Genomic DNA, 121,896 nt, shown 5'->3' on the forward strand with positions numbered 1-121,896 from the left:
AATACTGGAATATATTATTATTATTATTCATTTTTAACAGTTATATCTGCAGGACATCATGTTATGATGTAAATATTTAAAATTAACTGGAGATAAAACTGAAAAGGTACCATTTACAGTCTCAGCCAAAGTTTACTTCAAAACATGTTAGTACTAAAGACCATTAGTTTAAGAAAGTTGCCTTGCTATTAGTCCAAACAGTTAGTAAGGACTGTAATTGTGGAGTTAAGATCAGGATGCGTGCTGACATGAAACTGTGTGTCATCAGCATGACAAGACCAAACTTTCGATTGATCTCTCCAAGAGGCAACATGAACTGATATGGGTCCTAACACAGACCCCTGGGGGACACCCTGCTGAACTAATGCTGATTCAGATTTATTTTTTCCCCAAACAAACATACTGGAAACAATAAGATCTAAACCACTCACAATGCCAGAGATGCCCAACCACCCACACATCCTTCAAAAAGAAAGACAAACTGCGTCAAAATATTGCAGCAATGAGAAGGTCATTCATGACATGATGTAAATCCAGACTGAAATGGTTCTAAAAATTATGTGTAGCCAGATGTTTCTGTAAGTGACCAACAACAACCCATTCAAGGTCCTTAGCTGGAAAAGGACGATTAGCTACTATAGGCCTATAGTTTGATAAATCTTTAGCGTCACATGCATTCATTTTAGAAAGTGGTGAGAGAGCAGCTGTCTTAAGAGCCAGCTCACTAGTTAGAGAATTATTGACAATTGCAGCAATATTTTGGACTTCATCTGTACATTTTTTCAGATACATTTGTTTTCTCCCAAAGGTGTAATTGCATCAAATGTTGATGATAGATCAGAGCTGTAATAATCAACAGAGTCAATCTCAGGAAGCCCAGCAATAAGACTGGAGAGTCAGTGTGCTTAATATTCCTGACGGTAGTAAAGAGGAATATAAATTCAATAGTCAAATAACTTATGATCACTAAAATGCAGTTCATCATTCATAAGTTTGTCAATACCCACACCCACAGAACATACCAGGTCCAATACCAGATTTATGAGTGGAAAAATCGACATGCAGAAGATAAACTGTTTTAAACTGACAACAATCTGCTTTATTAACGTGAATATTAATGTCCCCTATTAACAACATGTCTGCACAAATAGGACTTAACTAAATCAATAGTTCAAAAACACACACAGAGTCAGCCATCGGCGGGCGATAGATCAGTATAACGAGGAACCATTCATTTCAAACACTCAAAAGAAGACACTGCAGGAATTTAATATGGTAAGATGTGATTAAATGCTGAAAAGAACACTCACATTAACAGAAAACATACTGACCATTCAAAAGATATTACAGCGGGTTTCTGTCCACTTTTCTTCTAGTGGAGACAGTATGTATGAGCAAACACTGGCTACAGTAAGTCACAATTGGCAGAATGGAACGTGTCATCAAAAGTACACTCATCATTCACATTAAAAGGAATAACACTAATTTAAGCAAAACATTTCTGATCTTACATTACAAAAATTATAAAATTACCATTCTTTAACTCTTTCCCCATTTCATTTTTAATGATGCCATCAGCGGCAGTATTTTTGATCATTTTCGCAAAACTTAAATGGCTCTCAGAATACTTTGTTGTATGAATATCTGAACCATTTTATTCTAGCTTCATTCAAACTTTTTTATCAACACTCAAATATGGGAAAGTTTCACAAAAGAGCAACATTTTAAACAATAAGCTGAGAAAATCACATTTTTTCAAAGACTGTGTTCAGATGGGATTCAGAGCGATGGTCAAACACAGAACGCAGTAGATCGAGTCCATCACGCCTCTGCTTTTACCTCAGCTTAAAACTGTACAAATTGCCAAGCTACAATTTGAAATAAGTTAATTGGCTGATTTTAAGTTTAGTCAAACTATTCATGAATATGAAGATTTTAGTTTAAGCATGAAGATACTGTTTGTAAATGGATATTTTTCACAATAGTAAAGCAATGGCTGAGATACATCTTTGAAAGATGTAACATTAATACTTGATATTCAAAACAAAATAAATAAATCGATAAATAAAAAAAGATAAACTCTGAACATTATTTAAAAAAGTGTTGTTTTACAGTACAACTGTTAAATCTGGACTGAAATTGATAGTAAAATTTTTACAATAAATCTCTGAGAGTGCAGTTGAATACAAGAGAAGTTCTGCTTGGAAAGTAAAGCAAATATTAGCCTGGAATATACTGTAATTTAAACTTTAATGGTGTACGTATGACCGAAAGTAAAGTATGTGTTATGCACAATTCAAAATAATTGTATTATTGAATTATAATTATTGATGTATTAACAAAAACAATATAATTGCAGGTAAAGATGTAGTTAACTAAACTCAGCATAACGATGTTATACTGTACTATATTGCAGCATATTGAAGAAAAGCAGAAAACATTCTCTCCCACTCTCGCTCGCGCACACACACACACACACACACACACATGTATTATTGTCACAGTGGGTTGACTGACGGTCAGTGTCGGTCAGATCACCAGTATGACGCGTCTCCTGCACATGTTCACACAGCAGAGAGGGAACTGCATGACCCATGTGAGTACAGTACAACTTTCTTCTGTGGTAGAATTGCTTTTTTGGAAACAATTACTGGTAAACATAATTTTGGTCCCACTTTATATTAGGTGACCTTAACCACTATGTACTTACATCAAAAAATAAGTACAATGTACTGTATTGGGTTCATATTGACCTATTGAGGTGGATACAGGTAAGGTTAGGGACAGGTTTGGTGGTAGGGGTTAAGGTGTAAGAGATCAGTCAACAGTGTAATTATAAATGTAATTACAGATTTAATCACATGCAAGTGTTTTTAAAATATAAGTACAATGTAAAAACATGTATGTACACAGTAAGTGCATTGTATCAATGATTAATTTAAATAGTAGTTAAGGCCACGTAATATAAAGTGGGACCAAAATGTTCTATTTGCTTTATTCTGGCCACTGCATTTGAAGTGTAAAAGATAATATCCTGTATGTGAAGTGGTCTGACAGTAATTTATATTGTTTTAAGTTGCATATTTTCCATGTTTGACATATTTTTTATACCAAATATGCTTGTTTTAGCTTGAGCTGTTACAACCTATAAACGGTGTGTGAATCGCTTAGAATAATTAAAAATTTCCCATGAATGGTTTAGAATGTCTAGTCTTATTCACAAAAATATATCATGAAAATCTAATTAACAAACAATCTGTCGTGCCAACAAATAGTTTGAAGTGAATGCTGAACAACATTTTATTCAGTAACACTGGCAATAATATTTACAGTTTGCACAGTTTAATTGTTTAATCATTATAATATCTCTTCCTCTGTGGTGCTTGACTGAGCCATGAACAGAATTCTGATGTGAACAACAAAACAAAGAGTTTTGCAAAATTGGGAGATCAAACCCACACCTGCATTAATGTCAGCAATATTGCATATTCTCAAAGAAACATTATACTTTTCCATCTAATACATCATATAATTTCTCAATACAGAAATGGCCATTTTTGTTATGTATCGCCCAATACTCTGACAGTGATTATATACATACAGTTCCTTTCCCAAATCCTTGTACATTTGTAAAGACAGAATATGTTGGCTGGTTTTCCTTGACTATAGCTTAACTCACCCATTAAAACATAATTAAAAGACATTAAAAATCTGTAGCTATACAAAGCTAGAATATATATGCAGAGCCACATGGACAGACATTAAGAAAGCATGTGTCGTACAGTCTGTAGCTGTGCCACCCTCCTCTCCTCTCCAGAACGCACTGGATCTCGGCCCACAGAGGTGCTGTCACACTGCCTGCATTGATGTGATTCAGCTCAACACAATGCCACTTTCACACAGCACTGAATGGCTGATGCAATGCTCTGTGTGTGGGTTAGGTTTGCCGACACTTTTGCGAACAAATGTAAATCCTCGGCAATGTAGATAAAACTGACTACTATTAAAAAACAGAAAATGTGTGTGTGCACACTCAATCCAGAGTGATACATTTACTTTCACAAGGCCCGTTCACACCAAGAACAATAACTATAAAGTTAACCATATTAGTGTCCACACCAGTGCATGATATTGTTCTGTTTACAATGGGCTGGCTGCGTATGGCTATAGACACTTCTGGTTTCACCTGACGCCAGTGCAGAGAGCCGAAAACTCTTTTATAGTTGTTTATAAAATTTATTATATCACTTAAAGTACTACTAAGATCTATATTTCAGTCAGAAACACATAAAACATGATTTATTGTTGTTAATTTACAACATTTGGTTTAGCGGTATTCCGTATCGGGGTTCAGCTTTACAATGAATTAAGATTAGCTGGGCCTGTAATAACCCTCAGGAACCATCAGCATGACACTGAAACAAAGAGGACTGCTTGGAAGGCTTGTCTTGATGCAGCGATCTGAAACACAGAGAGAAAAGAAAACAACGAACAGCAAGGGTGCAGAGCATATATGGTACAAGAATACTGATGACAAGGAGGGAGGGTTGGTTGCGAGCTATGGCTAAGCTGGAAGTGAGTAATAGTGCCACGTATATACAGTATATACATACCTTAAACATGAGAATCACTGTGATTGGAGAGAATGAACAGCTCGCTGTCTGAACCAACGCTTGCGCTAGATTTGTATTACATGAGCCAACGGCATTTAAAACACACCCATGTATGAGGTGAATGAATGAAATACATTTTACTTGTCCTCGAACAAAAAAAATACTCAAGTCACCTTTATTTATATAGCGCTTTATACAATACAGCAGGGGTCTCAAACTCACATTGGCTGGGGGCCGTTGCTGTGATGGACACTCATAGGAGGGCCATTTTAATGTTCAAGCGCAAGAAAGTGCATAATTTCTGAAAATTTACTTACCTTTACTTTATTTCTCACTTCAAATTTCATTTCTAAAATTTAGATCCGCTCTAATGGATAGATCCGTTTAGATCCACTCTGACAGACAACAAAAAAACTCCCTGAAACTTACTAACTCTTCCATCCAGATAGCGAAATTCCCTATTTTTACTGTTATTTCTATTTCTTATGCGTTCCATTTTTATATGTATTTGGTTCTTCTTTATGTAAAACACTTTGAATTACCATTGTGTATGAAATGTGCTATACAAAAAAAATTGCCTTGCCTAAAATATTTTTGCCATACTTAAAAAATGTAAACAGGAGTGTCTCTATCATTGTTACGTACTGTTTTAACAGTGCAAATATTTTCTCTTACACAGCAAAATCACCAGAGTTAAGTCAACTCTGCTCAGAGTACATATAGTCCCTCTCTCAATCGTGTTAAAGTAACACTGAAGCAGAGTTAATGAGATAATTAAGCAATTAAGTAAGTAATGATTACACATTAGTGATGAACACCTGCTGTTAACAAGCAGACTCACTGAAGAAATAAGAAAAAACTGACTTCAGTCACAGCCTTATTAACTGCTTAAATAACTCATTAACTTTAACTCTGCTTCAGTGTTATTTTAACACTATTTAGAGAGGGACCATATGTACTCCAAGCAGAGTTGACTTAACTCTGGGGATTTTGCTGTGTACTTTATTTTATCTTAAAGTGCATCAAAATCTTGCACTGAACAAATGCAATCCCTGAATACATTTGAAAAATAAGTTCAATTCAACTATAAAGCCGCTCTGCAGAAAACAGTGAAAACGTTCAGCTCAGTTCAGTGTGACGAGTGGGGCGTGCGAGAGCCGTGAGGGAGCGGAGCGAGGCCGGTGACATGAGTGTCAGCTGCGTGTTGCACCGGTCTCGAATCTCTCACGGAGGAGCTCTGGAAGCATAAAAGGAGGAGCGATGACTTTATGACCTGGACTTTACTTTATGTTTTATTATGTTTGTGTGGCCGGCAGACGTCCGTGAGGGTTTTTATATTTTTATATTTTATATTAAAGTTATGGTTTGAACGTTCACCGGTTCCCGCCTCCTTCTTCCCCTACATATGAACTATGTTACATTCAGTTTTCATACATTAGTGTCAGTACAGTCAAATTATTATGTGTCTTATGGCGACAGTGGCAAGGAACTAAAACTCTATCAGGTGACTGAATGGAGAAAAAAACCTTGGGATAAACCAGGCTCAGTCAAGGGGCCAGTCCTCCTTTGGTCAAAAAAATGAACACTGAATTATGATTCAGGCAGCATCACAAGTTAGCTTGTGGATTGGTATCATTCAAAATATTTAATCTAGTTCCTACTGCTTGGCGATTTGGATACATTACGCCAGCCTATATTGGGAGTTGAAGCCGGCCATAGGCAGAGGAATGGATTGAATGGATTTCGTGGTCTTTGCTGGATCTGTGCCCATGGCTGTCATGTTGACGAGGTCTACGCAAGTTTTTGTAATTACAAAATTAACACATCCCAGGCGTCCTCAATAGCACAGCAGGCTCGTCTTCACGACAGTTGATGCTCAGGGGAGGGTGGAGACTCCATTCCCAGAGGGTCCAGCTTATTTGGAGTCGATTCAACCAGGCACAGGTAAATTTGTTCACCTCCCAAGAATCCTCCCATTGTCCTCTGTGGTACTCCCTAACCGAGGTCCCCCTCAGCACGGATGCACTGGCACATAGCTGGCCCAGAGACCTGCGAAAGTAAGCATTTCCCCCAGTGAGCCTCATTGCACACATGTTGTGTAAAGTCAGGGAAGACACAGAAAAGGTTCGGATGGTTGCGCCTTATTGGCCCAACCAGACCTAGTTCTCGGAGCTCACCCTGTTAGCAGTAGCCCCTCCCTGGTGAATCGCACTGATGAAGGACTTTCTTTTATCAGGGGAAGGGCACAATCTCTAGACCTCTAGAACCTCCAGGTCTGCTCCGTGGATGGGACGAGGAGGAATTCAGACGGCTAACACCAGCGGTGATAGATACCATTATTACTCAAGCCAGAGTCCCCTCAACAAGGCAGATGTATGCTTTGAAGTGACACATTTTTGTCCCTTGGTGTTCTTCCCAAGGAGAAGCCCACAGAGATTGGGTCAGTGCTGTCCTTCCTCAAAGAGGGTCTGGAGAGACACTTATCTGCCTCCACCTTGAAGGTGCATGTGTCTGCAATAGCAGCCAATCACGACAAAGTGGATGGCAAATTGGTGGGGAAGCACAACCTAATTATTAGGTTAACCCTCCAAGGCCGCGCCTCGTCCCTTCTTGGGATCTCTCAGTGGTCTTAGAGGCCCTACAGAAAGATCCATTTGACTGCGCTCACTTCTGTCAAGACGACACGTTGACGACACGTGCCTAGAGTTCGGGCCGGGTCCTGAGACCCCGGCTTTGTGCCTAAGACTACACCTTTCAGGGATCAAGCCGTGACCTTGCAAGTAATCCCTCCTGATGCTCTCTGTTGCACATTTTGTGCATTTACCTGAATCACACACAGAATTTTAGAAGATCAGCTTTTTGTCTGCTTTGGAGGACAGCAGAAGGGGAAGGCTGTCTGCAAACAAAGAATGGCCCACTGGATTGTGGATGCTATTCTCCTGGCTTACCATGTTCCATGGTAGTGAGGGCCCACCCCACTGGGGCATCACTACCTCTACAGCCTTAGTGAACAGTGCCTCACTAGCAGACATCTGTAAAGCTGCGGCCTGGGCTACACCCAACATCTTTGCATGGAAAGATCTACACATGGAACCAGGTTTGTCCAGAGTTCTGGGGACTCAGATGACTGATAGGGTGTAGTGCTTGCACCAGTGCCTTCCCCCTCTCCGAGATGAAATCGTCAGTTGTGTTGCTTCACCTCCATTCATAAATCATCTCCCGTGGTCTCATGGGATAGTAAAGTGTCCATCATATGCACACTTCAGAAACTCACCGGAAGAAGTAGGTTATCTGGGAACTTTTTGTCTGCTTTTTTATGAGTACTGTAAATTTAAAATACTACTCTTGTCACATACTGTTTTTCACATACTATATAGTAGAGAAGAATGAGATTTCAGACACAGCTGCAGAGAATTTGAGTTTGTCAGGTGGTTCATCTAACAAGACTAATGAGGAAGCATCAGTTAGAAGTCCACATTATATTGTACACTAGGCTCATTTGAAATATCAAATGCCTCATCTGAAGTAGGCGAGAGTAGATGACTGTGGTCAGTGGAGGAGTGAAATAATTGCTGTCAGGACAGACAGTTCTCACTTCTCATAGTGTATCAGACACCTACAAATTCAAACAAGGATATCATGTGATTTACCCTCATGCTCTTGGTTGCTAATAAAGTAGAAGTAATTTAAGTTCTGTGGCTTTAATATGAAATTAAATATGATGAACAAGTTACTCACTCAAAGTACCGTTTTTTTTATTAAACTGCGCTCAAGCATTCACTGTTATAAATCACCCAGAATGCAGTGTGGGCTGAAGTGTCCAGTGATCATGAGGAGATGCGGCGTCCCGCAGGAGCGTCAGCTGAAGGCGTGTGTGCCAGAAGTGCTTTCTAAAGGGATCTGCACTGATACACCTGTCGCAGCAGAGACAGTCCTCATCATCTCATCATTCCTCCAGTCCACCAGCCACACACAACGGGTGAGTAATGTGTGTGTGTGTGTGTGTGCGCTGCACCTTTTTAGAATTACAAAATGAACCAAAATTAAACAAAAAAAAAAAGAATTGGAAGGTGGAGCTTGAGCGTGACAGTTCATAATCCTGAAGAGAGATCCACATGATCAGAGAAGTCAGAAAAAAATGGTGAAAATTGTGTATGAGCACAAGAGGGCGCTACTACACACAAAACGTATAGAGTGGTGCAGGTATGATGTCACTTTGTAGGCAGTTAGCATCACACTGCTTCCCTTGATTAAAACACAGTAGGATTTTCCCATAGGCTTTTTGGATTATTGCAAAAAAAAAAAAAAAAAAAAAGCTCTGTGATTAACAAAAGTTTATGATACTTACACATTTTGTCCAACAAGACAATTATGTCAGATGAACACAACTTTTATGAATTTTGAAGCATAAATGCAGTTGCCAGAAGTACAAACCAAATTCCAAAAAAGTTGGGACACTGTACAAATTGTGAATAAAAACAGAATGCAATGATGTGGAAGTTTCAAATTTCAATATTTTATTCAGAATACAACATAGATGACATATCAAGTGTTTAAACTGACAAAATGTATAATTTTAAGGGCAAAATAAGTTGATTTTAAATTTCATGGCATCAACACCTCTCAAAAAAGTTGGGACAAGGCCATGTTTACCACTGTGTGGCATCCCCTCTTCTTTTTATAACAGTCTGCAAACGTCTGGGGACTGAGGAGACAAGTTGCTCAAGTTTAGGAATAGGAATGTTGTCCCATTCTTGTCTAATACAGGCTTCTAGTTGCTCAACTGTCTTAGATCTTCTTTGTCACATCTTCCTCTTTATGATGCGCCAAATGTTTTCTATGGGTGAAAGATCTGGACTGCAGGCTGGCCATTTCAGTACCCGGATCCTTCTTCTACGCAGCCATGATGTTGTAATCGATGCAGTATGTGGTCTGGCATTGTCATGTTGGGAAATGCAAGGTCTTCCCTGAAAGAGGCGACGTCTGGATGGGAGCATATGTTGTTCTAGAACTTGGATATACCTTTCAGCATTGATGGTGCCTTTCCAGATGTGTAAGCTGCCCGTGCCACACGCACTCATGCAACCCCATACCATCAGAGATGCAGGCTTCTGAACTGAGCGCTGATAACAACTTGGGTTGTCCCTCAAAGAACTTCAAATTCTGATTTGTCTGACCACAGAACAGTTTTCCACTTTGCCACAGTCCATTTTAAATGAGCCTTGCCCCAAAGAAAACGCCTGCACTTCTGGATCATGTTTAGATATGGCTTCTTTTTTGACCTATAGAGTTTTGAGTCTTACGCACAGAGATAGTTCCAGATTCTCTGAATCTTTAGATGATATTATGCACTGTAGATGATGATAAGTTCAAACTCTTTGCAGTTTTTCTCTGAGAAACTCCTTTCTGATATTGCTCCACTATTTTTGGCCGCAGCATTGGGGGAATTGGTGATCCTCTGCCCATCTTGACTTCTGAGAGACACTGCCACTCTGAGAGGCTCTTTTTATACCCAATCATGTTGCCAATTGACCTAATAAGTTGCAAATTGGTCCTCCAGCTGTTCCTTATATGTACATTTAACTTTTCCGGCCTCTTATTGGTTATTCTTATTAATGTGTAGCTCTCATGAAATCCAAAATGAGCCAATATTTGGCATGACATTTCAAAATGTCTCACTTTCAACATTTGATATGTTATCTATATTCTATTGTGAATAAAATATAAATTTATGAGATTTGTAAATTATTGCATTCCTTTTTTATTCACAATTTGTACAGTGTCCCAACTTTTTTGGAATCGGGTTTGTAAAAAGCTAAAGGTAGTCTACAAATGAACTACACCACGGTCGCTCAACTTCAACGTCACCATCACTAAGCTTCCGACAACTCAGTTTCAGTTCAACTCAATTTCAGTTTTTGTCTAAAAACATTTTCCAAGAAAGTTAGACTACTTTATAAGAGCACAATTATGAGCATGTAGAAGCGGACTGAGTTTACCTGTTCAGTGTGATGACGTTTAATCTCCCCGACTGCCTCTGTAATCCCATTTAGCCACTCGTTAGCATCTGCCTTTTTCAAGACACGTAACAGCTTCAAAAAATCATGAGTGGGGTGATGCTGATGTATTTTATGTCATAGAATAAAACATGAAAGTGTCTTGAGCTTGTGTTCACCACAAACCTTATTTCAGCCATTTAAACAAAATCCCATAAAAAAACCCCATTGACTTTGGGATGATGGAACCGGAAGTGTTAAAATGCTAACTCGCTTCTGCGTTTTGGCCTATCTGCACCATGATGTCACTTTCCTGCCGGAATGCGCTCCCTCAGCCGGACTGAGTGGCAAAAGATCCTGCTGAATGACTGGATTTAATAGGGGAAACTGCAAAAATGCGAGTAAAACAGTTTAAACTAAAGGCTGGAATTGATAGCGTTTACCAAAATCCAGTGATCCATAGATATAGACATGCAGCCATTATTTCATATGTTTGTGTTTGTGATTGTGGTGATACGGTAACACAGCTGCTCTGCCATGAGTGAAATAAAATCTGTGGGTAAGTATAGAGTGCTTTGTTCTACTACACATCACTGTGTTTATGTTGCTACTGCATAAGGATATGATGGTCCAAATCATTCGGCACTGAAACTCACATAATCTTTTGTAGTTGTACTCTTTATTTAGCAACTTATCTTATAATTAATATGAGCTGCATCATTAATTTAAGGAATATAAATATATATACTGAAGCAATTTCTCTTTCAACTTCTGTGAGTGTGATTAAATCATATATTAGGTGATCAAACTCAATGGTTTTTCCTGTAAGCTCAGACTGGATAACAATGAAACTATTATTGACATACATTACTAATATGACAACAATCTTTGTAATACTGTGTTGTTGTGTCATGTTTAAGATCTGGAAGAAAGGGAAGTTCAACTAATCTTTTCTTCCCTATATTGTGACAACAGTTTTTAGTTAGCTGTGCCATTGCAGAAATAACAGGGAGGCTTAATGATTTAAAACTTGTCTAAATGTGCCAAGATAAATCAGATTTTATTAAGCTACCAATATGTCTTTCTCTCATGCTAGTGCACATAATTTTAAAAATATTTTGCATATAGATACAGATGTGTCTTCATTTAAATAACAAACTATCATCTGTCCCCTTTTTCCATCTCATATCAGCACAGAGAGCGGTTTATTTTTAATAAAAATGAAGAAAATATTTGAAAAGGGTTGTTTGGGGGTATTTAATAGGCGTGTAGTTGAAACTGGATGTGGTGTCGACTGTGACGCGAGCAGATCATATGGTTACTGCGCTCCAAACCACAGTTCCCTTCATTTACTGATCATCAGGTTCAATTCAGTGAGAGTTACAGTAATGTAATGTAAAGTAATGTCCCAAAAAGGCAGAATCCATTTATGATTCTAACAAAAATAATCATATTCACTGAATATGTTTTTATTGCATACCTTTTTGTAATGTACTACAATACACTGAGGTGCACTATTTAAACTTGTGTAAAGTAGATATAAAAACAATAGAAGTCTGTGGTACGGTATGTGCCCATATAGATAAGTACACATGTGGTGTGTGTGTGTGTGTGTGTGTGTGAGAGAGAGAGAGAGAGAGAGAGAGAGAGAGAGAGAGAGAGAGAGAGAGAGATGGGGTGGGTGAAAGTGTTTTTTCAGCTTGTGTTCATTCAGTGTTTGTCAGTCAGGATGGTTCAGCGATTCAGTCTCCGCAGACAGTACTCACAGGTAACACTTTAAATGTGTTTGTGTGTGTGTGTGTGTGTGTGTGTGTACACCTGGTATTCCCTACATTATGGGGAACAAATGTTCTCACAAGGATAGTAATACCAGTCATTTTTGACCTTGTGGGGACGAGGGGACCTTGTATGAAGCATACAAAAAGAAGTGTTTTGAAAATGTAAAGATGCAGAAAGTTTTCTGTGATAGGTTTAGGGGTAGGGTTGGTGTATATTTTTCTTTGAATGTCTGTTTGAGATTTCTGTCAGTACTTGATCAAGTGCATAGCTAAGTGTTAAGGCTGAGTTGAAGCTTTAACTTATTGACTGCATGTGTCAACAATCCCAATGTTATCTGACACAAAAGACCCTTTACGGCTCAAACACTCTCACACCACAGAGATACAGCAGTTTCTGAGTTTCTCTACTATGCATTTTTAAACCTCTAATGTGTATGCATGTCCTCACTTTGTTCATCCTCTCAAATTCAAGTCACACTTCTAAAGAAAAAGATGATCTTATTTTACATGATCTCACTAATAAAACATCTCAGCTGAATTAAAAGAATACAAACTTTAAGTCTGCAGGTAAAGTGGAGTAGGTTGCATATTTCTACATTTTTGGACGCAATGAGTTACATTATTAAAATGAGTGTGACGTCAGGTCTAGTGTGATTCAGTCGACGCTCTCCTGTGATTATAGTCACACATTAAACTCTGTTGTTGAATGGTCATTACCTTTGCAAACGGTGATTCTCATGTGTTTAACTGGAGGGAAATGATGCATTTGCTGTATGAAATTGGCCTCTGCCACATCATAACTACTGGGCAGATTGTTGTTCGATATCGTCAGCATGCAGGAAAAGTAACATCTGGTTCTTTCGACTTCTGTGAAAGAAGGGCTTTATGACACTACATGGGTCTTTCCTGTTCCTCTGTCATTCCTCTCATTCTTTAACTTCTACATTAGAGTTCCAGGACTCATATTTTTTTGGTTGTTGCTGTTTTGATGAAGATGTTTCATATTGTGAATAAAGAATGACCTGCTTTAAACTTCATCCTTTATGAGCTCACATTAATGGAGCTAAAAAAAATAAAAAAGGTGGATAAAAGTAGTGAATACATGCACAGTCATACAGTAGATCATGTGGGCCATTTAGTGTGTGTCAAAATTGCCTTCGGCTCAAATCTGAACTCGCATTTCTTTATTTCTTCTTCTTTTCATGCTCTAAAGTTTCTCTTGGGTTCTCCACTGACACTTGCCGTCCTTCTCTCTGTTGTCTCTCGCTGATGCTGATCTCTGTGGAAACACACGATGTGTAATCAGTCTAAAGTGTGAACGGGTCAACAGTGTTTGTTATGTTCACAGAAGTTACACTGCGGCACTGATGCATACAGGTGAGATAAGACTGAATGTGTGCTGCATGTCGTTTCCAACATGCTTTGAAAAATGCAACTAAATCATTGATCATTGAGGGCGTGAGAAAAAGTTTGATCTCAGTTACAAGACCACAAACTGTTTCCTGTTTCCTGTGTACTGGCAGCTATTATAGTCGCTCTGTGCACATTGTGAGAAAACACACATTATCATATTCAGCACACACTTTCTTTACTGTCATCATCTGCACGTTTAATGAATAGTCATGACTAATTATTTATCCAGGTCAGGCAGAGTTCAGATGATCTCTGTATCTCTGTAGTCTCTTGCTTTGCTTCAACAACACAGAGCTTAAAACAGAAGAATTGGTTAATGTAACATCTGTTCTGGGTTTGAGTTTTGTTTGAGTTGTTACGTTTTTAGATTTGCACTGTTTCCTGTTCAGTTTTCTGTGTTAGTTTGTGCTTCTTTTGTCTTAGTAAATGGGTCTAGCAGGGATCTCTCCCTCGAGGTGCACACACAGAGGTTGTAGGATCCCCCTACATCAACAGAGAGTGAGGAGGATCCAGACCCACTAGCACCTTCATCAGAAGCGCCCCCTATGGACCACTTAGAGCATGTGCCGTCACAATGAAAGATCAGAAGCCCTACGAGAATGAAGAGCCACAGCAGAATCAGAGCCATGTCTGACCAGGTGTGTGAGTCAGCCATCATTTCTCAATGGAGCATACCCCTGAGACCACCATCATCCTGGAGCTCGAGCCTAAAGAGGAGTCGACCAGGTGCGTGAGCCAGTCCCTGTGTCCGTTCCTCTGAGTTTATTGGTGGAGGGATGAAGGGATGAAGTGGAGCCCAGCCCATACTCCAAAGGCTGATGCGAGTGTGCTGAACTTGAACCCCATTGTAAACATTGAGGAATAGATTAGCACCAAGCTTGTTCCATCTCCCAGCACCCATGGGAGAGTGATTTATGATTCTCCCATTCCCACCTCCTCTGCCTGTTCTCTATCAGCCAAGGAGGCCGTTTTTAACTCTATACCTGTCTTGTATCTTGTTTCTGGACTCTCTGCCTGTCCCATATTGGCCAAGGGGGACATTTTTTAACTCTCTGCCTGTCTTTTATCGGTCTAGGAGGCTGTCTCCTAATCCTCTGCCTGTACTACCCAGTTCTTCAACACTGTCTCTGGCTGCCTTCAGCACTTCAACTCCCCCTTCATTGACTCCTCTTAGCAGCTCGGATCTGCCGTGGACTTCCTGTTCGCCAGCTTTACCCTGTTGTGTCGACCCTCTGGGTCCACCTCGATCCTCCATGCCCATCACTCCTCCTTGGCCCATCGACCAGTCGGCTCCACCTTGGCTCCTTGCTCCATTGGCTCCGCCTGGGACCATCTTCCTTCACCGGGCTTCCTCGTCCCTCTGACTGCGCCTTTGTCAGTCGTCGGTCTGACTCCACTGTGGACTTCCGTGCCTTCGGCCGCTCCTCATCCCTCCACCCTTTCGGCTCTGTTAGGCTCCTCCTTCCCTCCGGGTCTGCCTCAGTCCTCCGGCACACTGGCTTCACCTCGGCCGCTCATCCTTGCGGCTCCACCTTGGCCTCCAGGACCAGCTTCTTCAGCTCAAGCTCTGGGTCTCCACCTCCCAGTTCATGTTTCCTTTCTCTTAGGTCATTAGTTGCCATGGTTTTTGATTTGCCCTCACGTGTTTCACCTGTCGTGTTAATTATCTTATTAAGTCCCTTGTGCTTCTCTGTGTTTATATAGCCCCCATTTTCAGTTGTTATTTCTCAGATCGCATCCATTTTTAGAGGGGTTGCTCTGTTTATTGTGTTTTTGTTTCCTTGAAATCCCTGAGAAGTGTGATTTTGTTTCCATTAAACTGCTTGCAAATAGATCCAGCTCTTTATTTGCATCTTTGATTCAAGCTCTCATTAACAAATGATTTTTTAGCAAACTGAAAGGAGGTGCTTACATCCATTTCAACCTGAGTTTAGCATTTCGGTGTGTGTGTTCATTGATGTGTCCGGATGACTCACATTTCCTGTTTTTTACTCCTCTTATTCTCTCAGGATTGTCTTATTTTGGGATGTGAGGATGTTTTTTCTCTCTCTCTCTCTCACACACACACACACACACATGTTTGTTTCACTATAGAATATAGTGAGAATGTCTCAAAGGCGCAATGGTTTATACATTTTGCTGTTTTTTGTTTTTTTTTGTTTGTTTCTTTGGACAGTTTTTGAATATTTCTACTGATAGTGTACATACCTTTGTTTGATATTTCAAAACAAGAACATCCACAAATGTCCACTAAGGGATTTTGTTGTGTCACATGTAATGCTCAGTAGTCTATGGAAACCCATTTCTGCCACATAAGAAAAAAAAAATCATGTTTTTGATAATAATAACTGACATAAAAATGTAAAATTGAAATACTAAGTCATATTTCTGAAATGAAAAGTCAAAATTATGACTTAAAAAGTCATAAGTATAACAAACAAGCTAAAATTATTATATAAAAACGTGACATTTAAAAAGTCAATGATTACACAAAATGTCAATAATATGACAAATTCATAATTTAGACTTTTTATCTAAAATAATTTAATCTCAGTTATGACTTAGTATGTCATAATTTTGACTTTATCTCATAATTAAGACTTACACGGGCATTATTTTTATTTTCTTATGTGGCTTCCATAGTCTGACCTTCTGTAGTTTATTGTTTTTGTGAAGACAGAATCGCCCTCTAGTGGTGGTGTGCAGTTGACAGTCTGTGAATGTCCTGCTGAAGATGTCCATGTACTGTATGAGAGAGTGTTACAGTATTCCTCAGCATCTCCACGAGGATGTGAGGGCTGAGCAGTGGCAGTTTTAGACACCTGTGTGAAATCTGAATTCTAGTTAGCTCTGAAAAATGCTTGTGTGGCATTTGTTTGCCTTCCCTATGCAATGCAATGGCAATCGGACATTTTTAAATGTGGCTAAAGTGTCTAAATATACCTGCAGCCATTGTGTTTCTTCAAGGGAATTATACTTTCATCAGGTGAATTGTTTTATGTTTTCTTACCACATGGATGCAGTGCTGATGTTTTGTTTTAATTGCTCAAACCAGGAAATGTTGTATATTTATTTTATTGATCTTGTGCCTGTGGTTTTATGTTAGCTCTGGATGTTCTGCATTCTGTTGAGATCATTACATGTTTATGATTAAAACAGTCTAATCCCTGAGATGTGACCGCAGAATATTCCATAACAAACTCTAGATCCAGAATCACACCAGACATTGTTTTGGTTTAATGCTGAATGTGTCTAATTCTAGATGAAAATAACAGTAGGATGAATCTCACAAAAACACATCTAGTGACTAAATGTTGAATGCGTACAGTCCTGTTTGTTTGTGTTGTGTGTGAGCATGTAATGTTTGAGTCATTAATTGGTCCGATCTCGGATGAAGACACTAACAAAGAGTGATGTTACATAAGAATGCACTTTGATAACCTGCTGCACAGAGACACAAACCAGAGAGAACGGACACATTCTGGATCTTTCTGGCCTGTCTTCAGTCTGTCGGGCTGTTGGGACAGTCGTCCAGCTCATGCACGATGCATGCAGATGTCCTTGTAATTCAAGTCGCTAGTAACAGTGTTTTATTAAAAGTGTAAAAATGCAGAAGGTTTAATGTGAGGGTTATGTAGGTGATAGAAAATATGATTAGTTCAGCATAAATCCATTACGCTTATGGAAGGTCCTCTTAGTGATATATGTACCAGTGTGTGTGTGTGTGTGTGTGTGTGTGTGTGTGTGTGTGTGTCATATGTGGTTCAGAATGAACTGGTTCTGCAAGTGAGAAGAAACGTAAATACCCGAAGCTTGATGACATCACCTGTTACAAGAATAATGCAATAATCTGATTGTTATGCGAGAAATGTTTTTGGAATGTGGTGTGTGTGTGTGTGTGTGTGTGCACACTTACTGTCAGTCAGCTGTACATAGTTACAGAGAGGGGAATGTACAGTACAGTACAGTAGGTTTGTTGCTTGAAACAGTGGAATTTATGGTGTTAACAGGGTCATGACATGGATTATTTTAAAAGGATTAGTTCACTTTCAAATAAAATGTTCCTGATAATTTACTCACCCCCATGTCATCCAAGATGTTCATGTCTTTCTTTCTTCAGTTGAAAAGAAATTGAAGTTTTTGATGAAAACATTCCAGGATTTTTCTCCATATAGTGGACTTCACTGGGGTTCAACGGGTTGAAGGTCCAAATGTCAGTTTCAGTGCAGCTTCAAAGAGCTCTACATGATCCCAGACGAGGAATAAGAGTCTCATCTAGAGAAACCATCGGACATTTTCTACAAAAATACAACTGTATATGCTTTATAAACACAAATGATCGTCTTCTAAGTGCTTCCGCTTTCCGTATTCTTCAAAAAGCTTACGCTGAATGTCCTACACCTTCCCTATTCTACTTATGGAAAAAAATGGAACTGTAAGTAAGTAGAATAGGGAAGGCATAGGACATACAGCGTAAGCTTTTTGATATGGAAAGCGGAAGCACGTTCAAAGGCGATCATTTGTGTTTATAAAGCATATGCAGTTGTATTTTTTCCTTTAAGATGCGAGGTGGATCCTCCATGGATCGGACTTGTTTGTTCAGCACATCCCACAGATGCTCGATTGGATTAAGATCTGGGGAATTTGGAGGACAAGTCAACACCTCAAACTCGTTGTTGTGCTCCTCAACCCATTCCTGAACCATTTCTGCTTTGTGGCAGGAGCATTATCCTGCTGAAAGAGCCACAGACACCAGGGAATACCGTTTCCATGAAAGGCTGTACATGGTCTCAACAATGTTTAGGTGGTACGTGTCATTTAGTGATTCATCTGACCAATGAGCCTCAGCCGTCCATGACCCTGTCTCCGGTTCACCACTGTTCCTTCCTTGGAGCACTTTTGATAGATACTGACCACTGCAGACCGGGAACACCCCACAAGAGCTGCAGTTCTGGAGATGCTCTGACCCAGTCGTCTAGCATCACAATTTGTTCCTTATCAAACTTGCTCAAATCCTCACGCTTGCCCATTTCTCCTGCTTCTAACACATCAACTTTGAGGACAAAATGTTCACTTGCTGCCTAATATATCCACCCACTAACAGGTGCCGTGATGAAGAGATAATCAGTGTTGCGCAACTTCCCTTCACGACTTTAAGGTTAGTTATTTCAGAAGTGTAAACTTCACAAAACAAATCTGATAATGTAGTTTAAACCATGTGCTTCTTTAACTGAAAACAGCCTGTTTCTCTCTGAAATACTCTGACTGAAGAGTCTGAATGAGGCCTAGAGTTATATAAGCCTTCTCTCCCCTGAACCACAGATTCAGTGCATTCTCTCTCTCTCTCTCTCTCCATTCAGAAGAGTTTTGGCAGTTTCTCGTTAAACCCTCTTACGCACCCCATTACACACACACACACACACACACACACACACACACACACACACACACACACACACACACACACACACACACACAGTGGTGTTTTCTACTAATCATACTATGGCTCAATACCTTTGGGAGTTAGTGCAGCAGTTGTGTTGAAATACAGTGTTCTGTTTATTGCGTTTGTAATTGAAAGCAAAGCCAGTCATTAGTCTGGACACAGTGGATGGTTATGATCTTTGTCTGTGATTGGTTGAGGTTGGTAGGTCAACATAACTCATTGGCTAAGCTCTTTAAAGCCGTGAATGAATTCACTCATTAGTTGTCCAACACTGTTTTGTTGGCCAAAAGAGTCCCGCCGAGACAAAACCCTTCTCATGGGCTCTGGCTCGCTCTGCTCCGCTCTCACACACTAAACCTTCACGCTGAGCTTTTGGGGTTTTTATTCCGCAAGATTCTCTGCATGAATTCAGAACACTTGCTTTTTCAAACGCAGTGTTTCCATTTCCGCTCAGCTGTGAGCGTTTCAGAGTACCACAAGAGCCCAGGCCTGAATTATTCTGTTTCATCTTACTTATAAGAACGTCTCTTCAGCAAGCGGCATCATTTGCTCTTGTTTGAGCGTCTCTGCGTGTCGTAATGGAACAGCACAGATACTCCTGACGCTCAAATCTGAGCTCTGGACCCGAGTGAAGCCTTGTCAGACGGAGCTGTGAACGCTCGATTCTCCAATGGACGTCATTCTCAACCTGATAACTCCAGACTCCTCACCATCCACCTCCCCAACCAACACCGTGAGTTAGTGTGTGTTTTCAGAAAGCTCCTACATTTTGCAAAATTAGAATATTACAATTGAAATGTGAATATGAAGTGTGCCTGTATTTAAGCAAACTGCAGCTGATCAATTTTATGGTTTTTATGTTGCAATGTTTTCACTTTTGCTGTGCCGATCCAAACCTATGACTTTCTTCTTCTGTGGAAGAACCCAGCTTACAGGGAATGTTCTCTCAAGGTTCTCTCAAAGTTATGAACAAATGAAACATTAACAGGTCGTTCGTTCAAAGTTATCTTAATGTTCTCAAAACGTTAGCACAAAAACATTATTTATCCATCATTCATGGAATGTTATTACCTGAAGCAGTTTGTTTGTCTAATATTTTTTAATTCAGAGTTCAGAGAACATTCAAAAGTAACGTTTGATGAATGAGAAAATGGAATATTCCCTTAACATTTGCATAACCAAGAAACTGGATGTTTTGAACATTCTAGGAAGATTCAGAAATAACATTTTCATAACTAAAACACTGGGAAGGTTTCTCATGAGGACTGTATCCCAGCTGGTCCTCTGAAGCCATACGGTAGTTGTGTGAAAAACAGGCCAAACTTTAATCTATTGTTTTCTGAAAATCCTCCTCTCTGTTGTGGCTCACAAATCTCATTCGTAATCACAGATTAAAAAAAGGTGACTCAGCTTGCTGAAGTTGAAGCTGAATTTCCAAGTCGTAATGGGTTGGAATTACATACCAAAAATTTCTTTTCTTGAGAAGAGTCACATCAGACACATTGGTGTGAATCTTATTAAAAGCTTATGAAAGACTTTCACAAATGCTGTTTTGACACAGATACTTGTGAAAGGCTCACTTGTAGTTCCTGACCCGAGATAACCAGGAATTTATTCAGTTTCTCAACAGTAACATTAATATTAGCCATAGCAACGCTTGTGTAATAAGTGCAATAGTTTGAAATTTAAGTGCTATGAACATTTTGCTTGAGTATTTCTTGTTTCCTTGTGTGTGTGTGTGTGTGTGTGTGTGTGTGTGTGTGTGTGTGTGTGTGTAACACATCCAGTTATGTAATTGTCCACTGATGATGAATAAGGCATTGTTAGTGCACTAGTCTCCCTTAAAGCAACAGTAAAGAGGATTTCCACCTTTTTTCAATCCAGCCTTTGTGTAAATGTGAAGGGCTTAGACTGTCATAATGAATTAGGTCATTTAAAAATTACACTGCATTTAAAAAGAGCATTGTCTAGGCACATAAATATAGTTTACAGTAGAGCATAACTAGAAAAAATATATTCATTAATATATAGTACATAACTACTTTTTATTAGATTTCAAAATTTTAGACTAGATTTCTAAATTTTCAGTCCTGTAAACTCAATTTTTTGCCTCTGGAGATCAGATCACTCAACATCGCCCACATCCTTCAGGCGGTTTTACTTTCATGAATCCATTATAAAGGAGGCTTATGTCGTAGGAGGTCGGGATATCTGCCAAAGTACTTTCCGTACAGACACACACATGCACATGTATGATGCCTTAAAATGCTGCAGCTCACTGGATTTAGAGTGAGATTTCTTCCTTTTCATAGACAGAAACCAGTTCAGGGAGCTGTAAGACTCTGCATTGTGTTTGTGTGTTTAGTGTTTTGATGCCATGAACCTCACAAACGATGTTCTTCTTCTGAAGCACTCATTGTATGTGTTTTCCAGCATTTTCCAGTTTTGTGTGCTAAAGGTATCAGACGCTCTGTGAAGAGACTGCTGGTCATTTGTGCGCATGCCCTCCAGCATCCAGCATTTCTTTCCATATCTCCTTCCTTCAGATGTTAAGTTTTCCGCACATAATCAGGTCCTGGTTCCAGACCAACAAACCTTTAGGGCAGGTGCAGGACTAGATTTTTCAAGCAGGAACTGCATTTTCTGTAATGGAAAGATGCAGATCGGATCAGGAACCAGCATCAGATCCAACAGAATTCATTGTAGAATTGACACTTCTACAACCCGCTGCTCCCTATTTCTCCTTTAAAATATTTGAGCAAACTTGATTATGCTTACAGCTACTAATTTAACATGTTTTAAATTCAGAATTTACCCCAAAGTCAGGTGAAAATATTACAAAAATGGTCAGATTGAACTGACCTAGCTGTAAAATAAACATTAACAAGTTCTATTGTTTAACATCAACATTATATTGCTAAAACCATTTAAGTTGCGAGCATGGTTTAACCTCTGACAGAAGACATGTTTTACTGTTTAGCCAGATAGTTCTTTTGTAATACAGTAATTAGAGCTGCACAATGAATCATTAAAAGATGGGGATTTCAAAACAGCTTCACAAACCACACATTATCATTATTTCTGTCTTACAATAATTCAGATTCTCACAGAAGTACAGGATAAAAGTTTATAGTTCAGATATAAACACTGATGTCTAGAGTAGAAATCAAAATTAAATTACTTTCTGAATGTAACTTGATGCTTCAAATAAAGATTGAAACAATTACTTCATTACACCAGTAGGTGGAGACAAGTGACTTAAATGTATGTAATTTGAGTCATTCATTCAAGAGATTCATTCAAAAACACGTATTCATCCAGTAATGAAACAAGTGAAGACTGTGTCCCAATCCTTCCAAGGCCGATTGTGTCACCGTGACTTGAGAAAGTCTGTTCCACTTCAAAGGCTCCTCCAAAAGCGGCCTTCGTTTACCGTGAAATGAAGGATACAACAGATGGATCCTTCACGGCCTTTCCTATCCCAGAATTCATTGTGCACTGGTGACAACAGGATTTTTTGAGAGAAATTACACTTTTAAACTTAAGTAGGTTTCAGCTTACTCAAATATCTAATGATACAAATGTGAAAACAACAAAAAAACTTTAAAGCATGTTGAGATATTTAGATGTTATTTAGATATTATTAAGATGTCATTATATATAGATTTTACTGTTATAATATACCATTGTGAACATATTTAGACAGTTTGTGAACCCTGTTTTGTTTTCAGACAGTTTAATATAACCTTCAATAAAAGTCCAGTACGCTAGGCAACAAGAACAATCCTCCATAGGCTAGACCATCCCATTTAACAACACTCGGTTCAACCTACGCGGCCTTTGAAGGATGCAGCCTCTGAATTGGGACACAGGTTTTCTGAGTGAGTCACTGAATCATTCATTTAAGAGAATCGTTCAAAAACACTGATTCAACCAGTAATGAAACGAGTCAAGTATTTATGAGTGAGTCACTGAGTCATTCATTTAAGAGAATCGTTCAAAAAAACTCATTCAACCAGTAATGAAACAAGTCAAGAATTTATGAGTGACTCATTAAATCATTCATTTAAGAGAATCGTTCAAAAACACAGATTCAACCAGTAATGAAACAAGTCAAGAGTTTATGAGTGAGTCATTAAATCGTTCATTTAAGAGAATCGTTCAAAAACACAGATTCAACCAGTAATGAAACAAGTCAAGAGTTTATGAGTGAGTCATTAAATCGTTCATTTAAGAGAATCGTTCAAAAACACAGATTCAACCAGTAATGAAACAAGTCAAGAGTTTATGAGTGAGTCATTAAATCGTTCATTTAAGAGAATCGTTCAAAAACACAGATTCAACCAGTAATGAAACAAGTCAAGAGTTTATGAGTGAGTCATTAAATCGTTCATTTAAGAGAATCGTTCAAAAACACTGATTCAACCAGTAATGAAACAAGTCAAGGGCTGCGTCCGAAAACTGGAAAATGCTGCCTTCTGAGGACACATTTCAAGGTAGTAAGGCATCAAGGCACGTCCGAATCCATGAGTGAGTCATTGAATCATTCATTTAAGAGAATCATTCAAAAACACTGATTCAACCAGTAATGAAACAAGTCAAGTATTTATAAGTGAGTCACTGAATCATTCATTTAAGAGATTACTGGCTGCATCTGAAATCACATACTCTCTTGAACAGGTACTTTTTGAATTTTTGAATAAGTAACTACTTCAGAACTGCTAAAAAGTTATGTTCTAGTATGAGTGTGTGTAGGATGAATGTAATCTGGACGTACTACATCCACCATGTTGTCATTATCATGTGACCTACAGTGTCAGTTGCGTCGCTTCACTGTGGCCTCATGGGATAGTAAAGTGTCCATCAGATGCACACTTCAGAATCTCGCTGGAAGTAGTAGATCATCCAGGTACTTTTAGTCTGCTCTTTTATGAGTGCTGTGAATTCAGACATACTTCTTCTGTCACATACTGTTTTTCTATATGTATAAGATTTCAGATGCAGCCAGTGATTCATCCAGTAATGAAACAAGTCAAGAATTTATGAGTGACTCATTAAATCGTTCATTTAAGAGAATCGTTCAAAAACACTGATTCAACCGGTAATGAAACAAGTCAAGAATTTAAGAGTGAGTCATTGAATCATTCATTTAATAGAGTCATTCAAAAACACCGATTCAACCAGTAATGAAACAAGTCAAGTATTTATAAGTGAGTCACTGAATCATTCATTTAAGAGAATCGTTCAAAAACACTGATTCAACCAGTAATGAAACGAGTCAAGTATTTATGAGTGAGTCACTGAGTCATTCATTTAAGAGAGTCATTCAAAAACACCGATTCAACCAGTAATGAAACGAGTCAAGTATTTATGAGTGAGTCACTGAGTCATTCATTTAAGAGAGTCATTCAAAAACACCGATTCAACCAGTAATGAAACAAGTCAAGAATTTATGAGTGAGTCATTAAATCATTCATTTAAGAGAATCGTTCAAAAACACAGATTCAACCAGTAATGAAACAAGTCAAGAGTTTATGAGTGAGTCATTAAATCGTTCATTTAAGAGAATCGTTCAAAAACACAGATTCAACCAGTAATGAAACAAGTCAAGAGTTTATGAGTGAGTCATTAAATCGTTCATTTAAGAGAATCGTTCAAAAACACAGATTCAACCAGTAATGAAACAAGTCAAGAGTTTATGAGTGAGTCATTAAATCGTTCATTTAAGAGAATCGTTCAAAAACACAGATTCAACCAGTAATGAAACAAGTCAAGAGTTTATGAGTGAGTCATTAAATCGTTCATTTAAGAGAATCGTTCAAAAACACTGATTCAACCAGTAATGAAACAAGTCAAGGGCTGCGTCCGAAAACTGGAAAATGCTGCCTTCTGAGGACACATTTCAAGGTAGTAAGGCATCAAGGCACGTCCGAATCCATGAGTGAGTCATTGAATCATTCATTTAAGAGAATCATTCAAAAACACTGATTCAACCAGTAATGAAACAAGTCAAGTATTTATAAGTGAGTCACTGAATCATTCATTTAAGAGATTACTGGCTGCATCTGAAATCACATACTCTCTTGAACAGGTACTTTTTGAATTTTTGAATAAGTAACTACTTCAGAACTGCTAAAAAGTTATGTTCTAGTATGAGTGTGTGTAGGATGAATGTAATCTGGACGTACTACATCCACCATGTTGTCATTATCATGTGACCTACAGTGTCAGTTGCGTCGCTTCACTGTGGCCTCATGGGATAGTAAAGTGTCCATCAGATGCACACTTCAGAATCTCGCTGGAAGTAGTAGATCATCCAGGTACTTTTAGTCTGCTCTTTTATGAGTGCTGTGAATTCAGACATACTTCTTCTGTCACATACTGTTTTTCTATATGTATAAGATTTCAGATGCAGCCAGTGATTCATCCAGTAATGAAACAAGTGAATTATTTATGAGTGACTCATTCATTCAAACTAAATTAAACATTTCAAATTAATTAAACATTTTTAATAAACTGCAGCAATTAACTTTTTGTCAGAACCTCTAGTAAATTACATGCTATTTTGTCAGTTCAGAATCGTGGCAGAATCCTAATCTCTGTTTTAAACAAAACAATGGTGATTCTCAGTTTATCCAGAATGGTGCAGCTCTAAGAAGAACAGTATGTGTGCCTCACATGTGCACTGTTAAATTGAACACAGCCACAGCGTTCCATGTTTTGACTATTGACTATATAGACTAATTCCTTCATGGAAGACCTACAGTATCATAATCTCTGTGTGAGCAGCAACTGAGTGATTCTGTACAAGACACGAGATTCATAAAGTTACTCCAACTCACTGTTAACTCTTGTAGCGCTGAAGCCAATCTCAAAAAGGACAGATATTAATCAGTCTATCACTAGTTTAAGTGTTTTCTCACATAATAGGAATAATAAAAGTGATCAAATCAATACTAGCCAAGCAATCAGCAGAATAAGGTGTAGTCAGCCAGACATTATTGTAAAATTATTTCCTGCGGGGTTATACAAGACCTTATTTTCTCATAATGACCGTCAGACTGTGCATTACTGCTTACATAATACAGACTATTATGACTTTAATGAATTTGACCAGTTTAATTGCATGATTTAATTTGTTTGTGTGTGTGCTTGTGATGGGCTTGATGGCTCCAGAACTGGTAGAACCGGTCAGTCGCTCTCACTTTGTGGGTTTGTCCTTAATCACCCTCCAGACGACACCCGTCCTGACCGATCCAGACAGACCGTCGTGTTCAGCCGGGAGATTATATCTCAGATTACAAGGGACATGATAAATATTGAGAGTTGGATTCGTCCTGGACTGTAAACACAGTGTTGCCAGAAATCTGTTGCTGTCTGGTTAATACTCTTGTGTCAATACACGCTTCTCTGCAATGGATTATTTTAGTATTGCTTTGTTATAATGAGATGCATGGGATAATTCACAGCCTCAGTAACAACCAAACATTGATAAAATAGCAGAAACATAAATGTTCTTTTTCATTCGTCACTTTTTTTGGCCTAATGTTGTTAATGGCATCATAAAATATGCTTTAGAGAAATACAGTTAGATTACTCAAAATGAATTATTTTATATTCTTCTTAATAACTGGTGAAGTATAGTTTATTTCCATTTCAAACATGACGAAATACATTCAGTTCTCTTTAAAGCGTCTGATTAAACAGTGTCCGTGACAGTATAGAAATATGTCAATATTAAAATTTGAGTTTTCCTATATTCATTTCTTATAATCCATAATCTCCTTGAACCTCTGTAATTTCCATAAGGAATATTGTTCTGGCTGCTAAAATCCATTATAAACTAAATACTGCTCCTGTGTAGCTAAATCATTTACAAATAATAATTTCATGGATAAACAAATGAAATCAAATAAACTGGAAAAGGATGAATTTTTTCAGGAATCTCGCATTTAAAGGGTTAGTTCACCCAAAAATGAAAATAATGTCATTTATTACTCTCCCTCATGTCGTTCCACACTTCATTCATCTTCAGAACACAAATTAAGATATTTTTGATGAAATCCGATGGCTCAGTGAAGTCTGAGCAATGACATTTCCTCTCTCAAGATCCATTAATGTACTAAAAACATATTTAAATCAGTTCATGTGAGTACAGTGGTTCAATATTAATATTATAAAGCCACGAGAATATTTTTGGTGCGCCAAAAAAACAAAATAACGACTTATTTAGTGATGGCTGATGTCAAAACACTGCTTCAGGAAGCTTCGGAGCGTTATGAATCTTTTGTGTCGAATCAGCTGTTTGGACTGCCAAAGTCATGTGACTTCAGCAGATTGGCGGTTTGACACGCGATCCGAATCACTGATTCGACACACTGATTCATAACACTCCGAAGCTTCCTGAAGCAGTGTTTTGAAATCGACCATCACTAAATAAGTCGTTATTTTGTTTATTTGGAGCACCAAAAATATTCTCATCGCTTTATAATGTTAATATTGAACCACTGTACTCACATGAACTGATTTAAATATGTTTTTAGTACATTAATGGATCTTGAGAGAGGAAATGTCATTGCTGGCCTAAATGAATAAATGATTGTACAATTATTCTATGTAATTATTTATAATCTATGAACAATTATTCAACAGTAATAACAACAACATGAAAACGCTAAGAATACATTAAAATACGGATTCGGAAATGTGCGAATGGTTTGGTTGAATTCAAAGAATCAATTCGGCAGGATTCAATCGATTCAGTAAAGAGAACCGATTCGTGAAAAGATTCGTTCGCGAGCGCTATAGGGATGATGTCATGTTTAAAGCTCCACGCTGGATCGCGGCGGTGGGAGGAGCTTAATCCGCCAGTTCAGATGCCTGTGTCACTTCAAAACAAGTTTGGGAAGTTAGGGGAGAGAAACCGGCGGAGCGGCGTGTTTTCCGGCAGATCTCATTAGACTGATGAAGCGGCGGAGAGCTCGAGCTCGCTCAGAGAATGCACTGGGAGCAGCTGCTGCGCGCGAACAATGGGAAGGTGAGAGGACACATATGTTATATGTTATAAATAACAGGAGAGAGAGGGTGCATATTGAGTCGCTTAGACTGCCGGTGAATGGAGAGTTTTTGAAGCTTTATCTTACCGTGGATGTCGAGCACAGGATGTTGTGGTTCGAGATCACGTGTGACTCATCGTGTGTGATCATCATTGTGTCATTGATTTGTCATGTTGCACCTGTGTTGACTAAAGCAGCGTTTCCCTTTATGTCAACGTGACTCACTTTCAGTAATATCAGAGGTACTGAAATGTGACTGAAAGATCATTTTAAAGCATGCTTCTCACTGGTATTTCATCATTATTGCATGTTTACATGGTGTATAATACTTATCAAATATATATTGAATGGGCATTAGAAGTGCTGTTAAGGTGAGTTAGTGTTGATGAAGGAGAGTCATTATGAGGTCAGATTAAACTCTGCTCACAGACAGATCTGGACTATATGATCAGACAGGCTTTTATGGCCAGATCTGACCTCAATATTCAGCTCTCTGTCTAAAGACACTGTCAAACTGAGAGGTCGACACGTACTGTTCAGATATGAGTGTCTTTGTCTTGTTTGTTTTCAACTTGACCTGAAACACAAATATGATGAAAAGATACACTCTTAAAAAAATGCTGGGTTAAAAACAACCCAAGTTGGGTTAAATGTTTGCTCAGTCTGCTGGATGATTTCATTTAACTCAACTATTGTTTACTGTATTGCTTTCTTGAAATGAACCCAAAATATGTTGGAAATGCACATTTATTAATAAGTCTAGTGAATAATAATTAAACGATAAACATTTATTAAATTGCTGATTAATAAATGTTCACCTTTTTATAATTTTGGGTTCATTTTAAGCCAGCTATATAGTAATTTTTAAACAATAGCTGAATTAAATAAAATCACCCAGCAAACATTTAACCCAACTACTGGGTTAAAACAACTCAGTTGCTGGGTTTGTCTATTTTCAACATAACTTGGGTTGTTTTTAACCCAGCATTTTTTTTTTGTGTACTAAAACCTTTTTTCAGCTTATTTACTTTGAATGTTTATGTAGTTCACAAATCTTTTATTTTTTATAAGGCGTCGTAGCCTCTTAAAATGAGGGGAAATGTAATTTTTTGAGGGCAAAAAGAGAGAAATGGGTGTGTGTGGCAGGATATTGTGATGTGGATGGTGACCTTTAATAGCCTCCATCTGCATGCTGATTGCAGAAGCGGGCGATTGCTTCATTGTGTCAGCAAAAAGTCACCCATAGACCCATTTTCCAAGAACTGACGTGACTTTTCTCTTCATTGGCTTCCTCTTGGCTCTTGGCCGGTCCTGCAGATCGAGAGGCTGGAGGGCGGTCTCGCACAGGCGGTGTCGTACGGGGCTGATGGTTCGTTGCTGGGCTCCGAGGACGCCGGTCTTGACCCTCAGCGCACGCGGCAGGCGATTGCTCAACTGCAGCAGAAGATCCTGAAGCTCACCGAGCAGCTGCGCATCGAGCAGGCGGCCCGCGATGAAAATGTGGCCGAGTACCTCAAACTGGCCAGCAATGCCAACGACAAACAGCAGAGCACCCGTATCAAACAGGTCATTATTATTTCTCTTTTTCAGTGTATCATTCTGCTGTCTCACTGCTTTTTTATGTATGCATCTTCAAAACCACATTTTACCACATTAACAGAAGGCAACTAAAAATTTTCAGTACCATTTTTTTCCCCCACTTTGATATTTTCGTGGCAATTAAAGATGGCATGAAATGAAAATTCACTCTTCACAGTGGTGTGTAATGCAGTCACTCCTACTAGCCACTTTGGCAGGTTAAATTATATATATATATATATATAATATATATATATAATATGTGCATTTTTCAATTGTAGTCTTTTAAAAAGGCATCTGAAATAAACTGTGCAATGTAGTGTTTTCGAAAATAATGATTTTTCGATACTGAAATATCTAAATCACTTCCAATACTCATTTTCCCCAGAATAGACACGATACCAGCTGCTCTTTCTCTCTCTCATCTCTCCGACAGAGAGTCGACACACAAACCGCCTCGTTTCATTACATACAGATGAATATTGTTGATGTTACAGGCTTGAATTTGGGCGTATTCCACATAATTTTACTCATTCCAGCAGATTTTGTGTTCACACCCAAAGTGCGCCACATAAAGCCGCCTCTCAGTACTGAATTGAGTTCTTTTTCGCTGCTTATTGTGCTTAAACAGTCAAATTCACACAAAATAATGTCAAAATGCCGGTCTAGGTGAGTATTCATGTAAACACAGTCAGTATGTTTGAAGTGAATGTAAACAGATGAGAAAGAAAACACATGTGTAACAGTTTAATAGATCTTAAAGGTGCCCTAGAATTAAAAATTGAATTTATCATGGCATAGTTGAACAAGAAGAGTTCAGTACATGGAAAAGACATACATTGAGTTTCAAAACCCATTGCTTCCTCCTTCTTATATAAATCTCATTTGTTTAAAAGACTTCCGGAAAACACGCGGATCTCAACATAACACTGACTGTTACGTAACAGTCGGGATCATTAATATGTACGCCCCAATATTTGCATATCCCAGCTCATGTTCAAGGCATTAGACAAGGGCAGCCAGTATTAACGTCTGGATCTGTGCACAGCTGAATCATCAGAGTAGGTAAGCAAGCAAGAACAATAGTGAAAAATGGCAGATGGAGCAATAATAACTGACATGATCCATGATATCATGATATTTTTAGTGATATTTGTGAATTGTCTTTCTAAATGTTTCGTTAGCATGTTGCTAATGTACTGTTAAATGTGGTTAAAGTTACCATCGTTTCTTACTGTATTACCGTAACTTCATTCTTTATAAATCTCTCCAACAGTGTAGCATTAGCCGTTAGCCACGGAGGACAGCCTCAAATTCACTCAGAATAAAACTTTAACATCCAAATAAATACTTTACTCACATAATTCGAAGCATGCATGCAGTATGCATGACGAACATCTTGTAAAGATCCATTTGAGGGTTATATTAGCTGTGTGAACTTTGTAAATGCGCTGTAATATAGTCGAGAGCTCGTGTGGCAGGGAGCACGCCATTTAAGGGGGCGGCGCCGAGTGTAAATCAGTGCATTGTTAATGGTGCCCCAAAATAGGCAGTTAAAAAAATTAATTAAAAAAAATCTGGGGTATTTTGAGCTGAAACTTCACAGACACATTCAGGAGACACCTTAGATTTATATTACATCTTGTGAAAAAGCATTCCTGGGCACCTTTAAAGTGACAGCAGCCTAATAAACCTGCTGCCAAATTATGAGATAATATTATAAATATCTATATGGCAGTTTTTCTCCATGGTATCAATGTCAAAATTGTGGCCAGTTTAAATACTGAGTGGATAGTAACGTTGGAAAACCACAGTGGCTGATGAGCAAAACAGTTAATGTCAAGCCCTGCTCATTACTCTAATAAAAACGATGTATTAAAAATGTTACAATTTTGGATATTGGTATATAGTCGAACGCATGTCTGTGATATTTCTCTGCTTAAGTTGTCGACTGATGAAATTGTCGTGTCTCTTAAGGGGCCGTTCACATATCACGCCTAAAAACGAGTGGAAAGCATGGCCATGCCACTTTCTCCTTCTTTCCAAAGCGCTTGTGCTCCCGTGGCGTCAGTCATTGCTCTGAAACCATGAACTGTGCTCTCCACGAGGAGTAGGAAGTTTCAGCAAAGGATTAATTCTAGCCCTTGCATTAGCTTTATTACTAGATATATTTATGGAGATGAGATATAAAAACCACCCTGTACAGCTATGATCAGCTGTTTGGCTGAGTTTTCAATGTTTTGTTACGGAAAGGCCAAAGCTAATTGGTTGGTTCTTGTCACATGACCTGCGGTGCGCTTGTGGCATTCTGAAAAGTTGAGAATCTCGATGCACCTGGAAAACGCATCGCATGAACGCGTCTGCCGGACGCCAACATTTGAAATAACGAATTTGAGCGCGCAAAAGACACGATTCGGCCCCTAATGCGCTCGTCAACACAGGCGTCAGTTGTTGTTTCTTCTCCAGTATTATGATGTTGTCTCCACCATTTTTTGTTTTCTCGACTGTGAAATATTGAACCGGGCCAGTGTTGCCACCTTGTGGACAAACTAATTTGTGCAAAAATGGTACAGATCTATAGAGTGGTTATAAAAATCAGGCTTGTGCTGATGATTACCAGTGTATGTGCAAAAACTAAAGAATACCTCGGGTATGTGTGGTCATTAGTTTTGGCTATTTCTTGCCAGCCTATAAGAGTGATGGACGCCTGATACAGTTAGTGTTCGGGTAGAAAATGTTGCTGTCAGTGTGTCCCTCACTCTCCCTCCATCTTTTAATCTGTTTTCTCCCTGCCTTGCTCTTCCTCACAATGACTCTTCAGGTGTTCGAGAAGAAGAACCAGAAGTCTGCAGCGAGCATCGCCCAGCTGCAGCGTAAGCTCGAGCATTACCACCGGCGGCTGCGCGAGGCGGAGCACAGCGGCGTGCAGCGGCAGCCCAAAGACGTGCTGCGGGACATGCAGCAGGGCCTGCGGGACGTGGGCGCCAGAGTCATCACGGGCCTCAGCGAAGGTGTGGTGGACAGTGTCAAGGGCGGACTGTCGAGTTTCTCCCACGCCACACACTCCGCCGCCGGGGCCGTGGCCTCCAAACCTCGCGAGATCGCCTCACTGATTCGCAACCGGCTCGGAAGCGCTGATAACATCAACGTCCTGAAGGACGGCGCGGAGGACGGCGAGGACACGGTGACCGGACGCTCTCTGGGATCTGCTGCTGGACACCTGCAGTCCAGTCCGAAATTTGACAGTGACGAGGACTGTTCGAGCACGACCTCGGAATCGGCGGAAGCCCACAGCGTGACGGGAGCGCCCGGAGGTCCTCCCAGCTCCAGAGGGAACACGCTAGAGAGGGGGCGCGGCGGCGGCTGGGACATGTTGCTGCAGGAGGTGCAGGAGCTGCGGGACACACAGGCACGGCTGGAGGAGTCTTTGGAGAGTCTGAAGAGCGGTTATCTGAAGGAGTGCTCGCTAATGAAGCAAGCGCTGCTGGAGGAGAGGTTCAGGTACACACTCACACACACACATGCTCATCCCAGTGTTGCCAAGTCCGTGGATTTCACAAGTAATTGGGCTACTTTAACACTGTTGCTGCAGATTGTTTTCCATGTCCGTGGGTCGAAGCGACCCCAAATAACATGATATTCAGCCCCTGGAATGCACATTTTACCAGGGGAACCGTGCCAAAAGGCAGATTTTATTCTCCCAGAACAATTTTTATAGGGACCTGAAATGAGATTGGGCTAGTTTTAGGCTCACACAGACCTCGGATGTGACGCGAGCACAGCAGGAACGCTTATTATGACGCGAGCACAGCAGGATGGTCTGACGACTCTATTGTACTTGCTCAGTCAATTATTCTTCTTCTCCGAAATGAATCGCATTTTTGAGGGCCTAAACATGCTCAAACTCATGAAACTTTGCACACGCATCAGAAGTGGTGAAAATGTACGTCTGATGTGGGTTTCAGAATAAGGTGTAGCAAAATGGCTCAATAGCGCCACCTACAAAATTCAATTAAGCGCCCTTTGCGCTACGTTTCACGTACAGTTATGACATTTGGTAGACACATGTAACAGCCCAATACCTACAATAAAGTCCCTGGGTGCAAAATCTGTAAACCAACAGGAAGTCAGATATTTTGAATTTTCTCTGCAAAATTTGTGCAGTTTTTGCCATTTTCCAGACGTTGTACTTTAATGAACTCCTCCTAGATCTTTAATCAGATCAGCATCATATTTGGTCAGTCTAATCTAAAAGCCTTTGTGATGTTAAATTGCGAAGATCTAGAGTTTTCGCTGAAGGGCGTGTCCGTGGCGGCCTGACAAAATCGATGTTTCGCCATGAAACAGGAAGTTGTTATAACTCGGGCATACAATGTCCGATCTGCCCCAAACTTCACATGATTCATTAGAGTCCTGACCTGAACACATCTACATGCCAATATACAATTATAGTAATAGCACCACCCACTGGCAACAGGAAATGTGGCAAATGGCTGACCTAGTCCTCCTATATTTATATACTTAAAGACATATTGCCCACCATGCTCTGTTTTCCTAAAGCCACCCGGTGGCAGTGACACAGGTGCGAGGGCCCTTTCATCGCTACTTGCAGCTTTAATTTGTAGTTTTGCTTCAGGAAACAAAAATATGCTGGGATAAAAACAACCCAATTTGGGTCATTTTGGCAACCCAGCGCTGGGTCAGAAAGGGAACTTTGGATTAGTTTTCTTCAGTTTCCAAACATGTTCCTGTGAACACGCATAGGCGAAGCAGTATCAACACACACAGAACTGTTTGCGTCCGCGTTCCCAAGCATTGAGTTACTGACTATCAACCCAAACTGGGTCAAATCAACCCAGAGTCTGTACCCAACATTCTCATACCAGCGTTTGGGTTGAAAAAATGACCCAGTGTAAATGTGCCAACCCAACATAGAACCAAAATTATTTAGTGTACAAAAGTCAACAAAAACATGCTGAAAATCAAACATTCAAATATACATTCAGACAGCTGTGGATATGGCTTGGTGATATGACCGGATATATTGTGCCGACAGTCAAAGTTATCATTGTTATTGATAGAGATTTTGCTTTGTTTACATCGTGGTTTGTAAATCTATGCATGCAGTTTTTATTTGGGGTCATGACCCACCAGATTTGTGGCCTGAAATAGCCTCAACTTAGACTTTTTCCTCTTAAAAGGGAAAAGATTGAGAAGGAAAATGAGAGAGAGAGAGAGAGAGAGAGAGAGAGAGAGAGAGCTTCACCAATGAATGGACAAACATTTCTTCCCTAAATGTCCAGCTCGTGGTCAAGCATTTTTCTGTTGGTTTATAATAACAAAAGCACAAAAATAGCTGAAGAATCAACATGCTTTGAAACTAATGGCTAATTTTAGCTTTGCAGTGATTAACCCAAAACTGAAGGTTCAGTCATTGTTTACAGGCCTTCATGCTGTTCCAGAACTGAGTGTGCTTGTATTTTAAGCAGTGTGATGTACAGGGCTAACTTGTTCAAACTTTACCCTGGTTATTTCATACCGTATGTTGGGATTTTAGAGCTGTAATAGAATGCAGCACATCACATCATAAGTGTGATAAATTTTAACTGTTTATGTTTGGAAAAGAGCTTTGTGGAGATTATTGACTTTGTGCTTTTGGCATGACATGAATGAAAGAGTTCAGGTGTTTGTTTTCTTCTGTTTAATGCAGTTATATGGAACACCATTTCTGCCACATAACGGGAAAAAGATCATGCTATATTATACTAATTTAAAATGGCTTAAGTTCAAAATGATGTAATTATGACATTAAAACATTTCAATTATAATATTAAAGATCATAATTTTATAATCTCATAACAAAAATAATTGACTTGGTATGTCACAGTTTTCTTAAGTCAAAATTGTCATATATATATATATATTTTTTTTTTTTTTTTTTTTTTTGTATTATTTTTGTATTTTTTTAAATGGACATTGACAGGAAGTTATCATGGTATAGAAAGTCATAATTTCTACTTCTTTTTATCTCAAAATTTCTAATTTTGGTATACCATCATTTGACTTGTCACATAACTGATTTACCAAAGCGTGTTTTTGTTGTCTTATGTGGCAGAAATGGGCTTGAGGTTAAAGCCGTCTCAAATGAATCCATGAGTCGGCAGTTTGTGGTGTCGTCTTTGAAAACTTCCCTTTCACAGTAGGAACAGTGAAGCTCCATCACTCTCTGACCAACACACATCGTTTTAGAGAGATGATTGTCTATATGACTAAAGACGAAAGTCTCAAAATCCCTCACACTCACATTACAGCTCAATCACTCACATGTTTGTCAGTTGTACAGGAAGTGACTGGGCGTTTGCTGTGTTTTGTAGGTGTGAGCGCTTAGAGGAACAAGTGAGCGATCTGACGGAGCTCCACCAGAACGAGATCTTGAACCTGAAGCAAGAGTTGGTCAGCATGGAGGAGAAGATCGCGTATCAGTCCAACGAGAGAGCCCGTGACCTACAGGTGTGTGTTCACCGTACGGGCAGAACACGAACAATACATGAGTTTTGACTTTCTCTAGCTGGTAGGTGTGGACTGCCACATAAATGTTCATCAGGTTTCTAATGGTGGGTGTTTAGATCAGGTTATTGATCTCACTTCAGACATCAGCACTAGATACACTAGACTGCCCTCTAATGGCAAGATAGAGCTCGTACCGTTGATCACATGTGCTCAACACTAAAACTACTGACAGTGCAGTATAAGCTCTACAATCCTGTTTTCAAAGAAGAGATTACTTTTACCTCAAGTTAATTGATTTCGACTTCTTAATCTAGGAAATTGACTCTTTCCAATTAATTTGGTGTTTGAGTGTCATAGGTAATGTTTTGATATGTCATAGGTAATGTTCATCACGACAAGCATTTTAGAGCATGTGAACACGTTAAATAAATACTACAATTCTCCAGCAAAAAACATGTAAATGTGAAGTGACTGCAAGATCAAGTGCTGTGAATATATTTAGTATTAAAAGTGTCATAACATCATCACACATAACGCCGTATCAGAGACGCTTCCAACATTATTAGTCCAGATTATTTTAGTAAAACTTTTGAGGCGTCATTTTGTTGCTCAAATATTGTGATTTATAAGAATCATTTAACTTTGGACAGTGGATCAAAATGAGTGAAGTGCATTCAGAAATGTGCAGACATGCAAGTAGCTTGTGTCGCTGAAGAGCCGTGTGTGTGTGTGTGTGTGGCAGGAGGCTCTGGAAGCGTGTCAGACGCGCGTCTCTAAGATGGAGCTGCAGCAGCAGCAGCAGCAGGTGGTTCAGCTGGAGGGACTGGAGAACGCCACCGCACGAACCCTGCTGGGGAAACTCATCAACGTGCTGCTGGCCCTCATGGCCGTCCTGCTGGTCTTCGTGTCCACCGTCGCCAACTGCGTGGTCCCGCTGATGAAGACGCGCAGCCGCTCCGTCTCCTCGCTGCTCCTCTTCCTCCTGTTCGCTGTCCTCTGGAGGAACTGGGACACTTTCTCAGGACACACCTACCGCTTTCTGCACGTGCCCAGATGAGGCTACTAGTTAAATAGGGCCTATTATGTCCTTTCTCAAAGTCTTGATGTTGTTTTTGGGCTCTACTAGATTGAATGTTGATTATTTTCCTCATATTCTCCATTGTTGCAGCTCCTCTCTTCCCAGTCTGTCAGTAACGCTCTGTTTAGTTCCTGTCTCTATGAAGCCCCTCCTTCTGAAAAGCACAATGTGCTCTGATTGGTCGGCTGGAGCAGTGTGTTGTGATTGGTGTTTGGGAAATGTCCCGCCCCTTACCATAACCGCCAGTTTCAACACACTACTAACTAAATCAAGCAGGCCCCGCCCCTTTATTTTGCTCATTAATTATTTAAATGGGGAATATTGTGAAAACCTGGAGGCGTTTCAGGAGTTCAGAAACACTGACGCTGATATAGAGAAGAACTCCTGCTGGAGGAACTTTGGAGAACTTTTTCAAGCTCAAACAGCAACATTACACACTAAAGAGAGATGAACAGAAAAGCATATTTTAATTCCCCAGCTAGCTACAGAAGAACTGCTGTTTTTCTCAGCGTTGTTTTCCATTGAATGCCTTTGAATCAGTTTAATATTTTTTGTAATTGTATAATTTAGTTGAATGTAGCATTCTGAATTATTAGTTCACACAAAAATGAAATTTCTGCCATTATCTGCTCAGTGTTGCGAGTGAACGCCTGCATGCTGGTGTTTTTTCTGTCGAACACAATTCGGAGCAGGTCTTTTGTGTGCAACGGTGATTTGAGATGATGATGAACAATTGAACGGACAAAAACAGTGAGCTGCTGTAGTATGGAAAAGAGCCGTGTGAAGATTCTTCTCCATTTCTCCTTTTGTGTTCAGCGGAAAGAATAACGTCATGTAGTGCGGGTGAAGTAATCCACGACGCGATGGTCATGTTTAGTTGAACTGTGACTCAAACTCGGCAGACTGAAGTGATCCTGCTAGATTTGAGCTGCTATCACAGCTCGGGTGTGTTTGACCTTTGACATGTGATGGACGCCAGTGTTACGGTACTCTGTTCTCACTGTGACGTCTGAAGGACGCCGGATTCCTGCTTGAAACGGACAGATGGACACTTTTAGGTTATTTTTTCAAAAAGTTAAAGGATTTTGTCTTGCTTTATCTGATGTAAAAACACTGTTTTAAATGAAGTATTAATTTATTGAATATTGCACTGCCTTACTGGACCGGTGACGGCAGAGAAACGGTAACAGTAGCTGTTATTGCTTATTCATAAGTGTAATATCAAAAGCCAATATTTTTGATATTATGAGGGAGAGTCTGTAAGTTCCTTTGTCTACTGTAGTAATGGATCGGGACTGTTCTTATTAATTCAGCGCGTTGTATGTGTTTGATAATGAGCTCTACTCACACCTCAACATACGAGTCGCTGCAGATTCTTATGAATTTAGCACAGTCGTCTAACTGTACGATATGTCAGTGATATAATAATGCTCAGGGGAATGTCCTCTGCAGAAGCTGTATTATGCTGTCACGGGATGAGTTTACAGTATGTGAATGATTTAAACCACTCTAGTGCCTTCAACACATCTTCTGTACGACTGTATGTCATCTTTATAATAAAGATCATTTCTCACTAGCAGTGTTTTAGTATCACTGATGTACTATTATAGTTTATATATATATATATATATATATATATATATATATATATATAATATAATATATAATTTTGAATTAGTTTTTTTAGTAATTTTGTGTGTTTGTAATTTTTTTTATTGCATAAGTCTGTCCCATTATATTAGGTGTCTTTACTATGTACTTGAATCAAAAATAATTGTTTGATTCAAAATACTTATTGTGTTGAAGGTTGGGACAGGTTTGCTGGTTTGGGTAGGTTTAGGGGTGGGTTAAGGGGTCAGCAGTGTAATTCTAGATTTAATATTCTAGAATTATTTTTAAAATATAAGTACAATGTAAAAATATGTATGTACACAATAAATGCATTGTATCAATTAGGTGGATGGAAACAGCTAATGTTCACTTTTGGGTGAATTACCTGTTTAGGTATGTGTGTGTGTGTGTATATATATATATATATATAATATAACAAAGTCTAAACATCATCAGCTGTGTGACACACAGACCTAAAGCACCAATGAAATATGAGAACACTGGAAAAAAATCCAAAAATCCTGCATGATCTGCTGAAGGACCAAAGTATTACTAGTTTTGAGGCAGATTTTCTTAATATTAACTGTTTTGAAGCATAAATTCTCAGTATTATCAGTTTTGAGGCATATGATCTTAATAACTACTTTGAGGCATATGTTCTCAATATTAATGGTTTTGAGACATGTATTTAGCATTACCGGTTTTGAGGCATATGCTCTCAGAATTATCGGTTTTGAAACTTATGCATTTAGTATTATCAGTTTTGAGGCATATGTATCATCTCAGCTGGAACTATTGGCTGAATGATTTCCTCAAGTCAAGAGTCCTTTTCCAGAGTCCTTCTGAAGTTTGATTTTTAATTAATCATCAAAATAAACACAGAAGATTTAGTAAAAATCACATGAAGTATTTTAAGACCTAAAGATCACCTTATATTCACCCAAAAATATTCTCTCACCTTGTTGTTTCAAACCCGTTACTGTTTTCCCATTATACACAAATGAGAAGTTCATATTTCCATAGTTTATGCAATCTGTGCACTATATTCCAAGTGAGACAACAGCAATCAGTGAGAGGATCAGACTCAATCGTGTATTCCGGTATGCCTTATATAGATGTGTTGTGGCAGATTTGACGTTGATGATGCCAAACACAACTCAGCTTGACACACTACATTTAAATATGTGAAAGTAGAAAAAAGGAGACATTCAAGTCAATAATGACTTACATTTTTGTGAAATTTAATTTGAAAGACTTGGAATATAGTTCATTCATCCAACCAGGAGGTATTGCTGTGAAGCGTTTACCAATGCAACTGCTTCATATAATTTTCAACGTGTTTTTTGAACGTGTCCTGAATGGGTCTTTTCAGTAGCTGAACAGGTGGACTTTGGCTATTCAACCTTTGAACCAACTAACCAGCCACTGTCCAGTCCATGCATAGATTCAGAGGAAAACACTTGGGCTGATGATGTCATCACATTTGGATCTTGCCGGAAATTTCCCAAGACAAGGTTTGCTAACTAAATGAAAAGATCCAAATGCATAAACGTAAAGAGATTGGTCCACGTAAGCCAACAGATACTCCCGTTTAAAGGCACAATTACCTCATTAATTCATTCATTCATTCATTCATTTTTCTACATGATTTAGTTTTGTTGGGTTTTTTTACTATAATGCTGAGACGTAGATCATTTCGTCGGTGAGATCCTCCTCGCGTCTGCTGCTCGAGTCCGTCTCCTCATCGCTGTAGTCGCGGACGTTGCTCTGACACAACCCCGTCTCCTCTGCCTCCGGCCCGTGGCCTAGTGTGACGTTCAGTAAGTTGCTAGCAGCGCTTTCCATCTCATCAATTGTCATTTCACAAGCATCGGCAATCTCGTGTTTTGTCACCGTCACAAACTTTGGATCCTTTGCGTATTTGCCCAGTCCCCCAGATATCATCACCTACAACAAAAGGCATTGTGTCAGTGCGGCAAGTTTTTAACACATTTAACACAACGTGACAATGAATGTGGAGTGTGGTCCCTCACCGCTTCCACCAGACTGTGAGCGCTGCTCCGCTGCTGCAGATGATGGCCGCTCAACCGCGGTGGAACCTTCAAGAGGGAGGGGGAACGTGCTGACCAATCAGAGCCTTGCTGGGAGTTCCAGAAGCCCCTGTGAACCAATCCCGGAGTGCTGCTGGCGCTGACCGCGGTCTGGATCAGAGGGGTGTAGGGTGGAGGCGTGGTCGGAGGCGTGACCCATGAGCGGATGGAGCGAGTCGGAGAGAGACGGGCTCGACTCAATTCTTGACCGGTCGCTGTCTTCACCTGTGGAGCCGCGAGAATAAATGAAGCTGCTGTGAGATGCTGGAAAACCAACACTTCTGTCACAATCTGTACTTTCAGACCGTTCACCCCAATAGCAGACATTTGACACTTTTACAAATGCTTATTCTTTCAGTAATTGTTAACATTACAGGGTTTTTTTGCCATCACTAGGACACATTTTTCAATATTCGGGTCACTTTTTTTTGCTCGAGACGTCATGTCTGGTTTTGCGCTGATCACCTGATGCTGTGACGGGAGACCCGCGGGATGCAGGGGGATCTCATCTTGACTGCTCTGTTTGCGCAGACACTCGAAATGGAAAGCAGGCTTGTGAGAGGCTGTATGAAAGAATGCACACATCAATATGCATTATTTTGTATGTATACACACATGAAAAAAAAAACTACCTAATATACAGAGAAACCTTGAGCTATAAAGCAGCATTTCTTACTCTTTCACCGTGTATGACGAAATATCTATGTAATGATATCTATCTTAAAAAGAGACCATTTTGGAAAATTATGGCACTCTGCATCACAACAGACAGCAGTCAACATTTGTTCCTTACAATTTCTCCTTTAACCCCTTAAAGTCGGCATGAAATCAAAATTGACCCCATTTACTTTGTTAGTGCATATTACTAGTCTTGTGGTGAACAATTAGTCCATGCAAGTTAATACACCAAAAGAAATAGTTTGCAAACACTGACAGGAATAACACAAAATAGGTATCATTTTAAAGCTTAGAAACTCAGCTTTTTAATGCATCCAACCATTTAGTTTAACTCTTAATGATTACCGAGTCATCCTGCTAAACCAGAATGTTCTGCCCGCGGGTGCCACATAGCTACAAAACAATTAATAATCATATTTTTCAAAACTACTGCCTTGATCAACACAAAATAGTATGGAGTCAAATGAATGCCTTAAAGTTTTGCACAAAAATAAAGTTTTGCAAAACAAAAAAAAAAGAATTGAGCAATAAAAAAATGTTTTGCAAACAAAAATAAAGAATTGCAAAGGAAAAATAAAGTATTGAGCAGAAAAAAATAAGTTTTGCAAACATAAATAATAAAATAAAGTAGTGCAAAAATAAAAATATAATCAATTACAAAAATCAATGACAGCTGTAATCCTATTTTATCTTTGCCACATATTTTTCATGCTCAAACCTACAAAATCATTTGCAACGCTCATTTTATTCTGTGTTTCAGTCAAGCGTGCGCTCACGATACCGGTTTTCTTTTGCGCTGCACTTTTCTGTGCGGATCTCTTTATGGCACTGGTTTGACGTGGGGGTGGAGTCAAGAAACGGGGGCACGCCCCCGCGAAACACGTCATCGACAGGAGACGCAGATCGCAACAGAACAGATCAAGCACAGAGAGAGAGCGCATTTATTAAAATCTGAAAACCACGCCCACCGGGGGAAAAACAATCCAACCGTTTCCAGGCTGCCTTCTTGTCTTTTCTGACTCGTTACAAATAACAGAACAATGCCTAAAGCTGTACAGCTAACAAGCTAAAAAACCCAGAAATAAGTATATATAACCCCAAAAAACGAATGTTTAAGGACACAAAAGTGGATACAGGCAGTGAGACAGAGCGCAACGGGTCATATTACTATAAGAAATGCATTGGAGGGGGTCGTAATCGGCGACAACATATGCTAAACAAACCAACAAAAACAAACCATGCATTATTTTTAACCATGTCAAAGAATTATTTCACCTGTCGCCGATTACGTTCCCCTCCAATGTATTTCGCGGGGGCGTGCCCCCGTTTCTTGACTCCACCCCCACGTCAAACCAGTGCCATAAAGAGATCCGCACAGAACAGTGCAGCGCAAAAGAAAACCGGTATCGTGAGCGCACGCTTGACTGAAACGCAGAATAAAATGAGCGTTACAAATGATTTAGTAGGTTTGAGCATGAAAATTATGTGGCAAAGATAAAATAGGATTACAGCTGTCATTGATTTTTGTAATTGATTATATTTTTATTTTTGCACTACTTTATTTTATTATTTATGTTTGCAAAACTTATTTTTTTCCACTCAATACTTTATTTTTCCTTTGCAATTTTTATTTTTTGTTTGCAAAACATTTTTTTATTGCTCAATTCTTTTTTGTGTTTTGCAAAACTTTATTTTTGTGCAAAACTTTAAGGCATTAATTTGACTCCACAAAATAAATGTCATTTGAAAGCTTAAAGTCTGAACTTTACAATGAATGTAAGCAATTTGATCTTCATAATTTATGAAATACTTTTTTGTACTATTTACTGCAATGTGTCAATAATGCAAGCAACTTGTTAAAACATGCTGACAAAACATGTCAATTCATTCAACGTTGTCTTCTTTCCACTTCACTGAATTTAAAGCTTGTAAAATTTCCATACAGCCAACATTTTCTACAAACGTTTGAATGTAGTTTTTTGTAATAGCTCACACTGAGCCGGGGACAGCAGGAGTCGTTTCGATGACCTCTGGGGCTGCTGGGATATGAGCTGCTCATCATCGTCACAGATGCATTCGCACACATCCTGCGGTCTAACTGCAGCACAGTCACTCAGAGTGTCCTGAAAGTCTTGGTACGACCTTGACAGAGAAACAAAGAGAAGATATTTTGATATGGCTGATTACTGATATACACTTTCTGAAAAGAGTTCAAGCGATACCTGTCTCTAGCCAGCATGACGTCATCCTCGTGAAACTCGTCTCCGCTGTAATACTCTGTCACAGAGTTCCTGTCATCATCGCTGATGTCACCGTGGCTGGGGTTCTGGACGTGGATAGTGGGATATCCGACAGCACTGGAGCAAGGCCTGCGAGACATTGGAGCATCAGATCATTAGTACACAAACCACTAGCCAACATCACCACCGCACCACTCCAGAGAATCTGTTTTTCTTGTGCTTTGATTTAATTCTGTTACGATTGAGCACAAACTGTTACAGGAACTTGCTTCTATGTGAAATGTTCTATGATGTTTGTTTTCAGGATTCAGTTTCCTGTGGTAATCTGAGTGGTCATGTGACCTCTCACCTCTTGGAGTGAGTCCTGAGCTGTAGTTCTCCATCACTCCTGAGGTTGAGGTAGGAGCTCAGAGAGGACACCAGGCCCCTGGAGGAACGGCGGCAGCGACCGTGCCAGCCGTTGGTGAAGGCAGGAGCCGCTGGCACGTTGGCATTGTTGATATTTGAGTTGGATGATCTGCTGTCTGACATGGACTGGCACAGAGGGAGCGGGAGCTGCAGAGGACGCTGGGTAACGCTGCTGCCGTACTGATCTCCACTCACATGATTGACCAGACTCCCAATCACTCCATTCCTCTGCAAATACAGACAACAGGATCGAAAATATCATTTCCCTAGTTTCACTGGCTTCTTTGATATATATTGAGATCCTTAACAGGAAGTATTTACTTTGAAAACATTATTTTTCGAAATTGCTGGTGTTGTTTTAAACATAAAACCACAGTTAGATATTAGATCTTTTTTAAAGTGCCCATTTTATGCTAATTTATAACTTTATTTTTTGTGGTCTGCTAGAATATTTTTACATGATTTAAAGTATTTCTCTCATACTGTACATCGCTGCAGCTGCTCTTTTTACCCTAAAACAACTAAAACGCTGTTTTAGTTCCTGTCTCCTTAAAGCTCTGCCTTTCTGAAAAGCCCAGTCTGCTCTGATTGGTCAGTTTTGATAGGTCAACCGTTCAGAGTACGTGTCGGAAATTAAACACCTTTTACCATACTAATTTTTCAGCTCTCGAGGCTTCACGAGCAGCAGTAAGCAGTATTATATCTAAGGTAACTATACCGTTGGTACTGGAAGTCCGTACAATGATTTTTTACCCTCACAGTCAAAAAAAATCAGGGTCTCCTCGACAAAGTGAAATCACCCAACTGTTCTTTGAGGGCGGGCCAAAGCAGCCAGTAGGTGGGCATTATGCAAATGTGTCACATGGTGATGTAGCTAAGGCCCTGTCCCAAATGAAACCCTAATCCCTCATAGTCTTCCTCCGAATCCACACTTTCACGCAGTAAAGCTTTGACTGTCTGCTGCGGAGGTAAAGTGCTCATCGAGGGCACAAACAAGCACCCTTCTGAAACCTAAAATGATAAATGGGACACCCTACGGCCTTGTGGACTGAACAGACACCCTGTGGAGCGAAAGACACCCTGGGGGAAATTCCTCCTCGAAAAAGACTAAGTCCAAAGTGGCTGCGTTCAGTCAAACATCCATGCTCTCCGACCTCCTCCTCTAGCCCGGGGAAGGTGGCTCGTTCCTGGTCAAAGTCAGACCTAGCCACCCTCTGGAGAGCGTTCTCCAGCCTAGACAAGCAGAAAACAGGCCATAGAGGTGTTGGAGACAAACTGGACTTAGACAAAATAACACGGACATAGAACCGTCAGTCAGTCAAACCTCCATGCTCTCTGACCTCCTCCTCTAGCCCGGGGAGGGTGGCTCATTCCCGGGTCAAAGTCAGATCCTGTGACCACAAGACATGAAGAGCACATGAAGTGTGCCTTTTGGGACAGTGCCTAATTCACGAAAATAATTGACCCTTCGCTGGGAGTTTGATTGACAAGCGATCTAACCAATCATAACGCCAAATCCGCCATTTTGTCCGACAAAGCAGTTGAAGATTAACCTCGGTGGACTTGAACTTGAAAAATGCATGTATTTTCGTCTTTCTGTGTTCGAAACAACATTCCTCTGATGTTCATTCATGTTTGTTTGATGCTATAAATGAACTAGTAGGAAGAGATGATCGGATCACGAGCCGTTTGAGCTGAGGCGCTACAGCGATCTGTCACAAAACGCTTTTATTGTTCAATTTCTTTACACAGTTTTAAAGCTGGGACTTTGTTTAATATCATAAGTAACCTGCTCTGTCTCGTCTGTCGACGTGTTGTCAGTGTCCTCTTTGCTCCGCGATGTATTTATCACTGTGTGGCGTGACGGCGCCACGGCTTGTCGGACAGAGCAACAGTAACTAAGGGGGCGGGTCTTTGCGAAGGGTCAATCGCAGGACTACAAACGAGGCGTTTCAGGCCAGTGTGTTCTGTTGTAGAGATTCACTCTCTTTAGTGTAGACTCTGTGTTTGGTAACTTTACAGATATTTACATGCACAAACAGCTACATGACACACTAAAGGAAAGGAAAAATAAAAAAGAAGCATAAGAGGTGCCCTTACTTAATATTTTTTTTTTTTCAGGGAATATATCTTAACAAGACAAAAAAAGTTGACTGGACGATTCAACCATTATGTTTTAGTGATGTAGTGACGTCTTTTTAGTGGTCGAGAGGAACTTTTATGTTGCTTTAGATGCTTTTATCCAGAACGACTAGGTATTTTATCAGTTCACACCCGAGACCTTTGATTCACAAGCTCAGTGTTCTGTTCCTGAAGTTAGATGAGCTCTACCCCGTATATCTCTTCCTCCTCGTGGAGGTTGACGTCCACTAGACCTTCATCCTGCAGATCACATGATATGGCTCGACGGATCTCAGGGCCGATATCATGCAGTGTGCGCAGACCAGCCTGCAGAAGAGACGGATGAAAACACACAGTTTCTGTGACACATTCATCATTATTATGATACAGGAGACTTTTTACAGAATTGTGTCCAAATGAGCAACATTTACAGAAAGCACTTTCTGCTTCCCCTCTTTTATATATGGCATAACTGTCATCAGTTTTTCATAGAAGCTCGTTTCTGCCACAGAATAAAAATATTTTTAAAAAATTAGACTTTTCTCTCTTTTTCTCAATTCTGGCACAATTTTATAATTCACAATTTGGACTTTATAACTCATAATTATGACTTTTTGTGAGCTATAAGCTGGAAATGAGTTAGAAAGTCTGAATTATATATAAAAATAAACTTTTTTATTTTTTTATTTTTTGTGGTGGAAACAAGCTTCCATAGTTTTTAGGGCAAAATATCAAACGCTCAATATTTGTGGCAGTCATACAAAACATAATAAAAGCCTCATTCATATCAGTATCATTCATGAAATCATGTTATGTTCAATGTCTGTTCAGTTACGCATGAATCTCCTCAGTGGGCCACATGAGCACAGCACGTTCTGGCAGGATCCATCAGTGTTTTTACACAAGCTTTAGTGAATCAGGTCTGGAGTGTGTCGTCACCTGTAGAGCGGTGGTGGTGTTGAAAAGCGGTTGGCCTCCCACAAGTCCTTGCTCTTTGCGTTTCCTGAACTTCCTGAAGTAGTCTTGAATCAGGAAAGTGGCATAGAACTTCCCAACAGTGATCTCATCGTCTAAACACACACACACACACACACACTCATTTCATTATAGACAACTATATTGTATGTATAGCTACATTTTGTAAAAAAGTGTTGGTCCCACTTTATATTAGGTGTCTGTGTACTTGAATCAAAACAATAATTTTATAATAATTTCACTACTTTGGTTTCAGTGGATGTTAATTTAGAACTAGATAAAAATGTTTGAAGACAAACTTTAGGTTGGCTTGAAAAAGCCGGTCCAGAAAGTTTGAAGTAGTTTTAAAAGATTTAAGTTTGAGAGTTTGAAAGTTTGAAAGTTTAAGTTTTAGTTTAGTAGTTCTGATAGATAGATAGATAGATAGATGAGAAGTGATAGATAGATAGATAGATAGATAGATAGATAGATAGAGACAGGGTACTCAAGGCAGTTGCTAGGGTGTTATGCGGTTGCTAAGGTACTCTGGGTGGTTGCTAAGGTGTTGCTATGCGGTTGCTAGGGTACTCGGGTGGTTGCTATGTGGTTGCTAAGGTACTCGTGTTAGTTACTAGGATGTTGCCAGAGTGATTTTTGTGGTTGCTAGTCGGTCGCCATGGTGTTCTGGTTGGTTGCTATGCGGTTGCTAGGTTGTTCTGGGTGGTTGCTATGATAGATAGCTAGATAGATAGATAGATAGATAGATAGATAGATAGATAGATAGATAGATAGATAGATAGATAGATAGATATTTAATAATAATTTAGCAGATAAATGTATTAAAATAGATAGATATTTATTAATAATTTTAATAATAATTATTTAGAATTATTAGAATTTTTTCTGATAACCGCAGGTGTAGTTCATTGACATATATTGTGTGTGTGTGTGTGTTGACTATACGTGTCAGGTCCAAAACGTCCTGACTATTCAGAAATGTCCTCACAGTGAACCCTGATAAACTCTGAGTAGTGATCAGACCTCGTTAGATAAAAAAGCGTATAAATCAGCCAAATCATGTCTCTATTTAAATCTGGTGTTTCTCACGTTTCTGTGAGGGTTATGTTTAGGGGTCGGGGTCAGATTAGGTGATGTAAACTATCATTAACTTGATCTAAAATCAATGGGAGTCTTTAAGATGATATATATACTGTATAGTATATACAAATATAGTGAGACAAACGGGTGTGTGTGTGTGTTTGACCTCCAGCAGGTGGCACCACTTGGTCCAGCAGTTTCATGCTGGTTCTCTTCCAGATCTTCTTGATGACGGCTCGTAACTCCTCATTTGCTTGTTCCAGATTGCCTGAGAGACACACAGTCGTGACTAAGCACACATTGACACGTGAGAGTCTCCATGAGCAAAGCTTTACCTTCAGTCTTGATTTTCAGAGCAGTTCTGACCAGAGCGAACAGGGTGGCGTTGAACATGACCGTTCCGTCACTATTTAGTGGCATATTCATGGCAACCAACCTCTGCAGACAGATTATTAAGAGAAAGAGCGACGTTTAGACTGTGTTAGTCTGCGGGTGTGATGTGTGTTTATATTTACACTTCCTTGAGTGAACAGTGTCATATATGACAGGCTCTTAGACAGTCCCGTCAGGATTTCACAGGACTTTTCCCCCCCAGATTTTTGTGGCCTAAAATGACTGAATTTGCAGACTTTGACTGAAAATTGTGATGATCATCATGTACTTATATAATTATTGTTAATGACAGTAGGGGTGCAATTATATTTTTGTGCTTAACTGCTGAATTTGTGCTAATGTTCCCCCAGACACAAAGCAAGAGAAAATACTCATAATTCTGCTGAAAATATTCTGATGATAATAATCTTGCTGAAAATACAGAATGGTGTTAGACACAACAGCCACTGAATCAGTACAGTCTGTGACACTGTAAATGTTTTAAATCGTTATTTCATGTTTTTACAATTGAACAATTATATAATCGTCTATCATAATATCATTGTGCTGAAATATTGTTTTTGCATTTATTTATTTGATAATAGTTTCATCAGTGATTGCATTCACTTTAAAATTTAAAAAGTACAAATTAACATCCTCTCCTCGCAGATTTGAACAAATCCTTCCCTCGTGGTCAAAATGATCCGAAGCCCTAACATTATACTTTTTTTTTTTTTGTCCGGAAAGCTTATATCATTTCATTTTGATGATATTTTTTTCTATTTTTAAATGCAATTTTTTTATATTTTTTTATTTTATTTATCATTAAATTACTAGATTTTATCAATAAATAATGCAAATAATAATAATTTAAGCACATTCTTCACATTCTTTCAACTTGAATTCAAAATAACAACATTTCATGGTTAACCCTTTTAATTCAGCTCAAAATATCTCACATTGTGTCTCTGCCGAACTCTTGTGGAAAAAAAATAATATAGCATGATTTTTCTTGACTCTTGCCACTAGATGGCCTCATAGCTCTATATAGAGCAAATGAATTGTTCTCCTGGGTCCTAAAGACAGTTTTTTTTCAGTATTTTAAAGTTTTAGCATTTTTAATTTTAATTTTGACACTTTTTTAGGTTTTTCTATATATATTGAAGTGTCAGATATTGCAATAATTGTTAGCAAGGTGGACAGCAGGGGGACATGTTTTTATTTTTTAAGTATTATTTAAAGAGGATTTATTTATTATTTTAAAATCATTATTAAAATAATATTTATTTGAAAATTCTGATTTTAATTGAGAATAAAAAATCCTGTTATAATTTCACCATTTATTTTGCATTTGTGTGGGAGTCGTTCTGGATCGTAAATGTGTTCAAATCTAACCACTTCATATCTGCATTGTGAATGATTGATTTTTATTTGAAAAAATTGAAAAAACAAAAACTTTGGTTGTTACATTGGTGTGTGTGTGTGTGTGTGTGTGTGTGTGTGTGTGTGTGTGTGTGTGTGTGTGTGTGTGTGTGTGTGTTTTATACCTTGCATGCCACTCTATGAGGACACAGCTTGCCAAAGCCCAGCGGTGGCTGAATCCTGCGCAGCAGCGTCACCACATCTAAGTGTTTGATACGACCCCTGATGAACACACACACACACACACACACACACACACACACACACACACACACACACACACACACAGTATTCAGTGTCAAACAAAACATACAATGTGAACTAGAAGTACAACATCTTTTGCATATATACTTGGCCTCTGGATCATATTCCGACCAAATCCTCTTGAATTCATCTAAATGATGCGGTCCAAGAATCGACCAATCACGCGTCAGGTAGTCAAAGTTGTCCATGATGACAGCGACAAACAAATTAATGATCTGGGGGGAGGGGGAGCAACATTTGCATCAACTAACTAAATCAAATAAAAGCTCAGAGAGAAGTTAAAGAGAAAAGGACAATAACAGCACGAGTAGATGCATGATTATTACAAACTCAATATGCATAAAGAGGACCTATTGTGCGCTTTCACAAACTCTTGATTGTGTTTTGGGCTCTATAGAAGTGAAGTGTTCAGAAAACACTTTTTTTTTTTTCCCATTTTTGACATTGTTGCGGCTCTGTTCAGTTCCGGTCTCTATGAATCCCCTCCTTCAAGTCAAGCTTTATTTATAAAGCAAATTTATTTATAAAAACACAAGTTGACCCAAACTGCTCAACAGATCAAGCAAACTTAATTTTAAAATTAAATATAAAACACAATACAATAAATTAAAACATTTAAATACAACATCATGTATTAATCAACTTCAATCTATTCAGTAATCAGGTGGTAAAAGCTGCCCTTGACGACAGCACTGATGAGTCACATGATCTATGTGCATTAAATGACAAAGGACCTAACTGGGCAGTCAAGCCAGGTAAACAGGACACAGACTAACCTAAAATCAAAACTTCGGTTTTGCTCTCATTTAATTAAGAAATTGTTTGCCAGCCAATGTTTAATATGTTCGAATCAGTTTAGGGTGTTCTCAGATGAACAATTCTTGTCTACACTCACTGGGAAATAAATCTGGGAATCATTAGCATAACAATGATAAGATAAAGCTCAAGCAAAGCATGTTCAGTGAAAATAACAAGGTCCTAAGATTGACCCTTGAGGGACACCACACTGTAACTGAGCTGAATGTGCTCTGATTGGTCGGCTGGAGCAGTGTGTTGTGATTGGTGTTTGGGAAATGTCCCGCCCCTTACCATGACCGCCAGTTTCAACTCAAGCAGGCCCCGCCCCTTTATTCTGCGCATGAATTATTTAAATGAGGAATATTGTGAAGAAAACTCAAGATGGAGTTCAGAAACACTGACACTGATATAGAGAAGAACTCAAACTGCAACATTACACACTAAAGAGAGATGAACAGAAAAGCACCATAGGTCCTCTTTAACAGTAATTATGACATTTTCTGATTAACACGTTTTTAACACGTTAAAAGCTCAAATATTTTGAGGTACCAGAAAAGCACAGAGCATGTAGAAGCTGATGAAGTAGAGGATGGCGAAGGAGCTGCCGCAGGTTTTCTCCTCTCCAGGGTTATAGTCGGACTCAGAGTCGCACTGTTTGCCGGGCAGACACGCCAACATGATCTGCTGCCACGCCTCGCCCGTCGCACATCTGACCCACGCCCAGAGAAAAGACCATGACACACCATATTAATCCCATACTATAATTGATGACAAAGTCAGTTTGATTTTAGAGGGAAATGAAATTCTGTCATCATTTACTCACCCTTTATGTCATTCCAAACCCATAAGATTTTCCTTCATCTCTGAGACACAAATGAAGATATTTTTTAAGAAATTTGTGTCCCTCCACTAAAAGTCTGTTCATCCAAATGTTTATAAGTGAATAAAAGCCTAAATTAAATCTGTTCATCATATGAAGCGATCGTGTCTCTTCAGAAGTCTTGAAATAAACCGTTTAATTCATGAGGATTTATTTTACCATCTCTTTATGAACATTTAGGGTGAATAGACTTTCAATGGAGGGACAGAAATCTCTGAGAATTCATCAAAAATATCGTTATCCGTGTTCCAAAGATGAACAAAATGTCTCAAAAGTTTGGAACGACGTGAAAGTGAGTACATGATGACAGAATTGTCATTTTTTGTTGAAATATCCCTTTAAATCTCACTGTGAATGAGCTCTCTATGGTACGGTGTTCCTGCAACAATATACAGCACTCAGTTCTGCATCAAAACAGACCCAATACTAAACTGCTCATACTGTACAGCTGGAATCATCTGAATATTTACTGTAAAACAATAACGAGTAAACACTTTTTCATTTGTAATAGTCAAGTATTTCTAGAGCGCTTTATACAACACAGATAGTTTAATAGCAGCTTCAAGGTGATAAATAGGAAAAGAACAGAATCAGTGATGCAAACCATCAAATATGAGACTAATTCAAGTTATTATTCAGATCAATTCAGTTCAGTTCTATAACTGTGTCAATGTTGCAAAATTTGTAAATTACAATTCGTAATATATACAGTATGTGCATTTCATATATTATTAAGTTGAAATTATATGACATTTTGTAGATTTGATATTCTGAAGAATGGGATGCATAGCCTGACAAAATGAAAAACTCGGCATCAGAGCAAAGAATGTACTTGATTTCTGATTAAAAGTTATATCTTAATGCTATTCACACCTCAAAAATGATGTTCTTCCTCAGTGTTTCTGTCTTGCTTTCCAGCACAAATATCTAAACATTCTTAAATCAAGATACATTTGCTGGAGAAGCAAAATGACTGAAGATATTAAGATATTTTCCCGAAAAATCCATTAATGGTTAAAAGAATGTGCACACACACACACACACATACACACAAAAATATTCCCATGAACACACCTGAACAGCAGGAGCACAGCTTGCGGAAAGGTCTGGAAATTATTGTTACGATTAATGCTGGTTCCGTCCACCATCGCGACCTTCCCGAACACCTGAGAGAATAAAACGATCTCAGTATCATAATTCACAAGAGTGTCACTGCGTCACACCAGCAGATGATTTACCTGCATTCCAATGACGGCATAGATGAAGAACAGCATGGCAATGAGCAGAGCCACGTACGGAAGAGCCTGAGAGACAGAGGAGGAAATGACATCACGATTGAACATCGCTCAATAAACGATACACTTACAGTGCTGCTAATTACAATACTACAGTTTAATTCATGTGTTTTTATTAATCTGCAATCAAAGCTACATTTTCTCAGTTGTCTCAGTCTCAGATGTTGGTCTTAAGTTACAGTTATATATATATAGCGTGGTCCAACCTAGTTATAGTTATTGGTAAAATCCACCATCGGTCTACCTCTAAATCTGGCCTTTAATATTTTAAGTCATTTTGCATCTCACGTAAACAACATTTTTTTTAGGGTGCAGTGTACCTGAAATGACTTGATGAAGGTCCACAGGAGCGTGCGAATGCCCTCTCCTCTGCTCAACAACTTCACTAAGCGCATGACCCGAAACAGACGGAAGAAGGTGATGGAAATCCTTGCGCTGTCCTCCGTGTTCTGAGGAAAACACCTCATGTTATAATGTGCTTCCACTCTTTACTTCAATGTGTCTCTGTCACACAGTGTGTGGATTGAGTGTGAACAGGACTATGATTTTGATTGCTCTGTGTCATTCACTGGTGAGTTTCATGCTGAGTTTGTTCATGCACTGCAGGCTTCACATTCTCAAACAGCAGATGCTTCAAGGCCCCATACACATGACAAAGATCTTCTTGTCAAGACAACACGCAGGGCATCTTACCCCTGACTATACTGCAAAAACAGCAGCTCCTGTGTGCTTCAACAAATCAAAGGGCTTGTATTAATCTCACATTCAGATAGTTGCCTCTGAACACAGCAAACTCATGCCTGAATTTTTGAGCTTTCTCATGAAGTACAGATCTGTCATGACAACTCTCAGAGTGTTTGGCATTGGTAATGGATATGACAATATTGATCTGTTTGGTCTTGGTGGAATAGATCTGCTACACTGCTGCTGTTAGTTATTGCTGTTGCAGAGCAAGTACAGGACATGCTACTGTCAATACGTACAGGACACGCTGCTGTGAGCAAGTAAGACATGCTGCTGCTGCACAATGTGCATGAATTACCCGTATCAGATCTATACAGGTGCAGCTGGAGAAGATGGAGGGTTTCTGAAGTGCGCTGCAAATGCTAATGCTGACCAAGTATTTTAAGGTTGAGCATGCAACTCATTTGCTACTGGATACAGCAGGAACCAATCAACTATGTCCTATAGAGCATGATGTGATTGTAAGAGTTGAGGACCTATCAGCCTTGGCCATCTAGAGTTTCATGACAGAACTCATGTCCTCAGTGGAAATACTTACAAATTAAACACAGTTACACTGTAAAAAATGATATGATCAATAAGTCATGGCAACATAAGTTTTGGCATTACTTTATCTCATCAAAATAATTTGTCCAATTTTTAAAAAAAATTTCAATGAGTTGAAATGACTTGTACAGCCAATTTAAACATCTTTTGCACAATAAACAGTTCAAATAATGTGACTACATCCCTCCTGTTTGTTAAATCACTAGTAAGATGGGAAAACAAATGGAACCTTTCCTCAGTATAACCCACATATACTTCACCTTTAATATCTGAACAGAAACAGACAGAGAAGAGACAACACAGCGCTGGGCCTGGATCACGTGTTTACTTACATTGATCTCTGTGATTGCAATGTCAACGATGCTACCAACAACAATTAAGGCATCAAACGTATTCCATGCATCGGCAAAATAGTGCTGCGGACACCCAGCGAAACAGAGAGATGAATTGACAAAGGAACAGAAAGAGGGAAGAAAAAGACAGAAGAAAAATCACAGTTATGATGTTGCAGCCGCACACAGAAAGAGCAACACACTGTTTCTGTGTCTCATTCTGCTCCCTACCTCCCAATAATGGCAATCAGAGAATAGTGAACACAAATTCAGCCACTAGCAAGGGTCGTGAGCCACTCAAGATTGGGACACTGATGATCTTGTTTCATTCATCACGCATCTTTATTGTTTCGAAACTATTAGAAGTCATAAAATGCCACCATGTCTTCGTCCTCCATTTCTAAACAAGACATGATTACATTTTGCTTCAACGTGACTGTATTGAGAAACCATTGCTTGCTGGTTATTGCATTCGTTGTGAGATTTTCCAGTAGCCCCTCACTGCAAAACACACGAGATCCAGTGAGCGGAGACGGGTATAAGGGATATGTAAAGTGGGAGGAGTTGGATCTAGATGGATCTCGCGTTCTGCAGTGAGGACCATCTCAGATATTCAGAGATCATCGAATCCCTAACCAGTGGATAGAAACTAGGGAGCGGATTGAGACATCCTGCAACAACAACAGCTAGGCATTCTGGGTATTTATTTATTCATTCAGAGTTTATTTGATTCTTATAATAACGTTCATGTCACATTTCACCCTAAAATTAAAAGAAAACTATACTTTGCATTGAGAAAATGAAAATCTTTTGCATCGTGACATTCACAAGATATACTGCAATGTGTCCGATGTTTGACTTTTTGGACTTTTTGGTTCTCGTTATTCTCGTTTAAGAAACGAGCAGAACTCACATCAGAGCAAGTATAAATCACTAATAAAGCTTATGTAAATTACCACATTCATGACCACGGTTTGTGCTTTGTGAATGTTAGTTGCTATGAAAAAAAACTAAACTAAATTAAACTGTGCATACATGATTTTATTGACAATGATTCATGCTGGGTTCAATCATAAGCCATTACCAGAATAAATTAACAGAATAAATCATATTAAATCTCATCAATGCAAACTTTCGGCCTTTTTTTAGCCTACAAAAACACGTAATCCTCTTAGCGCTCTATAAATACTGTAAACTAAGTACATGAAAATAAAATATATGTTTGATATAATTTTAAGAATTAGTAGTTTTTTCTTACAATGATGTTTTTCTGCATTACAGAGAATTTTGGGGTTTAAACGTGTTAAATTGTCATGAAAATAATGCCACAATGCAAAAAGTATTAAAGCTCCTATAACAAGCTTCAATGATAGGGACAAATATGATATTTTATTGAAAGCTATTGTAAGATACCCATAATATTTATTAGTGTATCTGCATAATAACATTCTGATCTGAAATGTATGATTTTGCTATGGCTTAAATTCTGTAACCATAAATAAGACTTCTTGAAGCATGCTCCCCTCTGTCAGACACATCTATACACACAGCACACTGATGGACGAGTGACCGACTAAACACACGAGCAGAGGTGAGGAACAGAGTGAGGGTCAGACAGGCCAGAGGAAAGCGGGCATCTACCTGACTCAGAACGATGTCTACTACGCTGCCAATCACCACCAGAGCATCAAACCCATTCCAGGGATCCACACAATAACCCTATCAGACAGACATCAGCGGGGAGGACAGGAGAGCAGAAGGGTTAAACTTCACGGGACAGGGGCACAGGCGTTACACTGAGACTACAGAGAGACGTACCTTCGGTTTGAAGGCAATCAGTTTGAGAATCATTTCAACTGCGAAGACCCCCGTGAACACCATGTTCAAAATGTCCATCGCATAATTGAAAAGACGTGACTGGCCGTGATGCTGTGTGTAATACACGGAAAGTTCAGAAGTCATTCATAGGGATCATAGCAGCAGAATACAAAACACACATTAAAGGGTTAGTTCTCCCAAAAATAAAAATAATAAAAAATAATTCATTAATTACTCACCCTCATGCCGTTCCACACACGTAAGACCTTCGTTCATCTTCAGAGCACAATTTTTTTTTGCACCAAAAATAACAGAATAGCGACTTTATTCAGCAATATCTAGTGATGGGCGATTTCAAAACACTGCTTCATGAAGCTTCGAATCTTTACAAATCTTTTGTTTCGAATCAGTGGTTCAGATCGTGTATCAACCTGCCAGAGTCACGTGAACTATTGAAGTTTCAAAACACTTATGACGTAACGAAGCACTGAACCACTGAATCAAAACAAAAGATTCGTATATCTTCATAAAGCAGTCACATGAACTCATTTAAATATGTCTTTATTAGCTTTCTGATGTCATTGCTGGCGATGCAGGCTTTACTGAGCCATCGGATTTCATCAAAAATATCGTAATTTGTGTTCTGAAGATGAACGAAGGTCTTACGGGTGTGGAACGACATGAGGGAGAGTAATTAATGACATTATTTTCATTTTTGGGTGAACTAACTCTTTAAACAATCATTCCTTAACTGGAAAAAACCAACCTTGCTCTACTATTAGTAGCTATGCTTCCACGCACCTGATTTTATGTGAATTTGTGATATGTGATATATATATATGTGCTCAATTACTGTGGATATTTTTTTTTATCTAATTTTTTTAAATCCCTGATTCACAACAAAAAACTTGCATGACTTTGCCTCAGTAATGGATGTTATTGGATAACTGGACTAACCAGCGGACCAATCGCATCACAGCATCTCAAATGTTGTTAAAGTGCCCTGATTATGCTATTTTAAAAATTCCTAATTTTGTTTAGGAGGTTTCCTACATTTAATTTTAATTTCCTCAAAACATGCACTGCAGCATCAGCTCTTTTGTCTCAGTGTCTGAAACGGTTCGATCAAGGATTCTTTCTCTCTAAACCCCGCCTTTCTGAGAGCTGCTCTGCTCTGATTGGTCAGATTGGGCCAGTCTGTTGTGATTGGTCAAACACTCATTATCATATCTGAATATCTGAAAAATGTGTCGCAGTGACTGTGAAACAGTCATGTGGTGATGCCATCTGTTCCGTGTGTGCTGATGTTTAGAGGCGTCCTCTCACCTGAACCGCCAGACACAGTGTGTTGAGGACGATGAGCACAAACATGACGTACTCAAAGCCGGTGGAGTTCACCACATACCAGAACTTGTACTGGTAGGGGTTTTTGGGGATGTATCTCCTCAGCGGACGGGCTTTCAGAGCGTACTCCACACACTGACGCTGTCAAGACACACACAACAAGATTCACAACCTCATCTTTCATTCATAGCCACACTGGAGAGGGTTGCCAGGTCTGTGTAAAAAAACTAACCCAATGACCCTATTCCAAATATAATATTTCCAGTCACTGTATGCGTTACACACAATTCAACTTGAAAAATCACTATACAGTAGTACTCATAAACACAGTCTGTTTTCATAAAGACGCCAACAGTTTAAAGTAGCCCAGTTCTGCGGGAAAACCACTGACTTGGCAACCCTGACACTGGATCACAATTACATCGGTGTGGACTTTCAGACCTGGTTCTTGTCCAGCTCACAGTTCTTGTATTCTTTCTCGCCCTGCTCCTGAAACGTGACGATGACAAAACCCACAAAAATGTTCATCATGAAGAAGGCGATGATGATGATGTAGATGATGAAGAAGATGGAGATCTCCACGCGGTAGTTGTAAATGGGGCCCATGTTTTCCTTGCTTGAGTCGATGGCCTTGTACAGCAGGCTGCAGGAGACAAAATACACGCAATGGACGAGTGCTCTTCATTACTGGCATGTTTCGGCATCACACGCTGTAGTTTATTCCAGTGCTTCTCAACTGGTTTCGCTTCAGAACCCAGACAGACTAAAAAGTCCTTAAAATCAAACATTGAAAGCATTAATTTTACCATAAACACATCAGCGTGGACCTAGAATAAGAAAACTGACTCTTGAGTTTCAATGGTTTCATGCTCATTTCATCATCTCTGCAAGTCAACTCATATTCAGTATGATCGGGGCTGTAATTTCTTCGACACAACACTACTTTGTGCAGTTTTGTTGATGTTTTTTGAGGATAAACCTGTTCACGTTGACATCTGTCTAATTTGACACACTTCTGCCAACTGACAGATGAATTTGCACTAAAATACTTTGTGTGTTTGAATCTACGGCCTTTGGCATCAGCAACAAAACAACTGTTTTCTCCTCCCTTTAAAAGGTAGTTCAGTCTATTTTGCCATTCCTAACTATATACTATACAATTACATACGTTTATCCACCAATTGAGAACGACTGATTCATGATGTGATATTAAAATACTTACAGTACAGTTCTAGCAGCCATTTACCATCACACAGTATTCAAATGAGGACTTGTACCTTGTTCTCATTAAAATACAGCAGCTGCTATAATCATACTGAACTGTTTTATAGTCACATTGTGAAAAAGAAGTGCACTTTAGCATACTTTTAAAATGTAAATACTTAATATGGAAATATTTTAAAGCATATACTTGAGTATGAACTGAATGTAATGTTTTCAGACACTTAACTGCAATTACATTAAAATGTATTATTGTTTAAATTTAAATTAAATAAGAGTGCTTTTTTGACCCACTTAAGTAGGACTTAACCCTCTGGAGTCTGAGGCTGATTTGGGGCCTGGAGAGGTTTTGACATTTGTGCTTTTTTCAGTTGTTCATAAACATATTAATGACAAAAGTGTCATTACACTGTATTCAGCACAAACTAGGCTACAATAATATGTGAGGAACATGTATGTACATGATTGTGTTTTTGAAGGAATAACGTTTATGCGTGGTTATTGAAAAAACAAAAAACTTAAATCACTGAAATAAGGCCAAAAAAATAATATAATATATGTGTTCACAAGACTTCTGGGTATTGGAGGTTGTAGACTAGAGTTTTTGCTTTAAAATGATGTAAAATTATCCTGCCTACCCATTCATATAAAACAATATATTGATTTAGTTTTTGTAAGACACTTTTTGTCAAGAAACACAGTATGCGTTGAGGCGTGAATCATCATGAATAATGAGGTGTTTCACACCTGAGAAGACAAAAGAACCTGTAATGACCTGCATATTAATGAGCTCTTTCAGTCAGGTAGGCTGTGAAAAAACCCTCTGTGATCATGTCTCAAGCTCATCGTGGTGTAAATCAAGCATACAGAAAAAACAGCAATACTGTGAAATATTATTACAATTTAAAACAATGGTATTCTATTACATCTTTATGTGTAATTTCATAATTACTTCTATTGTCAGTGAAATATGGTTAGAGTGTACTGTCGAATGCACTGACAGGCATTTATGATAAACTAAATATACTTTAATGACATTTCTATTGATACTTGTATGTAATGTATTTAAATATATTTGTAATTACACATTTGTAATGAAGTTGCAATTCAGTACATTTAAAGTAAATTAAATTTACATGTATTTTAACACACTAGTGTTAAAATTACAATCAAGCATTTTAAATGTGCTTTACTATGTTAGTCAACACATCAAAATAAGTGTACTTTAATACCCAACAAAAGATTATCTTAACACACATATACTTTTATGTTTTAATAATGCTTTTTTTTGGTTTAGTTTTCATTCTGGTCCCTGCTCTGATTTTCTGAGATCTGTTCCCTAGTTAGTTTCCGTGGCTGTTATTTAGTTTCCACACACCTGTTTCTGTTCTCCTTGATTTAATTCCCTGTGTATTTATGCCTTGAGTTATTCCTGTTCAGTGTCCGGTATCAACAATGTTAATGTGGTTATGTAATGTTCTTCTGCGATCTCCCAAGTGCTCCTAGTTTATTTTATTAAAGACTGTTTTTGTTCCCTATCTCTTTCCTCGTACGCTTCATTACAGCCATTCGTGACAAAAAAACATAGTCATAAAATTTAAGTACACTCAAGACACCATTTATTTCAGTGATATTACATTATATATACTTAGACTATACTTAAGTAGTTTTAGAATTATTCTTCTGTTTGTTTGTTTGTATGTGTGTGAGTATATTTAGTTTGTGAATTAAATATAACAAAACGTTCTTTGGAGATTAGGTAAAAATGATTCATGAAAGAAGTAAATAATGTGTGGGTCTTTTAGAGGTAGAGTAAAGAAACGTGTGTGTGTGTGTGTGTGTGTTGGTCTTACGCTGGCCAGCCTTCAAACGTTGAGACAGTGAAGAGGGCCATCATAGCCATCAGCACATTATCAAAGTTAAAGTCGCTGTTGTACCAGATCCTCTCTCGCACTTGTGGCAGCGCCGTCTCACCGATACTGTACACGATATACGTCCCTCTGGAAAGACAAAAAGAAGGTGGATCTGATTCACACACACACACACACACACATTGTGTATTCACTGTAAGACATGTCATTCACTCACTTGCAGTCTTCTGGACTTGTCTTTGCATCATCGCTACAGCGGTAGAACTTCCCCTGAGGACACACATTTTCATCATGTGACACAGAAAACTGCTTGTTAAAGGAGTTGTTAAACATGAAATCTTGCTTTTCAAGTGAATGTATTTGCTGTGGCACCTTAAACAACTGCACACCGATGCAGGCAAACATGAACTGAAGAAGTGTGGTGACGATCATGATGTTTCCAATCGTCCTGATGGCCACAAACACACACTGAACCACATGCTACATCAGCAGAGAGAGAGAGAGAGAAATGTTTTGTTTATTTATGCATTTTACAATTAAAATAGTAAGGGATTATGAGAATTAATCTTTTCATGATATTTTGCCAGTGTTACTTTTTTCAAGTAACTAGTAAAGCATTACTTTTAAATTTACAATAAAATATCTGAGTCACTTTTTCAAATAAGTAACTCAAGTTACTTTGTTTTCAATGTACTGACTGACAGCTCTCCTGTCCTCATGCTGAGAGAATCGTGAGTAAGTTCAGAGGCGTCATGTGTGAACACTGTAGACTAATTTACTCATCTCACTTGCACAAAAACAGTGTCATTATTCTTTAAAATGTATAAAAAAACATTGAAATGCAAACTCACAATATTACGCAAACTTGCAATAATTAAGTATGTTAACACAAATATACTTTATGTATTTAATCTCACTTTATTAACCTATATCTTTCCTGCTGAATCCAATTCAACCATACTAATAAGCAAAACGACATCTCACTTCTCATTTTGTTGTTTTTATTGCTGAAGTAAGAGTGTTGAACTTTCCTCTGCATTTGTTCGAATGGTTTGTTTGAGCTGCGCCCTCTACTGTACAGGTGTGAATCTGCATTTCCTTTAGCCTGAGGCTTATTCATTTCACTTATGGTGTAAAAGAATTTTAAATTTGTTAAAAATAGAACTTTTACAAGTAAGCCCAGTCCAGGTGAGAAAAAGTAACGCAAAATTACTTTTATATTACTTTCCATAAAAAGTAACTAAGTAACCCAATTAGTTACTTCTTTAGGGAGTAACGCAATATTGTAATGCATTACTTTTAAAAGTAACTTTGCCCAACACTGCATTTTGCTTGATTTTTTGGATTTATTGTATCATAAAAACATACAGGAAGTCTCTGAACTCACTTCCTCCTCACTACAAAAAGTAATTATAGAAACCAAACTGCAGACCCGCAAATGTACCCACCCCTAAACTTTACGCTGTGCTACGCAAATTGTGATTGGTCACTATAAATGTGAAATGTGTTAACTAATTATAAATGATAAAGTAACCAAACCAGGTAAATAAACTGACAATTACAGCTCTGCAAAGAAACTGTTGATAAGAGATGTGCAGAGTCGACTACGCTGGATCTGTGTGAAACATTATAGAATAAACCATCATCAGAAACTGTGCTTATTACATGACTACTTATCATATAAATACATAAATGGCCACAAAATGTTGATCTGCATTGAAATGCTTTCATTACATGAGAAAAACGAAAGCCACGCAGAAGACCAATGTACAGTGAAATATTGTTGTTTTGAAAATATTTCACTGCAGAAAGCTGCAATTGTTCAGTTATAATGAAGTTTCCGATGTTATTACATGTGGCTTTCAACTAATGCCTGGACAGAATGCTTTTGGCTTTTTTTGTGCTCAAGCATTACAACTGTATTCAAAACACATCCATGTGTTACAGTAGACACATGTTTCCTATGCCAAAATTAAAACAGTGGGCATTTACATTAAAGCCTTAAAGGAATTGTAGCAGCGTTTCAGAATAGTCCTAACACCGTGACTACACCAGACGCGACAAGGCGACCTTTGCAAATCCATTTGTTCTTTGTGTCAGAAATAAAATGCGACATCAGACAGAATCACTGATTATAATGCACCACTTGCGTCTGGTGTAGACACTGTTTCACGGTTTTACATCTGGTGAGCGTCACATTACGCTTGTCACAGAGAGACAGAAGTGCCTGACTTTGAGTCCTTTGGCTCTGTTGATGGCTCTCAGAGGTCGAAGTACACGCAGAATCCTTAAGATCTTCACCACTGAAATGGCCGAAGATCTGCAGACAAAACGCACACAGCGAATGTTGAACACTGACTTCAAACGTGCCGGACGAAATAATCCTGACATGTACGTACTGTATGCCGAAGGAAACGAGAGAGACTCCAACCACCAGCAGATCCAGCAAATTAAAGTAATTTCTGCAGAAAGCCCCTTTATGAAGGAAAGCACCAAACGCTGTCATCTGATGAACACAACAGAGACCAGTGAACTAAACAAGCATCTACAACAGTAAAAGCAAGAGTAAAACTGAAAATGACTCAACAACACAAATAAGAAATGAACTAGTGAAGCATAATCTGTATAAGCTGGAATAGGGTTGAAATGAGGGTTATAATCATGTTTTATAGCGTGCAAATGGAAAAAGACAGGAGTCTTTACCTTCAACAAGATCTCCACTGCAAATATAGCGGTGAAGGCATAGTCAAGATAACCAAGAACCTGCAGAGAGAAACGTGACACACGTGAACTGACCGAGAAATACAACAGACAGAACAGAGTCAGTCCAAGCCCACAGTGCCTCTACTGTCCGTGAAGTTTCAAAGCATTAATGTCTTTAAGCCCGTTTAAGTTAACAGACTAAACTTTTGGGAGTAAGTCAAACTCAAAAAGCCCATGTTTTTCTACAGTGTGGCGAAGGAGAAATATTCTTGAGAGTATCCAGACTCATCTGGAGGAGCCCATCTTCCTCTGATCTGTTTGATTGTTGGGGTTTTTCTTGGCTGTCTTACAATGTTTCTGGCAGAGAAGTTACGGATGGGGTCCTCGGCTGCCAGCGAGACGGAGCTCAGCATGATGAAGATGAGGATGAGGTTGGTGAAGATCTGATGATTGATGAGCCGATGGCACGCCACACGGATCCTGCGTTACAGACAGAGGCCAGACGGACAACAGTGTGTGAGAATGAACAATGTGGCAATGCAAAAGACCTCGAGCTGTCTCCATAGATGATGTCTATGTGGCTCTGTACTGTATGCATTCAAAAACATCTCCCGTGTTTCATAAACACACCAGATCTGAATAACTAGTTCAGTTACAAAAAAGTTTAAATCATTGTTTTAATAATCTTTAGTCATGCTTTAATGAAGTACACTTATTCTGACGTTTAGCAACATACTAAAGCATTGATTATCATTTTAACGGCAGTGCGTTGATATTACATTGAAAGTAAATATATTTTAAATGTGCTAACTGCAACTTCATTGTTACAAATGTGTAATTACAAATATATTTAAATACATGACATGCAAGTTTCAAAATAAATGATATTAGAGTATATTTTGCATGTCAGTACATTCTGCTAAACATCTGCCCTTATATCCACTGAGGAAAGACAGTGTTTTCAACCATGAACAAAAGCACTTGTGATAACTCTTATTTTTAAAAGAAAATCTTGCTCTTTTTCTCTTCTTTTCTGCATTTTCACTTACGATGTAGCTTGTGTACTAATCTAGTTTCTAATGAGAAATGAAGAGAACTTTCATGACAATGATCCAAAACATCTAAATCAACAAATGAATGGCTTCAGCAAAGAAAGATGAATGTTTTGGAATATAAATATTTCCAAGTCAAGATGTGCTAATCTGATAGACTGAGATCTGTAATAAAGTGCATTAGTTCAGGGGCGCGCACACTTATTCAGTCATTCGAAGTCTTTAATTTTTTATCTTTTTTTCTCTGAAATGTGTTTGGTTTTCAGTGGCATTGCATTGGGTGTAATTTTTACATTAAATGTGCAATAGTTCTGATATGATTTATTGATGATATTTAATTTTTTACATCACAAAAAACAGCTGTTTAATAGGGGTGTGTAGACTTTTTATATCCACTGTATATTAAACTTGAAATTCTGTGCTATGAATATTGTTGGCACTTATTATAAAACTGCTTTTGATGTTGCTTCGTGTCCACTAAATGAGTAAATGTAAAGACAGTCATGCTGGTTTGTAATGAAGGTGAGTAAATGATGGCAGAATTCCCATTTCTGAGAGGTTTATGTTAGTATGTGTGACGTACGGGTTGGAGTTGCTCAAGATGAAGAAGGCGCTGCCCTCTGGGATTGGTGGCATCTTTTCTCTGAGGCTCAGCTCTGACAGTCTCTGTGGCCTCAGCCTCGATGGCACCTCGGGCTCTTCCTCCTCATCCTCCTCTACATACACACACAATAACAGTGATCAGCTGACAACACGGGAGCTCAGGTGATGAGAGGTAAATACTATTAGAGGTTTACCTGAGGAGTCAATCATTTCCTCAGCCTGATCCTGATCAGCCTCCTGATCACCAGACGCCTGCAACAAATAACAATAGTGATAGGCACAGTAATATTAGTAATAATAGTATAAGTGATATTGTCTAGCATATTTTTTCTTGTTTTATTCATAAACTCACTTTATTTGATTTTTTTCCCCCTTTATATCTTTAGTCATTTTCCTTCTAAAGTAAATGATTAAATGAATTAAAGGGGTCTTTGGTTATGATTTCACTTTTTTAGCTTTAGTTAGTGTGTAATGTTGCTGTTTGATCATAAACAACATCTGCAAAGTTACGACGCTCAAAGTTCAATGCAAAGGGAGATATTTACTTTTACAGAAATCACTTTTTAAGGACTACAACAAATGGCTGGTAGGAACTACAATGAGCTTCTTCCCAGGTTAGACACATTCCAAACCCTAAAATTTACATAAACCCCGCCCCCGAGAACACACCACAAAGGGGGCGATGTTGGGCTGCTTTAGAGAAGAGGAAGAGTTGTTGTAGTCGAGTGTTGTTGATGCCGTCATTTTACGCCGGACTGCTTCACAAACGAGGGTCAATTCAACACAAAAGATGAACATGACGGCACATGCTAGTGGATGAGTTGAATCAACTCCACAGCAACTACATCAATTTATCCACTAACCATTCAGAAACGTCTAAAAGTTGTAACTTCTTCCTGAGTCTCTCCATCAGTGTCGACTCCGGTTTGAACAATGTAAGGCTGAACACTTTCCTCATTTTGACTGAGTGAGATTCTCCAGCTTTGTTGTTGTTGAGCTGTTAAAGCTCCGCCCTCTTCTGGAGCAGCAGCTCATTTGCATTTAAAGGGACACACACAAAAACGGCGTGTTTTTGCTCACACCCAAATAGGGGCAAATTTGACAAGCTATAATAAATGATCTGTGGGGGATTTTGAGCTGAAACTTCACACACACATTCTGGAGACACCAGAGACTGATATTACATCTTGTGAAAGAGCCAATATAGGATTTATCAATATTTGTAATGGAAAACAAAAACATCTCAGGTTATGACTGTAACAATGGTTCCCTGAAAAGGGAACAAGATGCTGCGTCAGAGGTTTTTGATACTATGGGAACTCCTCTGTGTGATTGCGTCTTGAAGCACATGTGAAATCAGTCCAATGGCGTGACGGAATGTCATAGGCAGGTGATGTTATGACTAGGAAGCTATAAAGAGCACCCAGACCAAACAATGTCAGCTTCTGATAGGCCGAAGCAAGTAGGTCACAGACACAGTGGAAGTATGGCAGGGCGATGCAGTGTCTTGTTCCCTTTTAAGGGAACCATGGTTACAGTCATAACCTGAGACGTTCCTTTTCGAGGGAACTTACTCTGCGTATGAAGTTTATGACACTATGGGAATGTTTATACCAACTCTGCTGTACTGACAAGTGCCTGTCTTGTGTGAAATCAAGTAAGCACAACTAAGACAACACCATCTGGGAACCCGGGTTGGAGCCCAGATTTAGGTTGTAAAACTTGACGAATGTGTGCGGAGAGGACCAGCTCGCCACATCAGATACCTCCTGAAGGAAGCCCCTGATAAAAAAGGCTTTAGAAGCCACCATACTCCTAGTTGAATAGGCCTGGACAGTTAAAGGTGAAGCCAGGCCAGTGGACCCATATGCAAGAGAGATAGCCTTGACTACCCAATCACTCATTCTCTGCTTCGATGCTGGGTACCCCTTCCTGGGTGACCCAAAACACACGAACAATTGATCAGTTTTACGCCACAGGGCAGCTCTGTGGACATATGCATCTAGTGCCCTGACTGGGCAAAGCAGATTCAATTTCTCCTGGTCCGACATCCGAAAGAGAGGAGGATATGATGTCTGCAACACACCACATTAGTGGGGAACTTGGGAACATAAATTGGTCTACGGTAAAGAAAGGCCTTCACCATGCCTGGTGCAAACTCCAAACGTGAAGGGGATACAGACAGGGCTTGTGTCTCGTATTCTCATGAGAGATGTAATAGCAAGAAGAAACTAGGCTCTCAAGGTCAGAAGCTTTTCTGGAACCTCCTCAATAGGCTCAAAGGGAATTGCCGATAGACCCTCCAAGACCACGGCCAAATCCCAGACTGGCACCCATGTGTGAGTTGCAGGCCTCAGCCTCAAAGCACTATGGAGGAAATGAGATACCAATAGGTCTATACCCAAAGACACAGCACCCAAAGGAGTGTGGGAAGCAGCTATGGCCACCACATAACCCTGCAGAGAACCGCTCTGGCAGGAACTCCATCACTGTACCAACCAGGCAGTGAACTGATGATTCCCACACCATGAAGTGAATACTCTCCGCTTCTTCCACATAACCAAGGTACAAAGGCATGGGGATGGAGGAGCCAGCAGCGATGAAGAACCAGGCAGAGGAGGTTAGAGGGTCGAGGACGAGGGTGGGATCCATTTCCAGGATGTCAAGCTCAACCATTACTCCCTCCGGGACAGACATGTCTATGTCAGACTCCACTTCTGGCTTAGGCTCTGGGACAAAATCAGCAGGCAGACTCTAGCCCCGGTATGGGACCGTCCACTGCTTGGATGTCTTCAGAGAGCATAGGCTCTGGCTTTGTGTTTGTGGCAGGCTTTGGCTTGGGCTCAAGTCCAGTGTCTGTGACGGGAAAGTGGGAAATTTCCGAGGTGTGGTCCTCGAGGGAACGATCATCCTGGGTGAGGAGGAGGAGGAGGCGAATGGCTAGGATATCCATATTACAATCTTCTCTAGGTCCTGTTTTCTGTCATGTCAGAGGATGGTGATGATGAAGGAAGGAGTAGGAGATGGATATAATTCCAGCCATTTTATTAACAAAAACCAAAAACAAAGAAGGCAATACAAATATAAACTCAAAACTCAGGAGTAGGAGACAGCTTACTTGCTCAGTAGCATAAAAACAATACAGGACACTGAACTGCAAACAGAGGAGGGTCTAAATACACAGAATAATGAGGGGCAAAACAAGGCACAGGTGGGGACTAATCAATCAACTAATGGGTAGCCATAGAAACAAACTAGAAATGCGAACAAAGGAAACGCAAACAAAAACAAGGGAGTGCAAACTACAAAGTCCATGAAAACAGAACTTTACTGAACATATGAAGATATTTTTTTCTTATTTTGAGAATAAACTCAATTCATTTTGATACATTTTTTTCTGAATAAAAATAATTTTGATATTTGTAATGAAAAACAAGCCAAAACTACTAAGAAAATCATTTTTCATTATTAAACAACTTATTTATTTCATTGTTCAGATGACTTATTCCAGAGAGGCATGTCATGCATATAAATATCACCCACCTTAAAGTTTCCACCGTCACCGTCTCTCTTGAATATGCTCATACTCCTGCACAAAACACAGTCTGTATGTTAGCAGGCATTTGTACTCAGTGTCCGAATGAATCTCTTCTCAGGGCATCAGAGACTGGTGTTACCTGCTCTTTCTCCTCTTGTTCCTCTTCTCCTCCTCTTTCTGGGCAGAGTTCAGACTTTCAGCATCTGCCAGGTTATCCACAGCAATGGCCAAGAAGACGTTCAGTAAGATGTCTGATCGGATGGGTTAAGAAACTAAAAGGAACACATAATGTTCTCTCTGAATAGATATACATAAAACCAAAGATATCCAATGGACCTCTGAACATAATGTGTAGTCCTGCGTTTCTGTGGCGTCAACACACCTCAGTGCTCGAGGAGTTCCTTCATTGTTCAACTAGCTAGTTAAAAACATGCAAGATTCTCCTCCAGCTCCACCGTGACAGTAGCTCGTCTGAAGGAGAAAACTGAACGTACAGTAGCAGTTCCAGAAGATGTCGGTCCCTGTTTATATTACATCGTTAACTACTGTGCATTTGAGTATTTTGATAAATGTCATTCTGAAACATTTACATTTGTGCTCATTTTTCTGACAGGGTAAGTACAATGTAACAACATGCAAGTAAAAGTTGGTCCAGGTGTCTGTAATGCAACATGTACTTGTGTTGCGTAAAGAAATGCGGTCTGACACTTATCAGAATGCAACAATGTGTGAAATCAAGATTCATACTCATGTTTTTTCGCCCCTTTATTATTATTTCATTGCCAGTATCTTTTAATATACACTACTGCTCAAAGCTTTGGAATTAATGTTTTTCAAAGTCTCTTCTGTTCACCAAAACTGCAATTATTAATCTAAAATACAGTAATATAAAAATAAAAAATATTAATTTTAAAATGCAATTTATTCCTGTGATCAAAGGTGAATTTTCAGCATCATTACTCCAGCCATTACTCCAGTCACATGATCCTTCAGAAATCATTCTGATATGATGATTAGGATCATGTGACACTGAAGAAATCTTATACAGTGAGGACTTGAGGTCATTTTGTCACAAATGTGCTGAACAGAAGGAAAGATACAGTTCCCACAGATGAAGAGGATGATGAAGTAGATGCACACGAGCATGCCTGAGGAAGAGGGGCCTCCATACGCCATGATCCCATCATACATCACTGTATTCCAGTCCTCACCTGTCAGGATCTGATGCAAAACACATAAGAAAAATGTACGTATTCATAAGTGGGTATTTGATAAAAGCAGTAGCTGGATGGATAAGCTCCATCTGAAACTATTCTTGAATAATTACACATGTTGCGTTCAAGTTCATGTTCATGCTGTAAGCTATCCAAACCTGATATCGCCCAACAAACTGTATGTATCCCATGGTGCTTCAAAGAACAGCACAGTTAATCGCAGGACATTTGACTCTATGATACTTGTACTTTGAACAAGCAGTGTGTGTAAATGTACATTAATGTTCAAAGTTAAAGTTTGTGGTTAGTAAGACTGATCAAATGTGACATTCACACACACACACACACACACACACCTGAAACACAGTCAGCAGGGCTTGAGGGAAGTTGTCAAAAGTGCTTCTTTTGGTAACAGTCTCGTCAAAGTTGAATTTGCCGCCGAAGAGCTGCATGCCGAGCAAACTGAAGATGATGATGAAGAGGAAGAGCAACAGCAGCAGGGATGCAATGGACTTCATAGAGTTCAACAGAGACGCCACCAGATTACTCAGAGACGCCCAGTGACTACAAACAGAGAGAGACGCAATACAAACTCAATACACACAACCACCACGATATTTTAGTTATTTGTCACATAAAACAAAACGTGTTACAACAATTACAAGAACTTTGTAGAGCACTAAACGACAAGCACAAACAAAAGCACTGTTTGCTCTCTGTTCTAGTTTGTTAGCTTACTTTTGTAAATGGTTCTGTGGTGACACAAATTCTGACAAAAATGCAATTTTATGCATCAACTATCCACATATTTTTATTTGAAACGTCCTATAATTTCACAATGACGTCAGAGAAACAAATAATGTCAGAGTCTGGTAGCAGTGTTGTTATCAGTATCATCATGCTATGATGACAGCTGATCACTGTGCCGTTTCTCACCGCGTGACTTTAAAGATCCTGAGCAGCCGGACGCAGCGGAACACGGAGATGCCGAGAGGAGACATGATCTCCAGCTCCACGAGGATCGTCTCCACGATGCCTCCGCACACTACGAAGCAGTCGAAGCGGTTGAAGAGCGACACAAAGTATGCCTGGAGCCCCAGACTGTACATTTTGATCAGCATCTCACATGTGAACAGCGCTAACAACACCTTATTCGCCACATCTGCAGACAAACACAAAACAACCAAGACAAGCGGTCAGTTCGGACAAAATTGTCATCGTTTTTGTCAGTAATCAAGCTTTACTCATTTTTGGTGTGGTCATCAATGCTTCTGTTTAATGCATATTTTATTAAATTCATGCTACACTTACACCTAACATTGATATTTTTCAAGAAAAAATAAATTTAAGTTAATGGAAAAAGTATTTTTACATTTATTCCAAAACAATAACTATAAAAGCACAGTATCAAATTTCATATTTCATATTTCATATTTATTTTGTTTGTAAATATTCAACTATATCAGTTATATATTAGTTTATACCATGGTCTGTCTGAATACTCAATTCTGATTGGCTGGGAGGTGTGCATTAAAGCCATTTAAAACCATATTAATGCGCTACTGTCATTGAAGCGCTTACACACACACACACACACACACACACACACACACACGAAGAAGACAGAATGCTAGCTCTGATGTGTGGTAGCTGATGAAAATAACTACCATTTTTATCCTTCCAGTCAAATATTGCGCTGCAAACATCAATAACAACTTTAATTTGTCAATGCTGGCAAATGACCGTGGTATAAGCAGGATAATCCATAGCTAGCTGTGCATTAAACCACTGAAATGATGGTCGCAGACAAGGAGATTCACTATAAATTTACTAAACTGATATATAACTGATATAGTTGAATATTTTCAATTACTCTTCCATTGACGCCATCATTTGTTCAGTCAAACTGATGCGTGGAACACGCACGTCAACAAGAGGTGGAATTTATCGCACAAACCAATCATAACCAATTACATCCAATCATAGCGCGATGGAGACATTGCCTCCTCTCACATGACTTTCCCCCATTCATTCTCAATTACCCCCCACTAAACCCACCGCACGCCGGGCTCTGATGCTTTTCTATGGTTTCCTATGAGAGCAAAGGGAGGCATGACTCCTGCTGTAACTTCACCTGCAGGTGTCGCTGTTGGGCAGTGTTCCTTTAGAAATACGAGTGACTTGCGCTCTTATTTAATGTCATAATTTGTAATATTTGTGTTGTTTTATATGTAATATGAATTATTTTCTCATCCTATTTTTTTTTAGGAGGCAGTGCCTCCCTTGCCTCCTCGGAGGAAACGCCCCTGGTTCAAACTCAATGGGCTCAGAGAGACGAAAAAAAAAGAAAAAAAGTTTAATGTCATATTTCATCATATTTGCATAGTTTTATTTTTGTACTATGGATTATCGCCCCCCCCCTCTCCTTTTTTTTGTTTTTTTTTTGTTTGAGGAGGCACCGCCTCCAGGGCGTAAAGTAAAATCAGTTTCAGTGAGTGTCTGCTGTGCGTTTCTCACCCTGGACCTCCGTGAGCCAGTCGGGCTGGTTATAATGCTCGGATGATATCGTGAGTGTATTCAGGAACACCAGCAGAATCACCAGCCAATAGAAGACGGTGGATTTCACCACAGCTCGGCACTTCCTGCGACAAAACCTGTTCCAGCAACGCCAGCGGCTGCAGAGACAGGATGTGATTGGACGGCACTGTGAGTGACACATACTGCACATGTTCATCTACACAGCTAATATATGTGAGCACATGTTTAGTGTGTCCATGCATGCATACGGTCAGATGACTGTTCAAAGCACATCAAGCGTTCATTTAATGAAAAGCAAAGCCCATGAATGTATTGATTTCAAACACAACATACACAGCAAGCATCGAAGCCGACACATGTCAACATTAAGAGCACATACACACCGAGGTGAAATGACATCAATAAGACAACAGCAAACACACATGCAAGACTGGAGCTGAATTCAGCTGTGAACACACAGAGCTACTGACCTGAATTTCGACTTTGTCAATTTCTGACTGGAAAAGTGAAAAAAATGGCATCATTGCGTGCCACACTACAAGCTGACGAAAAACGTCCAGCAAGTGGTTAACATTTCATTAAAGACACAAGAGCTGGGAGTTTGTGCACTGTAGATACAAAAGGGTGTGAAAAACTGTATGATCAGATATAAAGGTGCGTCGCTCACCAGACGCGCCCGCAGCAGAGGATCTTCTCACTCTCTTCCGGGTTCTCTGTGTTCACGGATTCAGACTCACTGATGGGGATACTTGCTGCAGAGACACAGGAAACACACACATGAGGACAAGACAGCCACTGTAATGCACAGGGAGTTACAGGCCATCTAACATCTAATGTTTACATAGAGACACAGCCTCTCTAAACCACACTCTAACGGTCTGTGAATTGGTTGCTACTTCACAAAGAGGCACAAAGCTGCTTCCCAAAACCTTCACCCTCTCTGTTCCTCTCTGGTGTAAGGAGCTAACAACCTCAATATTTACCACTAAAGTCAGAGGGAAATGATGAACACTGCTGTAGAAGTACCTAACCCTGGTTGTAAGCCTAAACTTGATATAACTGTAAACTTGTTTGTAATATTGATCAAGGAACATGTTGCACTGAACTCAATCTACTGAACGTTCAGTCTCTTCCAAATAACACTGTAAACTACACAGGGAACACTTTTTTTTGGTACATTAGAGGTTGAAATTAAAAACAGAGCTCTAAAAAAAAAGTGTTTTTTTGTAGCTAACTAATGAACTGTGAACACTGGATAACTTTCCTTAGGTAAATGTAATGTTAACTGACATATTGTTCTGTAACTGACATAAGTTATTGATGTCTTTCCGCAGTTGAAGCACTGATTGAGCGATTATATGAGACGTGATACATTTCAGTAAGTTGTACTGTATATTTCAACATTCCTTCTGATGTTCATTCACGCCTCATTGTGCTATAACTTGTAGTAAAGTGGAAGAAAATACTCCACTTAAACAATCTGTCACGTCACATATAAGAGCATCAAAACACCATTTAACGTTTTAATTCCATTATAAAATGGACAGAAGTAACAAAACAGAGCTCTTTGCGATTGGATGTTATTGTCACGTAGACTGCCCTAAATTCAACACAAGAGAGATTTTTCGCAGTTTGACACATTTTTCTCCCTCCTTTTGATTGACAGGATATATTCACTGATCACTGGCTGTTTTTAAACAATCAGCTGATGGCCGATTATAAAAATACTTGCGATTATTGGCAGCTTCTTTTAGCATCCCTAATTTAAAGTACACTTGTGTTATTTAGGAATTATTAGGGAGTAAACGTTTCTGTGCTATGGTATATTACTGATAAAGAACAAAGAACACCTGGACACAATTACAAGTGGAACCAGGAACAGAAAAAACAGGAAACAGTGAACAGAGACCAAACATCTGAAGGTAAGACATCAGGGCATGTCAGAATCCAATATTTGTACAGCAACCTGTTCATTGAAATGCCTTTAAGTTTTGAAGGTAGCACAGATGTATCCTCGTCCGCCTATGATATCCACAATCCTGTGAATGTGTGCGATTCGTTAAATTAGTTTCAAGATTCACACACTTTTTCCATCAAAATGAGTGAATGGTAGAGTATAGGTTGGAAATGTCATCTGCTAGTCAGGGGATAAAATCACATGAATGAATTATAGAGACAAGGCAATATTCACATATTCATTGGCTCATACATTACAGATCCCATACAGCCCTATTGATCTCCTCCTGGAACATTGTTCCAGTAGATTGTGGCCTATTTGACAAAAATCCCTAAATGGAATAAATCATTTTGATTCAATTTGAATAATCTTAATTTCAAAGAGTAACAATATTATTTGGTATCTCTTTATTGTAAGGTGACATAGTTACACGTAACATGTACTTACTATAGTGATATTTACTAATATAGTAAATTATGCATACTTGCAAGTAACTAACCCTAAACCAAACCCTAACCGTAACTCTACAGTAAGTACATGTAATTAATTAATATTATTCAGTACTTATTTGATTAAGTATAATGTAACTACGTCACCTTAAAATAAAGGTTAACCGATTATTTTTCTTACCCCACTGGCAGATCATTTTGCTTTTTTTTTTTTCCAGAAAACATGGTATAAATGTACAAGTTTGATGAAGCGTGCAAATATGCGAAGGGTGAAAAACAAGAAATGTAACTATATTTAATGTGAATAGACTATTACTTACAAATACAGTTAAACAACAAACATATGCACTTACAGGGTTATTTGTGCTTTGTCTCTTGCTACTATATTCAGTGCTCAAAGTGGGCAGTACTGGCACACAGAACTGGCACTTTCATATTTTAATTTTTTGGCGTACATTTGTTTTTTCTTGCGCATGGCACCTCTTACATGTTGCCCGAAACCGAAATGCAAATTCAGCCGAGAGGACGAATCGCCACTTCCCCCGGAAGTACCAGCACTTTTTTCCCACTTCAAGCACTGACTATATTCAATGAATTGTTGTTTTCATTGAATATGTTGTGAAGTATATGATATGCTGGTCACACTCAAACACACACACAGAGCAAAATTTACCCTGAGTCTCAGTGGACTGACTGAACCAGCTCGAGTTTCCCGTGCTCTTCTCGTGGGTGAGATCGCCCAGCATCACCCCTTCAGTTCACATGCATTCAAACAGAGAGCAGCTATGAGCGTCTACTGCACAAAAACACAGCAGCACTACAATACTACAACACTAGAGACAGACAGAGAGAGAGAGAAAAGAAGGAAATGAGAGAAACAGGACGGACACAGAAGGTGGATTTGCGGTTCTGACTCACTATAGAGCAACATAAAGCAAAGGCTAAAGAGAAAACTACAATCACACTCTTACTACAAAGCAGAGCTACATACACATTTGCTAATGCATGGTGCATAATAATGAGGTTTGCAAATAATTATTATTAATTATCAAAATTAACTACCATTTTGACATTTTGGATGGTAGATTTTCCATCAAGGAGTTTTTGAGTTTTTGATCTATCAGTAAAATGGAGTTCTTGCTTTTTACATTTACCAAGCTCTTTTTGGTGGATTTCCATTTATTTGTCTCTCATAACGTCAAAAACATTGCGGTTTCCTTTTAGAAGTGGAACTCAACACTGCATCTTGGATTGATGCTATGGTGAATGCCATCAGCGTGACCGGTGTCTGAAGCATGTGTGCCAAACACAACATTTTATTGGCCAACGACAGTGCGTATAAGACGGTGCCTGTAATACACATCATCAGCTCTTTTGTCTTCAGGAGCCACTCGTATGTATGCATGTGCAAGACAAACACTCTCAAGAAAGCTGGAACTTTATTCTTCTTCGATTCTCTCCCGAGGGATGTAATCTAGCATTTGCACAAGCGTGTCCGACTCTCGAGGGAGTTGTGAGAAGTTCACTGTGAGAAGCTCTACCCATGCTTGACTCTCTCTGAGGGATGAGAGTTGGGACCTCGCGGCTTGAGTTCCGCAGTCAGTGGTCAACAGGTGGAAAATGTCACACAGTTCACATATCTGGTAACATACAAATCTCAGATGGAAGGTGCACAGCTGATATCTTACACTTAATCAGTCTGGCTGCTTCAGCAATGAGGTCTTTTCAGACCCTTTGAAATCAGCAGAAGTTCCAGCTTAGTACAAAACTCTGGTTCTATTACACCTGCCTCCTGTGATCCTCCTGTACGGCTCCGAGACTTGAACTCTTCAGTTGCATGATGCCAAAAGACTACAGTCTTTCACATGGGCTGCCAGTGTCAAATCCTGCATATTCGCTGGTTCGACCTCATAACAAATGCAGCTGTCACCTTGCGGACCCGCCTGTCAACAATCACTGGCATAATCCCTTGTCATCGCACAGCTCTGTTCGGACATGTGGCCCCACTGGGAAGTCATTCTCCTGCCCCTGGTGCCCTAGCCTGTGCTGTTGCCCGCTGTACTGAAAGACGTGCTCCTAATGATTGAAGAAGACCACCTAGTCACCCACACCAAACATGGGTTCAGCAGATTGGTGATGGTTCCATTTCCTCCCTTCTACATGAATGGAACCTTGCCATTGGTTGCGGTCATTCAACTTGCATGTAGAGATGAGCAGCACTATGAGCCACCGCTGCTCAAGTGGCTTGATGATGATGCTAAGCAGTGCTTGATTGCTTATGTACGCCGGCACGTTTTTGGCAAAGACACTTCAATTTAGGTGGTAAGCTGGGCATATGAGGACATCTGGCTTCCTTCACATGCCCCCCAAGGTGAGAGTGGCATTGGTCAGTAGTAGCAGACGGAGGTTGTCTCTCCTGCTCCGCTCTGATACCTTTTTCCAAGGTTGAGCTATATTCTCCCCTATCTTAGGGTCTGAGTAGAACTGTGAATGGGTTGCTTAGTAAGGTTGCTTAGCAAGTTAAGGGTCGATGCAGGACAAACAGAGTTATTTTGGGAGGTAAAGATTCCCTCCCTCCCCTCATTCATTTAAGTCCCTTTCCACTACTGTTGGGTATTGAAGTAGGGATGTATGCTCCCCTTTAACATGGGTGCTTCCATGTTCAATACTATAGCGGGTCCTGGAAGAAGTGCCTTTATTCAAGTCAGGGTTGAGCTGCTCTCCCACAGTGTAATGTTTTTTTTTAAATCCAGGATAAGCTCCCCTGTGGCCTGCTTGGGGTTAGAGTATGGTGGATGAGAGCAAACTGCAGCCGGCCTTGTTCTTGTCTGGACATAACTTCCCTCTGTATGGCCCTGAGGGTTGGAGTTATGTAGGGTCGTATAGTTTCTCTCTACTTCATTTACCTCTCTCCCCAACTACTGTTGGGCCTTGAAGTAGGAATATAGCTCCCCTTTGGAAGGCTCTACTATGGCCCTGATTTGACAATGCAAACATGCAGAGGAAGTTCACCTGTGGGCATCCCTCCTGTTGTCTGTCAAATACTATCATGGTCTGGTGCTAAATGAAAAAAATGATGTGATAGCTATAGCAGGGCTTAGGGCAGGGTTGAGCTGCCTCCCTCAGTTACATTGGGTGTTCAAGTTGGACCTATGCTCCCCTTCAGTTCTTTGGGTTTTTTTAGAGCCCGGGAGATGAAAGTTATTGGGCAACTGCAAAATTATGTCCTGCTCTTGTTTGCCTTCTTTCATGAGTAAAGGATGGAGGCTCCACCTTGGAGGAGTGGCAATAAATGTTTAAAATGTTTTTATGTTTCTATTTATGTAGTTATTTATTTTAATTTATTTTAATCAATTGTAATAATTTATTATTTACATATTTATTTTAAATTAAATAAAATGTCATTTCTTTATTTGATGTATTTTAATCTAATGTAAATATTTAAAATTTTTATTTTTTATTTATTTTATATTTTTATTTTAATCAAATTTATTAATGTAGTTAGTTTAATCTTATTTTTTTTTATTTATTTTTTTTACACTACTTTTCTCTAAACTTTTCCAAGGAACCACTAGCACACATTAATTTCCTCTACAAATATTGGTATTAAATAAAAACAACACACCAGTCGACTGCTAGAATGAACACACATGCTGTACAGGTACCATGAGTCCTGTGTTCCTCCTGCTTTGTATGCAGCAAATTTGTGATAAAATTCAAATTTTATTCAAATTCAAACTTTTACTGTGCCCCACAATCCACTTACTGACTCATACTGCGTTTAGACTGAACTAAACCAGCATTACTCACACAAAACACAGCTGGTTTTGATGGATGGTGGATGCATAAACTGCTGCACAACGCTTAAATCTGACTAACATGGAATTGTTGTCAGCATTATTGATTTGATTCCAGTATGATCTTTGAATAGAACTGTTAATGTGCACAAACGACAGTGTTGGTTTAAGACAGATGAAAAGATGAGAAACAAATGAGTCTTGCATTTCACGTACGGTTGCGTTTGGCCTCCTGATCTCCCCCTTCATCATTATCAGGGTCGATATCCTCAGCTTGCGTGATCCAATCCAGATATCCCTTCAGATCCTCTTCAAGCTGCTGCTTCTCACGCAGTTTCTGGAAATCTCCGCGCGCCTTGGCCTTCTCGCGCTCCTTAGAGAACTCTCTATGGCGGACACACACAGACACATTCACACACGCGATACTGCCCAGCAGAGCTCATGTACACAGATATAGACCGTGGAAACGAATGCCATTTTTAAAGGTGTGTCTATAAAAAATGGGAAGTACAGAAACTGAACGAGGACAGTATTTTATAAAATAACTCACCCACTGAGAACTCCCAGTACGAGATTGAGGACAAAGAAGGAGCCGAAAATGACCAGACTGACAAAATAGACCCAAGGCAACTCAAAGCCCATGGCATCATTCATCTGAAACACACAACACCTCTCACGTCAACTTTTGTAACTTTAATAATGATTCATCTTTATTTAATTTATACAGTGAAGATAATATGCAGTGTTATTTACATTTGATTACTTTATTCAATTTCTGTACTACTGTTAGATACCTGAAAAACACTCTTTGTTTTATCTGTATCTATGCTCTACTGTTCTTATTTGTGCCGCTGATTGACGTTTCATTATTTGTTCTTATTTTCTTTATTTTTATTTGACAGTAGTCCTTTTTCCCTGAACATAGAACATACCGAAACCGTGACCTTAAAACCGTGATAAAAACCGAACCGTGAGCAATGGGAACCGTTACACCTCTAGTAAATAACAGAGTTTAATATGTGAGGGCATGATGGGATTTTGGCGACTCTAGATAGCCACTCAGTCTTTTGCTTCCCTCGATAGTTAATCACAGGCACACTATATTTGAAAAATAATAAAAATCATGGTCACAAAAAAAATCTAGTTCTGTTGTACTTTCAAAAAATAAAAAATGAGTACTTTAACAATTAGGTTATCTGTAGATTTAATCAAGTCCTTGATTTGTGTTCTTTCTCCACCTCTGATAAACACAGGCTGTGGTCTCAGTCTTCCTCTGTCCCTTCAGTCTTAGAGGGTCAATCTCATTAGCATCAGTTGAGCTCTCTGTGTGTGTCATGGAAAAGCTCTCCGAGCGGAAGTGTAAGAGTAAGAGTGGCGTCAGTGACGGTCTCACCCAGTACAGCACATCAGTCCAGCCCTCCATGGTGATACACTGGAACACCGTCAGCATGGCAAACAGGAAGTTGTCAAAGTTTGTGATGCCGTTGTTGGGCCCGTGCCAGCCGTCCCTACACACGGTGCCGTTGAGAGGGCAGTGACGCCCGTGACCTGAAAGAGAGCAGGGAGCAGGATCCTCTTCTGCTAATGTACCTGTGTGGAGAGAAAGAGATACACTGCAAAAAATGATTTACTTCCTCAGTGTTTCTGTCTTGTTTCCATTACAAACATTCTTAAATCAAGATGCTTGACAAGCAAAATGACTGAAGATTTTAAGTCTTATTAAAAATTTTTAAATGTATCCAAATTAAGTCAGTATATGTTTAAACTTTAAGTTCAAAAATACTATTTTTTGCAGTGTAGGTGGCTCATTCTCAGGAAAAGGTGGCTTTTTTACTGTGTGTATAAACATATTAGTCAGGATATTTTTAAGATACATTTTTGATACATTATGATTTGTGTAATCCTAGAGAAGTTTTAGAAAGAGAAGTTTCATTGTTTGTAAATAATGCAATGAATGTGAGAACACACTGACGCGTGCCGTTTAGATAGCAGGTCGCGTGCATCTTCCCGATGAACAGCTCCAGACCGATGATGGCGTAGATGATGATGACGAAGAGTACGAGCAGAGCGATGTGAAGCAGAGGAACCATGGCTTTAATAATGGAATTCAGCACCACCTGTAAGCCTGCACACACACACACACACACACACACACACACACCAAGTGATATTAATTGTGCACTGGTTGTGTACTTCAAATCTTCTAATCTAGTATATTCTTTATTTGCAGATAATATAATATTAACAAAATAAAAGGCCACTTAAGTGCACTTAAAGAGTGTTCACTTTCATGCTTAAGAACACTTTTAAAAAGAGCACTTTGTAAATAATGTCAAATTAAAGGTTTCACTTTAAAGTACATTTTAATAAACTTTTGTCACGTTCAAAAGAAGTACACTTGTACTAAAGCACATGTAAAGCACTTGATTATAATTTTAAGTGTAGTGTATTTGATATTACATTTATATTTTAAATGTACTAAATTGCAGCTTCATTATTACAAATGTGTAAACAAGTATATTTAACTACATGACACAATTTTCGATAGAAAAGGCATTAAAGTACATTTTAGTTTATTGTTAATGTTTGTCAGTACATTCAGCAGTACACTTAACCCTATTTCAATAATAATATTTACATATAAAGATAGAAGTCCTACTTAAGTTCAGATAATTGCATTTAATATAATTTTAATTTTTCAATTTAATTGTAACATGTAATTAAGAGTCCAAAACATTATATTTAGCTCGCAAGTATATTCTTTTAAAACATATTATTTTTAAAAGTGTGCTAAAGTGTACATCTTTTCCACAAGGGACACAAGAGCAGCTGAGTGTGTTATTATCAGCGTGTTATTAGTCAGGGAATGCTGGGTAAAGATGCGGACGCACTTGGCACTCCTGAGACCAGACGGAGGGGCCGCAGGACTCTGAACGCTCGTAAAGCCTTGACATCGAAGCCGCCCGGCTTTCCGCCTGTCTGCCCGCTGACATCTCGATCTTTGGTTATCAGCTCCAGCACAACACTGAAGAGACTACACACACACACACACACACACACACACACACACACACACACACACACACACACACACACACACACACACACACATCAATGATTAAAACAGAATGCAAGGTTGATCTGCACTGAAAATAAATAAATAAATTGGTGTAGGAACAATTTTCACTCATAAATTGCTAGTTAATTTCACAAATAATTACAAAGAAATGGCAAGTAACACACTGAATTAAATTTACAGTGTGTTTAGTATTGCAGATGATGTCAGTGCTAGTTTTTCATCATGCAAAAACAGAAAGAACAAGCTTTTGTATCAGGTTGTTATATTAAAAGACTAAATATAATAAAATTACAAGGGGACAATCAACCCAAGTGTCAAGTCGCCGGACAGTCGACGATAAAAAAGGAAATATGTGTAACAGATGCTTTCTACAGATGCAAATAATGTTTGTGTGTGTGTATTTATTTGTGTTGCATACATGTATCCAGCTAGAGGGGACGTTCTCAGAATGTTCTATCTGGTGTTTAATAAATCGTTAATAAAACATTTTTAAATGCTGCTACTTGTTAGTTTAGCAAAATGATCAAATGGATGTTCCCTTAAAACCAAGTTCACATAACCTTAATAAAACCTTTTTAAAAAAAACTGGATGCTTTGAACTTTCAGAACAGAGAGATGTTTTGCTGTTGGATGATCATTCCAAAGTTTAGTTGATCTAACGCATGTATTTTGTTGGAGATTACTGGATAGTTTTGGGAATGAAACAAACAAAATTCACTAGCCTTTCTGAATACCAAGTATCTGAATTACATGTACCATAACACTTTTTACCACAAGATGTGAATTTGCCAAAAGAGGAGGTTTGGATGTCACAGAGAGGTCGGTAAATTTATCAGACAAAATGGCAGATAAAAACGATTTGATTGGCTATTTGGGCGGTCAGTCATTTATTTGTCGTAAGGTCAGTTTGCAGAACTGTTGTGATGTGCTGCATATATTTTTCCTAAACCTTAATGAACAGGCATATATAGATTTCAAAACTAAAAAATGGTGATGACAAACATTAATTTTAATGTAAAAAAAAATTCTGACTAACAGCAGATGGTAAATAGTAAAACAATGCAAAGAATTTATTCACTCCACAATGCATGCTGGGTGCGCCACCACTTTATCTGAAAATCAATATTTTATTTTAGTTGGATGAACTTATTTCTAATTATTACTCAGCTTCACATATTGAGTGACATGAACACAAATACTAAGACTGGTTTTATTTAAAGTCCGCGTGAACTGGAAGTTGCAAAGACTTTTCTCCAGTGTTGTGACGTATTTCCGAGTGAAACGGAATATTGAATAGAGGGCAGAGTTTTACTTTAGCGCTCTCCATTTCTCGCTCATAGCAGACGAGCGTTCGGAGGGGAGTGGTTTACGCGTTTTCAACCCAAGCCGTCATCAGAGAAGGAACGCCATTCCATACCGGAAGCAACTTTTCAGATTTTGATTAAAGATTAATGCGACAAACTATTTTTTTTCTGTGTTTTATCTTGCACAGATTAATTGTTTACCACAAGACTAGTGATATGCACTAGTAAAGTTAATATTAATACATTTTGATTTCATGTGTATTTTAACATTCTGAGGCAAAACACTTCAAATATGTGTGTTAGTTAAAATAATACAATGAAAACTAGTACTATTTACTTGACAGTACCTCAAATTGAAATTAGGAAAATAACATGCAGACTGGGGTCTCAATTTTTGAGAAGAGAGATAAAGGTTCTTCATGGGCATCTATACTTCCATGATCCACCTTTAACATCCATGTAACCTTTCTATTCTACTAAAGGTTTTTATAGTGGAAAACGGTTCTGCAGATTATTAAAATATTCTTCACAGAAATAATTGTTCTTATATAACTGATCACTGAAAGGTTCTTTATATATGACATGACTGCAAAAAACACTCTATTATTAGGAGTGGAAGTGTTCTTAATCGTGTGCAAACAGATATAGAGATACAGACAGAAGAGCATCTGTTGATGAACCAAATCAAAGGTCCGTTAAACACGTACAGAAAACTATATGCATTTACACTCGTCCAGTTTCGTGTCTCGAACCACCTCCGGAAACGCTTTGAGAGATCTGATTTCAGTGTCAGGTCAGGAGGGTTTTCTCTTTTTCTCATTCATGGATCTGTATGAAATGACACTCATCTGGCACCATGGCTTATGGACGTCACAGATGAGATTCAGCATGAGGATCCAACATCTACCATGACCTCTGACTTCATGCACTGGATTCCCTCGCACTTAATCACATTAAATCAGGTCATAGATCAGCACTTGATCAGGTTGTAAGCCCTTGAGAACAGTTGCCAGCTTTGTGACAAAATCCTTGGCATATTTACTAAAATCCTTTCAACAATTACTAGCCGACATGAGCTTCTTCAAACAGAGCTGTTCAATCACGATGTGGCACTTATTCTTTTAAAATATATGATTACAGTAACAAGTACACTTTTAAAAGTGAGTGCACTTCTTTTTTACAAATGTAGCCCTGAGAAGGAATCACGAGTGTGAAAGGGCATGTGACTGCGACTGTTCACTCACCCGACAATGACGATGACAAAATCCAACATATTCCACCCGTTTCTCACATAGGAGTTCTGGTGCATCACCAGTCCGTAAGCGATGATCTTGAGGAAGGTTTCAATCGTGAAAATGATCAGGAAGGCATATTCTACCGTTTCCTGTGAAACACAATGATAGAACAGAGAGATTTTAGTTTTCAGTGATAAAATCAGGAAGTATTCGGCCAGAGATGAGTGTATCAAAGTAATGTGGTTAGTTAATGTCATGTATTTAGTGTTAGGCAGAGATTACAATTTGTGAACTGCTCTCATGTTCGAGTCCCTATTTCTCCATACAATACAGGCAAAAAAAATCAGACCAGATTTTATGCCATTTAATCAAAAGTCTGCAAGAGAACAGACAGTGACAGCTGGCCAGAGCTATAGCCCTGAAACAAGAGCTGCATTTCAGAGTGTAATCACACATGAGTTTGTTCAATGCTACAGTTACGAGTGAACTGGAGAAATCTGACGGTTATAATAAACACACCGGGTCACGTGTGGACTATTGATGTGAATGTTGTCTTTGACCACGTCTCAAGCTGCAGCTGACCGGATGACAATGGCTAAGCCACGGCACTAAGAATAGCTACAATACACTAATAATCCCATTTGAACAATGAAATCTCATTGCTGAACACAGCAGGCTGTGCATGTCTATGTGCAAAACAAATCAGTCATAGATTTTCACATGAATCACAGCAATATAAGCCACTTTTCCAAACCTAAAAGTTGACAAATTATTAATTCATTTTTCATCACCTGTCGACGTCCTTTGTCTGAAAGCACTTAAGCTTGTCAAATACTTCAGGCACATTCATTGCTGTGGCCTCAGCCCAATGGCCTCAGTGACGCAGTATCCGGTCGAGTTGACGGCAGCGTTAGACTAATGAGTCTAGAGGTTGTTTATGTGCAGGTGATGATGCTGTAGTTTGTTTATAAAAGGTCATTTACTCTTTGCAGTTGATCATGCTGAGTGATTTTTGTCTCAAAACACACCTGGACCAAAGTAAACTGATCCCAGAGCTTGTTTTGGGAGTTCTGAAGCTCAGTTTGATGTGGTTAGAGAGCAATGTCATTGGCAAATGCAATTATAGTTTTAAATAGCTAGTTATGGTGCAACAAATTCTTATTAAGTTGGCTTGAAAAAGCCAACTTACTGTTATGCTATTTTCTTCTGGGACTAAAATTTCCAGCTCTAACTCCTCCTAGAGCTTTAACTCTACATACTCCAAACTCGGGTCAGATCTTCAGACTGTTCTGACTTAGTGTGCTTTATCTTTTCTAACTGATCCGACTTACGGGTTTCCTAAAAATGACTATTAAAGCTAGGAAAAATCCCATTGACTTTCATTGACGGAATGTTCAAATGAGCCAAGACTTTCAAATTCCAACAGTCAAAATTCAAATTTAAACTACGGAAGCCCATTAGACTCAAACTCAATTAGACTCAAGTGCAATTCTATGTACTGTTCCTAATCCATTGAAACTCATTGAAACTCATAAACCCATCTATCTATCTATATCTAATATGATCTATCTCATAGCAACCACCCAAAACAACTTAGCAACTGCATAGCAACACCTTAGCAACCCCTCAGAATACCATAGCAACACCCTAGAAACCACCCCGAGTACCCTAGCAACTGCACAGCAACACCTTAGCAACCACCCAGAGTTCCTATCTATCAAAACTACTAAACTAATTTCAAACTTTTAAAACTACTTCAAACTTTCTAGCTAGGCTTTTTCAAGCCAACTTAAAGTTTGTCTTCAAACTTTTTAATCTAGTTTGTTTTGTTTTGTTCTTATTTGTTGTTATAGTGTGTCATAACTATGGACGCTTGTTTCTGCTATGGAATAAAGAATACAATTGTGAGTTATAGGCCCTGTTTCCTCCTGGTATTAAGATGCATTTTGGTCGATCGGATCACAAGTGGACAACACTAAATACAGGTGTAAACGGGGTCTAAAATGTTTTGAGCTTGTCTACTTTTGACCACTTCCAGAGGTAGTCGATTGCTTTCGTAGTGTAGACGCTCATGTGATCGAATGTGTTCGAACAGCCACAAAAGACCATCTACTCTCCATCTACTGACCTAATGCGTAAACATTATGGGAAGCACTCTCACCAGATGGGATTTAAACTTTGTTGAGGACCCAAGTTTGGTTTGAAGATGAAAAACATACCAAGCACAATGTTCTCCACCATTCCTGATTTCTAACACACACTCACAGCGTTAGGCCGGTCTTGCGGCTATCAGACAAAAGCTGATACTCTCCGTATGGCTCTTTCATATGTAAATTACACAAGCTTTTTTTGTCCAGTAGATCAAAAGATCGGAAAAACCCATCAATTTAACCACCCATAGACGCTCTCCTTGAAGAAATCCGAACAGAAGTGGGTGAAAGAGGATAAAAGTGATGGATTAAAACATGGGTGTAAACGGGAATGCGTCTCCCTCGTCCACTTGTGATCCGATCGACCAAAACGCATCTTAATACCAGGGCCTTAAAGTCAGAATTGTGAGATAAAAGTTTGCAACTACCTTTATTATTTTTTATTCTGTGGCAGAAACAAGCTTCCATACATAACAGATGGACAGCACTAGGACATTTCACTGTTTGCATCATTCAGCTGTTTGTTCTAGACAGATCGTCAGTCTGTGAATTAGATTTTACACTGACTCTTTCTGCAGAGTCATTGAATCATTCATTCAGCCAATTTGTTAAAAAACTCAGATCCCTTCAGGGATTAAACTTAGAGTAGGCCATTTTCGGAGAGGCTTTGAAAGCATGAGATCCCACCCTCCCTTCAGAGCGTCTCCAAAGCCACGCCTCCTCCAAAACACATGAACGCACACAGCCAGAGTCTGCAAAGTATCACTAGATAAGAGACGACATTAAATTTCCACATGTCCCAAGCACATAACATTACAATAATAATGAACGTAAACAACTAATAGATCTCTGGCTGCTGCAGATTCATTTCGGTGTTGATAGTGTTGAAAGTCTGAGGACACATCACGAGGTGCCATCTCGTAATTATAGCGGTCACATGGTGTGAACGCAGCATAAGCTGACTGTTTTGACTGTTTCAGGAGGAACTGCAAAAGATGACTGCTGTTTGTTTGTGGAGCTCAGTGACTGACGTCTGTCTACAACTCTGCATACGTAAGCAGGTGTGCGGAGGTGTGGAAATACACATGTTGACAGCCAGGTAAGACTTCGTATCGAACTGAATGCAAACATTTTTTGGTCCTGAGACTTCTACAGAAGATATATGTACATGTTTTGTGATTATGTGATTGCTATCAGGATGTGAAGAGTTTCAACTAGTATAACAAAAAGTGTTTATAAACCTTTAAATAAGTGACTGTCTTTAATAAATCATCAAATCATTCATTCAACCAATTTGTTCAAAAACCCTGATTAATTCAGGAACTGAATAAGTGACTGTCTTCAACCATGTCCCAAATGGCACCCTGCTATCTTCCTCTGAGTTCAATCATCACGGCCACTGTATGTCTGCAGCACTTTGATTTGGGACAGGGCCTTTATGAATGAATAATTGAATCGTTCACTCAACCAATTCTGATTCATTCAGGAAATAACAAGTGACTCTGTTCCACTTCACTGTTAACATGCAACTGCTAATGTAAGAAATGAAGTTCATCTGAGTCCAAGAGATGGAGGGAAATTAGAGAAGGAAGGACATAAAAATATAAAACCTGTGTTTATGAGTAACTGAATCATGTACTCAACCGACTTCAGCAACACTGATTATTCCACTTTTCCACTATCATGTAAACAGATGAAATAACTGGCAATATTGTGTCTAAAATGAAAGTTACTCAATATTAATGTCTAGTTTATTGTACTGTTATATAAAGACGATATTACACTCAGTACCAGCCTTCTTTGGTAAGATACTGTGTTCAGACAAGAAGGTTTCAATTTCTCAGCACACTTCTACAAAATGCAACAATGGTGTCTGTCCAGACACTTTTATTTAACAAGTTCTCACAAATGGATGCTGAAGTTCAATACTCATGCAACAAAAATAACAAATGTGCTATTATATATGGGTATTGTATACATACAAATACACAAATTTTATTTCTTTAATTAAATGTTAATGCAATTGAGTCATCAGTATTTATTCTCTGCTATAATATACAGTCCAGTCCAAAAGTTTGGAACCACTAAGATTTTTAATGTTTTTAAAAGAAGTTTGGTCTGCTCACCAAGGCTACATTTATTTAATTAAAAATACAGTAAAAACAGTAATATTGTGAAATATTATTACAATTTAAAATAACTGTTTTCTATTTGAATATATTTGACAAAGTAATTTATTCCCGTGATCAAAGCTGAATTTTCAGCATCATTACTCCAGTCTTCAGTGTCACATGATCCTTCAGAAATCATTCTGATATGCTGATCTGCTGCTCAAGAAACATTTAATGTGTACAATTGTACAAAATATTTTTTTTCAGGATTATTTGATGAATAGAAAGTTCAAAAGAACAGTGTTTATCTGAAATCTAATCTTTTGTAACATTATAAATGTCTTTACTGTCACTTTTGATTGATTTAATGCATCCTTGCTGAATAAAAGTATTCATTTCTTTAATTTCTTTTCAAAAAAATAAAAATAAAAATTCTTACTGACCCCAAACTTTTGAACGGTAGTGTATAATGCTACAGAAGCTTTGTATTTCAGATAAATGCTCAACTTTCTATTCATCAAGGAATCCTGAAAAAAAAGTACACAACTGTTTTCAACATTGATAATAATCATAAATGTTTCTTGAGCAGCAGATCATCATATCTGAATGATTTCTGAAGGATCATGTGACACTGAAGACTGGAGTAATGATGCTGAAAAATCAGCTTTGCATCACAGGAATAAATTACTTTGTCAAATATATTCAAATAGAAAACAGTTATTTTAAATTGTAATAATATTTCACAATATTACTGTTTTTACTGTATTTTTAATTAAATAAATGTAGCCTTGGTGAGCAGATGAAACTTCTTTTAAAAACATTAAAAATCTTAAACTTTTGGACTATACTGTGTTAATTCGCTTTTAATTTCGCATATGTCTCAAATGATCTCCTCTTTACCTCGACATAAACCAAACTCAAGCGTTTCTTCACAGTCACTGATAACACGCCTGTGGCTCCATCAGCATGATGCTGTGAGGTGTTTTAAGCACTTGTTTTATGGTGTCATGAATAATTATGAAACAGTGTCCTCTCAAGGCTGCACAGTCTCATTGATGTAACAATATTGACTTCAAACGTGGAAGCAGAAATCAGTCAGAAAATAAATAAATAAATCACTAAATAATCTACTACACTCTTCAATATAAAAGTTCCAAAACGTTTTTGCAAAAATGCCATAGAAGAACTATTTTTGGTTCCTCAAAGAACCTTTCACAATCATCAGTTTTTAAAAGAACCAGTTTTTCTTAGTGTGAAGAACATTTTAAAAAAAATTTTTTTCACTATAAAGAACCTTTTTTGCAATAGAAAGATTTCATGAATGTTAACGGAACCATCAATGCCGATAAAGAAGCTTTATTTTTAAGAGTGAATATAATTTATGATTCTCTTCCACCAAGTGCAGAGCATAGCCTATATATTTTGTCAAACATTAAGAGTGTTCAAGTTAAAAAATAACCTTAAAAATTGAACTATACATTTGCTATTTGTCCAATTTAAAAGTGACATTCAAAGAAACTTAATCTGTTCAAACAGAATGATCTGAACAACTGATTCTCATTCTTGCATCATATAACACTGATTTTATTCCCTCCATCCATCGTCTTTTTCTTGTGAACGTACGCTTACAAACATGCACGGGAAAGCATTGGCAGCTGCCGCAACTTTACTACGGAAGTGTTTGCTTCATATTTAGTCACATATGAACTGGCACTCTTTGAAGCTTTACTACACAATGGAGTGATAAAGTGCCACTGAATTCACGCAGGCCAATGTTCATCATTCTGCTGAGGAAAATCAGGTTTGGAATGACATGAGGGTGAGTAAATGACAACAGTGAAATAAGAATGTATTTAATTGAACAGCTGGTCGACTGAAATAAGAGCCGTAGTGTGAGAAAGAGAGTGAGTGAAGATATAATCCTCCTATGATCCTCTTTCCCCGCCCCTGGTTTACAGCCGGACTCGTGTGTTTATTTCTACACAGCTTGTTGCGTTCGCTCCCGTCGGCCTCGTCATGAAGGAACAGACGCATGAAGCGCTCCTACTACAGTTCAGCAGTGTTCCCTGTTTAAGGGCTTTCCCACAGGCGTGTGTGCAATTGAGAATATAGGTTTGTAGGCTGGAAATGATCGATGAACATGCATGAGTGAGTGTAATGGAAATGCAGAGAGAAAGAAAGGTTAAACACTGGTGTCACTGACTCGGCTGAAGCTAATCTTACTGGACAAGCCCAACGCTGCTCAAGCCCTGGAGCTCAAACAGCAAAACTCGCTCTGCGTGTGGAAGAAAAACACTACATGTGTCTGCATGAAGCCCAGGAAATCAGACAAACAAAGCAGTTCACAATCAATGAAAACCGGCCATTTATGCCAAAAGATTACTTATGATGATGGGTTATGATGTTGCCGTTTATATTGTAATATGTTGTAGATGGTTGTGCATACTGTATGTCCCTCAACTTTTTAAATGAGCAGCAGGTGTAGTGAAAAAATCAGATCTCCATTAGGACCCCAAGTGATCCGATTGGTTCAGATAGATTTTAATAGGTACTCTCTTTAGCGCCTGATTACAGTTCCGTTATAATGACTGTATTAGTTAGCTTATAGCATACAGACACCGAAGCATTTGCACTTTTGCTACACATACTCACAATCATCTTTAATGTAATTATGTTAAATTAAATGTTAAATGTCCAAATATTTCAGTCATAAATAAAACAAATTAAGTTCAATTATTAACTTAATAGGCTATTATTATTATTATTATGTAATAATTAATAGTTAGCTAATCAAGAGTAAGAAATTATGTTCAGTTGGTTTTATTATGCACTATTTTGTTGCTTTTTTACACACTATATATGTATATTTTAAATTAATATCATTTGTATATGCTTAGGATAATCATTGACTGACAGTTTGTGGAGACCCGATTTCGAGGGAGGACCTGATTTGTCATGACACACCTGCAATACTAAAGCATAGACATTTCAAAATAAGAGTCCTGGAATATTTGGGCTTGTTTATAGTTAAAAGTCCTGCATTATGCAGATTTTTTTTTTCTAGTTATTAAAGGGTTCGTTCACCCAAAAATGAAAATAATATCATTAATTACTCTCCCTCATGTCGTTCCACACCCGTAAGACCTTCATTAATCTTCAGAACACAAATTAAGATATTTTTGATGAAATCGTCCATAGCCAGCAATGACATTTCCTCTCTCAAGATCCATTAATGTACTAAAAACATATTTAAATCAGTTCATGTGAGTACAGTGGTTCAATATTAATATTATAAAGTGACAAGAATACTTTTTTGTGCCAAAAAAAACAAAATAACAACTTTTCAACAATATCTAGGGATGGGCGATTTCAAAACACTGCTTCAGAGCTTTACGAATCGAATCAGGGATTCAGATCTCCTAAACTAAACTGGTGAAATCACGTGACTTTGGTGCTCCGATTCACTGATTCGATTTGTAAAGCTCTGAAGCAGTGTTTTGAAATTGCACATCCCTAGATATTGTTGAAATATCATTATTTTGCTTTCTCGTGGCTTTATAATATTAATATTGAATCAATGTACTCACATGAACTGATTTAAATATGTTTTTAGTACATTAATGGATCTTGAGAGAGGAAATGTCATTGATGGCTACGTAGGCCTCACGGAGCCATCGGATTTCATCAAAAATATCTTAATTTGTGTTCTGAAGATGAACGAAGGTCTTACAGGTGTGGAACGACATGACGTTATTTTCATTTTTGCAACTAACTAACCCTTTTAATGGTATTTTGGTTACAAAATAAACTGTATTTGACATTTAATTCAATGTTTAAAATAAGACATAATTCCATAATTATTAAATAAATACAGTTTGAAGCAGAAACATGTAAAAACCTATAGTGTATTTGAATAAATTAATTAATGTTGCTTGTAATTATCTCCTTGTATCACTTTATTAAGGAAAAAAAACTCTAAATGTTTTAATTAGAAGCACATGAGCATGAAGCCAGTGCGTGTCTCGATCTGTGCTGTGAATAAGAGACATAATGACGTAAAAACTGCTGCACGCACAAGCTTCAGTGCAAAACTACTGGTTCCAAAAGTATTTCTTCCATTCATTTCTCCCATAAGGAGAGCATTTCTTCCATGAACCGAACCAACCAGCTATGCATGATAACATTACAAACTTTGAAGCAAAAAAGTATTCGAAAATCGGACAAAAAGACAAAAAAAAGAGCTGCAATCCCATAAAAGCAACAAGAGAAATTTGATCGATTCAGAGTTGTTGATCATATCTATAGAAATAATCTATTTTGAGTTTATTGCAAGTTTCTATACAAATAGTTAAGTATTTTGAGAATATATGTAGAGCAACTGGATTACAGAGAATGCTGGAGTGGGCGGAGTTAAAGAGCTTGTTTGCTGCAACTGTGATTGGTGGAATTTTCTGTACAGCATCATGGGTAATGTAGTTTTACTGACTGTTGCGCTCTACTCCAGCCGGTTTTTCTTTAAGTTTTCTGTTCATGAATGATCACCTTCATAAGCTTTGGTGAAAGATTTGATTCCCTTTGGTTTAAATATATAGAAAAATACAAAAACTCAGAAAGGCCAAACACTATATATGATTTCAGCACAACGGACAGCTCCAGAAAACTGTAGATCAGTTTTTATAGATGATTTAGTTTGATGTGAGAGATCTGAATTCATATTGAGATTTCAGACTTTGGTATCTTGGCTGATCTGATCAGAGTTTGACAGAAGAAGCTGAAAACAGAAACTCTAGAGGAGACACATGGTGTTTTTCTAAAGAGGAAGATCTGAGGAGCAGAGGACTCCAGCAAAAGTCTCCTGTTAATCTCATTTCTGACTGTTTAGGACATATAAAATGTGGTAAATCCTCTGGTCTAGGAGATACAATTGAGATACGAAAGAAAGCCTTTCATTTCCACTCCATCACCACAGCGGTGAAACAGCAGAAACTCGTATATATCTCTACACACAGACAAGCACCTTCTGAGTGTCTGCAAATTCACCGTTGTGCTTGTGTAATTCCACTCTAATTCAATTAGCAGAAACTAATCCCACGACACAGCCAATGAGAAGTCAGAAGAGACGTCACGGTACTCACCAAATCATGATTAGTTGAGTTGGAATCGTCTTCAGGAAAGGGGATGTAAACAGCTAAGGCCACACAGTTGGCAAAAATTGACAGCAGTATAAAGATATCAAAAGGTCTGGAGGAAACATGTTTAAGGAGAAACATCATCACACAATCACCCAATCAAACTCCATTATGAAGTCAAATTGTTTGTATCTGAATCTCACAGCAGGATTCGGTCGTGTCAGTCATAATTTGAGTCTATTGCATGTCATTTCTGTGTGACTAGTGATCATTTCCCAACACTCCCACCAACTAACACTGGTCAGCCCAACAGCGTTGAAGGGCAGCGCGGGAACTTAACCTCATGAACTGCCCTTTCTCGAGGCCATAGGCGAAGAAGAGTCATGCGATGGTCATTTTTGACCGTTTATGATCACGTGACCCGAGATGACGAGTTCTCGCAGTTTTCCTAATAAAGACAGAAGGTGGTAGAGCTGGAGTTCAGCTAGGGTATAATTACAGGAATTCTACTTGATGTGTAATTAAAATAAGTTTCAGAGGCAACAAAGGTGTTTCAATACATTATGAAAATGTGACTAAAAACAAAGCAGAGCTGACAAATTTTAGAAATGTTAGAGCTATAAATATATAGACAGACCTATATAACAAGGGCAATATTATATATATAGATATATATATAGATAGATAGTAGACAACATTTGAAGTGGATCAAAAAAGTTCATCAAGGTTATCCTAAGAAGAAGGTTTTAGGACAACTTTGATGAAAGGTTTTGATCCATTTAAAATGTTGACTACTGTATATATATATATATATATATATATATACAGGGCTTAACATTAACTTTTTTGCTTACCAGCCACTGTGGCTATCTATCTACTCAATATTTTCACTGACCACAATTCTGACATTGATATCATGGGGAAAAACTGCCATATAGATATTTATAATATTATCTCATAATTTGTCAGCAGGTTTATTAGGCTGCTGTCACTTTAAGATGCATTATACTGTTACACATGCGTTTTCTTTCTCATCTGTTTACATTCACTTAAAACATACTGACTGTGTTCACGTGAATACTCACCAAGGCTGACATTTTGACATTATTTTGTGTGAATTTGACTGTTTAAGCACAATAAGCAGCGAAAAAGAACCCAATTTAGTACTGAGAGGCGGCTTTATGTGGCGCACTTTGGGTGTGAACACAAAATCTGCGGGAATGAGTAAAATTATGAGCAATATGCCCAAATTCAAGCCCTGTAACATCAACAATATTCAATATTCCCCGTCCAGAATATCTGAGATAATAACGCAATGCCAAATTGTGCCAACATAACTTTTTTGGCCAGGATGTCATACAAGAAATTATGAACACAAGCAAAAAAAAAGAGAAAACCAATGAAATATTAATAACTGAATATGTTGCCGTTTCATAGTTGGTAATGTAATGAGGAAATGATGTTGTCTTCTCAAACGGCTGCACTGCCAGGCATCACTGTAAATCAGACAATAATAACTCTTAACTTAATGAAGGTGAACAAACAAACGAACGTTATGAAACACTGCCCTGCTCTATCCAGCGATCGGAGCGTCGCTCTAAACTCGTATGATTCTCCCTCTTCTGTGGAACACAACAAGTTTCTGGTCTTTTTCTCCAGACACACTTTATTTGCATCGATGGTTTAATGGAACCTTGGAAACCATAAAAGGCTCTTTAAATGGTTCTTCTACGGCATTCCAGCGAAAAACCCCTTTTATGAAACCTTTATTTTTAAGAGTGTAAAATAAAAGTCAATTGGGTTCAAAAGTTTCAGGCTCCACAGGAAGGTAAACTGTTGTGCTTTATTCCAAGTCTCACTGAATCACTGAGGTTTGACCTCACTAACATCACACCTCAGTGCTTTTCTGTGTGTGTTCCTCAGAAAAGTGAAAAGCATACGAGTTATGGCGAGTGAATGATGACAGCACTTTTACACTGTGTTGATAACCAGACTGCAAATTTGACTCTGTAAATAAACACCTTTCCTACAGGTCAGAGTAACCGAAGATCACATCCCTGTGTCGTTTCCGCGCTGATGTAAGGATACTTCCACTCCACCAGGTTAATGCAGGCTCTGCGCACAGGGTTATTGAGAGTCAGGCAGAAAAGTGCTCTTGGAGGTCTGCTATTAGAGATGCTTCCCTGTTTCTTGCTTTTGGCATATTGCTGCCGTTTCCTCTGGGCCAGAGAGCTGACCGGAGCAACGCTCGCAGGCGCGGAGGAGTCCGTGGTCTTTGGGACGCCCTGAGATTGTCTGGCGGCGCTAATCGCTGCCTGCCAGGAGAGAGCGGCGGCCCGGGCCGGAGAGTGATGGCTGGTGATTGACGGCCCTTCCGTCCAGGTGGGCGGGGCTTCACTGGAGACGGAGACTCTGCTGCCGCTGGCATAGTTTGCCCCTGAAAAGAGAGAGGAAATGAATGCTCTTTGAGAATACAAGCAGTTGCAAGTGAAAATAAACAAATATGATTAGTATAATTCATACACACACACACACACACACACACACACACACACACACACACACACACATATATATTATACATTTACAAACATTTATTTTAGATGTGATTAATCACTACAACACTAATATATAGAGCGTCAAAGCTTTTTAAAGATACCACATCTGACTGTTAATGTTCCATCAGGACATGAAGATTTTCCCCAAGCTGATTGCTCACAAAAAACCCTCACAAGCCATTCCACGTTTGATTCTGGCGTGACATAAAGCAGTGATATGTTAATGGCTAAGCTGTTTACTGACTTTTTAAATGAGTCTTCCCATTAACACCATTACTGTCTTCATTCAGGCCGATTCCAGAACGCACACGAAGTAAAGAGGCGGGATTTATCGCACAAACCAATCATATCCAATCCGTTGCCTCCTCTCACATGACTTTCCCCCATTCATTCTCAATTACCCCCCACTAAACCCACCGACTGCTGAAACAGCCTCCCGCTGCTGGACTCTTACTTTAGAAAAAACAGTGACGTTTATCCTTTTTAATGTCACATTTTGTAATTTTTTTTTGTTATTTTATTTTTGTAATATCAATTATTTTCCTCATTATAGGGATATTCTACAGAAAAAAATGTGTGCAAAGTACTCTAATAATAAAGTAAAATACATAAATTAATAATAAAAAAATTAATAAGAAGGGTCACATTGACCCATTAAGATTTTGTTTACATCTACCTTATAAATATATTTTTTGCTATTTAAAAAAAAAAAAAATTCACAGATAAATCAATAACAATTTTAACAATATTTCAAGTGTAATTTATGAGATTTGTTGTATTTTGAATCCAATCTTTCTTTGTAAAAGTCATAAAGTTTATCAAACTGATGTCAAAGTGAAGGATTCATTAGTTTGAATAAACATTGAACCAAACACTAGAATAACATCTTATTTGATCATACTTTATTTCTGACATGTTTTGGTCGTGACAGTAATGTGTTGGTAGTGACCACATCACATGACACAATTTAACTCTCACACTAAAACACTAATGATGTGCATAACTGTACTAAAATTGTTTATTTCCCTCAAATGAATGATTGTGTTGCCTTTTGTCACTACCAGAATAATGATGACATGTTTCGGTAGTGACAATTTTAGACATTTTTGAGTATAGCTCAAAGATGCTAATCAGCACATGGTTAGCTAGCACAGTTCTGAACAGCTGAACAAACATAAAAAACTACATTTAATGGAATAACACCCCAAAAAGTTTGCTTAATTGCAGAAAAGGGTGTTTGTTAGTGACGTTCCTTAAAGCTCCGCACAGATTTTCAGACTTCTGAACACATTTAACTCAGAATGATGATCTATCTGCTGTGAAAGAGAGGATATGAGAGGAATATTTCCTGATCAGAAATGTAGAAGTGAGTTAAAATCAGTCTCAGACTCAAACACACTCTGTTTCGGTAATGACATGAACATAACACAGACATGATTTAAACAGAAAATATAAAATAAATAAAACAATGGGTGGAAAAAAATCACAAAACATTATTTCAATATCATTTTCACAGGTTGAAATGTAGGGGTCAGTGTTCAGGACAGACACCTCACTGAAATTAATAAATGATGATTTTATATATATTAATCTTACTGATATTTTAAATATTGTGGATTCAGTAGATAACAGAAGGATCTTAGCAAACATCTAAAATTTGAATACTTAAATGCTTTTTAAATGTGTTTTTTGGTTGTGGGACAGCAGTTTGCATGCAGAATGGCCCATATAATTCATTACACATTCCTCTATATTTATGCCCAGCCAACAGGGAACGTTCTCTCGAGGTTCTCTCAGTTAACAGAAAGTTTGTTCAGTTATCTGGTCTTTAATAATGTTCTTTAAAGCACAAAAACATTATTAATACATCATTTATGGAGCGTTCTTACCTGAAACATTTAGTTGGATGTTTGTAACATTTTGTTTCAGAACATTCGAAAGTAACGTTCCCGTAATGACTGAAGAATGATACAATGTTTCCGTGGCGTTCGCATTAAGAATAAACGCTTTTAAAATATCATAAAAACGCATTGATCATAACGTTCCTGTGTGTGATGTGCAGGTGAAGCATCATGATGTTCTGCACAACTTTGACACGCACATCCACACCTCACTTTAAACAGCAACAGTTTCGCTCCGTTACGCGCTTTAAATACGAAACGAATTTAACGCGAAGTCACATCTGGATTGGTGTGTTTACCTTCAGTCGGTTCCTCTGGCTCGTCCATCCCCTCCTCCACATTGAAAATCTGTTTTATCGCTTGCTACAGTCCAGTTGTGTGATTATATCACACCATCTTATCCATCATGTTCGGAGCGCTGTGATGATGATGATGATGCTGATGCTGGAGCATCTTCGCAACATCCGGGTGTCGAGCACGCGCTTCACCCGCGATAGAGATTAAATCCACACATCCTCAGCGATCCGATTCCGTTCGGACCAAATCAGAGAAACCCGAGCACCGGTTTGTGTTTCATCAGATCGCGTCTGTTTTACATTAAGCCCTTGATCGGGGAATATAGTTGCCAGGAATATTCAATTACCTTTGCAGGACATCTAACAGGCTTTGCAACAGGTCACTCAGCCTCTCCAGGCCTGTGACTCACTGAGCAGTGCTGCAGGACTATATACTTAAACAACACAAATCTGGTTCAGTTTACAGATCAAATTCAGCTGAATCTTACCTCGGATTCCCAGTATGAACGTCATCTCTCTCTCTCTCTCAATGATGATGTTTTCTGCTCATTATGGCCATATGTTGAAGCCCAGGGGAATGTCAGGGAGTGTGGCTTGGATTACCTGTCTGTAGAGGATAATCCCATATTAATCCTCTGCCTTCTGTGCTGCTGCTGAGCGGAAACGAATGGAGCGCGTGCACGCTAATATTTCATTAAAAAGTGATCTGTGTGATTATGATGTTTAACCATAAGCATTGATTAGTCGTAAAGATAACTCTTAAATATGATCTAATGTCAAGAAATTAATTTCGAGCTGTGCAGTGATACAAAATCACCTCAGTGTGGTTTTTCATACTTTAATCTACACAAAAAGCGCGTGTCTGTGTAACGGCGACCTCTTGCGGTGTCTCGATGACATCACATTTACATCTGAGCGATATAAATCCCTGCTGCTGAGCGATTAAAGGGTTAGTTCATTCAAAAGTGTAGTTTCTGTCATTAATTACTCTCCCTTCATAACACAAATTAAGATATTTTTGATGAAATCCGAGAGGTTTATGTTATGACTCGTCCATAGACAGCAATATAATCAACACTTTCAAGGTCCAGAAAGGAACTAAAGACATCGTTAAAACATGTGACTGCAGTGGTTCAACCTTAAAGGTGCCCTAGAATCAAAAATTGAATTTATCATGGCATAGTTGAACAAGAAGAGTTCAGTACATGGAAAAGACATACATTGAGTTTCAAAACCCATTGCTTCCTCCTTCTTATATAAATCTCATTTGTTTAAAAGACTTCCGGAAAACACGCGGATCTCAACATAACACCGACTGTTACGTAACAGTCGGGATCATTAATATGTACGCCCCCAATATTTGCATATGTCAGCTCATGTTCAAGGCATTACACAAGGGCAGCCAGTATTAACATCTGGATCTGTGCACAGCTGAATCATCAGACTAGGTAAGCAAGCAAGAACAACAGCGAAAAATGGCAGATGGAGCAATAATAACTGACATGATCCATGATATCATGATATTTTTACTGATATTTGTAAATTGTCTTTCTAAATGTTTCGTTAGCATGTTGCTAATGTACTGTTAAATGTGGTTAAAGTTACCATCGTTTCTTACTGTATTCACGGAGACAAGAGACGTCGCTATTTTCATTATTAAACACTTGCAGTCTGTATAATTCATAAACACAACTTCATTCTTTATAAATCTCTCCAACAGTGTGTAATGTTAGCTTTAGCCACGGAGCGCTATCAAACTCATTCAGAATCAAATGTAAACATCCAAATAAATACTTTACTCACATAATTCGAAGCATGCATGCAGTATGCATGACGAACATCTTGTAAAGATCCATTTGAGGGTTATATTAGCTGTGTGAACTTTGTAAATGCACTGTAATATAGTCGAGAGCTCGTGTGGCAGGAAGCTCGCCATTTAAAGGGGCGGCGCTGCCAAAATCAGTGTATAGTCAGTAGTGTAGTCTACGTGATACGCAGGTATACGCCGTATACCCACTAGGAAAGATCAAGGATTTCCGTATACCCACTTAAAAAAGCACAAGGATACGTAACCATCCAATAAATCACAATAAGATTTGTGGTTTGTTGCTTTTGACATGAAACAAAGTTTCATATTTCAAATTCTGCCCAAAAAAAAAAAACATAAATACCGTTTTGGCGCTCTTTGATGTGTAACGCCGGTAGCGTAAAGCACACATGAACTGACCCTCTACTCCGTTTTCATACCAGTTTCAGAGTTGAATAAACATGAATGAACTTCTAAAGGTAGGCCTATGTTAAAAGATACAGATCAACTTAATGAAATCCATATCATGTCTTGTGTATTCGCATAATCGGTGTTTCAACTGCGGAAAGACGTTAATAACATCTTGTAAACAATGTCACGTAACGTCAAATTTAGGCTAATGTTCAGGCATGAAAATCGGAGAACTGAGACCTGCGATTCAGTGAACTGTGAACAGATGCGCGTGCCAGAAGGGCGCGCGAGTGCATGGAAATATTAACGCGAAGGGCCTTGCATCACAGACCACCATCAGAAGCTGAGAGCACGCCTGGCCTCGGCGATTTACCTGACTGAATTTGGTGAGTGATGGCAGGGCTCGACAGGACTGCCCGATGGTCCGGGGCCAGTGTGAACGACGCTCGGGACAGCAGACGCACCGGTCACTTGCCCGATCGGGCCAGTGCTGTAGGGTGTGCGTTATATATCGTCTATAATATCGTAGGCTAATTGTTGATTTAACGATCTGAAATTATCGAGTATGACCCTCACTTTACAAAAACAGTCTTATGTTACTAGACACAGCAGAGTTATTGTTACCTACGGTTAAAGTGTACGCTTTCACTGCGTGATTTAGTCTATTAAAATGCCCCCAAGATAAGGGGCAAAAATGGCCCTGTATATATTTCATATATAATTTAATAAAGTTAATCAATATTACACAAAGAGCTCCGTTTTTCTCCAAATATTAGCATGATTACAAATGTGATATTGGATTTATTCAGCATACAATTTAATGAACAAGAACTTAATATCAAGTGACTTACATTTTAGACACCAAATCGTCTGTTTCGCTGTATTTCACCAACAAAAATAGTTCCAAAGTCCACAGAATTGTTTTGCGTCTCTGAGCAACACTTCCTGAATGAATCAGCCGCTTGAATGAATCGGTTGAATCTCAATGATTCGCTCATTAACAGTGATTCGCTGCCACCTACTGGCGGGTTAAATTTCACATTTAAAGTGAAAGTCTTCATTTTTAAAAATGTAAAATAACAGTATTTAACGTTTTATATTTTGAACATTAAAAACATTTTTATGCATCTGCAACTGCTCTTGATTAACTTTAATAAAGTTATCTATTCTATAGTTATACATTAGATTACAATTTCTGTACCTGAAAATCTTCTGTTTGAACCTACATAAAAAACTTGAAAAGCACCATTTCATTTATATGTTTGTTCTGTTGTATTTATTTGTGCTATTACTCGTAATTTGATTATTTGTTACTATTTTACTACTTACTGTTTATTTGTCTAATAATATTTAAAATAAATCTAGTAGCTTTTGGTGTCATAACCTTATGTATTGAGGTTAAATTTATCAAAAACAATGAAAACAATAACTATGCTTATTTTATAGGCCCATTTTCTTGTCTTTTACTTTTATTAATTTTTTTGTTGTGGGGCCCGGAAAATTTCGGCGGGTCAAGTAAAAATTTGAACTACTGGCCCAACTGGGCCAGCAGAAAAAATCCTTAGCGTTGAGCCCTGAATGGTTTCAATCATTTTAATATTTTCTGGTATATAAGTTACCCAGGAGCTCTGTTGACATAGACTTAGCTAACGTTAGCTACAGCTTGATGAATTGAGTCATTGAACACAGTAGGAGAGAACACAACGTTAGCCAGCTAGCTAAAGCTCCGGTGGAAATCTATTAGCTAATGCTACCGTTTTTGAGGAGTTAGATTTTGAGGTGAGGGGACTGACAAGGCAGAAGGTAAAGTGGTCCACTGTTCTAATAAGCAGACCTGCCAACCTGTACACAATTTACGTAGCGGATACGCATTTTGACTTCAAAGTACGCTGGTACGATTTGTAACTCTAAACTAAAAAAAGCATCTCAAAAAGCATCAGATTGATGCTTTAAAATGTGGAATATTAAAATTTTTCTTCCGGGGGAGCATGCGCCCGGACCCCCCTAGAGGGGTAATATCCTTCTCACCTTTTTCACCCCTGACCCGTTTTCATGCCTGTAATGTTACCTCAGAACAAATTTCAATATTCAGTGACCATAAACTCGTGACCAAAAATGAACAAGAGAGGAGCATTTAGCTAAATGTATGCACCATATTACATATTAATTATAATTTTTAATGTTTTTCAATAGCCTATATAATGACTGTTTGAATAAATCCATCAAGTTGGCAGCCACCATTTAAATGTTTATATTTCAAAAAATACATAAAAAAAAAAAAAAAGTTAAGTTAGGCCTAGTAGGCCTATTATAACTTAATTATTACAATGTAATATGTTGGGGGTTGGGGGGGGGGGGTCACAGTATACTCACTACAAAAAACTAGACTACACCACTGTGTATAGTTAATGATGCCCCAAAATAGACAGTTCAAAAAAATGTATTAAAAAAATCTATGGGGTATTTTGAGCTGAAACTTCACAGACACATTCAGGAGACACCTTAGACTTATATTACATCTTGTGAAAAAGCATTCCTGGGCACCTTTAAAGCGGAACTCAGTAAGATTTGCGAAGCTCCCCCTACAGGTTCCTTCAGGGAATCACACTGTTGTAAATACTCCAAGCACAGCTCTGGACTACAACGACTACAACGCTCACCAGGGCAGTAGTTTTGCAAATACAGTACAAGAAATCTCGACAGAGGTGGGTAATTTGCAAATACAGTACACTCGATGGAGGTGGACATTTTCAAAATTGTCTTATAAAGTCATAATATATACATTGTTTTTGAATTACCGTGAATCATTTTGTCAGTCTCGCGTGAACGTGAACATGAGGCGAGATTGTGTCGGGTCGGCGAAGCTCAACTGGCAAGTGCTGTTTTTTGGCGTAGACGTGCCAGAGGGGGTTAGTGCTCACCTCAAACACACCACTACAAGTCAATTAACCATCGTAAGGACTTAGAAAACTATTTATGAATGTAAAAAAAGTTAGAAAAGTACTTAGTTCTGCTTTAATATGATGAAGAGACGAGAATACTTTTGTGCACAAAACAAAACAAAAATAACGACTTTATTCAACAAATTCGTCTCTCTCCTCTGTCATTCTGCTATGCTGTTTACATCTGAACGCCGGCTCAGTAAAGTATGTACTTTCTGGACCTGGAATGTGGTAATTTCATTGCTTTCAATGGAGGATAAAAAAGGATTTCATCAAAAATATCTTAATTTGTGTTCTGAAGATGAATGAAGGTCTTACGGGTGTGGAACGACATGAGGGAGAGTGATTGATGACAGAAATTTAATTTCTGGGTGAACTAACCCTTTAAGTCCATTAAAACAGCTCAAATAGTTTATTGTTACATTCAAATAAATCCAATACTCCATAAGTGAAAATGGCTCTATACAGACTGACGACTTTCTTTTTAGCCTTTATCAAGTAAGCTACCACTTTTTGGAATTAGTACATTTAAATTAAATGATTTTTAGTGCACATTTATTTAGCATACTGGCGGTTGGAGGGGCGTGGTTAAGGATAGCAAAGTCCCTTTTAGATGAGTCATTTCACTCGGCGGCCATCTTAGAAACTCCTCTCAGGCATCCAAGTGCAGCTCCTATCTCTCTGAATGGGGAAATATCAAATTCTCCCAAGCTGTTTGCCAAGCTTTCGATTCACTGTCATATTTGAAATCACCAATGAAATCTGACAACAACTGTCTCATGAATTTTGTTTCTAAATGCTCTAATCATGACAAAAAAACCCTGTATTTTTCAGGCTGGATCAAGCTAATGCGCATGCGCAGTCCTTAATGTGCGTCTCTTGTGTCTCATTTCGGAGTCGCGTGTCTAACTGTTTCTATAGGAACCGGAGCTTCTAACGGCTGCTGCAGTGACACGATGTCGATTTACCAGTCGGCGATTGGCTCTTTTTTAGAAGGCGGGACTTATTCTGCCATATTGCGCGTTTCACTTTCTCCCATTCAGAACAATACGAGTGACACATCTTATGTTATTCTATAGTCTTTGAGGATATTCAAACCGTTAAACTGACGTCATCGGAGAAGTTGTTTTTTTGCACCTTTGCACCTATCAACACCTTAGCAACCATACCAAGTAACTTAGCAACTGCCTAGCAACACCCTAGCAACCAGCCAGGTTACCATAGCAACCACATAGCAACACCTTAGCAACCACCCCAAGTACCTTAGCAACTGCCTAGCAACTCCCTAGCAACCACTCAGAAAACCCAAGCAAATGAGTTTTGTCACTGCAAGCACCATTCTCGTTTTCTTCAGGAAATGTACATTCTAGTTATTATTATTATTTATTTAATCAGGGACAATGCACATTAATAATACACACAATATGTAAAATGCACCAGTCCCTTTTAGCAGACTGATGTTAAGGACAGGAAGAAAAAATATAAACAAAAAAAAATATTAATGCACCAAATTAAGAACAAAAAGAAAATACGAGAACAGAAAAATTACAGACTATCATACCATATCCATAAGTCACTATAAATGATCACAGTTTTAATTCCTTCAGCTCTACTGGGAGTCTATAACACTTAGGCTAAAACTATAATGAAGTTACCAAAGCATGATGAATAAATATACATTTCTGTAGGTTATAATCGGGGCTGAATTCCTGAATATCACCTTGATTGAAACTGACACTAATTTCATATAACAGTTAAATAAACAAGTAGTTAATATTAATTAATTACGTTTTAGGTGCAGTATTGCCTGTTTTGTGTTCTATTGTAGCAGCGAAAATAGTTCAAACAAGGCAGAACCAGCGCAGCTCCGCCGTTTCCAATGATTCAGCGTTTTGAACGAATCGGTTGAGTGAAGATTCAGTGGCTCATTCATAAACAACTGCTTCAATCTTGATTCAGCGCTTTGAATGAATCGTTTAGATAAATGACTCAGTGGCTCATTCATTAAAGGGTTAGTTCACCCAAAAATGAAATTTCTGTCATTAATTTCTCACCCTCATGTCGTTCCACACACCCGTAAGACCTTCATTCATTTTGATGAAATCCGAAATCCAGTTTGGCGATTTGACACGCGATCCGAACCGCTGATTCGACACACTGATTCATAACGCCCCGAATCTTCCTGAAGCAGTGTTTTGAAATCGGCCATCACTATATAAGTCGTTATTTTGTTTTTTTGGCGCAACAAAAATATTCTCGTGGCTTTATAATATTAATATTGAACCACTATACTCACATGAACTGATTTAAATATGTTTTTAGTACATTATCTTATTTATATATTCAAACATATTTAAAGAATCTCATAACATTATTGAATGCAGTTGTACTTTTTCAGTGCAAATTATTTAATTTGGTAATTAGTGTCTTAGGACTACTTTTTTTAATTTATCAAATGTAAGAATTTGGAATAAAAGATGAAACATAGATTTAATTAGATTGGGGGGAAATGCCCTTTATAAGGGTTAATAAAACACTAAATAATATAAACACACAGATTTAAATATATCACTGCTGATAAAACACTGATGAGAATGTTGCTTGTTTCAGAATAAACTATTTACAACACACAAAAAAATCCTCTTTTTTTTTCAGACAAACTACTTTTTTCCTCTGACAAGTAAATGATCAATTTAGTCATCCAAAGGACAAGCACAAAACAAGGCCTAATGTTCAGCACTGTATTTTTTATTTATATTCTCTGCTTTAATGGTAACATCCCTCTTATATCTGACACAGAGGAGAACGGACAATATTAACATGTGTGCAGAGAGCAGATGTAGTAAATGTCTTTTGATTTTCGGATCCAGAACAGCAGGTGGCAGTAGTGCAGCGGCTCTGATGTCAAACTGCCGCTAAACCCCCTGAAGCAGCGCAGCAGAAGCTCAGGCGCTGAACACAGACACGCAGAAGATGGAGAGCGTGAATAAAGCGGGTCAGCTCATGAGTCTGGCGGCTCTGCAGCACTATGACCCCTACATCACCACACTGCTGGACGTCACCGGACAGGTCGCGCTCTACACCTTCAACTCCAAAGCCAACGAGTGGGTGAGTTCATCCTCCGCTAGCTCAGCTGCTAATGACAACAACGCCACACAATCCCCTCATGAGTGTTTAGAAGTTCATCAACATTATGTGTTTAGAAGTTCATCAACATTATGTGTTTATTAATTCATCAAGATTGTGTTTATTAATTCATCAAGATTATGTGTTTATTAATTCATCAAGATTATGTGTTTATAAGTTCATCAAGATCACACGACTGAACTACAGCAGCTGTTAACACTTAGATAAACACATCAGCTTCTGTCAGTAAAGTCTTCTTCGGGTAATACTGATAAGCCCATTTCCTCCACAGAACAAAAACATCACATAATTATCAGATAAAAAGACTTTCTGTGCCATAATTTCGACCTTTTACCTCACAATTACGATTTAGTAAGTCATGATTGACTTTTTAGATTCATTTTCTGTCATTTTTGTGACTTTTTTTACATCATAATTCAGATTTAAAGAGTTAGTTCACCCAAAAATGAAATTAATGTCATTAATTACTCTCTCTCATGTCGTTCCACACCCGTAAGACCTTCATTAATCTTCAGAACACAAATTAAGATATTTTTGATGAATTCGTCCATAGCCAGCAATGACATTTCCTCTCTCAAGATCCATTAATGTACTAAAAACATATTTAAATCAGTTCATGTGAGTACAGTGGTTCAATATTAATATTGTAAAGCCACGAGAATATTTTTGGTGCGCCAAAAAAAACAAAATAATGATGATTTATTTAGTGATGGCCGATTTCAAAACACTGCTTCAGGAAGCATCTGAGCGTTATGAATCTTTTGTGTCAAATCATGATTCGGATCACGTGTCAAATCACCAAACTGCTGAAATCACGTGACTTTGGCGCTCCAAACAGCTGATTCGACACACTGATTCATAACGCTCCGAATCTTCCTGAAGCAGCGTTTTGAAATCGGCCATCACTATATAAGTCGTTATTTTGTGTTTTTGGCGCACCAAAAATATTCTCGTGGCTTTATAATATTAATATTGAACCACTGTACTCACATGACCTGATTTAAATATGTTTTTAGTACATTAATGGATCTTGAGAGAGGAAATGACATTGCTGGCTATGGACGAATTCATCAAAAATATCTTAATTTGTGTTCTGAAGATGAACGAAGGTCTTACGGGTGTGGAACGACATGAGGGTGAGTAATTACATTATTTTAATTTTTGGGTGGATTAATCCTTTAAGGTGGTGAATGTCAGCTTCAGTGTGACAGTGTTTGTGATCGGTCATCATCTGATTGGAAACTAACGCATCTCTCTCACTGCAGGAGAAGACTGAGATTGAAGGCACGTTATTTGTTTACGCCAGGTGAGATCGACTGAAGGCTGATGTCAGCATCATTACACCGTGATGATGATGATGATGGTCATGATGATCATGGTGATGTTTCTCCACAGGTCGGCTTCCCCTCATCATGGCTTCACGATTATGAACCGTCTGAGTACAGAGAATCTGGTGGAGCCGATCAATAAAGACCTGGAGTTCCAGCTGCAGGATCCCTTTCTGCTGTACAGGAACGGCAACTGTAAGTTGACACACAGAGACTGTGTTCGTCTGTGGATTACCGTTGATTTGCACCTCTCGTGTCTGTGTGTGAACGTCCCCTCTGTCTCTGTGTGTGTCAGTGGGCATCTACAGCATCTGGTTCTACGATAAGGCCGACTGCCAGCGGATCGCGCAGCTCATGCTACAGTGAGTACGGGTGATCGTGAGAACCATCAGACTCGAGCCGGTCGGATCCCTGCCGGCTAACTAGTGTTTGTGTGCAGGATAGTGAAGCAGGAGGCGTTGCGAGCACAGCGCGTGTCACCCGACGGAGGCTCGAGCGGCAGGACGAACGGGTGTGTTCAGACCAAACCCACAGACATCCTGGAGCTGCTCAGCAGGGCGAAAGAGGAGTATCAGAGGGTATGATGGACCTCACTTTCACAGCAGGATTCTGCTCTAATTGAAAGCACTATAAAGATAAACTACTTATTATTACTTTTATACTACTTAAAAAAAACATAGTAATCAGATTACAGTTACATTTTGAAAAAAAAGAGGGAATACTATCAGGATTACAGTGGTTTCATTAAAAACTAAACAAATCATTATTTTGCGATAATAACACATATTAAGCGCTGCTTGATTATACAGTATAGGGATTTTTTCTACCGGCCCGGTCAGGCCAGTGGTTCAAATATTTACTTGCCCCACCACAAAAAAAAGAAAAGAAAATGGGCCTAGTTATTGTTTTAGTTGTTTTTGATACATGTAACCTTAATAAATAAGGTTATGACACCAAAAGCTACTAGATTAACTCACTTAAATTTCAAATATTGTTAGACAAATAAACAGTAAGTAATAAAATGGTAATAAATAATCAAATTACGAGTACTAGCACAAATAAATACAACAAAACAAACACATAAATGAAATAAATGGTACTTTTCAAGTTTTTCATGTAGGTTTAAACAGGAGATTTTCAGGTACAGAAATTGTAATCTAATGTATAACTATATGATTATAGATTAAACTTTATTAAAGTTAGTCAGTCGAGAGCAGTTACAGATGCATAAATAATGTTTTTAATGTTGAAATTATAAAACGTTAAATACTGTTATTTGAAATTATTAAAAAAATTAAAAGATACTTTAAACGTGAATTTCAATCCGCCAGTAGGTGGCAGCGAATCACTGTTAATGAGCGAGTCATTGAGATTCAACCGATTCATTCAAGCGGCTGATTCATTCAGGAAGTGTTGTTCAGAGACGCAAAACAATTCTGTGGACTTTGTAACTATTTTCGTTGGCGAAATACAGCGAAACAGACACTTGATTAAGTTCTTGTTCATTAAACTGTACGCTGAATAAAATCAGTATCACATTTGTAATCATGCTGATATTTGGAGAAAAACGGCGCTCTTTGTGTAATATCGGTTAACTATATTAAATTATATAAATATGAAATGTATACGGGGCATTTTTGCCCCTTATCTTGAATTCTGATGCATTCTAAAGGCATTTTAATAGACTAAATCACGCAGTGAAAGCGTACACTCTAGATAAGCACGCACACTAGTGTAACCTACTAGACTACGTCACATAGTGCATGCGTGCACTCAATGAGTGTGTTTGTAAAAGTGAGAGACATACTCAATTTCAGACCGTTAAATCAACAATTACGATATCATGATATTCCGTCTACTGTCCAGAGCGTCGTTCGCACTGAACAAGCTGTGCAATTTTTACATTTCTCTTTCTTTCTTTATATATGTGACCTTGAAGTAATCAAAAGTAATCAGATTACATTACTTTCATCTTGTGATACTTGGATTACGTTAATGAATACTTTTTTATGAAGTAATTTGTAACTGTAATGGAACATTTTTAAAGTAACCCTCTCAAGCCTGGTAAAAACACTGATACGGTGCGTCGAAAACACGTACTGTCTGAGTAGGTACTGCATTTGAATTTGAGTTCATGACCTTTAAAAACATTATGTTCTATGTAATATGAATGTGTGTAGCTTGAGTGTAATCCAGACGTACTACATCCGCCATGTTGTCATTACCATGTGACCTACCAGTGTCAGTTGCGTCGCTTCACCTCCATTCATAAATCCTCTCCCGTGGCCTCATGCACATCCGAAGGTCATCCGGGGACTTTTCGCCTACTGTTTTTTTGAATATTATGAATTCAGACATACTACTCTGTTGTTGTACTGTTTTTCATATTCTATATAGTAGGGAAGTTCGGACGCAGCGATACAGTCCAAACACTCGCCACAGCAAATCTGTCTCTAACTCAATCCTTCTAGCGCCACCAACTGTCTAAAGTTTCACTTACATTTATGCTAATAACTTTTGAACCATTTGAACAAAATTTTTTACTCTGATTCCTTGGAAAAAGATGATTGCACCCTATGATCGTTTTTCATATTAAAAATTTTCCCACTAAATTTTCCCACCAAGAGGCCTACTTTTTCTAACTCTTCCTAGACGGTTCATCCGATTTTTCATGAAAATCAAATCAGATCATCTTCAAACCATGCTGGCAAAAAGTCATCAAAAATAGAGACCTGCGCGGGACAGATTTTCAGTCCTGCGCCCGCCTGCTCCCACGGGATTCTGTCCCGCTCCCGCCCGCAACATTCATGTTTTGTCCCGCTTCCGCCCACAAAATCCCGCATAAAAGTAGCTTATGTAGTTTTTTTGTCCCTACATCCATGAAATATTAAGTTGTGTCGCCAAGCATAAACGCTTCCGATAAAATATTTGCTATTAAAGCATCAACAATCACAAACCACAGTTACCCGCACATGAGTAGTGTCTCACCGCCCGCGTGCCTATCAGATCTTGTCCCGCGCCGCGCTCTAAACCCAGCCGTTCTCGAATAACATGAAAACGATTCTGACGAAGAGCTCGCCAAATTGGATGCGAGGCTACATCTCCGCAATGCTTTAACGTATTCAGATCAAATTTGGTGCATCATCACAAGCATAACCTGAGCCATTTCCGTATATCTGGACCAGTAGATGGCACTGCGCTGAAATGCAGCATTTTCAGCGCAGCGCCATCTACTGGTCCAGATATATATACGAAAATGGCTTTTTTTGCTTATAACTTCTAAATGATTTGGCCAAAAATCATAAAAGTGGTCTCGTTAGATTCGGGGCAGCATGCCAAGTCGAATGATAACCATAATCGGACATTTTGAATTTTGTAGTAAAATGCTGTATTCTAGGAACGCATAGCAGATCGTTACGAAACTCGATATGGGTCATCGGTACGATGCTCTGAAGGAGCCTGAGAAGTTTCAAACCAGTGCCACCTTGTGGTAAAATCAAATATTCACATGTTTATGACTTTGAGTGTTGTAGACTTGCCGAGTCCACCGATACCAAACATGCCAGGTTTCGCTTTATGGTTAGTGCAACGTTGTGATTTAGCCGATCAAGACGAAAACGATCAAGACGAAAACGATCAAGACGAAAACGATCAAGACGAAAACGATCAAGACGAAAACGATCAAGACGAAAACGATCAAGACGAAAACGATCAAGACGAAAACGATCAAGACGAAAACGATCAAGACGAAAACGATCAAGACGAAAACGATCAAGACGAAAACGATCAAGACGAAAACGATCAAGACGAAAACGATCAAGACGAAAACGATCAAGACGAAAACGATCAAGACGAAAACGATCAAGACGAAAACGATCAAGACGAAAACGATCAAGACGAAAACGATCAAGACGAAAACGATCAAGACGAAAACGATCAAGACGAAAACGATCAAGACGAAAACGATCAAGACGAAACCACTGTAGGAAAATCGGAAACATAGTTCGTTTCCTAAATGCTACAGGACAAAACAGGACAAAAATTTTGATAGGAAGTGGCAAAAAATCCAATCAAAGTTCATTTTTTTTTAATCTTCTCATAAATATAAATGTCTATAACTCCAAAATGAAAAGAGATATTTTCACCAAATGTGACAGGCTTATTTATGTATGGGAGCACTTTGTGTGGACACACACAGAAAGTGGTGGGACTGTCCACTTGGTGGCGCTATAATTGAACAAAACATTAAATCGTCTCTAACCACAGAACCGTTGGTCTGATTAACTTCAAATTTGGCATGCAGTGTCTTTGTCTCATTTGCTATCATAGTCCACTATGACCTTTATGGGTACCTTGAAAAACACGACTTTCATTTTAATTACAAAATGACAAAAAAAAAATCCAACATTTTTGCTTAAAATTGTCTATTTACTAATGTTTGCAGCTGGTCTGCTGCTAGTTTCCTTGTTTGCTTCTGTTGTGCTTGAGCCCAATAATTGCTGCTTGCAGATGTATTTATTATTTATAATTATTATAATATTTGGATTGTCCTTCACTCTCAAATCAAAACGTAATTCAAACAAAGACTACATTAAATATTATGAAACAAACCAGGTTTGAGGTCAAAGTTAATCAATGAGTTTAATGAATCGTACTGTAACTTTTTTCATCAAATAATTGTTTTAAAGAGGCACAAGTGGAAATTTAGTGTGATATTAGGCATTGTGCCACAAATGAGGTTGATTGTTCAAATATATAGTTCAAACCAGTTATCAGCTAAGAGATTGTCCACAATCAGACTGAAGAAAGTGTAGATAAAGGAAGTGACTGTAATAACGTGTGTCTGTGTTTATAGAGTCAGTCGACAGAGAGGGATGTTGAGGCGAGCTGTGAATCTGTGCCGTCACAGGAGAAGAGAGACGACGTCACGGCGGCTCAGCCGGAGAAGGTTCTGCTGATCACACTCCTTCACTCATGACATCATAACACTCGTCTAGCAGTGTGTGTAAAGAGTTTGTTTCTGCTCCACAGTCGAGTCACTCAGTAGTGAAGCAGATCACAGTGGAAGAGCTTTTCGGCAGCTCTTTGCCCAAAGAACCGGCCCAGACAAACTCGGCTGCGGGAGAAGGCATGCGTGGACTGGCGTACGGCCCTCCGCCCCGCTCCGTGGAGCCCCTGCTCACTCCTCGCCTCTCCTCGGACCCAGGAGGCCCAGCGTTGGTCTCTCTTTTCCAGGGTTGCGGCAGCCGAGACCCAAAAACGGCCGCTTCAAATACGGAGGAGAGCGGCGGCAGGTCCGGCGCTCAGACGACACGTCGTGGTTCGGCTGGACCGCTTCCTCCTGCATATATGAATCCTCTCACAGATGGTCATGTGACAGCCATGTCACTGCCAGGCTTCATGCCCAGCCCTCTAGTCACGCCACAGAGCTTCAGAGAATCTGGCTGCAAAGTTTCAGTGCCCTTTACAGGAAAGACTGCAGCGTCGGCACAGGCGAATACGCCAAGCAATATTTTCATGGTACGTTTCTTTTTAAATCAGAAATAGCAGATGCAGTTATTTATATCTGCTCTCCAGAGCTGCTTTATTAATGATTAAAAAGATTCTTATTCCTAAATGACAACTATATTAAACTTTGACAAGTCTGATCTCAGCGAACATTCATATCTGTGTTCTGATCCAGAGAGAGCAGTTGTCATGTATAGATATGAAACCGCTTCACAAACTGTCTTTTCAGCCACACATTATCATTATTTCTTTACTGGAATATAAGTTTATAGTTCAGATATAAACACTGATGTCTACTGTAGAGATCAAAATAGAGTAAATCACCTTTTGAAAGGATCTTGACGCTTCAAATAAAGGTTGTATTAATTATATCGCTACACCAGTAGGTGGAGACAAGTGACTTAAAAATGTATTTGTCATTGAATGCAGATTCATCCTGTTATGAAACGAGTCTTTAGGAGTGAGTCGCTGATTCATCCAATAATGAAAGTCTTTATGATTGAGTCATTCATTCAAGAGAGAACTGTTTTTTATTTAGTCATAGTTTTGTTTTCGACAAATTTTTCATCAACATAATTAACCATGGTTTGAACACAGAAGCAGCAAGTTCAACACTTGCATTAACAGACATTTATTCCTTATTAGTTTGGTTTAACTGGTTAATAAAGTGAGATTCAATATTTAAAATAAGGCACGTTTCCACTGAAATTACCCAGAACACGGTCTAAAGCACCGTGAAGAAGAGTCCGGTGACGCAGGACTGTGTGCGACTTTCCATTTCTCGCTGGATTTCGTCCTCCACATACAAGTTTAATAAAGCCTAACCTCGTCGGCGGTCCATGATGATCGAATAGCGAACAGACTTTTAAAAATAGTGGTTGAAATAAAATGCTGTGTGAACTCGTCCAATCAGCATGTTCAGCGTCAAGTTCCTGAACTTTGAAACGGTACCACCTCATGAGCAGGGACTTTCTGATGGGGGGATTTTTACCCATAACTTCATTTAGACCCTCGTTCCTGCAGTCCAAACACACCGAGACCCAAAGTCAATGGGGAAAATTCCTGCGGTGGAAACGTGGCTATTATACTTGCATTATTTAACACGATATTTCTGCTGTTTTGCGTAATATTGAGCACTGCGCATCTGTATTCATTTTGATGCACAGCAATGAAAAATGCAGGAAAAATACCAAATTCATCAACACAAATGTCGTTGACATGATCTATGCAAAGAGTTTTGCTCATCAGAAAATGGACAAACTAAATAAGGCTTATAAATGTGTCTCGTATAAGGCAAATGTGTCTAAACCATCTCTTCCTGTCTTTGGCACAGAGTAAAGAAGTGAACGCCTTTACACCGTCCCCGTCTCTGGTCAAAGTAAGTCCACTCTTGAAAACACCATGTTGTTCAGTGACCGTATAGATTTCATTCTGTGATTGAGCGGAAATGGTTTGTTTGGTTTTATGTTGAGCCCAAATGTTTTTTGTGACCACTCTGATCTCTCTGTCGTGTGAAGGCGGGGCCAGGTGTCCAGGGGGAGGAGTCTTCACTGCTGCTGTCTCCCAGTGTATTTCAGCACTCCATTACCAAGACAACGGAGCCGCCCAAAAACCCCGCCTCCCCGACGTCCCCCACCGCCCCGTTCCCCAGCGCAGACCTGTACAGCCGCAGCCAGCTGCAGGACACGCTCCTTCACCTCATCAAGGTACACACACCGGACACAGATTCAGCCGCTGGAGCGTAGATTCAGTCGTCACCTGTCTGTCTCCATTTGTTTGCAGAATGATGCTCATTTCCTCAGTGTGATCCACGAGGCATACGTACAGAGCCTCTCTAAAGGCCTCAACAACATCAAGCTATAGCCGGAGCCGTCCTGGATTCATCCCATCTGCCAATCTCACTATTTCAGCCAGCTCAGTTATGTTCCGTTATGAAAAGGAAGGGACTTGTGCAATAAGAAGCATTGGATAATTCATTTATGATGGTTGGATATGATGCAGTCTCCCAGTGTCAGTGTGTTAAACCAGTATGATTGATAAACGCAGAGTACTGGATTGAAACTCAGACACTGAGAGTAGGATGTGCACTTCTTTACTTACAAACCCGGTAGTTTAATTTGATGACGAATGCATAAATTAAAGATGAGTAGAGTTGAACATTTCCCCCGTGATGGCACAGTTGATCCGTTGTACGTTCTGTGGTGATGTTGCTTTTTTAAATTGCAGACCGTAATATGAAATAACGGGATATTTAAAGTCAGATTCTGAACTAATCATCTAGTTTAAGACGTGATTCTCATGATCGTTGTTGTCTGTCTCAACAGCAGAAGAGTTGTAGTCGTGTAGACGACAGGATAATCTAACAAGTGCATTTAATTTCATCATTAAAGGTAGAATGAAATTGTTCCTGTGTGCACTAACTAGTTCATGGTTTGTTTGTTTGCTTGACAGGAAGTGTATTTTTTAATACGCACAAGGCTTATGTACTTATTGTGTTTACACTTACAAATTGGGAATTGCATAAACTTATTTTGTACAGTTTGCTTTTGATTATAGAGAATTTTAAAACGGCACAACTGAAAGTTGACAGTGTTGCTGCACGGCTGTACTCTTCACACGCAACGCTCTAAACATGAATTAAGACCTTCTCTCCAGTGCGTCAGGATTCTGTTACAGTGGCTCGTCTTCTGAGTTCATGTGCAAATAAACTCTTGCCATAATTTAGATCATGGTTTGTGTTTTATTACAGTGAGATTTTCTTGCCTCTCATGTTCATTTACTACATGTTTAGATCCATGTTGCACATTCTGTGCTGCGTATGGGCCGCTTTTATTAAAGCACTACAGGCTGAAACCCTGTTTCTTCAGTTCTGAGATTTCGGCTTTGTGTTTTTTCAGACTAGTGGTAAGAAAACATCCAAAATCCATCGTTAAGGGGTTTGTTCACCCAAAAATGAAAATAATGTCATTCATTTCTCTCCCTCATGTCGTTCCACACCTTCGTTCATCTTCAGAACACAAATTAAGATATTTTTGATGAAATCGTCCATAGCCAGCAATGACATTTCCTCTCTCAAGATCCGTTAATGTACTATAAACATATTTAAATCAGTTCATGTGAGTACAGTGGTTCAATCTTAATATTATAAAGCCACGAGAATATTTTTGGTGCGCCAGAAAAACAAAATAATGACTTATTTAGTGATGGCCGATTTCAAAACACTGCTTCAGGAAGATTCGGAGCGTTATGAATCTTTTGTGTCGAATCAGTGATTCGGATCACACGTCAAACCACCAAACTGCCGAAATCACGTGACTTTGGCGCTCCAAACCGCTGATTCGACACACTGATTCATAACGCTCCGAATCTTCCTGAAACAGTGTTTTGAAATCAGCCATCACTAGATATTGTTAAGAAGTCGTTATTTTGTTGTTTTTGCGCACAAAAAGTATTCTCATCTCTTCATCACATTAAGGTTGATCCACTGCAGTCACATGACTGTTTTAACAATGTCTTTAGTTCCTTTCTGGACCTTGAAAGTGTTGATTATATTGCTGTCTATGGACGAATCATAAACCTCTCGGATTTCATCAAAAATATCTTTGTGTTCTGAAGATTAATGAAGGTTTTATGAGTGTGAGGGAGAGTAATTAATGACAGAAACTACATATTTGGGTTACCCTTTAAGCATTTATGTATCTATTTGTGTCTATAGATTTCAATTACAGTAAATGTTTCATATATGTTACATATGTATCTAAAAAACTAATTCTGAACCTGTACTAGAAATATATGCAAATTAGCTCATTTTTAAGTAAATAATGCTTCATTTGTATATTTAAACAACATTTTTGAAAATCTATTGTTATTGTAATCAGTTTCCGGGGGAAGTATGGTGATAACTATCAGTTACTGTTAATGAGTTGTGTTGTTTGTGATGTGTTACCAGATCAAACGTTGTCTTTTCCTTATAGTGTGGTATATCTGAGTGAAACGCTTCTCAAACAAGAACAAATGTAGGGCGGGGCTTGATTTTGTCTGAGGGGAATTGATTGGATGGTTGTAGTTTGCTATTGGTGGATCTCATGTGAGTGACAGGTTGCCCCGCCCTCGTCATCAGAGAAGAGAAGAGATGCTGCAAGAGGAAGATATTCTGATTCAAGATCATGAGGAACATGAATTTAAAACAATAATGATGTGCAGCAATAAATTAATTATAACAAACACTGTGATATTCCATAAAAAAAAAAAGTAAGAATTGTCCATTTTGATTTCATGTTGACTCTAATAGGATGAAGCTTCAAATACAGCCTTTTTCATTATTATTTTAACCTCTCCTCTCCAGTTGGTGGCGGTAATGCACTTAATCTGGTGTGTCAAGCGCCACTAACCCTCAGGAGAAGAAGAGATTGTAGTTTTTAGAGAGCTGAAGATGGCGAAGCGCTGTGTGTTCGGCTGTGTTCCCGACAAAACCCTGTTCAGTGTCCCGAGACCGCGCTGGTTGCGGGCCCGCTGGCTCGAGTTCCTGCACTTCCAGGAGGAGGGACTGACGGTGAACTCGCGGCTGTGTTCGCGGCACTTCTCGCCCGAGAGCTTCCAGAATCTCACACAGTACGAGATGGGCTTCGCCAAGGTCCTGTACCTGAAGCACACCGCCGTCCCGTCGCTCTACACGGTCGGAGCTCCGCACACTATGAAGGTACGTGATCTGATGCCGTATCATCATCATAACGCGCATTACACGCGCTGATGGAGCCCGTGTGTCCGCAGCCTGTGACGCGGGATGTGGGCTGTCAGTGCCGCGAGACTCCGAGGAAGAGCGCGTCGGTTCAGGCGTCATGCGCGACACCGCGGCCGAAGCGACGCAGTAAAGGTGAGGTTTAGGTTGGTAGTGTTTATTTTAGAGTTATCACATACTGAACTAATTGATTTTCTTTGTCTCGCGTGGAAACAGCTGTTCAAGTGAAGCCTTTAGTCAGCGGCTGCTCCGAGGATCACAGCGGGACATCGACGCCCGAGACGCGGCCGCGGGTGGAGAGAAGCGCCGCTGATTCACACCTGACCGTGAAACAAGAAACACAGTTCACCTTCGAGCCTGAAATCACACAAGACGATAAAGAGTAAGTTTATTTATGAGACACTATTATAGTTCTGAATTGGTGTTTATTTTTGGTCCTATTGTCTTTATTGTGTGTTGACATTTAAAGGGTTAGTTCACCCAGACATTAAAATAATGTAATTAATTACTCTCCCTTATGTCGATCCACACCTGTAAGACCTTCGTTCATCTTCAGAACACAAAATAAGATATTTTTGATGAAATCTGAGAGATTCAGTCCCTCATTTATGAACTTCCACTTTCAAGCCTCAGAAAGTTAGTAAAGACATCATTAAAGTGATCCACGTGACTCCAGTGGTTTAACTCCAATGTTATGAAGCGACACAAGGGATTTATTTGTGCAGCTCTCGTGAACGAGTATCTGAGATTAATATTTTATAAAATGCTAAATAGTTTTTTTGTGCAAACAAAGCACTCGCGTTTACATTTTTAACTTTATGTATAGGTTACACTTTATTTTAAGGTGTCCGTGTTATGATATAATTATAAATTTAAGTACTGAGTATTATTCACTGACAGCATGTACATACTATAGGGTTAGGGTAATAAGATTTGGTTTAGAGTTAGTTTGTTGTAATTATGCATAATTTTACTGTTATTACTAGGGCTGGGTAAAAAAAAAATAGATTTCTCGATTTTAAACGATTCTCATTTTTACGACTCGATATCGATTCTTAAATCCCAAGAATCGATTAGTCTCGTCTGTTTTCAGTTGATGAATGAGCAGAATATGTAGCGCCTCCCATCCAATAAATCACAATAATCTTTGTTACTTTTGATATGAAGCAAAATCTTTCAAATGAGGTCCATCTTATTATGAGATTCAGAAAATAAGTACCGTTTTGGCGCTGTTTAATGTGGCGTGACGGATCGCTTAAGCGCCTCAGTTAAAGAGAAGCATGTGATCATCCTCTCCTCCGCTTTAATACCAGTTACAGCGAAATAAACATGCATGAACAACTGAAGGTATGTTAAAGGGATAGTTCACCCAAAAATGAAAATGTGATGTTTATCTGCTTACCCCCAGTGCATCCAAGATGTAGATGACTTTGTTTCTTCAGTAGAACACAAATGATGATTTTTAACTCCAACCGTTGCCGTATGTCAGTCAAATAATAGCAGTAGATGGGAACTTCTACAATAACAGTAAAAAAAACTTCCATAGACAAATCCAAATGAAACCCTGCGGCTCGTGACGACACATTGATGTCCTAAGACATGAAACGATCGTTTTGTGCGAGAAACCAAACAGTATTTATATAATTTTTTACCTCTAATACACCACTATGTCCAACAGCATTCCTCACTCGATTCGTTTGGTCTGATCGCGCTCTGACAACGGCATTGATGTCTCGCGCATATACTTCAATGAGAGCGAGACATCAATGCCGCTGTCAGAGCGCGATCAGACCAAACGAATCGAGTGATGAATGACAGGCGGCAACGGTTGGAGTTAAAAATCATCATTTGTGTTCTACTGAAGAAACAAAGTCACCTACATCTTGGATGCTCAAGCAGATAAACATCACATTTTCATTTTTGGGTGAACTATCCCTTTAACATGTACAGTACAGCTTACTGAAATCCGTATCATGTCTCGTGTAATCGCTCAATCAGTGCTTCAACCTCGGAAAGACTCAATTAAACAGCTTCAATGTCACGTGACGTCACATTTACCTCAGAAAAACACATTCAGTGACCATAAACGAATTCGTCAGCTAGAAAATTGCTCTAGAGAGCAGCATTCTGATAAATATAGCTATGCACCGTTACATATTCATTAAAATTATAATGTTCTTCAATATTTAATGCATGTTTGAATAAATCAGTTATGACAGCCAGGGTTTAAATGTTTATATTTAAAAAAAAACGAATTGGAGTAGAAATATGATAAACGTTATTTATAATAAAACATCATTGAGTGTAATTTAAGTGTTTGTATATAAATAAGTTAATTTAACCTTCAGTATTATTACAGTAGTACCAGCTGACTCTCATGTGTAGTTTACAGCATTAGCTGAGAGATTTTTTTTCCTCTAGAAAATTTGCCATGTACTGAAACTGAAATACTACATCCAAAATAATGTAATCGAAATCGTAATTGAATTGAAAGCATGTGAATAGTAATCGAATCGAATTGTGAAATTTGTGGCAAAAGCCAGCCCTATTAATGTGTCATGTGATCTGTTCCCAGGACTGTTTCTGTTCGAGAGCCCGTGAGGTCTGAACAGACAGGGCAAAGCAGTCTGGGAAGCTTATTATTTTAGGCCTGAAATGAGAGCTGATTTGTAAATTAATTTTGTGTTCATTAATTTGTTTTTTTATATGTATTTGTATATAATTTTTGTGTTTTTGCATAGGACATTGTGCCAGATGTGGAAGACGCACAGTGATGAATGTGAGTGACCGCAGGACGGAGGACGTTCAGTTAAATCTGGATTAGAC

At 38.7% G+C, this 121,896-nt stretch overlaps 3 protein-coding genes across 6 annotated transcripts; 2 read left to right on the plus strand and 1 right to left on the minus strand.

Annotated features, from left to right (window-relative positions):
• The first annotated feature begins 12,248 nt into the window (after positions 1-12,248).
• Positions 12,249-39,209, plus strand: tmcc1a (transmembrane and coiled-coil domain family 1a). 4 transcript variants are annotated; one of them, XM_067395568.1, is made up of 5 exons: positions 12,249-12,377; positions 29,620-29,868; positions 32,702-33,381; positions 36,255-36,390; positions 37,133-39,209. In XM_067395568.1, the coding sequence occupies exons 1-5, from the start codon at positions 12,282-12,284 to the stop codon at positions 37,445-37,447; spliced, it is 1,476 nt and encodes a 491-aa protein (XP_067251669.1). In that variant the 5' UTR covers positions 12,249-12,281; the 3' UTR covers positions 37,448-39,209. The 4 variants fall into 4 exon arrangements, with proteins under 4 accessions (XP_067251669.1, XP_067251673.1, XP_067251671.1 ...); XM_067395572.1 differs by having other exon boundaries at positions 36,255-36,451; positions 37,133-37,272; XM_067395570.1 differs by lacking the exon at positions 12,249-12,377 and adding an exon at positions 19,509-19,979.
• A 1,072-nt stretch (positions 39,210-40,281) lies between these two features.
• Positions 40,282-94,546, minus strand: cacna1db (calcium channel, voltage-dependent, L type, alpha 1D subunit, b). Its single transcript, XM_067394146.1, is given in 43 exon segments — positions 40,282-41,026; positions 41,113-41,394; positions 41,635-41,732; positions 43,841-43,989; positions 44,070-44,216; positions 44,437-44,723; positions 46,827-46,943; positions 47,556-47,686; positions 48,835-48,936; positions 49,004-49,106; positions 50,588-50,684; positions 50,814-50,941; positions 52,074-52,233; positions 53,479-53,570; positions 53,643-53,708; positions 54,020-54,148; positions 55,322-55,405; positions 57,140-57,250; positions 58,466-58,624; positions 58,925-59,126; positions 61,558-61,704; positions 61,793-61,845; positions 61,948-62,055; positions 63,808-63,895; positions 63,975-64,081; positions 64,279-64,338; positions 64,629-64,758; positions 65,914-66,041; positions 68,401-68,404; positions 69,563-69,722; positions 70,572-70,692; positions 71,042-71,249; positions 71,622-71,847; positions 73,203-73,360; positions 73,694-73,720; positions 73,891-73,975; positions 79,643-79,812; positions 79,977-80,080; positions 80,820-81,016; positions 81,399-81,551; positions 82,318-82,460; positions 85,054-85,193; positions 94,441-94,546. Coding segments are annotated over 42 exon segments (5,562 nt in total). The 5' UTR covers positions 85,119-85,193; positions 94,441-94,546; the 3' UTR covers positions 40,282-40,750.
• Positions 94,547-107,278: 12,732 nt separating this feature from the next.
• On the plus strand, positions 107,279-117,188 carry dcp1a (decapping mRNA 1A). The gene is made up of 10 exons (XM_067394147.1): positions 107,279-107,457; positions 108,762-108,802; positions 108,892-109,019; positions 109,120-109,186; positions 109,264-109,402; positions 113,680-113,772; positions 113,856-114,344; positions 115,666-115,710; positions 115,850-116,038; positions 116,115-117,188. The coding sequence occupies exons 1-10, from the start codon at positions 107,323-107,325 to the stop codon at positions 116,193-116,195; spliced, it is 1,407 nt and encodes a 468-aa protein (XP_067250248.1). The 5' UTR covers positions 107,279-107,322; the 3' UTR covers positions 116,196-117,188.
• Positions 117,189-121,896: the final 4,708 nt, after the last annotated feature.

The sequence above is a fragment of the Chanodichthys erythropterus genome, chromosome 9 (genome assembly GCF_024489055.1).
Source record: "Chanodichthys erythropterus isolate Z2021 chromosome 9, ASM2448905v1, whole genome shotgun sequence".
Taxonomy (NCBI): Eukaryota; Metazoa; Chordata; class Actinopteri; order Cypriniformes; family Xenocyprididae; genus Chanodichthys; species Chanodichthys erythropterus.

Excerpts from the sequence above, each read along its gene's own strand:
- tmcc1a (XM_067395568.1), top strand. The coding sequence starts at position 12,282 with ATGGGGTGGGTGAAAGTGTTTTTTCAGCTTGTGTTCATTCAGTGTTTG. Across the intron at positions 33,382-36,254 it reads CTGCTGGAGGAGAGGTTCAG|GTGTGAGCGCTTAGAGGAAC; the intron begins GTACACACTCAC and ends TGTGTTTTGTAG. Across the intron at positions 36,391-37,132 it reads AGAGAGCCCGTGACCTACAG|GAGGCTCTGGAAGCGTGTCA; the intron begins GTGTGTGTTCAC and ends TGTGTGTGGCAG.
- dcp1a (XM_067394147.1), top strand. The coding sequence starts at position 107,323 with ATGGAGAGCGTGAATAAAGCGGGTCAGCTCATGAGTCTGGCGGCTCTG. Across the intron at positions 113,773-113,855 it reads CGGCGGCTCAGCCGGAGAAG|TCGAGTCACTCAGTAGTGAA; the intron begins GTTCTGCTGATC and ends TCTGCTCCACAG. Across the intron at positions 115,711-115,849 it reads CGTCCCCGTCTCTGGTCAAA|GCGGGGCCAGGTGTCCAGGG; the intron begins GTAAGTCCACTC and ends TGTCGTGTGAAG.